This window comes from Aedes aegypti, chromosome 1 (assembly GCF_002204515.2).
Source record: "Aedes aegypti strain LVP_AGWG chromosome 1, AaegL5.0 Primary Assembly, whole genome shotgun sequence".
In the NCBI taxonomy this organism is placed as follows: Eukaryota; Metazoa; Arthropoda; class Insecta; order Diptera; family Culicidae; genus Aedes; species Aedes aegypti.
In genome coordinates, this window is record NC_035107.1 from 180,800,603 (window position 1) to 180,944,781 (window position 144,179).

At 37.3% G+C, this 144,179-nt stretch overlaps 2 protein-coding genes and 1 long non-coding RNA gene across 4 annotated transcripts in view; 2 read left to right on the top strand and 1 right to left on the bottom strand.

The window, feature by feature from the left end:
- The first annotated feature begins 2,036 nt into the window (after positions 1–2,036).
- LOC5566198 (T-cell leukemia homeobox protein 3) lies at positions 2,037–115,239 on the top strand. 2 transcript variants are annotated; one of them, XM_021854495.1, is made up of 5 exons: positions 2,037–2,719; positions 19,425–19,750; positions 45,910–46,005; positions 70,646–70,874; positions 113,970–115,239. In XM_021854495.1, the coding sequence occupies exons 1-5, from the start codon at positions 2,547–2,549 to the stop codon at positions 113,992–113,994; spliced, it is 849 nt and encodes a 282-aa protein (XP_021710187.1). In that variant the 5' UTR covers positions 2,037–2,546; the 3' UTR covers positions 113,995–115,239. The 2 variants fall into 2 exon arrangements, with proteins under 2 accessions (XP_021710187.1, XP_021710196.1); XM_021854504.1 differs by lacking the exon at positions 45,910–46,005.
- LOC110679553 lies at positions 87,210–89,169 on the top strand. Its single transcript, XM_021854484.1, has 2 exons — positions 87,210–87,611; positions 87,845–89,169. The coding sequence occupies exons 1-2, from the start codon at positions 87,416–87,418 to the stop codon at positions 88,675–88,677; spliced, it is 1,029 nt and encodes a 342-aa protein (XP_021710176.1). The 5' UTR covers positions 87,210–87,415; the 3' UTR covers positions 88,678–89,169.
- A 24,888-nt stretch (positions 115,240–140,127) lies between the features above and the next one.
- Positions 140,128–144,179, bottom strand: part of LOC5566191 — a 9,781-nt gene continuing 5,729 nt past the window's right edge. Inside the window, exons 2-3 of the long non-coding RNA XR_002502587.1 lie at positions 140,766–140,948; positions 140,128–140,706 (exon numbers count right to left, since the gene is read on the bottom strand). This is a non-coding gene — a long non-coding RNA (uncharacterized LOC5566191). The remainder of the gene's footprint in view (positions 140,707–140,765; positions 140,949–144,179) is intronic.

Genomic DNA, 144,179 nt, shown 5'->3' on the forward strand with positions numbered 1-144,179 from the left:
TGATCAAAATTATAAACACTCGATACATGAAACAGCTAAATCAATTAGGACAAAAAACGATTGACTATTACTCTCTTTTAAAAGGCCGCAACAAATAGTCGAAACGTCGAATGAAATAATATAAAACGTTTGGACTGAAATAGTCGACAACCAAGAGTTTTTGTTTATACTTCTAGTCCAATTAAATAATTATATCAAATTGGATCAAGAAACTAATTTTTGATCTCAAAACTTTTACTTGAAACTTGATTTCATACACTAGTTTCTCGATTGTATTACCAGACAAAATTATCATGCTGAATTATGTCACGATCGATAACAGTATGTTTTTTTTTCTATTTTATAACACTATGATTATATTTTATCATAAACTTTAAGGTTCCAGTAAAATAGATCCTAATGTCAATACTGAAGAAGCAGTTTACTCCAAAAAGTAAATAAATCGAATATTTGCAAATTAAAATATTTGTGTGTTAAGGTTTTTTTCTATTTATCAATTGATTGTCAAAGTAAACTATTTTTTGCACTCTTTTTAATGTATTCGATCCCCCGAATGAGTAATCAACACGTGGTAATCGAAATACGCGTAGCTGCCAAAGATAAGCAATAAGGGTGGAATAAAAAGGTACAAGGTAGGGTGCAGAGCAGAGCTACTTGGGCACTTCCATGATTCACTTTGGCATGGTTTTCTCAACCGAATTGTGCAATGAGAAGCACTTAAATGCAAAAAATATTGTGGCCAAATATAAACTCAGTAGCTTTCTAAAAACGCCACTACCGAAGTGAATCAAAAGTGCCAAGAATATGATCCGGCTCCCTACCCAAATCTACTTTTTTGATTTTCTACTTTTTTCAATTTCTTATCGTAGCAGGCTGTTTTCATCACGCCTGTCTTTCAGGTAAGGGCCTGCTTTCCTAAACTGAATTATGAAATGTCGCAATAGTGCGCAATAGTCATTACGTAAACGATTTCAGTTGTGTAATAACTCATCACGTTTAGCTTTTCATTGTGCAATTTATTTGAGTTGCATAGTTAATCACTACACAACAGTTTTCAGAAATTACAATACTAGTTTATACAACAAGTTGCGGAATGATGATTTTTACAGCACGAGGCTCGCCGAGTTGGATAATTACAACGAGTGCTGTGAAAATCGAGTTCGGCAACGAGTTGTGTACAACATTTTTTTTTTGCAATTTCGTAGAAGACCCCTTTAGGGTATCAGAAACCATATCAGAATGCATTCAATTTCTGAAAATGGTTATGTAATGATTCATTACGCAACTACAAAACAGTTGCGTCAAACAGTAAACCGTTTCATAATAGATGGACGTGATAAAAAAAAACAGCCTATTACGATGAGAAAAAAGAAAAAAATCATTTCTGACTTGCTTTTCATCGTTCTCATCAGATAAAAAATCATCGTTTCATAATCAAGCTTCAAAATCTCCGAACAACAAAAAATTAAATCTTAAATTCACCGGCAATTTATATGAAAACGAAAAAAATAACACTTTGACCAGCAAGAGTAGAAACAGTTCCATTGCATGTGTTTTTCGTTAGCACATTTCGCCTCAGCTTTGTATTGAAAGCCTGGCATCTATAAAATGTATTCATTTTCTGCTAGCCCTTCCGAAAAGGACATGCACAATTGCTTATAAGCAAATCATGCACTCAAATGAAATAACAGTCGCAACTCAACACACAATATAGAAGAAAAATAAGACAAACTAAACTAAACTGGGCATTGCCACAACCGGTTCTTAGCAAGTAAAATAGCATTTGCATCGTAATATAGACACTAACACCAAAACATAAGTAATACGGCAACACAATGAATACACTGTAGGAACGATAGCGTTAGCAGTGTTGGTGAGATCACGACAGCCAATCAGCAAAAGCATAGTTGGTTTGGTTTGTTTATTTTTCTTTCCACTGGGTTCTCTTCCAGGGGGCGTGGCTTTCGGCGAAGTTGAATGCATGCAGCAGAAGTGCGATGACAACCAGAAACAGAAAACAGTTGTACAATCACCGTTCTTCAGTTATAGTGCATTGATTGTGACCTGTGCGAAACCGTTCTTTCCGGATGATATCGCCTTTGAAGTTCGCGAGTGAGTATTCGTTCAGCGTGAGCGCGTAAATGAAATCACAGCGATAAAGTTTTAACCGTCTGCTGTCACTGCTTTTTACCTGAGTTCGGTCGCGGAAGTTAGATGCAAAAGACGCATTCGCGGTTGTTGGATGATAAATCTTGAAGAGCTATTAATTGAATTGGCGATTGTAAATTTTGGAATGAATTAAAGAGCAACGAATAGAAGATTGTGTTGCTTAAGTCATCGGATATTATGCAATATATGTTTCTTGAAGAAGTAAACCGTTCGGTGACCTGTGTTTTTGTTATTGTGAGTGATTTGTTGAAAAAGTTTTTCTGCTTTTGTTAATAAGAGAAGAAAATCACAAAACAAAACATCCGACGGAGAATAAATTGAATGGTTTTGTGAAGTGAGGTTCAAGAAAATTCGGCAAAATTCCGCCACTAGCAATAATGTCGTCTGCAACCCATGAGGATGAGGACCTGGACCATGAACAGGAGATCAACGTGGATGCAGACTCGGATTCACATTCTCGAATGTCTTACAACAGCAATGGGTCAGAGGATATAGATCTTGACGGAGATGGCAATGGGAGTTCTTGTTATGATGAATCGGATATTACGAGGTATAAAATTGTCGATTTATGAAAATATATATTCAGCACCAACAGTGACTGGGACATTTCATAATGTTGATTAGTAAGGGCCAAGACTTGACGTACAGTACCGTAATTTTGAGTGAATTTAATCTTTTTTCACCTGTTTTAGCTCTGTTTTATAGAATGTTGTCAATGTCAAAAAACTGAATGTAAGATTATAATATAAACTAACTTTTAATTCCCAAAAGTTCGTGCAGATGCATAAGTTTTATCGACATTTATATTTAAAAGTCTAATTTAAAAAGCAATTCCTTAGGTTCGTAATTTTATTTTCCAAATTTTCACTTGAATCTGTGATATTTTTCAAAAACTACGCTTAAAAACATGGCTAATTTTCTCATAACTGATCAGCTCAAATTTTAAATCAATGTAGCATAAGAACCCTATTCCTATAACCATTGAAGAGTGCTTGCAATTTTTTTGTGAACAAATCTAAGAACTATTTAAAATTGATCAAACATTCATTCAAGTCATCATGCAAAAGTTTAAGGTCACTCATCACCAGGACGTATGTATCGTGCAAAAGTTTCACAACTTTGCCTAAACTTCGCGATATAACCTTTTTTGTGTACAAAAACTGCATGATTTCTACACAGTTCAGGCACAAATCTTATCGTCCCAAAGATATGCAAGACTTAAAGTGATGATGAATCTAAGCCAAACCACAAAATTTCAAGAACACAAACCTGGAGAACCAAACGACCGTTTAATTTGAAAACACAATCAATTGGTCACTAGCTGTTGGTGACCAATCGATTAGGTTTTCAGCTCAAACGGGTGTTCGGTTCTTGCTCTTGAAACTTTCAAGTTCGGCTTCGATTCATCTTCACCTTAATAGATACTTGTTGCATTCACAGTTCTCGCCACTTAGAAATAATTAGTTTTACTCGCGATGTAAATCTCATTACCGTATATATGAATACTGAAACCTTGTAAATTTACAAGTCATTAAGGATCCACCTTATAATAATGACTGCACCTTAATTGATTAAAAAAATAAATAATTCTGATGCTCATTTTAATTTACTATGCATTTGAATTGACTTCAATAATAAATTTATGAATGTAAATCTTTTTAAAATTGCTTATCTGTCAGAGCAAATTTGACATCTATCCATTAATTTTCGTGCAATGAATTATAGTTATCAAATCTATTCTTTGTTGATGACTAGGGAAATATCCTAACAAACATTCACTCATTTAACAAACACCATTATGGCAGTTATATTCAGCACCATGTTTAAGGTGAAGATGCATCGAAGCCAAAAGTCGAATCAGTGGTCACTCTTGCTGGTAGTGACTAGTGAGATAAATTTTCATACATAGGAGAAGGTATCGGCCGTGATTGTTTTATTTTATTTTGTTTTACGGCTATAGCGGTCATGCGACTCAAAGCTAAAGGGAGTCTATAGAAGCAAATGATGGAAACGAATAGGTGCATAGGCGTCGCAAGGGAGCGACAAGATTGAAAATTTTTAATTAGGTGGTGAAAATTGAGCAAGCCATTTTTAAGTCAGTAAGCATCGAAGCGTCCTGTATTTTGCCTAGCTTCTCTACTGGAAAAGGGTTGGCTCAAAGCTTTGAGCTTTGCTACCAACACAGGCCTACTTACTGACTTAAAAATGGCTTGCTCAATTTTCACCACCTAATTAAAAATTTTCAATCTTGTCGCTCCCTTGCGACGCCTATGCACCTATTCGTTTCCATCATTTGCTTCTATAGACTCCCTTTAGCTTTGAGTCGCATGACCGCTATAGCCGTAAAACAAAATGAGATAAATTTTCAACACAAACGGATGTCGGGTTCTTTAGATTTGTCCTCTTAAAAATTCGAGGTTTGGCTTCGATGCGTCTTCTCCTTAATAACATTTCAATAATTATCATGGCCAACCTTTGTTCAGGCGTTGTTCACAAATTTGGAGCATGTCGTTGAATACCAACTTTATCTTTCAGCTTTAAAACACTGTATTTAGTTCAGCTTTTATTCGACTTGCGTAAAAATAAATAAATAAATAAAAAACAAAAATTTACATTTCGAAGTACTTTAAATGTAGTGAACTCAAATATCATGATATAACAATCACTTTGATACTGGATTACAACTCGAGACCTTTCAATCGTATATCGTTGACGATCTACGACCTTACCATCTGTGATATCCCAGAATTGATGAATAGATCGTCCAGTGCAGTGGTTCACGGCACGACCGGTTAATCGGGCCATCTCAATGCTTATAAAATGAGTCGTGGAACGCAAGATTTGTGAAGATTATTTTTAACAGCTTTCAATGGGGTTGCAAATATCATTATTTCTATGAGAACGAATTATTTTTTTTGAATCTCATGATCACAACTGAGAGGTTAAGAAGCGACGGTGTATAACTGATAGGCAGAACAATGGCAGTTATATTAGTTAATATAACAAAATTCATGGAAATTAATGGATTGGGCTGAAAACCACCTTGAAATACTGTTGGAAAGATTGAAACAGAGCTTTATTATTAAATTCATTTGATTTAAATGTTTATATTTCTTGTAAGAAATCATTGCAATCTAAACGTTAATACTTTTAATCTTGTTAAAAGTAAAATTACTGAAAAATGTACGTTGGAAGTAATGTTCGACATGCTGTGGATATTTTATTCAAATTAAGCTTCAAATAACTGAGATCTTGTCCATATAATATTACCATTTTGTATGGAAAATCTAAAAAAATTGCTAATGTAGAATTTTGCGGATGGCTTACGGATTATCGTTTGCTTCACAGTTTCCATAAATGTCGTCAAATTCCTCGTGCCTATCCAGTATCCTGAACGAATTTCAACTTATAAGACTCGTAGTTCAAGAAACTGCTTACTTGCCTCAAAGTGTGTTGGACAACATTTCAGGATATGGCTGTTATCAGTACTTGTTTCGCTGTTACCGGATCCGACTGTAGTGATGCAAGCTCCAAGAAATTGGAAAGCAGTGCTCCAAACAATCCATTCAAAATTTCTCGCGACGGAATAGAAGTCCACGTGGTATCTTATCATTCATACCAGTATAATTGTAGCTAACTGAAATGAATGCACAAAATAATAAAATTTTCACTACTAATACTTCAATTCACTATGAATATACTTGCAACATTGTACTTTGATTTAAGCAACTCTGCGCAGGGAATCTTCTCAAATTGAAAAAAAAATTAATCCAGATATATTGTTTTCAATGTATAGATTTCATGGTCCTTTCCAAGATAATAATTACTTTAATTAATTTTTGACACGGAAGGAGAGATAATTGCAAAGTCTGTTTTATGCACATGCAATCATTCATATAACAGAGCGTTTGCATTATGATCTCCGCATGCTAATCAGAATTTTTGAAGTGATATGAATTACGTAGTTGATCTCGACGGAGTTTTAACAGTCAAAAATAATTAATTTGGCAATTGCTCATGGTATTTGCCACCGGATATTGAGTAAAATGATTTATGACCGCTTTGTAGAACAAATGGAACCACTGTGCAGCGTATCCTTCCAGTTTTGGCCACCTTATGGAAACTGGGTTCACCGTAGAGTTGGGCAAGCTCGTGGTTCATTCTTCGCCGCCATACACCGTTCTCCTGCACGACGTTGAAGATCGTGCTTAGCATTCAGCGTTCGATAACTCCAAAAGCCTTCCTCTAGCAGCGTTTTGTACATCGTGCATTTGGTGCGGGGTAAATCTTTTTTGACCGCAGTTTCTTCTGGAGCCCATAGTAGGCACGACTTCCACTGATGATACGCCTTCATATTTGTCGATTAACATTGTTGTTAGCCGTCAGCAAGGATCTGAGCATAAACATAAGCATAGATGACCGTAAAACTCATAGCTGCTACTCCGTAATTGACCAGAACAATCGAAGTTGCACAGAGATTTAATGAATGGGGCTTTGAATTAGCTTACCATTCTCAATGTGTACAAATCGAGAGCTCAAATTTTAAAAGTCAATCATGGCGCCGGCCACGTCCTTACAGTCATCGGGAAAGGGAAGGAATGTTAGTGCGACTACCGTTGTTACTAGAGACCGTGATCACCTCTTCATCTCCACGGTTGTCATGGAAAGGCTATTGGGTTAGTGGGATAAGGTAGAGATCTGGCAGTCACCAATTGGTGTAATGCGATCCATGATATAATCACGCCTAGTCGGATTCGCGAAACAATTTGATAATCGCTTTGTACGCAAAACAAGTGTTTATCGCTCACCCACGCAAGAGCAAGCGACGCGATCAATAGATCAAACATTACTAAGCAATCGCGGCACTTTTTCATTACGACGCGAACACGACGAGCGACATGCTTGATCCTGCCCTCATCGCCCACCTCCGCAAGAGCAAGCGTCGAAGAATCAAACACTTCTAAGCGATCGCGGCACTTTTTCACAACGACGCGAACACGGCGCGCGACATCGTTAGCCGTCAGCAAGGATCTGAGATAGACGAACTCGTCCACCACCTCAAAAGCATCCTCGTTTATCGTTACACTGCTTCCTAGGCGGGCCCTGTCGTCCGGATCTCTTGAAAATCGTGCTTCGACTGTTGAGTCCAGCTCTCCGAATGACACTTTCTAGCGCAACATTGAACAACAGGCACTAAAGTCCATCGCCCTGTCGTAGTCCCGTAGTGCCGAGTCTCGAACGAACTGCAGTGTTCGCCCGAGTTCCTTTCGTAGTTTTGTACTCCGCCCATCATTGCTCTAAGCAAAGAAAGTCTACAACCAAAAAAGATTTTCAACTGGACCGGAATCCGAACCCAGTCACCTTTTTTTTTGTTTTTTTACAAGAGGAAAATTTACAAACAGACCCCCTGAGAAGGTAACTCAGGGAATGTGGGGAACGCAGGAGATTCTGAGTGCCCGAACCTTTGCAGGTACTGCCTATAGCAACCATGTCCTGACAAAAACTGCGTCAGGTATAAGTTCACTTCTCCATGGTTTCGTGTATACCAATTTGATACATTTGGTAGAAGTCTATGGGTCCATCCCATTCCTACTGCCAACCTTTGAGCGTTGCCTCTTCACACGCGTTGCGGACTCCTCTGGTACCTTTTGGTTGAAACATTGAACAACTTCCTTGATGATGAGCCTGATAGGCGTCATCCCGGCTATGATGCACACGGCCTCTTTAGAAAGCGTTCGGTATGCGCTTTCTACTCTTAAGCACATGATCCAATATGTGCTTTCCAACCGCTTTAGGTTTCTACTCGTTCTAAGCGCTTCTGACCAGATTGGTTCTCCATACCTTAGTATGAATAGCGCCACGCTTGCCAGGAGTTTGCATTTGCTGGCAGTTACAGCAAAGCTGTTAGACATCATCCTCGGAAGCGCCTCTATAGCCGTAGATGCCATTTTACAGGTATATTCAACGTGGCTAGCGAAGCTGAGCTTATCATCGATCATTACCCCGAGATGCCCCGAGTGCAATCACCTACCGAGATAAGCGGCCGTTGCTCGGACTTGCAGTTGTTGACCACCACCACCTCAGTATTGTGATGCGTCAGTTCTTGTTTTCTAGACTTCATCCATTCCTCAAGTATGAATATAGAGTGCGCTGCTGTCAACTCTACTTCCTCCATCAATTCGCCATAGACCACTAGGGTGATGCCAACAAACTTAACACCCGTCGGAAGGAACAGTGTCGTTTTGCAAACACATCTATTAATTACAACATTGTTACCAAAATCCTTAATATTGAACGCGAAACGTCTTCTCTCGAAGAATGTTGCATGCAAAACGACACGGTTTACATGATTTTCACGCTGAAAATTCAATCATAAATAATGCACATCAAATGACAAGCCGTCGATCCATCCATGTGCATTATTTTTGTCAGAATATTCAGCGTAGAATCATGTAAGCCGAGCATTCTTGTTTGCAATTTCACTTTCAAGATGCAAGAAAGCATGCAATATTGACGAATGTTGGATGTAAGATCATGAAATGTTTCAGTTTCACTCAAGATTGCAAGCATTTTCGAATGCAATGAGACAGTTTACATTAAGTATCGTTGAATGTTCAGTTGCAACTCCTTTTACATGATTATCTTAAAAAATTACGTGCCATGTAAAATTGAGATTTTTTAGCTGTGTAGAGTTGAGTTAAAAGTTAATCGAAATTAAGTTGAAAGTTAGTAAAAAATTGAGCCAAGAGTAAATTGATAGTAATGAGAGAATGGTTTACATTGAGTTTGTGTCAAAAGTGAATTCAATTTGAGTTAGGAGCAATAATTTCATCCAAATTAATTCAAGAATGGCTCGAAAGTTGCGTTAGTGAAACGGTTTTTTATTTACCGTTCTGATTCAAATTCCGGACAGCTTCATATTCCGGATATTCAACTTTGTATGAGAAAGGTTTCAATTGAAATGTTTCAAAATTTTCCGTTCATAAGTTCCCAATTTGGAGACTCGTTTCAATATGATTTTTACAAAGCAATCCATGAAAATTTACAATGCTCAATTAGTTTTGACGTTTTTCTGATGGCTGGTGGTGTTTATTTCACGATTGACCTTTTCTAACTTTGCTTTTCACGAGTTGTCCGGAATTTGAATCAAAGTGTCCGGAATAAGGAACAAAAGTGAGGTGGTGTTCGGAATAAAAATCATGAAGAGGGCATATATTTCTATTTATTTAAATTTATTGAAGTTGTGGAATTCAAATCTTCACCTACCATTCGAAAGGTAAGTGTCCTGATAGCATGATAACGCTGAGGAATCATATACATGGATTTAATTTATTTGCTTTTAGGTGGCTAACGCTTCAAAAAGGTTTTAAGTGTCCGTAATATGAATTAAAACGGTACAAGATCTGCGTCCAAAGATCACCTGAGTTTAAAAATATTTTGTGCTTGTTTATCAAGTCGATTCAAAAGAGTTTTCTATCGCCGCTGGTTATGTTTTGCGTTTTGAAGATGTGAAAGTATCCCATGCATGCAACGGGTTTGATACGATGTTAAAATGATGTAATGTTACAATTTATTTTGTTCTGTGTAAAATCATTATCATCCAAGCCAAACATCTTTATTCAAAGAGTTCCTTACAAATTTGTTCATCCTCGAGTAACTCATATAAAGAAGGTCAAACCTTGTAAGCCCTCTTTTGCCTTTTATTTAATTTAGCTAATGGCCCATTGAACGCATTCAACCAAAACTGTTATCAAAAATCTCAAATGAAGAATGGACATCTTAATGAAACCACCTTTTAACAGGACTACTAAATCTGTCTATATATCTCTATGATTTAAAACATCAGCTCTTCCTTCTACAGTCTGTTACACAATATTTTGTTCGTTTATATTACTAGGCTTCAACCACAAATTTCCACCCTCTTAAGTGATCATAGAAATAACTTTTCCACACACATCTCTTCCCTCTAAGCTTTTAAAATCTAAACACCTCATGCATTAAATATTAATGATATCGTAGGATCTTTACACACGCATCTTTGCCTAAACTACTGCTTCATGGAAGTATTAAATCTGTGGCTGGCATACAATGCTCAAACGACTCCAGCCATTTGCCGCTATCTTACATTATCTCAATTTAAAATTCAATTCATTATAAACAAGAAATATTGTGGATTAATGAGTACCGTTTGGATTTAATTGAGGTGGAAGATTTAAATCAATTGAACTTGCTATGAATAGAATGAAAAACAACAAAAATAATGCATACAAACGTTAGGGTGTCCCAAGAAAATGAAAGTATCGAAGTGTTAACTTGCTCACCTTTTAAATAATATCAAGGACGCATGCTTCATACATCAAAACTCTATGAAAAATATTTTTAAGAAAAATGGACGATTTTTGGTGTATATCTAGACCAACATTTGGAAACACTCTACAACAAAAAATCTACAAATGGAGAAAATCGATGTTAAAGTTCGAGTTTCCATAGCAAGTCATACAAAGTGTAAGTTGCAAAATTGAAACTTTATTGTTTACTTTTGAAACGTACGGTGTTTTCAAATATATTAACAGATATTTACAATTTTGTCAGATCTTAGCCAAATATTTGAAAACATATATTGTTAGCTACAGAAAAGTCTCAGGTAAGCTGACTACACTCATTTATCTAATCATATGAACAAAATTTCAATATGCTATCATTTTATTTTTCTTCTTTTACAAATCATTCGCTTATTGTGCAATAGGCAGCGTTCATTTATTACGTAACGCAAAATTTGAAAATTTCCCACCCCCTTTCCCCGTCCGTAACGCTTTTTGTAAGAAAAAATTAGTGAAAACAACCATGCTGTAAAAAATATACCATCAACAATATAAATTTTATCTATCGGTAAACCATGAGATGTATTTGCATTAGTCATTGAAGCCTAAGGACCGCTCATTTATCCGAGCAGAAAATCATGGCACTCGAATACCATACCATGGTATTGAAATTAAATACCAGCATGCCATAGGATGTTCTTCAATTATTTTAAAACTGGTTGAACAACATAACGCTGTAAACGTTTTTAAGAGTTCTGTTGTTGAGTCGGTATTTGACAACAAATTAATAGCAAACCATGTTATTGAGATGGTCTTCATTTTTGACCATACATTTAAAAAAAATCTAAAACAATAGCTTATGAGTACCTAATTATGTTATGATAGCATAATATCAAAGATGGTCAGAAGCAAAAAGATAACCGACTCTCTTGTTTTTAAGGCGACGTGAACAGTGCCGCCCTGGGGAGTCAAAGGTCAACCAATACGTAACCTTCACCTAGTGTTCACCAGATGTCAAAGTGTTCGTTTATGACTTTCACACTCAAAAAAATTACATAGCTCACACGGGGTTGCTTTATATTGCGAATCATCTCTGAATGCCAAAAAAATAAAAAAAGAAGAATAAGGCTGTTCAGGAGCGATTTTTTTAGTACGTGTAATCAGGGACGAAAAAACTCAATCTACCCTCGCCTACATTGATACTTGCTGGGTAGAATCTTCGTTGATTTTTATTTGTTTTTATCCTCACCTTGACAACACAACAGAGTGATTCCAAGCAACAGCACCAAAATTTGGTAAATTTTTTAATTCATTTTTTTCTATTGAGCTGAAACTTTGCACAGCTTTCCAGTTCCATCTAAATCGTCATTTCCCGATATCAAATCTTTAAGTTGAGTCACGACTAACTTTTCAAAAGGGTGTATGTGAAAATGGTTCAAAAATATTCAAAAAGCTGCACTTCAAAAACGGTTCGTTCGATTGTTAGACAACTAAAGAAACAAAGTTAGACAACTAAATAAAGATTCCAAAAAAAATACACACAGTAAAAAAATTTTTTTTTTTTGCATTAAAAAACATAATTTTTGACACAAAAACTCAAATATCTCAAAACCCTATCGGAATACCAACGTAATTTTTTGAGGGAAAACGGTCCATTATATTAGCTATCTACCATAAAAATTTGGTGATGGTTAACCAATAAACAAAAAAGTTATGACATTTCAAACATGTCACAATTTTCACATTTAGTAGAAAAAAATTTTTTTTTTCGGTGTAAATTATTACGGGAACCGCAGTTTGTTGCTGATTTTATTGTTAAGGGCCTTCCGTGAATTAAACAAGTCGTTTTCATGTATTCATTAGTATTATGTATATTATATGTATAAATATTATATATATGTATAAATATTATATATATATGTATATATGTATAAATTAAAATGAATTAACAGATTACACGAAAATATTTTTTTTTTTTTACCAGGATATTTTTTTTAGAGTATGATCGATGAGTTTCTAAATGTTATATATAAACTTTAAAAGTTTTGGATTTGGGTATGCGTTATGAGATCATGAAAACATTTTATTAATACTTATTTATTTATTTATTGTTATTCAATTTTTTTTACAATATCGAACACTTTTGCATCATTATCAGTACAGTTCGAGTATAGTTTTGCTTTAATTTTATTTTCTGACAATGGAATGAAACAGTAAAATTTTTGGGTTCCTTGGATCGTTTTCGCGTTATTATATTGCTCGCTGAGCTCTGATGCCGTTAATTCGTACTCTTCAGTAGTAGTAAAACAAAATGATAATTTTGTTGAATCTTCTTCTTTTCTGCGATTCGCCCAATCAAATAGTTCTTTTGCAGTTTTAATTGGATGCTCACGTTCTTTGGCTAAACTTGCTCTTGTGGCCATGCGCTTTATGGTTCCTCCAATAGCATCACAAGGACCTTTGCCATGTGACGTAGCAAAGAAATGCCATTCTGCATCAATTCCGTACTTTGATTTAAATTGACATAGGCTCGAAAAATTCTTACGGTTTTTGTGCTGCGATGCTGCTCCATCAGACATGAAATATATCTTTCTGATTTCTTTTTCCTTATCAACGCGTAAAAAGTTAATCATTTTGGCAATGAACAAATTTACAGATACTGAGTCGTGTCTTAAATCTTCGGAAATTACAATAAAACTAAAATGTTCAATTTGCGTACTTCCATTGAAATAAATAACGAATGGATGAATTGTAGCTTGTTGTACGTTCCAGTGATGGGACTGCACTTCATCTTGCAATACAAAGCTATAGTTTTCAGAAAAATCACAAATGACTAAAAATTCACCATCTTGTAATGTATTTTTCGTATTTTTTAAAAAGCGGGATTGCTCTGTTTTAATAAAGTCGTGAGGAATTAAACTTTCTAATTTCAAGCAAAAAAATGACACAAACTCATCTACAGGTTTTACAATAGTTTCTAGGTCACACCTATCCGTGGTCACCCATTGCTCAAATGATAACTGATCAATATAATTTTCTTCAAACTCAGCGAATAAAGTATTTTCCAATGATGAAGAATCTGGACAATCCGAACAAGATCGTAGATAGCAATTTGATGTTGTATTTTCACACAAAAGACTACCAGTTAACATTTTAATATCCTTTGATAAATTGATTCTTTTCAAACTATGTAAGATTAGGTTAATATTTTCGTGTGTTGTGCACACACAAACATTATGTGTTCCTGAATTGCATAGAAGCTTGCATTGCCTTGGACGAAGGCTTGCAAATGAGGAAAAACCTACCTTAATATTTTCGTTAATTTCCTTGAAGCGTGTATACGCTTCTTTCAAAGTAGTCATCATTAATCGTTTTTGGATTGCTTGACGCTTTGCATCTTTTTTTTACAGATACATAATCTTTTTGGCCAGGCATAGCTCTACTTACTTCATCGTCTTCAAAATATTGAATTATTTTTTCTTTTGTGTCATCTGTTAATGAAGTACTCGACCTAGCATTTTTGGTTGCAAGACAGTTATTTTTGAATTGTTTTGCCTCTTTTGCTGTATTTCTATTGGTTTTGAACTCATCAATGGCGTCTTGAATAGACCACGAGCTTGGCAGCATCGACAAAATCAATAATTTTTCTTTCCTTGTCGTGGCTAGATTCGAGAACCTTTCCTTCATATTCATAATTACCTCATCGTAGTCTGTATTTTCCACATCCTCAGGTCCTAATTTGAAGAGGTTTCTTCGTACAGCTTCGTTGATTTCACGGTATTTTTTCTCGGGATAATTGACGTAACCCATCTTCGTCCATTTAATCGGAGTCACTTTTATTCCAGCTATCCCTTCGTTGAAGCGTTCGATGTTGACCTTCTGGATGCACTCATCTTCTGATTGATTTGTTGAAACAGATGTCGCTGATGGTACCGTGGCAAGACTATCTGCACTTGGTACTTCTGGTAACTCCTCAGTTGTTGTCGGTGCATCTAGTAATTCCTCAGTTGTTGTTGTTTTCGAACTTCCTGCAACCTGATCCACCGATGATGTACAGATTTCCCGTTTGTCAACGTTTAAACGGCAGGACGTACAAATGCGTAAATTTGTATTCAATGTAGACATTGGAGCATAACCAGCCGCTTTCAGTTTATCTATGGTGCTTTCGGTGAGATTTCGTAGCTCTTTCGAACACTTTTTTTCTGCAAACGGCCTGCAACAGTTGAGAAAGCGACTACGAGCAACATCGTTAGATTTTAATGAACAAAATCACTTTTAAGTTTTTACTGACTAGTTTGGTGTCGTTTGCTTGACTGAAGAAAAATTTTACAATTAAATCTTTTATAACCATAGTGGTAGTATATTTTTAGCTTTTTCGTGAGTATGTTCATGGTATGTACCTATCATGTTTTTGATGTTGTTGAAGTTACTCGCTTTCTCCCAAATATGATTAACAAAGTCTATTCTCTACCAAGGCGGGTCTATACCCAGGTGTAATCAGATTTTAACTTTGTGGAGAAAACCAGCGCCGAGAAAACCGACCTGCTTTACGTATACTAGATCACCTGGGTATAGACCCGCCTTGTTCTCTACGAGGTAAACTTTTTGCAGGTAAACTAGTCGTATACCTGTATAGAAAACCTTTTTTGTAGCTTTTGTCTTCAATATTAGATTTCTTATAGGTTTCTTTTATCAAAAGGTTTCAACACTATTGAGAGAATTTTTCTTCAGTTACGTACAATAAAAAATATGACACTATCAAGACTTTAGATCACAACACTGGATCGCGTCTAACTTTCTAATAGATGCTATAATAGTTATGAATAATTAAATAAAATATCATGAAAACAACTTGTTAACCTCATGTGGTACCCTTAACAAAAAATTCAGCAACAAACTGCGGTCCTAAAAAAAATAACCAATAAAAAAAAAAATTTTTTTTTTCACTAAGTGTCAAATTTGTGAAATATTTGAAATGTCATAACTTTTTTGTTTATTGGCTTACCATCACCAAATTTTTATGGTAGATAGCTATGTCTATGATATATAATGGACCGTTTTCCCTCAAAAAATTACGTTGGTATTCCGATAGGGTTTTGAGATATTTGAGTTTTTGTGACAAAAATGATGTTTTTTAATGCAAAAAAAAAATTTTTTTACTGTGTGTATTTTTTTTTGAATCTTTATTTAGTTGTCTAACTTTGTTTCTTTAGTTGTCTAACAATCGAATGAAACGTTTTTGCTGTGCAGCTTTTTGAATATTTTTGAACCATTTTCACATACACCCTTTTGAAAAGTTAGTCGTGACTCAACTTGAAGATTTGATATCGGAAAATGACGATTTAGATGAACTGAAAAACTGTGCAAAGTTTCAGATATTTTTGAAATGGTCGATCAGAATCGACTTGCATGCCTCCGTGGAATCCCTCAACAAAGATTGGCAAAGCGCTTGCGCAAGATTGTCAGTTTCTTTTTAACCTGCTGCTACTCAACCGCTTTTTGATAATCGGAAACAAAAAATGATATTCATTCTAACTAGCTTGACTTTTTTACATTCCGCTTCGGGAAGTTGCAATTTTTGCACGAGGCACACTAAAGACGCGTCAATATAATCCATTCCGTCCATCGGGTCCTTCATTACCCGTATAGCAGCAATATTTTAATTAATCAAACCTCATTGATAATTAATTTTCTAAAACTGTCAGTCTTCTGTTTCTGATAATCAAAAACACCAAACATATACGGGCATCGTTGTTTGCTTTGCCCATCTACCGTTTTAATTCATATTACGGACACTTAAGGCCTCAGTGAAGTATAACCCAGCTTGGACCATACAAAATAAATCATTCTGTATGATTTTTTAGCGTTATCGAGCGTCGGAAGCCCTTAACTTTCGAATGGTGGGTAAAGAATACGCGTCCGCAACTTGAATAATTTTAAATAAATCAAAACGTGTGGCCTTTTCATGATTCTTATTCCGGACGCTCCCTCACTTTTGCCTCATATTCCGGACGCTTTGATTCGAATTACGGACAGCTCATGATAAACCATTAATGGAACAGTCAAATCATCAATTGAAATAGTTCAACCACTTAAGAGACGTCTAAGGTAGTTGGGCATTATAAATTTGCAATGATATTTATGGAAAAAACCTAATAAAACGAGCCTCGAAAATGAGAACTTTTAGATGGCGAAAATTGAAACATTTCGTGTGAAATGTTTCCCATACAAACGAGAGTGTCCGGAATTTGAAGCTGTCCGTAATATGAATCAAAACGGTACTTTTTAGCCATCTTCATTGGTACAATCATATTGGTGGTGGTGCGGTTACTTTGATGGTGGCATAAATTCAGTGAATTGAGAATAGTGAGCATGATTTTTTTCGTCCCTGCTTGTACTAATAACACGAATTTTGTATTGGCCCAGAAGGGTCTGATTGTGTAAGTCGTTCTCAATTCTGTGTTAGCTTTTTCAAGCATTTTGTATTGATTTCATCCGCATCATCATAATTTTCAATTTCACGAATTCAGCCGAATATAATGTTTACGCGCTTTTCACTTATAAGATTTCTTTCAAACTATCTTTGATAATGTGGTCTTCATTAGATCCTCATTTTTTCCAAATAATATAAAGTCAAAAATAAGTCTAAGTATTATAAATTTTTCTTGTATATGATTGTAATGTATTTGGCTTGCTAATTTCTTCTGTTCATGCATTCAACCCATGGCATTTATTGTTATCAAACAGCCATTCCATGAAAAACCGATCTAGTGGGTCTCCGAATTCCGTGAAAATTTGCTATTTTGTTCCTTATCCGAAATAAGAATACACGTATTTTTGGATTTTTTGATTAGGGTGACCATTTCCGAAATAGGGTGACCAGAAAAATCGCGACTTTGCAAAATTTTTATTTTTAAAAAAATTATAACTTTTGAACCGTTCGACCGATTTTCAATCTTTTTGGACAAAATGAAGGCTAAAGATTTTGACTTTTCAGGAAAAATATAAAATTTCACAAAAATTGTGTTTTTTACATGAAAAACTCAATAGTTTCCGTTTTTTCGTGTTTTGAAGGCCTCGGGACCAAAGGGGCTATCGCTGTTCTCATTTTTTCTTAAAAGTTAAGAAAATTTTACGTATACTGTCAAATTTTCAGCGATGTATGTTTTTTAGTTTTTGAGATATATATTTTTGAAAATAAAAAATCAGTCATTTTTTATCGGCACACACTGTAGGTCTCAGTGCATTAGATTTGTAATGTTAAAAAAAAAATATAACTTTTGAACAGCTCAACCGATTTCCAATCTTTTTGTATGGAATGAAAGCTTAAAATTTCAACTATTCAGACAAAATTGAAAAATCTGATAAAAATATGTTTAAACGTGAAAAAATATAAAAATTTCTAGTTTTTTTTGAAATTTTCATATATTTTAATGGAAATTTTTTTTTTTTCAAAGTTTTCTATTTTTTTCTTTTTTTTTTTTTTTGAAAATTTGAGACCTTAAGCTTAAATGAATACATGAACATATACACGAATGATCGATACCGATAGTGTGGTTACTATGCGAACCGGACACGATCCGGATTCCGTCGCTCACTCACAAAGGAGCATGCAACAGATTCAACGGACGCGTCGATTTGTTTCACTTTGTTTTCGTTTTTTTCTTCCGAAAAACGCGAACCGGATACAATTGATCCGGATTCCACCGCTCGCCCTCAAAGGAGCATGCAACAGATTCAACGGAACAAACACTACTCGGCATGGTTTGGTATAATCAAAAGTGTTTAAAGCAAAAAGTTGAAATATTTTAGAGCATCAATAAAAATTTTCAAAACTGCCACGAAGCACCTGCTAAGGCTTCGCAGAGCACCAAGTGCCTCGCGGAGCACGATATGAAACCCGCTGAAATAGTCTCCAATAAAATTAATCCACAGAGGATGTTTTTCTCTACATTTAGGCATGTTCATTGACTTGGTTACGTTGTGTAAATAATTCATTGGTTCAAACACCCAAAATCCCTTACTTATAGGATCCAAAATACGACCGTTACCCTATTGTTCAACATAAACTAGCACCAAACTTTATTTATAGGATTTAAAACTTAAATGGTATGTTTTTTATTTTATTTCATTTTAATGTTTCCTCTCATCTGCGCACATTATTGATAAACACACCAAAACATGTCCATTTCCCTAGAGGTTTTTGATTGCCGTGAATCGCAAGACAGTTCCATCTGTAAAAAGTACTAGGCATTGAGAAAATGGACTGAGAAGTTTAAAAATTCGTTTTCCATACGAATATTAAGAAAATCCAGATGATTGAACCATGTTTGAATCGGAATCCGAAACTTTCTCAATTTGCTTTCCACTTTCCAAGAAAACTATAAGGATGGCTCAAACACGATGCATAACATATTAATGTTACACAGTGCGGAAATCTGTAGTGGGACTGATATACGATTACGTTTCAAGATGGGACAATGCGACTTGGTATTTTCTCCTAGTTCTGCCGAATAAAATGTGTTGTTTCGTTAGTCGAGCTGAAAGGCAATAGGAAGATATGTTGAAAACTGATATCAACTCAATTTTGACAAAAATGCAGATGGGACTGACTTGCGATTCACAGAAGTTTGGATGCATCAAACTTTTGCTTCTGATACTTTTTCTACCATAAGGCCCAACCAAAATTGGAGCAAATGTCAAAACTAAAAAATCAGTCTTCACAAAAAAAAACGAAAAGAAAAATAAGTATAAACAGTGTTTATACTTATTTTTCTTTTCGTTTTTTTTTTGTGAAGACTGATTTTTCAGTTTTGACATTTGCTCCAATTTTACTTGGACCTTAAGGGGTAAGCAAGTTTAATTTTGTAAGCCTTTCATTTTTTGGGGAACCTTAATAAACATATTTCAATTTTTCTCTATTTTTCCGAACAGTGATCACCAAACTCCTTTGGAACCTACAACGCGGTCACCAAACGAGAACCTACCCTTCAGTATATCGAGGTTACTGTCAAAGCCATATGATGGCCATAAAGACAAAGACATTTCTGAGGATAGCGACAGTCAGAAAAACGAGAATCACATCTCTGCCGGAGGGCTTCAGTACACCGCCGGCGCACTCTACAGCTACCCAATCTACCCACCCGGCCATGTGCTCCGAGTCCCTCCCCAGCGGGGGCCTTGCAATCCTCTGTCGTGGTCACTGCCTCCGTTACATCCGGCTGCTTTGGCCCACCAAGCCGTCAAGGACAGACTGGCCGGTAAGTAAGCGTGCGCGCACCCTATCATTAAATATGACACTAATTGACAACGGCATCGCCATCCTCGTTGTCGCCACCAAGACATCGATTTTGGATACTTTGTTGTTTTTTAGAGACCGTGTTCGGGTTCGGACCCTTCTCCAGTTTATAATAATTTCCGGTGTTTCGCTAGAGGATGTGAATCTTTTTGAAGAGAGAAAGAATGAATGCGTGTCTAGAAAAATCCACCTTTCAGTGCTAGAGATAGCAAGGTGAGAGAGGACTTTGCGGGCAGAGCACGATATAAAACAAATTCGAAGCATGTAGGTTACAAACGGAGGCACAAACGAAACCAATCAATTTTGATTGTTAACAGACACGCCACCATCGTCATAGCTCATGATTCCTACTGGTGGATGATTTGGTACAGGTCTCACTTTCAAAGTTGTGAGGCTGTTGACGCTAATTGTGTCTACCTCTCTAGTTACAGGCTAGGGAGCATTCTTAAGGCCCAAGAAAAAAATGAGCAAATATAAAAACTAGAAAAGCAGTTTTCTCCTTTTAACCCAACAAATCGAAGAATATAAAAACACACAGCTGTTTTATTTGACAAATAAAAAAGCTGCGTGTTTGTATTTTTTTTTTTAATTTTTCTGTTTTAAAAGAGGAAAATGCTTTTTCAGTGTTGTCATTTGCAGCATTTCCACCTGTACTTTAGGCTACGAGCTCATTTTGTGTGTAAAAGGTTGTTGGTGAAACTCACTAAAATCTATTAACGACTAACTTCAATATCTGTTAGAAATGCAAATTGCATAAACTTACTCTTGGCGTTACGTCCTCTCTGGGACTTATGAGCACATCCACAGTTATTAACTGAGAGCTTTGTTTGCCAATGTTGCAATTTTCGCATTCGTATATCGTGTGGCAGAAACAATGATACTCTATGCCCAGAGAAGTCAAGGAAATTTCCATTACGAAAAGGACCTGGACCGACCGGGAATCGAAACCTGACACCTTCAGCATGGTATTGCTTTGTAGTCACATACTCTAATTACTCGGCTAAGGAAGGTCCCTAGCCTTCTTCACATTATTTGCATTAAATCCCCACAGGACCAGAAACTGTTATTTAACTTAGTTATAAACTGAGCTTTTTAGAAACGAATATTGTTTGTCAGGAACAACGGTACTTTATGGCCTAGTAAGTGAATGAAATTCTAGTAATGAAATTTATACCTCAGCGGGAATCAAATTCACACCCTTTTAATTATTCAATTCTTGACAGTTTGTGCAATTAACAGTTTTGAAACAAATAATAAGAAGTTTATATTCTATGATAGCTTAAGTTTTTAATAGTTGTTACTGTCAAACAAATGAAATATCCAGATCAGCATCCTTCTATCAAACAAACTTCCTAAAAAACAGTTGTGCTGTCCTTGAACATTCGTGACTCATCGGAAGAAGATCATTATTAAGGTTGAAGACGACCTACAAGCAGACTCGGAAACGGAACAATGTGTCCTAAAATTCTCTTAATAGGGTCATCCTCTCGGGTCTGGCCCTATACTTAAAACAATCAGCTAAGCGTGCGCGATGGTTTTCTTTTGTCTTGTATAAAGTCGTTCCCTGTTGGCTGTCTCGTTTTGAGTGCGGGTGATATTGAATTATAGGGTCTAACATCATCATCATCTCGTCGTGGCGGTGAGTGGCGTTATGTTATTTTTGTCCCTTGGGCAGCCAACCTTCATCAGTTTTGGCAGGCTTCTGGCAGATCAAAACAGCTGGCATTTGGCTGTTTTGTTTTATCATGGAACATCAGGCATAGGCAAAAGATTTCTTAAAACCTCTACATAATAAGCCTTTTAGTAAAAATTAATATTATATGCATAATTATTTCAAGGTTAGAAATAAATATACATATTTGCAAAAGAAAGCTAAACGAAATTGTTAACAATTTCCCATCGTTCTATATTGTTTTTAATCACATCAATCTGTCATGAAAAGGCCTACTTTCTTGCACTGAAGTACGCAGTGCAGGAATAGTCATTACGCAACTGAAACCAGCGCTGTAATGATTCATTATGCAACTGTTTTGAGTTGCGTTATGATTCTTAACACAACAATTTTTCAGAAATTGTAATATAATGGTGAATGCATTCCAATATAATTTCTATTACCCTCAAGTGGTCTTCAACGAAATTTCAAAAAATGTTGTACGTAGCTCGTTGCAGAATGATGATTTTTATAGCGCAAGTTTTAAATTTACGGGGCTTGCCGAATAGAATAATTATGACGAATGCTGTAAAAATCGAGTTCCGTAAACTAATATTACCTTTTTTTATTGCGACATTTTACACCAGTTGGTGCATTCATGACGACGAAATTTTGCCGTGCAAAAGACCATCATGTGCATTTTGATCTTTAATCATTTTTGCTCATAGTTCACGCGCTAATGGTGATGTTACGTGTTAGCATCGGAGCTCAGAACTATAAAAAAGCTAAAAAAATATCTCACCTGACAGCCAACTCAATCGAAAGCAACTCTGAAATGACTCAGCAGACAGTCAGTCCATTTCTAACCCTCTTTTAATTTCATCTTGTCTCAAGAACAAGCACTATTAATAATGATAAAAGTCAATCGTAACTAATTGGTGTCTCATAGATATCATCCGCCCAGAACGATGTGTGTTGACAACTTTAAAAATCTGTGAACTATTCAGCAGTCGCCAATAAAGGACAGGGCTTAGGTATTTAAAATGGGATCATTCAAACTGGAACAATACAGAACATCAGAACTTCATCTCGGTCAAACGCATGGGCAGACGAAAGAATTTGGGTTATCATCATCGCTACAGGGAGAACAAGGGTCTGCACTTAAATTATTCGGTCGCCAGTCAGGAAACCCGGGTGGTATCCGGATTTCGAATTGTACCTTCTTTTTGTCGTTTCATTTTTACTCATGTTTCCGTTTTGTTCGGAAAAATCATTTGAAATTTGTTTGTGCTTGTGCTGTGTTTGTGCTTCCATTCATTGATTTTCTGGTCATTGAAAAGTTCCTATACAGTGCTTGATGCATTGAATTTAAATAAAAGTCATTGAAATTTTTATTTTATTCATTCATTTCTCATATCTGGGTGTTCTTTTTTTATCCTGATTCGGTAGAAATACATCAAGCTATTATTCATTGAAAATGTGTAACATTTTATTTCCACAGCAGTTCATATTATTTTAAATGCGAATTGATATCACTTGCTTGAAGAAAAAGGCTTTTACATAAAATTAACCTAATCATACAGAACATTCATCATGGCAACAGAAAATTGCATTGATTATTGATAATTTTATTTGAAACTAGTGGTCCCGGCAAACTTCGTCTTGCCATCAAGTAGGCTGTTGAAAAACGCTGTGAATCGTCTCATACAAAATGACAGTTCCGGGTACTCTCGTTTTTCCAACTTTCCCGGTGAATATCCTGGGATTTTTATACAAACAAACGCGTCGGAACCCTTGACGAACAAAACGGAGAAGGAATCATACAACTCCGTTGACCCGTTCGTAAGCCATTTCGTGACATACAAACATAATTCCATTTTTATTTATATAGATTTGCTCCAAAACATTATTTCTATTTAATCCATTGATTCTCTACCAGTAAGATAGCTTCAGAACCATCTTTCAAAGTTTATTTTAAAACCTCTATAGGGTCATTTCCCTGGTATTCAGCCAATCTAAACAAGTAAAGCATTTTAATCATTCTTAGTCACATGTGTTCTTCCACAGGTTTTACAAAGGTCTTCAAAACAAAGAAGGCGAAATACGTCAAGGTTCTGAAGGCGATGCGAAGCACGGAGAAGTTATCGCCATTGAGCGCAGATGTGCGGAGCATAAGGCGCACTAGGATTGGTGAAATGATCCTAGTCTTAAAGAAAGATGCCAAGTAGAAGGGTCCAACTTATAAGCAACTAGCACAAGTAGTACTTTGCTACGGGATCGATGTGAGATCCTCGACTGCAGAAGCGACTCTCCAGAGTAAACATCTGGACGAAAATACCGATGCAGCGAGGGTCTCGGCTGTCCTCAAACAGCAGTGTGACGTAACCAGTAAGGCCCGCAGGACACCCAGGTGGCGGCGATTGGACTGCCGGTTTCAGGCTTTGTTGGCCAAGCAAAGAACTTGGGCATATTCACGGTAGGCTGGTTTTCCTACTGAGCATGGAAAAGCCTCCTGAAGTTTGCTTCAAGAAAGGGCCCTAAGTCGTGGAAGTGTAATGGTCTTGACAGAAGAAATCTATGCAGAAAAGCTAACAACGGACACTTAATGGTTGGACCCAAATGTCCGGGCACAAACGGAATATCAAAGCAGCCAAAAGGGAAATAACACACTTGAATTTTAAGCACTGTAATGCAGCCCAGCAGCTATTTTGGTAGTCAGTCTCGGAAACGAAGACTGACGTGGTATTACTATCGAACCCATACCGCAAACCAGCCAACAACGAGAACTGGGTGGCGCATAGGTCTCAACGGCTAGTAGCTATAGGGATGACAGGACGATACCCATTCCAAGAAGTACCCCAAGTTGGTCGATTGAGGAATTTTCCCAAATGGTCAACAGGATGATCGCCGAACTAGCTAATCGGCAGCCACTAGTAACAGCTAGAAGAGGTGGAATGCCAAGAGATGGAGTTGCTGTACCGTTCTCAAGAAACGCGGAAGATCTATCAGAAGCTCAACACATCCCGCGAAGGCTTCGTGCAACGAGCTGAAATGTGCCAAGATAAGGATGGAAGCATCTTGACGGACGGACGCGTGGTGATCGAAAGGTGGAGGCAGCACTACGATGAACACCTGAATGGCTCAGAGAACACAGCCACAGAAGGTCAGGACAGCGAAGGCGATGGCTACGTCAGCACAGCAGACAGTGGAAACCAACCAGCTTCCACGATGGGGGAAGTTGAGGATGCCATTCAACAGCTCAATAATAACAAGGCCGCTGTCAAGGATGGTATAGGAGCCGAATTCATCAAGATGGGAAACGGAACGGAACAGCTACCAGAGGAGTGCAAATAAGGCATTATATGCCCTATCTACAAAAAGGGCGACAAACTGGAGTGTGAAAATTATCGTACAATCACCATCCTAAACGCCGCCTACAAAGTGCTATCCCAGATTCTCTTCCGTCGTCTATCACCTATAGCAAACGAGTTCGTGGGAAGTTATCAAGCAGGTTTCATCGACGGCCGCTCGACAACAGACCAGATCTTTTCCGTGCGGCAAATCCTTCAGAAATGTCGTGAGTACCATGTCCCTACGCATCATTTGTTCATTGATTTCAAGGCGGCATGCGACAATATTGACCGTGCTATATAGAATATCACGTACGAGAACAGCTTTCCTGGGAAGCTCACAAGATTCTTTAGAACAACGATGGATGGTGTGCAAAACTGCGTGAAGATCTCGGGCGAACACTGCAATTCGTTCGATTCTCGGCGGGGACTACGACAGAGCGACGGACTTTCGTATCTGTTGTTCAATATTGCGCTAGAATGTGTCATACGGAGAGCCGGACTTAAAGTCGAGGCATGATTTTCACGAGATCCGGACAATTTGTTGGCTTCGCGGACGACATGGATATTATTGGGAGAAAATTTGAAACTGTGGCAGATTTGTTCACCTCCCTTAATCGCGAAGCAACAAGAGTCGGGCCAATGGTAAATGCGTCGAAAACAAAGTACATGCTGGTGGTCAGATGAAGTTAAGTATCTAGGGCTCATGCTAGATAAGAATTTAACTTTCAAAAATCACATTGAGGGCATTCAAGCCAAATGTAACAAATATGTATCCCCTTATTAATAGAAAATAGAAATAATGAATGTAATGTTTGGAATGATACTGATAAAGAAATTAAAAAAAAAAGTACATGCTGGTTGGCGGAATTGAGCACGAAAGGGTCCGCCTAGAAAGCAGGGTCACGATTGACGGGGATACCTTCGAGGTGTTGGACGAGTTCGTCTACCTCGGATCCTTGTTGACGGCTGACAACAATGTTGGTCGGAAAATATAAAGGCGCATCATCAGCGGAAGTCGTGCCTACTATGGGCTCCAGAAGAAACTACAAAACGCTCATAAGATCGGTAGTCCTCTACGGGCATGAGACGTGGACTCTGCTTGAGGAGGACTTGCAAGCTCTTGGGGTTTTTGAACGCCGAGTGCTAAGGACGATCTTTGGCGGCGTGCAGGAGAACGGTGTGTGGCGGCGAAGGAAGAAACACGAGCTCGCTCAACTCTACGCGAACTCAATATCGTGAAGGTAGCTAAAACTGGATGGATACGCTGGGCAGGGCATGTTGCAAGAATTCCGGACAACAACCCTGTAAAGATGGTGTTCGCTACGAATCCGGTCGGAACAAGAAGGCGTGGGGCGCAGCGAGCTAGGTGGATTGACCAGGTGCACCAGGACCTGGAGAGCGTGGGACGCAGTCGAGGATGGAAAGAAGCGGCCATGAACCGAGAGAACTGGCGAAATATTGTTGGCGAGGTTTTATCAAGATAATTGATGTAAAACCAAATAAATAAATAATAGTAACAGCTGGAGTGGGATAGTCGCTGCACCAACCAAAGAGGCCAACCGTATTAACCCCTCTACCGGTAGCTTCATTTTAAACCACAAGAAAGAAATTCAAATCGGGATAACTTTTTTGTTTCTCGGTATTTTTGCACCATTTTTTCACAAGTTCTCAAAAACTCTTTTGAATCTGTATTAACATTTTTCTTTGGTCATCTGGATCCAGAGATATTTCGATATTCCTTGGGGGACCGACGCATAACCATAACCCAGGTATATATCTCAGGCTACAGAATTTTTGTCTCATTCGGATATTCACTTTTTGGAACAACATATTAATGAAAGTATATTGTGAAAAAATGAAGCAATTTGATGCAGCCGTCTTTGAGTAATGAGCATTTATGTTGCTGGTACCACGCTGGGCAAATAAAAATCTTGAAAACTTTAAAATTCGTAATTTTCAAATATATCTAAGAATACCTAACCAATTTGTATGATTTTTTCAGAGTAGCTATTTATTATATGGCATTGTACAGGCCACATTTTATGTCTCCGATAAATTGAAGTAAAACAAAATGGCCATTTTATATGGAAAATGTCGGTCCCCCAAGGAACCTTAGAATATCTTTCAATCCAGATCATCAATCAACGATATAGACACGGTTTCTCAAACTAGAAGAGTTTTTTGAGAACTTGAAATTGAAAAATGATTCAAAAATATCGAGAAACAGAAAAGTTATCGCGATTTGAATTTTTTTTCTTGCGGTAAAAAATGAAGCTACCGGTAGAGGGGTTAAATGTGGCAAATGTGGATACAGTGAGCACCTTCCGCAGAAATGGTCGATTTTCGACAAAACGTTCTGTAGTTCTAATCTTATAGAAGCCATGAACTATCGCGTTGATAACTGTTATACTCATAGCGATTCGCTATAGGCTAGTATAATGTTTGTAACTCGACCCAAGTCCGAGGTTGGTTCGACGGAGAAATACCCACTGTAGACCGTACATTTTGCATGCAGCCTTAGGGCACATGAACGTATATCGCCTCCAGTTTTGTACTCTTCTGCATTATCGTATACGGTTTTGTGTTTACTGGGGGCGCTTATCTTGGTAGGTGATTGTACCATGGAGTCCAAGCGATCCCTTAGGCATCTTGGGGTAATTATCGATGACAAGGGGCCCAGATAGCCGTAGCGGTAAACGCGCAGCTATTCAGCATGACCAAGCTGAGGGTCGTGGGTTCGAATCCCACCGGTCGAGGATCTTTTCGGATTGGAAATTTTCTCGACTTCCCAGGGCATAGAGTATCTTCGTACCTGCCACACGATATACACATGCAAAAATGGTCATTGGCAAAGTAAGCTCTCAGTTAATAACTGTGGAAGTGCTCATAAGAACACTAAGCTGAGAAGCAGGCTCTGTCCCAGTGGGGACGTAACGCCAGAAAGAAGAAGAAGAAGCTCAGCTCCGCTAATCACGTTGCATATGCCAGTAAACGTACATCTACGGCTATAGTGGCGCTTTCGAGGATAATGTCTGACAGTTTTGCTGTAATTGCCAGCAAACGCAAACTCCTGGCAGGCGTGGCGCTATGGAAGACCAATCTGATCAAAAGCGCTTAGCAGAAACTTCATGATCTCACCACCAACGATTGGAAAGCACTATAGGATCATGTGCTTAAGGCGCATACCGAATGGTTTCTAAAGAGGCCGTGTGCATCATAGCCAGGATGACGCCCATCAAGGAAGATGTTCAATACTTCAACCAAAGGGGTACCAGAAGAGTCCACAACGCGTGTAAAGAGACAACGCTCAGAGGTTAGCATCAGGAATGAGATAACTCCACTAAAGGTAGATGGACCCATCGGCTAATACCAAATGTGTTCGAACCATGGAGAAGTGAACTTCCACCTGACGCAGTTTCTGCTCTCTACATGTAGAGGAGACACGTCCTCGGCCTATATAATACAGAGAATGTGTGCGGAAGCTGATTGCTGGAATATAGTAACTACGGCTGTCACTCACATTATGCTAGAGTTGCAGCGCCTATGGAGCGCCGACCAAGAGTTGGCTGCAGAGGATTAGCCCTGCCGAGGCTGGTCCCTTGTAACATTGTTTAAGTCGGCTAGGAGAAGCAGTTTGCGTAGGCTACTTCTGCTACATGTGTTGTGTTATATGCACAGGCCCCTCCCCGAAGAAATACCGTAAGGTGGTTCCGGGGAGATAAGGGTCTGAGGCCTAGGGTAATGTCTGTGCACTGGGTCGTTATTGGTGCAGCATCCCCACACTGCCTAAGTTACCTTATCAGGCGTCTATTTACAGATTCCCCTCTTGTAAAAAAAAGTGTTTACTCGCCCATTATCGAAGTTATTCCAAAACCAGAAATCAACTATAGATTATTTGAAAATTATAGGTCCATTCAAAATACATTAATTTCTTGATTATATCACGGACACAACATTTTTTGGCGTGATATAATGAAAATGTTTTTTCTGTCATATAATTTTCGGCAAAATTTTAGCTTCATATTGGGGAAATAGGGCCAATGAAATAAAAAGCACGTGAGAAATGGGTCAAATAGATACATGTTGGTTGTTTAGGATTATTTTTCAACTTTAAAAAGTACGAAATTCAAACAATTATTGTGGCGTGATAAAATCTAACAGAAAACCGTGCTAAAATCGAGAGTGATAAAATGACGCGATATTTAAACGAGCAGTGATAAAATCGAGAAACTACTGTATATCGTTACGCAATGTTCCTACCGCAATCAACAACTAAAATATCAGTATTCGATTTAAAAATATAAAAAGAGAATTTTAATTACAGAACGTAGAAATAATCAGATACACTTCCAAAAACTATCAAAGTTACCCCGTTCTATCGTTAATTATTTTGCCATAAATTTGTTCAGCAAAATTGTAGCTTATCTGATGAATGCTATGGTTTTGACTGAAATAGTGATTATTCCACTAAGGTTGATCATTTTCTCCATCTTAATCTATGCTAACGTACTTATGTTCTAAATCAAGAACCCAAAATATAATTAGAAACCTTTTATATGCGTATAGGATAAACACAAACCTTTGGGCAACAGTATATTAAAACAAAAATCTCCTACTCAGTTCATCGGTTTCAATTTTAATTTGATGTCATTTATCATCATAAAAATTGAAGTAAAGCAAACGGCTGGAAAATTACGGGTCGGAAGAAAAAAGCGACGGATGGTTGAACACGAATAATACACGACTGGACAAATGAGTACACAGAAAAACCTCGCCCTGGAAAAAAAATTTGTAACGACAAGCAATTTTCGATGTTTATGCCAGCCAACTACAGGAGTGCGAGAGTGAGAAATGGCTTCTGGGCGTGTTCCAGTTCCGAAGAAAATCGTTTAAATGAATGCCATTTTCTTTTATTTTAAATCGCGTAGCCAATAATTACCGAACCAGAAGCTGAATAACGACACACGGTGGAATGGCGCAATTAAACTTGCGTTGGTAATGATGCCTTACTCATTGATTGAGAAATCCGTCTGCTAACCATGCAGCATGTTTTGGACAGTTTCATTTCAATTGATGTTCATTTATAAAGCATAATCATACTCTTCTACGTCGAATTCCATTCCAACTAAGACAGAAGCAGTTTGTAATTTGTGCACATCTTGGTGATTCCATGTCTAATTGAAACTCTTGGTCTGCCTAAAATATTACAGTCAATTGGAATACCTACATCATTCGCGAATGTATACTTATTTCTACTTAAATTTAGTTACGAGTTAATACTATTAAAATTTGTTAGTTATTACTAAGAATCATGCAAATTCATTATTCTAGTAATTGTATAACCTAACTTGGAAGACACGATAAGGGAAAATGTTGTTGTGAAGATTACTGAAAATTTGAAAGTCCTCATTAATTCATGCACATGCAAATATCATCTTACCAAATAAACTTACAACAAAAGCATATCTCACAAACCGTTTGGATTGGCCTTGGGTTGCTATAAGAGTTTCAGTGACAAAGAAACATCATAAGACATAAAAAAATGAGACAATTAAATGGCTTAAAGTACAATACAAGCTAAAAGCAAATACGACGCCTTAAACCAACCTTATTTTTCATTCATTAAAATCAAAGACCACTTTGAAATATTTCTGAAAGGCGACCGCCGGTCGCGACAGTTTAAATTGCCCTCGCAGCGAACACGCATTTTATCACGAAACAACGTCCATAAATCGACCGCTTAATAAGTCGTTGTGCTCAAGCCTCGCGACATTCCTTCCTGAACCGGACAGTCCAAAATAGTGGCTTGCAGACCGCACTCGCTGCACCTATACGGAATGCTTTCAGTAGAAACAAGTTTATTTTTTTTTCGGTCAGTCATCACGCCCGTAAGCGTCTCTCCGAAGATGATTAATACCAATTTAATGAACACACATCTTCCCCGATAGCTGATATCAAATTAATTTTATTACGAAACGGAAGCCATGTCTGAAGGCGGTGGGCAACGTAAAGAATCTAACCTCAAATGTGACGCTCTTGAGATGCGAATAATTGCTACCGAGAGCCCTCATAAAACAAATCTTTATAGGAATGTTTTCCCGACACGTCGCTGCGCGGACACGCCTTGATTGATCTTAGTCTCAGTCGTAAAAACCGTAGAGTGGCGCAATGTTGAGAGGTTGTAATTCTGTCATTTTTTATCTTCAACAATTATAGTAATATAGCTTTATGGATGCCATGCTTGTAGTGAGCATCGATGCCACTTGATAGCTACATACATTAACATCTATTATCTTAGCTACATAATTTGCAGCGGTGTTTGATTTAAATTATGTTTCACAAAAAAAACAATACATACATTTGTCCACATATTAGACCTATGATATTTATTTTGTCTTTCCTTTTATAGACACGAAGGCCTTTTCTACTGACCTGTGATCGATTTCAAGAACGCTATCATCACCTTTTGCTGCCTCTGGTTCCATGTTGGTTTACTATTAACTATTCGGCCAACGATGTCCATATCATCTGCGAAGTAAATAAATTGACTGGATCTATTGAAAATCGATATTTGATTTTTTTAAACCCGGCTCTCCGCACAACAACTTTATAGCGCAATATTGAATTACGAATGTCAATCACGTTGTCGTAAATCTTAGCGGGTCTCAAAACGAGTGTTCGTCCAATCTTTCACTAAATTTTACATTTACTTAACCTAACTTAACCTAAATAAGACAAGTCTACTTGAAGGTTTCAAATAAAGAGCTTTTGGTTTATGTGGAAATATTATAATTTGAGTTTTGGAAGTATTAAGGGAAATCTTCCATTTTTGCAAGTATGAAGAAAAATATCCATTTTTTGCAATTTACTACAGATAACACGCAGGCTTAGTCTGGCCTGTGTCATCCACACACAAAAGTTGTTTACATCCCTGAAGTAAGCTGGTTAGTCAGATGTAAAAATATTGTGTAACATTGGCCCCAAAATGCTGCCTTGAGGAACACCTTATCTTACAAGAAGCCTTTCAGACTTGGAGTTCTGATAATTAACCTGAAGTGTACGATTTGACAGATAACTTTGAATTATTATAACAATGTATGTTGTAAAATTGAAGTTTTTCTTTCAATTTTACTATCAAGCCTTCATGCCAAACTCATTTGAATGCGTTTTCTATGTCTAAAAGAGCAAGACCAGAAGAATAGTCTTTAGATATTTTGGCACTTATCAAATTTGTTTCACATAAGAGTTGATGAGTGGTCAAAATTCCATGTCGGAATCCGTACTGTACATTGACAGAAATTGAATTTTCGTTCATATGGACCATCATTATATTACCTTTTAAAAAAGTTCACTGATGGAGGAAAGCAAGCTGATTGGACGATAGTTTTAAGCCTCAGCAGGATTTTTGCCAATGGTACAACATTGGCATTTTCCCTTTGGCTGGATAATATGACAAACAATAAAAATGGTTAAATATATCAACCAAAAATGATAATCTTATCTTTGGAAGTTTCTTGATGTGGATATATCGAACAGTTCTGGTTTTTTTAATACTAGTTTTTTTTTTCCTTGCAAATCAGTCCCCGAGGAGTTTTTGGAACCGTTTAATTGTTTAGGAATGTGTGTGTGTGTGTGTGTGTGTGTGATACAATCCACCTCCCACTGCCGGCAGTGCTTTTATGGAAGAAAATTGTATGCATGTATTTAATAATACCTTCGATATCTTCATATCTGCAGACAATTTTAGCCCAGGAATGAAAGGTGATAGCTCTACTGAAATTCCAACGACCCATTTCAAGAATGGCAGTAAATACACACACATTCTGAGGTCATTTTCATTTACAGTAAGCCCCGCATAAAAACATCCAGATATCAAATGGATATATGCAATGTTTTTACACTTCCCGAATCGAAAATTATATTTTCGACCCTGGCACGTATTTAGTTTGAATTGGTAATAAGTGAGTAAAGTAAACAATAATAAAGAACGATTTTACCAGGATGTGAAGCAGATTTTCTCCGTCGCCGCACTGGGGTTTCCGTAAAATACTATACACTTTTTCACCGCACTCCACGCGTAACACGTTCGATCCTGACCGCATCACCCGCCCCGCAGGAGCAAGTGTCGTAGTCAAAGGATCACACACTACTGAACCGATCCGCGAGTCACGCCACTTTTTTTTCCCTGCACTTCGCGCGTAACACGTTCGATCCTGACCGCATCACCCGCCCCCGCAGGAGCAAGCGTCGCAGTCAAAGGATCACACACTACTGCAAAACAGGGGAAAAAATTCTCCGGCAACGAAAATACGCGCGAATCCGTCAGCAAAATCAATCGGACGACGCAAAACCGAACTGTCCTGCTTGGGCTTCACAAAGCACTACCCAACAAGGCGCTCCAAAACAGGGGAAACAATTCTCCGGCAACGAAAATACGCGCGAATCCGTCAGCAAAATCAATCGGACGACGAAAAACCGAACTGTCCTGCTTGGGCTTCACAAAGCACTACCCAGCAAGACGCTCCAAAACAGGGGCAAAAAATTCTCCGGCAACGAAAATACGCGCGAAACCGTCAGCAAAATCAATCGGACGACGCAAAACCGAACTGTCCTGCTTGGGCTTCACGAAGCACAACCCAACAAGACGCTCCAAAACAGGGGAAAAAATTCTCCGGCAACGAAAATACGCGCGAATCCGTCATGCAAAATCAATCGGACGACCCCGTTTAATTGTTTAGGAATGGTTTCAAAACCCTGAGTAAATTAATTTTCAATTGGACTAGTGAGCCCTAAATTGAAATTGTGCGCGCTTTCAAACTATGCAGCATGTTCAAGAGTTTTTTCTTAATTAATAAATTATAATTTGTTTTCCTTTTTCAATGCCAAAATTGGTTTCTTAGAGGTTTTATTTTCAAAATTTAAGATAATTTACAAAAATAATTAAAAGTGAAGCAGGGTTGAGAATCGCTTTATGGGATATTGGAAATGTAACAGGGACATGATCAGAATCAAAATAGGTGTGAGTAATCAGTCGGCTACAAAGGTAGCTAGAGCCAGTTGATGCCAAACCAATCGTAGAAGGGTTTCTGGCAGTGAATCAAATTGGCATTAAAACAAACGAAAAACAAACAACAAAGCAAACTCGCTCACAACCGTTGGCCCTAACTTTTGCGAATAGTTAAATATCTACAACAGGGATGCCAGGTTGGAAGACATTTGAATTGTGTGGAAGACTTTTGGAAGGCGGAAGATATTTGGAAGACAATTCCGAATTTCTGAAGACACAGATTAAAAATAAAAGAAATTAATCTGATGATAATCCCTCTCCTCATTCCACAAAAATCTCCATTTATATTTTTAAATATTCATATGAAAATTCTTTCTAGGATTTCTTCAGAGTTTCTTCCATGGATTCTCACAGGAATTTAAAAATACGCTCTTCTAGTAATGCTTACAAGGATTATTTCATAGATTTCTCCAAGAAATTATCTAGGGATTTCTATAAAGATTTTTTTTTAAATCTGCTTTTTATTCTTCAAAGGATAGGTACTCAAATCTTGATGTTTTTTTCTGGGATTTGCACAAGGGCTGATTCTTCGAGAAATGTCTAAAATAAAACTTTCCATGGCATTTCTTTGGAATTTATTTTTCATTTATTGCTCCTGAAACTTCTCCCGAACTCATGAAATGATTGAATTCTATGGAATGTTCTCTGATTCATACTTTGATAGAATTCCAGGAAGAATCCTTTGAATATTTTAGATAAAATCTGATTGATCCTTGTGCAAACATCGCAGGAGTTCTACAGTAAATTAAAAAAAAATAAAAAATGGTGGTGATTCAAAACGATCAAATGGGTGGGGTAGAATGCCAATTAGTATGGAGTTTGCTCTGTGGCATGGAAACGCTTATTCGTTAATAAAATCATCGGAAAAGCTTACGACTTAGGCAAAAGAAGTGAAAAATTGTGGAATTTCACCTGGAATTTAAAGGAAAGCCTATGAGTTTATGTCGCAGTGTTGCACAGTGCGTTGAATGTATGGAGATGCGGGACAAAAATCAAAACTGGAAGATCAAGCCATTTAAGCACCTTGGTATGAAAGGAAAAGTTATTTCTGGTGAAAAGAGCTGCAATTTGCATATTTGACATATAGTATACGCATAATCGCCAAACTGTCCTAAGCGCCAATTCCATTATTTTCCCAGAAAAATCTTGTAATGTGTACTATTATTGCCTATAAAGATGTAAGAAGTTATTTGCAAATATGTCTCTTCACACTCGTAGCTGCAAAAGTGACTTATACGCCTTTATGCAAAAAAATGCGCATATTTTTTAAAATTTTCTAGTTTTTAACATAAAATTTGAATAAAATCTTGGAAGCTTCATTGAAAATTTACTATTTTAAACATAAACTTAATCTGGTGTAATGTCTGGTTCAACTTTGACCACATAGCGTTGCGAGATTTTCGGATTTTTTTATCACAAACAACTCATTTTCATACTTGTGCTGGTTAAGGAGTATACCGAAAAATAGTTGAAAATCTCGAAGAGTTGCAGGGAGTTGCAGCTGTATCTTTCAGATCTCTTAGAGGACACTTTGAGAAACATGTCCGTGAGTGATTTAGGATGGAACTCGGTGGAACTTTTTTTGAATCGATAACCAAAGTTACATGTTAGTATTTCATAAGTTTGATTTCATAGCCAACTCATCGTGCCGATTTCTCATATTCAAAGTTAAAATTGGTGTGCTTATCCCACCAAATATACTTTACCAACATGTTGTAGCAGCAACTCTTGGGTAAACATATATCAACACCGTTTGGCAAATTATACAATTTTTAAAGTTCTAGGCATGATTCAATGAGTCGGGCCATTTACCATATCAGTGCGCATTGGGCCATTTTCCCCTATCTAGCCAGCAAAATAACCTAAAGTAAATTTTGAAGGATTTTTATAAAAACCACGCGTATTTTTTTTTTTTCGAAATATTTTCAGAGGCTCTGGTTGCGAATCCCAGCGATTTTTTTTTTAAATTCCACTAAGAGTTTTTTTATTTCCACCAGGATCTCTCTTCTTCTTCTTCTTCTTCTTCTAGGCATTAGTGTCCCCACTGGGACACAGCCGGCTACTCACCGTAGTCTACTTAGTGCACTTCCACAGTTATTAACTAAGAGCTTTTTTTGCCTAAGTTGTTATTTTCGCATTCGTATATCGTGTGGCCGGTACGATGATACTTTATGCCCAGGGAAGTCAAGGAAATTTCCATTGCGAAAAGATCCTGGACCGACCGGGAATCGAACCCAGACACCTTCAGCATGGCTTTTCTTTGTAGCCGCGGACTCTAACCACTCGGCTAAGGAAGGCCCCCACCAGGATTCCTCCTAGAACCATTTTCAGAAATGTTCCTAGGATTCGCCAAGAAATTTCTTTCAGAACGCCTTCAAATATTTATCTTAAAATTTTGTTTCTTATAACTGAAGACATTACTCCAGGTATTCCTCCAAGGATTCTTCCACGTAGAGTTTCTTCAGATATTACTCTAAAAGTTTTGTAAAAGTTTTTTGGATAAGTCTTTAATTTTTCCAGACGTGCCTTTCGGGATCATCTAGAACAGCGATTTTCATGTCGTGCTCCGCGAAAGTTTTTCAAATTTGTACCAATGCCTCGAAATCGACATTGATTTTTTCTTAAAAAGCCTGATGATCAAATTCTCTTCATCGTTGCTCTCTTTGCATTATTGCAGAAAACTGGTTCACTTTTCACAACATGTTATTATGCTGTAAGATAAAGAATCATTACATCTTGCTTTTTGAACAAGAAATATAACAAATTTCTTTGATTTGGCGAAGTTATTAGCAAGAGAGGGTCAATGAAGAGTTTTGAAGAGAAATAGATCGTGTCAGATAAGCCCTATTGAAGGAATAATGTTGAAATAGCTCACTTTTTTGCTATAAAATACGCTATAAGTCATGCTAAACCAAGTAATATTTGGAATTTCCAAGAGCGCAAATTCAAAGAATAAAACAACAAATCGAGCTGAAAATTTGAACGATTAGTAGCTCATTGATTGCGATCATCACTTTTTGGTCTCCATATTTGTGTTCTTGAATTCTTAAAAGGTGGTCTTAACTCATCTTCACCATATGATGTCGACGACGTTATGGTGGATAACAAAACACAGTTTTTACGAGTCATTATTAAATGTTCATATACCTCGGATATTTTACGAAAACGCTTACCGTTTGGGCTAAGATTTTATAACTGGAAGATTAATCATATTCTGCCGGTGAAAATGTTTTCATACATGTTGTATGTGTCAGTTTCACCTGGGTTTCTTGAATTGGGATTTCTCGAATTTTATATGGAAAACCATCCTTAAGGTAGAAGATATCCATTTTTTCTCGACAGAATATTTTTAACCCCTCTACCGGCAGCTTCATTTTTTACCGCAAAATTCAAATTCAAATCTTTATAACTTTATTGTTTTTCAATATTTTTGCTGGGGGCGGATCTGGTGTAGTGGTTAGAACACACGCTTCTCACGCCGAGGTCCTGGGATCGAATCCCATTCCCGAGATAGTCACTAAAAATTTCAGTGACGACTCCCTTCGGAAGGGAAGTAAAGCCGTTGGTCCCGAGATAAACTAGCCCAGGGCTAAAAATCTCGTTAACACACCGAGGACGAAGCCTCAAAATCAGTTGGAACGCTAAATTCAACCCACTATATCTCAGCTGTCCTAAGTCCGATTTGTAAAATTTTGACACCTATAGAAATGTATGGGCTTCTAGATTCATGTCAGATTTTTTAAATATTTTTGGGAACTACTGTTTGATTTGTAGTACTTAAAACACCGGAGCAAGTCCTAAAAAAATTTCTAACCGGCAGTAATTTGTAGATAACTTAGAATTTTTCGCGATAACCTATAGATTTTTTTAATGTATGATGATCGTATTAATGTAACCAAACAATTGGCATTGAATTTTTGATTGTAAGCCGTTCAAAGAACTACAATATATTCACAAAACTACGTAGAATACAGAAAAAATGCATTTTCAACTATAACTTGAAATTTATCGCGATGACCCAAACATTTTTTTATCTTAAAATAGACTCATATTTAAGGCCATCAAATTTGCAGAACACTGATAATAAATTTCTGTTGGAAAAACTACAATATTTTCACAAAATAGTGAAAAAATCAGGAAAATACAGGTTTTCTACAGTAATTTCATATTTATCGCAATGACTCATCAGTTTTATAATTTTAATTTCTTCGTATGTTCATGAGAAACAAATTTCCTGAACATTGTTGATCGCTGTTTGTTCAAAGAACTACAATATATTCACAAAACTGCGTAGAATACAGAAAAAAAATACATTTTCAACTATAACTTGAAATTTATCGCGATGACCCAAACATTTTATGATCTTAAAAGAGACTCATATTTAAGGCCATCAAATTTGCAGAACACTGATAATGAATTTCTGTTGGAAAAACTACAATATTTTTCACAAAATGTTGAAAAATACAGGAAAATACAGATTTTCTACAGTAATTTCATATTTAACGCAAGAACTCATCAGTTTTATAATTTTAAACTCTTCTTTATATGTTCATGAGAAACAAATTTCCTGAACATCGTTGATCGCTGTTTGTTCAAAGAACTACAATACTTTCACAAAATCTTGTATAATACAGAAAATTCTGAAATTTCTTCTGCAATTTATTGATTGTCTCTAGACCTTATCAGTTTAAAGACAATGCTTCAATTATTACATATGAAAATTAACATATTTCAAAACATTTTTTATGTTTTTCAAAGAACTACAACATTTTCACAAAACTGGGAATAATACAGGAGAAATACGATCCTAACAACAGTTTGATTTTTTTTGCAATGATCCATGGGTTTTGTGATTTTAAAATATTTTCATATTTAGGGTTGTCAAGTGTGCACAACAAGATCGATGAAATTTTATTGAAAGAACTACAATATTTTCACAAATTACCGTATAATACAAAAATATTCTATTTCTACCGAAGTTTGAACATTTTATCATCTGTATAATTTTCTAAATTGTTGTAAATTTTCAAGAAAAATAAGTGTGCTCAAAAATCATGTATAATACAGAATCATTTAAAATTTCTCCTGTAATTTTGAAATTGCCGCATTGGCTTATAATCTCCACAGTTTAAAATTTTTCAGATTCACATATAAATTGACAGAACGTATCAAAACACAACAAACGTTGAATGACAAAACGTCGAAAGGAATAACACATCGAAAAGAAAAAAATATCGAATTATTTATTCTTTCGGAAGAGAATAATTCTTCCAAGATCATTTCGTTCTTTTCCAATTCCCACCTTTCGACGTTTTGTCGGCCAACTGCAAATCACTGATTGCCTCCAGACCATATCATTTTAATGGTTTAGAGCATACTCATATATAAAAGTAAATATATCTACAGAACATTTTTGGAGATTTCTAAAGAACTAAACCATCTACACAAAACTGTGGAAAATACCAAAAAAGTTAGATCGTAATAACAGCATGCAATTGACCACAATGTTCCATGGATTTTATTATTTGAAAATGTTAAATAAAATGTTATCATTTAGAGTTGGCAAGCTTGTGTAAATTAACCGATGAAGTTTCGTTAGAAAACTAGTCGTCCGTGTAAGTGACGAATTTCTTAGGCGGACAAGTGATATGAGAATATTTTAAAATCACAAAACCCATGGATCATTGCAAAAAAAAAAATTCAAACTGTTGTTAGGATCGTATTTCTACTGTATTATTCCCAGTTTTATTAGAATGGTGTAAATATGAGTCTATTTTAAGATCATAAAATTTTTGGGTCATCGCGATAAATTTCAATTTATAATTGAAAATGTATTTTTTCTGTATTCTACGCAGTTTTGTGAATATATTGTAGTTCTTTGAACAAACAGCGATCAACGATGTTCAGGAAATTTGTTTCTCATGAACATACAAAGAGTTTAAAATTATAAAACTGATGAGTCATTGCCATAAATAAGAAATTACTGTAGAAAACCTGCATTTTCCTGTATTTTTCAATATTTTGTGAAAATATTGTAGTTTTTCCAACAGAAATTTATTATCAGTGTTCTGCAAATTTGATGGCCTTAAATATGAGTATATTTTAAGATAAAAAATGTTTGGGTCATCGCGATAAATTTCAGGTTATAGTTGAAAATGCATTTTTTCTGTATTCTACGCAGTTTTGTGAATATATTGTAGTTCTTTGAACAGCTAACAATCAAAAATTCAATGCCAATTGTTTGGTTACACTAATACGATCATCATACAATAAAAATCTATAGGTTATCGCGATAAATTCTAAGTTATCTACAAATTTCTGGCGGTTAGCATTTATTTTTAGGACTTGCTCCGGTGTTTTAAGTACTACAAATCAAACAGTAGTTTCAAAAAATATTTCAAAAATCTGACATGAATCCAGAAGCCCATACATTTCTGAAGGTGCCAAAATTTTGTAAATCGGACTTAGGACAGCCGAGATATAGTGGGTTGAATTTAGCGTTCCAACTGATTTTGAGGCTTCGTCGTCCGTGTAAGTGACGAATATCTCAGGCGGACAAGTGTTAATAAAGATAGAAAAAAAAAATATTTTTGCACCATTTTTTCACAAGTTTTCGAAAAACTCTTCTAGTTTTAGGATCTGAGTCGAAATTGATCATTGGTCATCTGGTTTTGAAGACATTCTAAAATTCCTTGGGGGGCCGACCCGTAACCAGAACCCCTCGTTGAATTCTTAGGCTACAGAATTTTAATGGTATTCGGATATTCACTCTTCGGAACAGTACATTAATGAGAGTATGTTGTGAAAAAATGAAACAATTTGTTGCAGCCGTCTTCAAGTAATAAGAATTTAAGTTTCTGGATCCACGCTGGCCAAATAAAGATCCCAAAAACTTCAAAAAACATCATATCGTAATTTTCAGATATCTCCAAGAATTCTGAATTGATTTATATGATTTTTTCAGAGTAGCTCCTTATTACCTGGCATAATATAGCCCACATTTTATTTTTTTGATAAATTGATCAAAAACAAAATGGCCGCCAAAGACATTTTATATGGAAAATGTCGGTCCCCCAAGGAACATCGGAATATCTTTAAAACCAGATCACCAATGATCAATATCGACACGGATTCCTAAACTAGAAGAGTTGTTTGAGAACTTGTGAAAAAATGGTGCAAAAATATTGAAAAACAAAAAAGTCATAACGATTTGAATTTGAATTTTGCGGTAAAAAATGAAGCTGCCGGTAGAGGGGTTAAACTTTCAGGGTGTCAGAGATTTGTTGGGGTGCTTACCCTCGAATAAATAATCTGAAGTACATGCAACTTCGATTGTCAACGAAATGTTGGCACCGTGATACAAAACTAGAAATTTAATACGAGTTTCATCAATATTATGAATATTTTCGTGAGTATTAAACTTGTGGTTAACCCATTCAGACAGATTATTGGAGGCTTAATAAGAAATATTTCGCTGCAAAAACTCGTTCAATTGTTCGAACTAACAGCAAAAGTCGGAAAATTTTCTAAGTCTGCCGTTTTCAATCTATGAATTATTTGATGAAAAAATATATATAGTTTAATTTAGTTTGCTAGAATTAAAAATGAAACCAAAATAATGAAAGATTGACCAACATTAATCGTACTTTACAATTTTTGTAATTGTTATAGGGTCATTAAGCATGTAAAAAATCTAGATATCAAACGAAGCGATGATGAAGAACAGGAGCTCCGCGCAACAGTTTTATTTCAAAAAGTGCTCCGCGAGGCAAAAAGGCTGAAAACTCCTAATCTCGGAGTTACTTGAGGATTTCTTGTAAGAAATTTTTAAAAGTAATCCTAACAAAAAAAACTGAAGGAATATTCTGAAGATCTTCAAATTTTTTGACCATTTGAAGAAATTTTCTTTATAAATCCCAGGAGAAAAAATGTATGGTATATTTTTGTAAAAGTAGTCATTCGATGGTAAATATCAAATATCAGAGAGGATTAAAATCTTTAAAAAACTAAACAAAATTATGATGTAATTTGTAAAAAAATGAAATGAGCTTATGCTAGAAATACTTGAGAATTTATTAAAGGAATTATTTGAAGAATTCTTAGAATAGCTGGTGGTGTTCATTAAAATTTAAAATGTTCAAATATATAAAAGGATCTCTAATAGAATTTTAAGTATTATCTCATCTCCGGAAGAATTTTATCAGGAGCCTTCAGAGCAACTATTTGCCAAATTATTGGAAGAGATAGATTGCTTTTCAAGCATCTTTAAGAATAGATTCAGAAATCAGAAAAATATTTTTCGAAAAAATCTAATAAGTTACTGCAAAATTCATGGGAGATTGATCATAATAAATTTTTAATATCATTGGTGGAATTCTTGGAGTATTATGGAGAAATGCATATTATTTTAATTACAATTGACACCTTTAAAATTTTCTTTTTTATTCTACTTCAGGAGTAATTTATTAGAATATGTGAAAAATAATTTTAGACGGAAACCTTGCTGGATTTTTGCAACACATTTGTCAAAAAGTAGTATTGATTTCATTGAGAAATAACTAGAAGAAATTCTTTTTTTTTAAGATGCCTACACGTTAATGCTTCCAGTGGACGATTTGTCCTTTGAAGAAAGTACCCCACTAGATAACGGACTAGTTTTCCGGACTGAAGCGGGAATCGAACCGACACTCCTTGACACGATGCGGCTAAATGATTGGTAATACTAACCGCACGGCCACGAATTGAGGGCTTTGTTCTAGAGAACTTCTTGGACAACTTTCTAATAAAATACTCTGCTTGAATTTTTGAAGATAAACTGAAATTGTTTAAATCAAATCGTGCAGAACATAATTGCTATAATTTTTAAATATATTGTTTAAAGAATTTTAAAAATGTTTGAAAAATTTTCTGGAGGTATGTTAGAGTAATCTTTGAAGAAATTTGTGAAGAAGTAAGAAATTTTCTCGATAATTGCCTGGAGTAGTCCCTAAACATTAAATGGTAGAATGTCGAAAGGAATCTCCGAAAAATGGAACTACAGAAATACTACTTCATGAAATTCTTGAACAATACTATGGAATATATTATTCTGAAGGGAAAAAACAGAAATAATTCTTAAAGATTTCCTTGACGAATTTCTGAAAGTAATTTGAGACATTTTCGAGAAAATCTTGTGATAGTTTTTGGAGGAATTCAGCGAGAAACTTCTTTAAACTGCCTGAACAATAGTGCAGCGATACTTGAAAAAAATCTTTCATGGATATATGCTTAGAAGCAAGAACTTTTCTTAGCATCTTTATATTTTTCTAGAATCATATTTCCTCAAATTTCCCTTCCCAAAACAATCTTAACTTATTTTAAAAACATTGTTAAGGAACCCGAATTGCAATTTTCATCTCATTTTCCGTATCTTTTTTTTTTCTATGATACCGGAATTTTTAACTCAAAAATAATGTCAAATTAACGCAGTCTCAAGCATAGCAAAAAAATGGATCCTATTTGGAACACTTAGTAAAGTTGTCTTAATAATTGAACATTTTAATGTGGAAGTCATTTTTTCGTGTTATTGGAAGACATTTAAAAAAATCATCTGGCGTCCCTGATCCACATAGTCAGAGTCTGCTCCTCTTAGGGTCGATTTCTTCTTCCGCTTAGGCCTTAAACCTAGTTTAATCATAAGCGTTGTTTTCGACTTAACCGAAGGTGAAGAAATTGGCCCATTAAGCACTTTCACAGCTATGAACAGAGTAATTTATTTGTCTCAGTAGCCATAGACATTATGAATTTTTGAAAGGTCACATAAAGTTTTTTTTTTGCTTCCAAATTCTGTTGTAACTTGTGGTACGTTAGTAGAGTCTATAACCAGCTTATTTAAAGCAAGTATGCATCAGACTAGTGCTTCTCATAGCTATACATCAGTAGGGTTTCTTTGAGGTGGATAAACTGTTTTGAAGCGTGTTTGCATTTGTAGGTTAATAATATGCTACAAATAAAATAACTGATTTGCCATGCCCAGTGTTGTAAGCAATCACGGTAGTCAATATGTTTACGCTGATACCACAGACAAACAGACGTCACACTCTCATCATTGTCCATTGACCACATTTTTAACGGTCGAATCAAAAATATAGTAGTTGGCCAATCGACCACCCGCAGCGTTCGTATCGGTTTTGTTCGCGTTTGACGTTTACACACTACCGCCATCTGTTGGCCTGTCGGCCAAACTCACTAATTTTAGCATTGGGCGTACATGTCCTTGTGACTATGATTTTGATCGAGATTTGTTCTAAGTGTTACGTCTGTTTGTCTGTGCTGATACCGTGATGCATCAATACCCGGACGCTTAAGGCAACACAAATATTCGAACTCTGATATGAGTGTGTTGTTTTAGGAAATTCTTAATATAATATTGTTTAATAAATTGTTCCAAGCAAGATCTTCACGAAAATGATAACCTTTTTGGCAAAAACCATGATTTCAATATGAAAATCATTCAAATATTAGAGCATGTCTTGTCTATAAATACGCACACCTGATGCAAACGATGTATTTAAATCCGGACACTTTTGAATCTATATCCGGACATCGGTATTATAATAAGTAATATTCTTATAATAAAAATAAAATCATATCAACACACAAATAAGTATCAATGCATAATAAACTTGATGGCCACGTTTGCCCTACAATGTTTGATTACCTGAGCCGAAGTAAATGTTACTTGAACTGCAGTTGATGTGGCTCGAAATGTTATTATGAAAGTTATACACAGTTTATTTGACATTTAATTAAATTCTGATAACTCACTATGCTTCCCCTAGCTATTTTTCAAGTTTTCTCTTGTTTGTCTTTCTAAAAACTCACTTACACTAGTGTTACGTTGGTCTGTCCGGATCTTAAAACAATGGCTCGTAATCCCGGACAGTTTTCTAAACACCGATAAATATATTTTTTAACTCATTTCATAACCGTGGAGTCCCCAAACATCCTGATCGAAAGAGCACATTTTCTAAGTGTAACACGATTTTATTGCGCATATTTTTGATATAGTAAATGATTAAAAAAAATCATTCCGTTGACTAAATGACATTTCAATTTACATAATGACAGCTCGTCCTGATGCAACATTTGCGCGATTTCCACGCGTCACGATTTTGTTTGTTTATGTCATTTTTCGTAATAGGCGGTGCTTTCACTGTATGTGTGTCATATTTGACATAACAAACTATTCATGTTGTTTATTATTCAATTTGTCTGAATTACATATATGCAAATGTCATCGTGTCAGACGACATTCAATTGATAGTTCTTGGTGTTTCTCGGTGTTCATTCTACCGCTCATGCTGTGTGAGAAAGGTGACGGTAGCGGATGAATGCAGAAAAATAAAATAACTGCTGACCATGGCTGACCTTTGGACTAAATAAAAACAAAAACACTTTAATCGTTGCATCGTATAATAAAACCACATTTCTCGACAGTAAACTACATTGAAGTCATCACCTGAGAATATCATCATTTATAGAGACTTTATCAAAATGATTCAACCTTTATTAGCAGCACACATTCGTAATCAGTGTGTCTTCTAATTGCTATGTCTACAAGAGAGTAATTAATACATGCGTGATTTCATCTTGTAAGACATTTGTTAACGAGCGGTGGATTTGAAAACATTTTTCGTCAAACCATGTTTGTGGTGACAGTAAAACGCGCATAGACAGTAAACGTGTATAGCCGCTGGCTCTTCATTTTTATTGGTGTGGTTTAATACGATGTGTGCGATTATATTTATGGCCCATAACACTTGAAGAATCGTGAAGGCTTTTAATACTACTACTGTCTGGCTGAATAATTTCACAAGCTTTTCAAAGGGATCATACGATGATATAGTCTTACGATATTACTGCAGATGTGGTGAATCACAGATAATCGCAATAAAAAGGCACTTTGATAATTGTATTTATCTAGATTATTCATTCAACAGTTTCAACCCATTTTCAGTAGCATTTAAAAAAGATCAAAATTTTACGACAATTTTTATGATTTCTTGCAGACATCCATCATTTGAACCATTCCATTGTTCATATCGTAAACAATTGTTCCAAAATGACTAACGGAGAACTCGGAAGTCATTTATCGTCCAATGGAGGTAAGAAAAACACTAATATTCGAATATAATATATCTCTATTATGATCATTGAAGTGATCAATGAGTGCATCGAGAAAGTCCGAGAAGTCGTCAGTGTTTTCCCTCTCGGGTGACGCGTTCTTTTCTGCCGGGCAGTGCGTCGAGAAAGCCCGAGAAATCGTCATTATTTTTCCCTCTCGGGTGACGCGTTCTTTTCTGCCGGGCAGTGCGTCGAGAAAGTCCGAACAGTGCATCGAGAACGCCCGAGAAGTCGTCAGATTTTTCCCTCTCGGGTGACGCGTTCTTTTCTGCCGGGCAGTGCATCGAGAAAGTCCGAGAAGTCGTCAGTGTTTTCCCTCTCGGGTGACGCGTTCTTTTCTGCCGGGCAGTGCGTCGAGAAAGCCCGAGAAATCGTCATTATTTTTCCCTCTCGGGTGACGCGTTCTTTTCTGCCGGGCAGTGCGTCGAGAAAGTCCGAACAGTGCATCGAGAAAGTCCGAGAAGTCGTCAGTTTTTTTTCCTCTCCGGTGACGCGTTCTTTTCTGAGTGCTTTTATATGGCCGAGCACACGAGTGAAGATGAAAGTGGATTGTGGCTGCTCAATCAAGGATGAAGGATCAATCGGTGAGCTCGTTTCATGCTTTTTTTTTCAAGTCTATAAAATATGTGTGACCGCACATTTAATCGTTACATAAATATGATTTTTCTACAAACTATGAATGGTTCGTCACTGTAAGTGTCGGCATAAACTCTAATTCATAACTTTATTGTTTTATATTTTTTATATAAAATCACTCACTCCTTTATTTTTATACATAAAAAAATGCTTTGAATGGTTTGGTCTGTGCTAGAAGTGTAGACTTGCAAAACGTTCATTTTATTCAAAAAACTTTGAATGGTTCGCCCCTGTAAGTGTCGGCATAAGAATATTATGTGATGGTCTAGCCAATCGATATTTTTTTTTTTCAAATTGGGTAAAATATCCTGTAGGAATGTTGCTTTTAGCTATTTGTTCAACAAACTTTGAATGGTTCGTCACTTCAAGTAACGGCATTATTTTCTCATACTTGAAAATTTTTCATGTCAATCGAAAATTTTATATTTCTAAGTATGTTTATATCTCACAAATAATCGTTTATCATGGTCTAATCGCTTATCAAAGTGAATCCTGTGACCCAACGATCCTCCCCATTAACAAACATCCCTCCCAGTAACCTTTGCGGAGATGCAGAGGCAAACACGGTCTCCAAATAGCAAAGGTTACACACTAACATTCCTTCCCCCAATCCCACCTGACTGCAAGGACGTGGCCGGCGCCGTTATTGACCCTGTATAAATAGAGGCACTGAATTATGCACACTGAAGAAGATTATGGCCAATCCCAGCCGAACTTCTAGTTGATTCTTTGTGCATTTTCACTGACTTCGGTCAATCACGGAATAGCAACCATTGATATGTGTAGTCAGTCTAAGCTAAGCTAAGCTAAGCTATTATGATCATTGAAGTGATCAAATCAAAACAAAACATAGAATACATGTTTACGACAAACGTTTGATAATTTTATCCCGGATACATTGCATAAAAAACATGTAGGTGTCGAAAGGCCGTCTAAAGAAATAAAATCTCCTACGTTCTGAAGATTTGTTCCATATTTGCATCTCTTTGATAATTGAAAGTAGAACTGATAGCGTTGAAAATTGTTTCGGAAGAACTTTAAAATCGTGACGTGAGAGTAAATTTGCAAGCTGCACTTCAACAGAAAAAAAAAGCATAATAAAATTTAATTGAAAAAAAAAACTCAAAAAAGTTGTTGTTTTATACGCCTATGAATAAGTATGGCACCTCCATCTCATGCTCCATCCTGGCATTTATTTTCATAAATGTAAGAATTAAGGAAGTGATTACCTACTTCAGCGTCAGTAGTAGTAAAGCTAGTTTGTTGACGAACATGAATAAAAACTTTACCAAAGATCGTGAATCGAAAAATTTAAATTGTTGATGATTCTTTTTACTAAAATACGGGTAGGGGAATTAGGGGCATAATGGACACGTTAGGCAAATGTTCGTTTTAAGACCCTTAAATGGCAATGCCTTTAATTTACCCCTAGCAGGGGTAAAGTTTGATGTTAGTACGACGTGCCACATTCATTCATAATGATAAAAATCATATCATATGTCAGAAAAGCGAGATAGAAAATTGGGTCGAAAACAAGGCTGGTAAAAAGGTATCGGGGCGAAATGAACACCCGCATGAAATTTAGTTATTCCAATATATTCAATGACTGTCAATCATTCCGATATGCAAAAGGGCTCTCCCTCAATCATAATAGCTAAAAAGAACCTTTCTGGGTTCGTTACTTTGCTCAAAAATTAGATTCTTCCACGGTCTTGCTTATATGCCAATTTGAAACTGAGAAAAATTTCAAGTCAAATTTTGAAGAACAATTGAAGCAAAAAATTAACTTTTATACCGTCAAACACTTCAAATGCATTACAGATTTCATGCAGTGGATGAACTTTAGATGAAATATGCGTATTACCAGATATTGAGAGGGTGTCCATTTCGCCCCGTATGTTCATTATGCCCCTAATCCCCCTACTCCGGATACCCCTGGAGTTCAATATCTTCTGCCTAATTTCAGCAAATTCGGATATACCAACCTCGATCGCCGATACCCTTTGCTTCCTCTCTTTAATTTAGCCTGAATTACAATTTTCAAGATTATTGATTCCATTCTTGAAAAAACGCGAAATTATTTTTTTTTAACAAACACTTCAGTGCGCCTGATAGCCAAGATAGCTGCAAATAAGATAGAGCATTTTATATGATAGAATGTAACTGTGCAAAGTTACAGCAATTTAAAACTGATCGAACCTTATTTGATTAGCATGCCTTATTTGATTGCCCCAAAGCAATTCTATCAAGTAACCAATCTAACACGAAACACGAAGCATTTAACGCAACGTGCTCAGATCCAAGACTGTTTGCCATAAAGCTCAAATAAATGGACGCTTAAAATAAATGAGCTCACATTCTCTTCCTGTGCCATTCATCAGAGGCTCACAAGAGTTCAATTATGACAACATGACAGTCGGTGTCACGAAAACCTACCTCAGCAAATGGACTTTATAAATGCGACAACAATCCGCTGGCAACCGGGGCGTAATTATTTTGCAGTTGTAGTCGTCAGTCGTCGAAAGCTCATTTCAACGGCGACATCGTGCTGAAGAGTAAAAAAAAGCTGACTCGGTTGACTGACACGTTGATGCCGCATTGCTATTAATGTAGAAATAACAACACGAACACGACTCCGATTATGATAATTGGTAGCAATCGTAAATGTAGCATTCAGTGGGATTAATTTTGTCATGTTGGTAATTGAACTATTTTTTTTAATAAGTTAAAGTATATGTAACACATCCAAAAGATTGCGCACCGTCGATTGGATTTTTTCAATACTGGAAATCCCAACATTTATATTCCACTCGAAGTGGATTGAAAATCAATATTTATGACCTGGAACCTAGTCGTAAAAATCGAAACCAAACGTGCAAATAAACACATCTTTATGTTACGCAAGAAATGCGGTACGATAACGTCTCGGAGGACCTGTAAAGACTGGTTTTCACAGCATCACTGCTCGATTTGGCATAATTTTGAGTAGGGTATCGTGATACCGAGTTGAACTAGTAAAGTTCATGGTTTTGAATTCGGCAGGTTTCATAGGTAGGCATGCTGTTCAATTCTCAATAGTGGAGTTATTTGGGAGAAAGAGTGAACGTTTTTAACGAGACAAGATAGAATTTAGTGCACGTTATGTACTGCCGTGAATCGCAAGTCAGTCCCATCTGTAAAAAGTAGGCATTGAGAAAATGAGCTGTGAAGTTTCCAAATTCGTTTTTTATACGAATATTTTTTATTTATACGAATATTAAAAAAAATCCAGAGGGTTGAAACATGTTCAAAATTTTATTAAACTTTCACCATTTGCTTTGCGTATGTAAGGGAAAATAATTAATATTCATAGTATTTTTGCGTGAATGAAGGAACATTTGAAAATCTAAACAAACCTTGTATATAATTCGTAATTTCCAAATATATACAACGAAATAGAAGTAACAGCTATTGAGAATGGCCGTTCTGGAGGTCGTGGGTTCGAATCACACCGGTTTAGGATCTTTGTGTAAAGGAAATACTCTCGACTTTCCAAGCATACACAGATAAAAATATTTAAATTTCAATGTAGTGTAAACAGAAGAAGATAGTAAAAGTAAACCAAATTCATCTATTGTTACAGCATCACGTTTAATTTTCAACTAAAAAGGCTTGAATGTAACATGATCGTGTAAATTTGAAGTGTATTCGATTGGAAAATAAGCGATTTGTCGTTGACATTCCAGTTTATTTTGATGCTCCAAATATGTGCATGAAAATAAACTGAAATTTACAACATATTTTTAGCTGTGTAGAGCAGTGATGTTCCAGCTGTAGTATATTGCGGGTAGGGTTACCAGACGTACTCTATTAAGAGTACATGTACTCTTTTTTGCCTTTAACATTTGTGTACTCTTTTCCAGATATAGCTGGATGTATGCCTTACACATCAAATAAACTGTTAAAGAAACCAGATTAACCTCTTTGCATGATAATTCAAGTATCCACCGATTTCACGCTTTACGAATTTACAAAAAATTGACTACGATTCGCACAAAATTGGACCACAAAACATCATGTGTTTAATTTCAAAATATTCTGAAATACTGCTCCTTTGTTATTTTCATTCGCTTCTTCGCAACGTAAATTTCATATGAAGATGCTTCGCAGTATGATATTTCATACTGTACAATGTAACATGAAATTTAATAAAATGGCAAAATTGTAAATCAGCACAAAATCGATTTTTTAGCAAGTGTGAAAATTACACACGGATGTGTTAATCAAGAAGAGCCCGATTTTGTGTTATTTCGAAATGGTAGTATTTGCTCATGATTAGAATGAATTTATATGCTCATATATCCCACTTCAAATAGAAATTGGTGATTGAAAACTATTCATCAACTAACTACATTTGATTTTCATATAAAATTCATTAAACTGGTTTTGAATAATTTAGCCTATCTGCAACAAATTTCGTTCAGACACTTTTTTTTGGAAATTCAATTATTGAACAGAAGTTTGGGAATGAAAAGGATTTACTTTAAAATGTTGTTTCAAATACAGGTAACGAAACTGTTAGAACTACCAAGCTTTCATCTATTAAAATGTTTTAACAAGTCATGAGCAAAAAATAAATGAAGTACATTAAGGTTCTTTTCATATTTAAAGTTTCAAATTTAGCTATTCTCAGTAGGGTAACTCGGTGCAATACGCCCTAACGGGGCCCTTTTTCATTTTCACGGGATTCGAAGCCTTACACGTAAATCTGATTACGTATCTTTAATATCGGCGAAAAATGAAGTTGCACATATATGTACTTTGAAGGTACAAATAATCAGTAGAAATAAAAAAAAATATCGAAAATCAGATTTTTTTTGTACAAAATTTTGATTCTGATAAGCAAGCCTCAGGGTGAATGAAGCCCACTCTTTACTATTGTACTTATTACAAAAACTTTTACTGGAAGACGACTGCTAATGGACCCTTTTAAGGTGAGGTAGGCCGTCATTGAAGTTTGTATGCGTCGGTGATGATTGTTGTTAAATCATGTCATAATTTTGAATCGGAGAAAATCAGTTTGTATTGCACTGACGCTTCTGAAAAAGTATCAGCATACTTTCAGCATGTCAGCGCATATAGTAATACTTTTCCCAATAATTATGAACTATGAGGACCGAGTTTTATCACTTTGAAATTGCAGGCTGCTATGTCAACATGTCTGCCAAAACGAATGACTGGCCACTTAGCCTTAAGCTAAGCAGGTGCTGGAATTTTGCTTCGAAACAGTTCTACAACGTTAGGGAACTTTTTTCACGGAAGGGGCATATTGCCCGGGTTGATTTGAATAGTCAGAATTAGGACCGTTTACAAAAAAAAACATCTTGTACACTTTACTGAAGCTACCTGGCAAGAGATAGTTGCGTGAAGAGCATGGCCAACTGAATAAGCAACACCTTGCCATACAAATCTTTAGAAATAACGCATTAGCTACTGCAATAAAGCAGTTCATCCATAAGAGGCGTATTACACCTTTTTACCTTACTTCTGGTTTCCAATTGAGACAATGTTGTAGGGTGATATGTTGTGTTTTCAGCAGCTTTGTTTTCTTCATCTTGGGTGTTTTCTAAAAGCTATTGGGCTCACAATTTGCATCAATACTTATCGCATATAAACACATCTCACTGCCAGGCCGAAAATGCGTTTCTCTAATTAGTAAACATTTAATATTTTATTTCGAAATCTATCTTTTAGTTGTTAACCCGTATAGGCCTGAGTGAGCGCAAAAATACTAAAATGCTCACTGCACATTCAATACTTAACGGAATCAAATATTGTTTTGTCAGTATACTGGCACACATCTAGTTTCTAAAAGTGGCCAACGGATCTAAGGAATGTTCCTCTGGTCGGAGATATTCCGGTGGGTCACTGGGTCAGGTCGTGTAGAAAAGGACTATTTTTGGGACACACCAAGTTATCTTTATTTATTTGCAATGGAAATCATTTCAAATTGCATAAATCATTAAGATTTGATCTTCAACATTATAAATGAAGAGGTTAGTACCGTTTAGAATATACTGAATGCTGCCACTCGGACTTAACGCTATGAAGCACCGGCTATAGATTTGTTGGATACTGAAATGGTTTACAGTTCTCTAACAGTAGAGACCAAACATAATAGTTTACTGAAATGCGTTCCCATAGGCTTGACACATATGTTTAGATTCAAATTGGCCACTTTATCGTAAATTTGAGGCATCCTGGGATGGTTATTTCAAGGATCAAACAAATGTAGGACACATGTTTACCCATTTCAATCGTTTCTCAGAAGGTTTACGCTGATGCATTTTTCTTCAAATTCCTTAATATAGTGGCCACATTATAACCGATTCCGGAAATTATCTGTGGCTTGAAATTTTCCTTCTCCAGGGGCACAGAAAAGCAGAACCCTTTTCAACCGACGTAACCCAATAATCCATCTGAATAAATCCGACCACAGAAACATTTCCGAGATCCTTTGACCACTTTTAGAAACTAGATATGTGTGCCAGTACACTGACAAAAAATAATTTAAATCCGGTAAGTACTTGCTGAGCGGTGAGAGTTTAAGTTATTTTTTTTTCAGTAGTGTATGTCAGTACACTTGAGTAGGTACACTTTTACAGAATTGACAAAAAAGTACTTTTCCGGTGAGAACAAATACGATAACCCTAATTGTGGGTCAAATTTAAGGCTGACTTTCGAAATCTCCCGTTCCAAGTATTTTATTGTTTTTATTGAAGTAGTATTGGAAGATTGGTGATCGTTTTTGTTTATTTAAATGAAAATGTTTAAAATTTTTGATTTTATATCAGTGAAAAATATTCAACATATTCAAAAATAATTTGTTCATAAAACGATTGAAATAAAGGATTTCAAAACATTTGTTAAAAATCCAGATTCAGAATTTCAGATTTTTTGATTAGTCTATACTAATTTTAATAATTTTGTGTGGGCGAAATACCACGAGGAGGGAAGAGGGGTCTGGCAATCTGGAAAAAATGACGACGTGAACTATGGACAGCCTCTTTTTGCTTCCACATGATAAACGAATGCAAATTGGTCGATTGGTAACGGAATCTTTCGGTTAATAACTTTAGAAGTATTTAAAAGAAACTGTCCCAGTTGGGACTTAATGCCGTGACAAAGGAGAAGAAGATACCACGATTTTAAATTTCGATATAAGAGACCTATAGTGGGCAAACAACAATTGAATACTTTTTTGCAAATAACACTGCGGAACACGTTTTTGCCTCAAGCACAAAATACCGCTATTAACTAAATGAAGGGTTGCTGAATCGATAGCCGTTTTCAAAAATATCATAGCACGTCTAGTTTTTGAGATATTGGCTGTTGAAAATGCAAAATTTGACTATTTCAGCCAACTTGCATGCAAGTTTACCAACTTGTATGGTAATTTATTCGCTTAATTTGCCACAGAATTCAAACTTCAAATGTATGGCAATAATTATCAACAAAGTTCATAATACTTTCGATGCTCAAAAGTTATTTAATGATGGTTTAGAAAAATATTGAATTTTGTCATATAAAAGAAACGAAGAATTTTGTATAGAGAATGCAATCTTGTCGAAAGAATCGATTTAATCTCAATTTAATCGTGTAATTTCAACCAAATTATATCTGAAATGAAAGGTGATATCATATTTAGCATGTTTGGTGAATTAGATCACAAAACAGTTTGATAAATCATACTTTAAATTTCATGTAAATATCAATGAAAACAGTATTTTATACAACTTTGGCGATTTGCAGCTAAAAATTGTGACGTGCTGGAACATTTCTGAGAACGGCTTCAAATTTAGCAACCCAAAATCTACTGGAGACTCATAATTTGATCCTTGAGACACGCAAAAATGTAATTTTTGTTACGCTGTGTAATACAACATTTGTATCTACCAGGTTGACTGACAATGATCTCTTGACTTTCAATTATAAAGGGAGTCTGTAATTGTAGCTTACGCAACAAGTTGCAGAATGATGAATTTCAACACACGAGTCTTACATTTGGTCGGGGTTCTGCTAAAGCGCATCAAGTGTCATTTTTCCCAAATTGAGTATTTTACACCAGAGAACTTAAATAATCATAACCTTTTTGCCATATAAAAATATCGAGCAATTTGAACAGTCCCTTGTAATCTTAGATCACAAATTTTCTTTGGAAGGACATGTAAAACTATAATTTTGTTCAGCCAGAATGAACCAAAAAACAAACCCACGCCATCAGAGGGATTTCATTTTTCTGATATTAAGCTAGATTTGATCAATTTCTTTGAATATCCTTACAATTTATCCATTTCGAGCAACTTATAGAAACAGAGGTCAATGAAATTGAACATCAATTCACTATTTAAAATTGAATATAGTTTCGGTGGCGTTGATCTATTTTTCTTGAAATTTTATCCATCCACACCGCACTAAGTACTGTTTATCTGAAAATCACATTTTGACATGGAGTAAAGACATTGACATGCAACAAATACTTTCGTTTGCTTGTTATGAGCAATTCTCGCTGGAACCAGGCCGCCATCGGCACCCATCGTTAGAATTCCAATTTCATGTCACTGATCGCTAGTTTGCGATAAAACTTAAGAGTTGTCCTTTTGGTTTTCTCAAATTGGTGGACCCCTCGCACGCCAGCCAGCTAAACAGTTTGAGAAAAAGCCCATTTTTTGATAAATCTTGGGTATTTCTTCACGTGATATGTCTCATATGTCCCTTGGAACACATAGCAAACTTAGTGGCATGGTATAGAGAAAAGATATAGCTTTCATTTGAAGTTAAAAAAAATTGGCGGCCATTTTGAATTTGGTATAAAAATCGTTTTTTCCCCATTAGCACATCGCTAGTTTTCAATTCTGAGATCACCATCAGAAAGCTGAGGAAAAATTGCGTAAGATAGGCTACAGGAACTAGGTGCGCAATGGTATTTACCCTATGAAATGAATGATTTTCTAAGTCATGTTCTACGATTTTGACGTATATGGCGAGTGCAATCAATGCAAGCATCATTTTTTGTACAACAATAAAACAAGTTTTCAATAGTTGGTGTATTGCTCGAGTGAGATGAAGGATAGTGAAGGATTGTGAGTGAAAAAATTGGCGGCATCTTGGATTTTGACGCCATCTTGGTTTTAAGTAGTAGAATGAGTTTTCACCTTGATAGCACTCAACATGTTGAATATTAATGCTACCATTACACTTACTTTTCTTCTTGTTCTTCTTTTTCCTGACGTTACGTTCCTACTGGAACAGAACCAGCCCCTCAGCTTAACTAGCTTCAAAAACGAATGATCAAATAGGATTTTTTAACGCTTATTTGTTACCTGAATGATTGTTCTGCATATCTTCGAGTTGAAAAATTGCATTACTTCTTTCATTTATTTGGTATAAACCATTGATAGAAATTAACAATCAGTTGAACAGCTGAGATAACGTAAGAAAGAAAGAATCTGATTGTTTTTTTTTACGGAGGCCTCAAAATTCAGCATGATGAGCGCTGAGATGGTAAAAAATCATTCAACTGCTGAAATCTAAGATAGTGTCGAAATCCAAGATGGCCGCGAGATTTTCCAATCTCAAAATGATACACCTGCGTTTTGGAATTACGTCCACATTAGAACAAAGCCTGCTTCTCATTTTTCAATTTCGCTATTTTCACATGCATGTTGGGCGGTAGTAAAAAAGATACTTTATGGTTCAGAAAATCAAAGATTTTTTTTTCTTAAAAATTTAAGATTTCCATTATAAGTAAATGCACGTTTGGCAATGTTTTACGTTAAAACTACAAATATTTCTACAGGACTTACTAATGTCCCAACGTGCAATTTATGAACTTCATTCAATGACAAAAATGCATATGGTAAAAAAATGTTTGTTTATTTCAATCATTGTTTTTGACAGTTTTCATTCATTGTATTTATTTATACATAATTCCTGAATTCAAAGATATGTCGAAGAATTATTCTGGTATGAAAAATCGCATTACATAAGAAAATTCCTATTCAATAACCTGTATTTATAACACAACTGACAAAGCTGAGTATCAGGCTCGGTTCCGGTAGGAACGTAACGACAGGAAAATGAAGAATAATAAGAAAAAGAATAAGAAGAAGAGTTTACGTAACCTTGGTAGCCTCTAAATTCGACTGAGTGCTATCAAGGTGAAAAATTCATTCTACTACTTAAAATCAATATGGCGTCAAAATCCAAGATGGCCACCAGATTTTATCACTCAAAATAATGTTCTTATTCTTCTCTCGACTCAAATAAAATACCAACGATTGAAAAAAGTGTTTCTTTGTTGCCGTATACGTCAAAATCGTAGAACATGACTTAGAAAATCGTTCATTTCATAGGGTAAATACCATTGCTAACCTAGTTTCTGTAGCCTATCTTACGCAAGTTTTCCTCAGCTTTCTGATGGTGATCTCAGAATTCAAAACTAGCGGTGCGCTAATGGAGAAAAAACGATTTTTCTATCAAAATTCAAGATGGCGGCCAAATTCAAAATGGCCGCCAATTTTTTTCGATTTAAAATGAAAGCTATATCCTTTTTCTATACGATGCCATTAAGTTTGCTATGTGTTCCAAGGGAAATATGGGACATATCACGTGAAAAAATACCCAAGATTTATCAAAAAATGGGCTTTTTCTCAAACTGTTTAGCTAGCTGGCGTGCGAGGGGTCCACCAATTTGAGAAAACCGAAAGGACCACTCTTAAGTTTTATTCCAATTTCATGTCACTGATCGCTAGTTTTACGAAAACTAGCGATCAGTGACATGAAATTGGAATTCTAACGATGGGTGCCGATGGCGGCCTGGTTCCAGCGAGAATTGCTCTTATATAATACGTTAATTAATCCACACAGGAGCCGGAATGAATTGATTTAATCTGATACTGTGTGAACAACTGAGGTGGACTTGGGCGCTTCAGTTGTTCAAAAAATAGCGTTATCGCAATCAAACTCCGTCAAATAGAATGCACATGACTTGTTCCAACTTCATGACCCTTCATTCAAGAAGCGAAGATGAACTAGCATTAGCACACTAGGTTACCATTCAGAAGGCACGAGTTCGCTTCCCGTTGAAACTTTTTTTCTGTTGTTCTATCCGATGGTAATGGATATCAATCAACTTTAAAATTCAGTGGTTATTTTTATATCGCAGTAAAACAACAGCAGGATAATGTACAGCTGAAATGGTGGTGTACACTTCACACATTGCACTGTGAACTTGTTGAGTAAAAGTGTACCAAATGGGAGCAACATGGTGCGCTTTAGCAGATCAAATTCATGATTTTCTACGATCATTACAATTTCGAAACACATCACTCTTGTCTCTTTAGAATCTATGTACCGTTTTGAACACTTCAGGCCAACAATGACTTCAAATGTATCTGATAGGCATAAATTAACTGATATTTGTGCAAATTTCAATTTCTCCGCAAAGACTTACTGTTAGCTGTTGGGTGTACCGATAAAATTGTTGATTTAAACTTATTTAGTATTGTTATTATGCAAAAGCATGAAAAAAATCGCGAATAAATTTATCTAAGCTAGTTTTACTGGTCTCAAACTACTCCCGAGGTATAAAATAGATTGGAAGACGTGAAAATTGAATTGCAATTGCTCGCCATTTCCTTGTGATTAGATGACATATTTCAGCGAAACATTTCAACTGAACCGCCATACCAAAACGGAGTGTTCGGAATATGAGTCTGTTCAGAATTTGAGACAAAACGGTATGAACGCGTGAGGACCTTGATTCAATACATATTCACAAGTTCTGTCAAAATGGATAACTCGCTTAATCAAGGACATATGGAAAGCGAAGGAAATATGGTTAAAATAAGCATCGGCACACCCAACAACTAACAGTTGGATGTTGCAAAAAAATTGAAAATTTTCACAAATATCAGCTAATTTATACCTATCAGATGTATTTGAAGTCACTGTTGACCTGAGTGTTTGGAATATGAGTCAAAACGGTACCCTTTTCGTCGGTCAGAACAAGTTAGAACTGCATTTCTTATTAGCCAAATTTGCGAGTTGCAAGACCGATATAGCCATAACAAAATGCAATACAGATTTGTCACGGTTGATACCTTCTCAGTATGAATAATCTCTTGAATCGCTGCATTTCCAATCGACTCCTTAGCTAAAAACTTGAACTCTTATTCCTTCGCCATCCATTCAAGAGCGTGGCATCGAAATTTTATAAATAATTGAAACGAAGCTGACTTTTCTATACCGTGCCTCTGAACCATTCCGATTTCATTTCAACGGGAGTCTCCGTAAAAAAATGGAAGGAGGAACGACGAACACTCTATAAACACATTACGTGTTAAAAGTTTCCTATCCCTTCGCGAGCCAGTCGGTGGATGAAATAAGAGCATTCAATCCCCCCGTTTCAAGCCTATACAGACCAATGACTACAATCATTTTACTTCCTTTAGTGGGTTCACGGTTTACACTGTTGCTCAACTCACCGTCAGATGCTTGCAGCCAACTTTATATACTCGCAGTTGGTTTCAGGTTTTTATCTGCAGAATAAAATATATTATTTATAGTTATAGGATGATAACGCCTCACGAGCTAATGCTCAATTTCTAAGCGCCCTTCATGACCGTCGTCATTGGGATGAAGCGGGTAGTATCAGCCGAGTACCTTTCAATTCAGGTTCTTCCAAACGTTTTTCTATATAATCTGCTCCTCTAGAGCATATATCAATGGCCATGTTCGGAAAGAAAAAGCAGTGATCAAGCTGTATCTCTTAAAAAAACAATGTAATTGAAAAATAACTTTTAAATGTATATACGAAAGGCCTCCCAAATCTCAGTTGAAACAAAATCACACCGAATTGTATATCGTTGAAAAACTCTGACCCAGTGCACCATTCGGGGAGCTAAAAGCTTATGTACAACTCAATTAAAGCTCAACCAAAGCTGGTGTCTTTTTAGAGATACGATCGCACCAGTAAGGCGATATGGCAATATTTCATAGTATTATGTATAGCTCACGGCTTTCCACTAGACGTGTGAAGGATTTGTGCAGCGACCTGTCCTCGCCTAAGCCATGAGAGGTTTGCTCGACTCACTATAATTCCAATTAATTGCTCCTTTCAATCTCGAGGTGTGCCCCATTCTGCCGCCCTTCCCCACCGTCCAAACGCATAAAAATAAAAAGCAATACAACACTCGTCTAGTTGCAAAGAACGTTAACACCAAGTACAGCTTATATGGCGCTCCATTATGATAAGCCTAAACAGCTGCAGAATGTATTTTTCCGTTCTTAAATAAAACCTCTTGCTCTTGCTTGCTCTACACATTAGGTATATACGCTCCTATTCATAACAATATTCATAATGGAAACCGCTTCACCCGTTGGTTTTCAACGAAAAGGTTTTCAAATTTAACGGTTATGATCCAGTTTCCCAAAATATGTAAGCCCTTTCTTACTAGCGGACGGATTTTTTCGGTGGGTTGGGGTTCGAATACTGGAAAACAACCTAACTCTACATCCATCAAAATTGCCCCCCTTCAATGCGAAGGATGGTTGGTTGAGACTGAGATACAGGGAGGCAGACGAACGAAAGAATTCAATAGGGACCGGGTAGGGAAAAGCAAGCGTTTATCTATATCAAATTTTATGGGATAATATCGATAATCTTCCTATGGAATTCTAAATTGAGCCGACGGCAAACCAACAAAGGCTGTGTTTTGTTATTGATTGTCTGTGTAATGAATTTTGACGTGAACTTCAATTCAAACCAAAACGACCAGCTGTGAAACAGAGCAATGACAAGTTGACCATAATATTTTTAATAAATGGTCGGCGTTAGGTCAGAGTGGACCAAGTCACATTTTTCATATTTTGAGAAAAATGTGTTTAAAGTTTAACGCTTTGTAATTTTTGAACTCGTTTGAAGATAGGTTCAATATTTCTACACCTCTTTGTATTACTTCCAAACAATATAATGTGAAGTGATAATCATGAAAAATCGTAATTCAAACCTCTGATAGAACGATTTTTTGATGGAATATGTGTACTTGGTCCACTCTGACTGAACTAAAGACCACCGTTCGGTGAGTTGGTTCACTCTGACTGAACAATTTCTAGGAAAATAACAATCATTCAATGCTTGCATGGTCAAACTGGGTACATATCTCTAAGAAAAGCAGATTATCAAGACCCTTCGACACCAGTATTGTAAATTCTCCTATATTCCATTGGTCAATACCATGATCAGTGGCATTACGATAGCTTGAAAATTAAGGTTTTCCAGGGTCAGGGCATTGAAGACCAGAAATATTCAAATATGTGTTCAGTCAGAGTGGACCAAGTGAAAATCTTGAGTACCGACCAAAATATACTGGTCCAATAAGCGTGTTCTAGCACACTCCATACATACACCACAGAACTACTGTAAGCTTCTATCGGACTCTGGAATTGACTCAAAAAAATGCAATAAGCAATCAGTTTATTGCTTTTCAACACTTGGTCCGCTCTGTCTGCACAGAAATTGTTGCAATTTCTGACCACCCATCCAAATATGGTACCGTAAAACGGGGTAACTTTGATAGTTTTTCAAAGAAAACTTGAATATTTATGCATGCTGTCTCAAAGAATTATAATTTATATTTTTAAAACAAGTACTGGCATCCTAGCTATCGACTGCAGTTGAAGGATTGCCAAAAGATTTATTCTGAATGGATGTATAATTTTTCATTAAATTGCAAGTCTGTATTTTGTTTTGGGGTAACTTTGATAATCGAACAAAATTGAATGAATTACGGAACATTTATAGGGCATTGCATACCTCTAGGCGTTTAACGTTATATGGAAATTTTTGACTTAGATTACAAAAATGGTCCCAGTTTGTAAAAATACTTTCCGCTAAGGGATTTGAGACCATATTCTTGTTCTCTGATAACTATGCTATCAAAAGCAAGTGACCAACTATTCAAAACTACAATAAATAGTGATCGTAGAACAGATTGTTTGTAAGGGTTTCAAAAATGCTGAAATCCCATCGATTTTTAATATTTGAATATGAAGTTTTAAATGTTATCGCTTCTAACGAAAATAGCTTTGACATAAAGTGCCATACTAATACTCTTTACTTTTGCATTCGTTTTGCTTAACTGGTTATCAGAAATTATGTTATTTCGTTTAGAATGTTGTGAGTCCCCTACTATCAAAGTTACCCGCATTATCAAAGTTACCCCGTTTTACGGTACCGTAATCCGGGGTATCATTGATCAGCGGGGTAACATTGATCGGAATGACTCATCTCGTAGAAAGTCGGTATCATCATTTATTGATGAAACATTTCCAAAGCATGAATGTTGCTTCTCTTTCTTATATTTATGAACTATTAAAAATTAAGATTTTTGCAAAATTTGCGTTAACTTTATGCGTAAATTTGTCAAGTTTGCGAAACAATGATTTCAATGGTTAAGGATGACACTACCAAAGATTCATGTCTCAAATAAGTTCTGCAAGCGATATGAGCAAGGAAAATGCGGTTCTCACTAAAAATGGCATCGCCAAAAACGATTCCGCTGTCAAAACTTTTATAAGTATGCTCAATTAGGCAACATTAACGAATTACTGTTTAGAATGTAGAATTCCCTTAGGAAATTGCCTACTTTTAGGCGTATTCCGCTGATCGAGGTGTTTTTAATTTTAAAATAACTCAAAAAGTAAATGAGATGTAAGCGTTTGGACTTCATATTCGGCTTCAGGGGCCATGATTAAAGTAAGTAACGACATTTTCAATATTACCGAACGTTGTTTACATGGATGATCAATGTTACCCCATATCAGCTAAATGAAATGTCACATAAAACATTTTTTTAAACATGCTTAAATCTTTCAAAAACCAAAATACAGTATATAGCTTTGGGTGGCAGTACTTGTTTTAGAAAAATAAAAATCAGAACATTTGCATTTTTTAATTAAATATTTAAGAAATATTCTAAAAACTGATCAATGTTACCCCGGATTACGGTAAATATTCAAAAATCAAAATCTAATGCATCGAATTAAGTAATATTCATAAATTTCTATTGATGGATAAGTAAAAGAATCATTCGATGTCGAAAAATCTGACAAATCTCTTGAAATGTTTTCCATTTCCTAGCATTCCTCAGCGTGTTGATCATTTTAGCTGTTAAGGTAATAAGCACTTGGTCCACTCACACTTTATCGATTTTTATTGATCATCCAAAGTAAATTTCCCACATATCTCTCGCAGTTTATAGCATTCATCAAATCTGGTCAAAGTGAAACGGAGGTAAGGTAATTTCGCATCTAATGAGAGAATAATCCAATTTTCCCAAATTTTGTACTTGGTCCCCTCTGACTTAACGCCGACCAAATATGATTCAAAATATACCTGTGATAAAGTACTGTCTAAAAAGACGTGTAATGCTATTCATAATGTAATGACCACCCAGATTTTTTGTTTGCAGGAAAAATAAATAAATAAAATAACATTGTGAGCCAGTCCCGATCAAAAGTAAATAGCAAGCCAACAACAATCACATACAATACTGAACGTGACTGAAATTTGGATAGTTTTCATATGAATTAGTATGGAAACCTAACTAAAACCAAATTTTGCTAGATGTAGCTACTAAATTATCCCTTTTGTTTTTTTTTTAGAAAACAATTGATTGCAGAAAAAATATATATTATTACCGTCGGACGGGGCTACTTCTGATTCCGGGGGCTACTTTGGATACTCACGTTTTGAATTTATTAACACCATAAATATTATTCCTAGCAATTTTGTGTCTTCAGCACTTTTATTAATCAATGCACAGTGGTCCAGAAATCAGTTTTACGCGGAAAGATGCATTTTGAGCTTTAGAATGAAACATTAGACAAAAATGGTTTTCTACAAAGTTGTTTGTATTAGTTAGATCCTTTGTTTGGTGTTATTTAAACTAGGGTGGTCCACGTTTTCATATAAATGGTGTAACTAACTTTCTTATTTGTAGAAATTATATAATACATGCTTCAGCAAAGATGTAGACCATTCAATTTCATGCAACTTTGCTGAAAAAAGTTTTTTTGTATCTCTTTAATTGACCGTTTTAGAGCTTGTTTCCTACGGTGACATAGGGTGGTCCGAGCAAAATTGGTTTTCAGGCTCTAGCGTTTTCAATCCTAATATCTCATCAAAGTAGTCTATGAAACACTTTTAGAGCTTTGAAAAATGCGTAATTTGGTGAGTGAAGAAACTCGCTATCTTCTTCATTTTTCAACCTGTTCTCGTCTTTCTTTCGAAGTGTGCTAAGTAAGAACCGATCACCTTCGTCTGATGCATACTTGAACAGTTTGCCGCAACATGATTTCAACGTAGCACTTTTCAACTTTTCACACTCTTACCTCACTAAGCGGAGTGCCTATGTGTGAATAAACGGAACCAGCTCAAACCCGTTTGAAATAACGTCTGGTGTGCCTCAAGGAAGTCACTTGGGCCCTTTATTTTTTCTGGTGTTCGTCAACGATCTTTGCGAATCGATCAAATCGCAAAAAATTCGAGTTGTTTCATCGCTAGTGGAGTGCTGTGCCATCCAAACGGATATTGACACGTTATTAAACTGGTGCCTATTGAACGGAATGGAAGTCAACACCCGAAAATGCAGCGTTATTACTTTCAGTCGAGTGAGAAACCCAACCAACTTTGAGTATAAAGTGTCATCAGAGATTATCGCCAGAGTCACCACAGTGAAAGATTTAGGTGTGCTACTCGACAGTAAGCTTAACTTTGCTCAACATATTGCTTCAACAACGGCGAAGGCGTACGCGGTATTGGGCTTCATTAAACGTAATACACAGCAGTTTGAAGATGTTCATTGTTTGAAAACACTCTACTGTGCTCTGGTACGCAGCATACTAGAATATAGTGTGCTGGTGTGGGCACCCTATCACGCTGCTCAAAGCGCTAGGATTGAGCGAATTCAACGGAATTTCCTGCGATTCGCGCTAAGACGGTAGCCATGGACTGATCCTATCCGACTGCCGCCGTACGAACATCGCTGTAACCTGGTGCACCTGTCGACGTTGGCTAGCAGGAGGGTTCTTTTGCAACGGCTTTTCGTTTTCGATATTTTAAAACACAATATTGACTGCTCTATGCTATTGTACAAAGTTAATTTTAATGTTCCAATCAGAATTACTCGACACACTGAATTTCTACGTTTACCTGTTCACCGTACACTTTATGGTCAGATTAACCCGTTTGATGTTTGTTGTCGTCGTTTTAATGAAGTGTTTGTAAATTTTGATTTTAATGTGTTTAGAAGTAGAATTAGATATTAAGTGTATCTGTCTGTACAGTTAAAATCGAGGACAAGTAAATAAATAAATAAATTTAAGAGGAAGTTGAAAGTTTACGTTTCATACTGCAAATTGTTAATAACATGTTTAGCTGACATTTGTTATATATGTGTAATTGTTTCAGGCTTTGCACTTTTCCTAATTATGTTATCTGTGAAAAAACATACAACAACATCAATATGGATGATAATCTATAGAATCAGTCTAAAACTTATGAGAAAAATCATTTTATTATCAAATTGTGAAAATTTCTGAAAATGTCCAAAGTAGCCCCATTTTTGTCTTGAAGGACACACTTTTTTCATTATTCAAGCATTTTTGTTATTTCTTGATGAATTTGCCTCATATTTTGCACATTTGTTACGTACATATACAACTTAAATATATGCAAGAATAATCAATATTTATCTATAACTCTAAGAGATACAAATCCTCAAAGTTGTAGAATATCGAAATAATGTCAAAAGAAGCCCCGTTTGACGGTAACGTTGAAATAAACCAGAGATTTTTGAAATCGGTTGAATATTGACAAAAAATGTTTTGCTTGCGTCTCATGTGACCCCAAACATTTGCATGATACACCATACTGAGGAGTGAACCCAAACTTTTGCGCGATAACTGAAATAACTGTTTTCTTCTTTTTATTGACATTACACCCTCATTGGGACAGAGCCTGCTCCTCAGCTTGGTGTTCAATGAGCACTTCCACAGTTATTAACTGAGAGCTTTCATTGCCAAAGTTTCCATTTTCGCATTCGTATATCGTGCAACAGGTAGGATGATATTTTATGCCAAAGGAAGTCTAGGAAATTTCCATTACGGAATGATTCAGTGCCGACCAAGTATCGAACCTAGACACCTTCAGGCTTTGCTTTGTGGCCGTGGACTCAAATTTCTCCGCTAAAAAAAAACATAATGACTGTTTCAATGATTTTGGATAGTTTTCAAATTTTTCCGTCAAAATTTTGAAAGTACTCTGAAAAGATTATGAGACTATGGTTAAAACACCGCACCACAGGGGTTTTTAGCCTTTTTGGCTTGCGGAGCACATTAAAAAAATATTGAGCGGAGCACCAGTTCTTCATCACCACACAGTTTGTAATCTGAACTTTTTTCATGCTTAAATGGACATTGGAGTAAATAAGGGGGGCCTGCCGCCTTTGTCCTTTATGTTCTCGATGTTGAAATCCACCGAAGTACGTTCTAAAATTAGCATATTTGGTTTGATCCATTTGTAACCTAATTGTTAATTAGAGAATCAAAGCTTTAGCTATTAAGTATGATTACAATTTGTTTTAGCTATTGTAAACCTTTCTACGGTGTTCGGGTCAATATGACCCGAAACGCACTTTCAAAGCGCCACAACTTTTGTTTGTTACTTCCTTTTGTTATGAGATTTGGTGACTTTAAATCTTTTGTGGAAAATCACACGTTTGAAAAATTTTTGAAGGACAATTCTGAAGGGCTGGGCAAAAAAAGTTACGTTTAAGGTGTTTGGGTGATATTGACCCGGATTTAACATACGAATTTCGCAGTCATTTTCCCTCCAAATATAAATGTTTTTGTACTCAAAATTATCTTATATTAGGCTTTTATTTTGTGAATCTGGCTAAAAATCTTGGTTTGGTTGGACTTGGCCGCTCAGAACCGGTGCCAAAGGGACCAAGGTTTGTCCATTTTTGCAAGAGCATTTGTAAGGGCAAAATGCATTTGTTGTGAATTGTGAAACATAGTATTTTGTCTAAAATGCATTGAAAATGGTATCGTATCAAATGGTTAGTTGTTCAGGGAACAACTGGTTACCAAGTGGCCAAGGGGCCAACTCCGGAGGCCATTAAACGGTCCCCAGGGCATCCGGAGTAGTTGGCAATTTATGTTTTCGGTGGAACCAAGCCGTGTGGCACATCAAACTTTGCAGAATTTTATAACAAATTGATCCAAGACGTTGCTTTCTGAGTATGGCATTATTGCCCATATGAGTTCCCATGGAAGATTCTTGGGTTCCCTGAGGGTCCTGGGAAAGTGGCCAATTCATCCATTTGATAGAACCATATCATACGACCGATCAAAATTTTCAGAATTTCATACAGAATTCATTAGAAATGCCTTCAGTTATCTAAGGCTACGTTGGCCACTTATTGTTTCCGTAACAGGTTCCGAGATTCCCGGAGAAGTGGTCAATTCATGAATTTCATTCAATCATATCATATGCGACACATCAAACTTTTCAGATTTTCATACAGAACTCATGAGATATTCACTTAGTTATCTAAGTCAATATTGGTCAACACAGTGGTTCCATAACAGGCTCCGGGATTCCCGGAGAAGTGGCCAATTAAAAAATTTGATAGAACTGAGTCATGTAATACATTAAAATTTTCAGAATTCCATAAATAAATCATCAGAGATAATTTCAACCTAAAGCAACATGGGCATCCTAGTGGTTCCGTAATAGGTCCCGAGATTCCTTTATAAGCACCAAATTCTAGAAATTTGGTAAAGCTGAGCTGTGCAATGCATCAAAATTTATTGAATTTCATACAGAATTCATCAGAGATCACTTCAAGTATCGAACGCAACATCGGCCACCTAGTGGTTCCGTAACAGGTTTCGGGATTCCCGGATATGTAGTCAATTCGTTAACTTGATGGAACCATATCATGAAACTCATCAAACTTTTCAGAAATTCAAACAGAATTCATCAGAGTTTAAAGTAATAGTGGCCACTCAGTGATTCCGTAGCAGGTTCCGTGTTTCCTGAATAAGTGGCCAATTTATAAATTTGATAGAATTGAGCCATATGGCACATAAAAAAATACAGGATTCCATGGAAAATTTCTCAGAGATATCATCAGTAACATTGGCAACTTAGCAGTTCCATAACAGGTTCAGGGATTCCCGAAAATGTGACTAATTCAAACGTATGATAGAACAGCAGAAATTCTCAAAATTTTATACATAATCGATAAAATAAATCTTCAGTTATGTAAAGTTCTGTGAGTTCCGAAAAAATGGCCAATTCCAATAGTTGATGGAACTGAGCCTCGTGGCACAACATATCTTTTAATTTTTTTTGAGCACCCATTATAAATGTTTGCAGTTATCTCAAATAAAATTGTAAACCAAGTGACATCGTAACAATTTCCAGGAGTCGTGAATGAATAATCAATTCGAATATTTGATGGGGCTGAATGCGGCTCATCAATATTTGTAATTTCATAGACCATTTATCAAGGATCTCTTCAGTTATCTAAAATAACATTGGTCACTCAGTGGTGTATAAAGTCAAAATTTTGTAGAGAATTAATCAGAGATGTCCACAGTTATCTAAGGTAACATTAGTCACTTAGTGGTTTCGAGAGTATTGGATAAATGACCACATTTGATGGAACCTAACCGTACGGCTCATAAAACCTTTAAGAATTTTATATAATAAGAAAGATGTGTTGAGTAATCATGAGTAAATTTTGGCTACCTAGTGGTTCTGTAACAGGTGCTAGGAGTTATGGACTAGTGGTCAATTTAAATAAATTCAACACATCAACATTCATTGAATTTCTAATTTATCGCAGACATTTCGAAATGCAAAATTGATGGTGTACTAACCTGCTCAGAGAACCACAGAACAATATCTATTTTGCTGTAAAATTCTTCGATGTACTACAATTTTAGAGATCACTCTCCGTTTTATGGTTAATAAGAAACTACCACAGCTGTTTTCCATGGTGTCGTGCACCTCCAGCATACTATTATCAGAATGTTTTATTCAATGATAGAATGATTCTCAAGTCTGCGGTAGATCTCTGCTGCTACCGTAGGAAAGAAAGTTCACAAAATATCCGCAATATGATAGTCCTTGGGGCCCAGATAGCCGTAGCGGTAAACGCACAGCTATTCAGCATGACCATGCTGAGGGTCAGGGGTTCAAATCCCGCTGGTCGAGGATCTTTTCGTAAAGGAAATTTTCTCAATTCCCAGGGCATAGAGTATCTTCGTACCTGCCACACGATATACACATGCAAAAATGGTCAATCGGCAAAGAAAGCTCTCAGTTAATAACTGTGGAAGTGCTCATAAGAAAGTGTTCTTATGAGCACTTCCACAGTTATTAACTGAGAAACAGGCTTTGTCCCAGTTGGGACGTAACGCCAGAAAGAAGAAGAAGAAGATGATGATAGTTCTTACGGCTTGGCTTATAAGGGAATTTTTCAGATGATTTCACTTATTTATTATCTGCTTAGTTCTCCATAAAATTATGTAAGATTACATGGTTATGATGATTTTGTTCTCTCAAAAGTATAAAAATTGATCGCTTTTTTTATTTACGTTTATATCATGTGTTTTCAAATCGATAACAACTTTTCAAAAGGGCGTAACTGCTTTGGAAACAACAAAACTTTAATCAAAACTGGTGATCACATTTGATGGGAGCAGTCAAGTATTGCTAGTTTTCCGAATTTCTGCAAACAGTTCATGGAGCACCAGGTGACCAATATTCCTTTAGACAAGTTAGCTGATGAATTTTCTAATCAGTCATGTACATTTTGATATTGACCTTAGCACATACACCAAATGTTGTATGAGACAACCTCAAAATAAATCCAACGACTATTTGTATTGACTGTGGCCAATATTTTTTTTTTTTTTTTACTTCAGATAACTGCACATTTTTCTGATAAATTTAAATGATTATGGCACTAATCCGGGATTCCTGTGGCCTGTTTCGAAAGCATTAGGCCGCATTGCTCCATTGCCGTGGAGCTTTTTTCTACATTTCAGTCACCACTCAACCATATGACAAGTTATTTCCAGTCTAAGTCAATTTGGTTATTTTTGTTTTGGAATAAAGGCTTCGTTTTTTTGTAATTTAGAAATTCATCCGACTTTTCTTTTTTGACACATTTTATTACAATATGTTTTCGAAATTAATAACTCCATTTCATATTATTCTAAATAGATCTTCTTTTGAAAGATGTCGCAATATTTAATTACTATTTGTAGGATTTGAATGTTCAGAGAAAAAATATCAACTCACCATAAATGCTCTCTATTGCATTAGTTATTACTTCGTCTACGTATTTATGGGAATTTTGTGCTCGTAAATTTCAATATTCGGCCAACAAAGGCAATCATAATTATCCGCGCAGGTTTATGTCAAATACGATATGAGGTCAGCTTAAACAATTAGTTATTATTCATATAAAATTCAAATTATAGCTATGAATTACTGTTACACATACACACGAAGAAAAAAAGTCCAGCGCATTACACATGCATGTGGTCACGATATCTCAATCCATCTAAAACGCACGTTATTGTGTTAAAGTAGGTGAACAAAAAAACGAGTAAAATGATTAAATATATGTAGGTAAATAAAAATTAAATGGTGCTTTCAGGAATCCGACATTTATGCTCGACTAAAAACAAAACTCAGATACCATACCCAAGTCCCAACTTTAATGATATTTTAATAGCATAGGCACACTCGTCTTGAAGCCAAGCCACCTTTCAAATACGATGGCGATAAAATACAAAACTATGTACACTTAACCACTCCCACTGTCATTTGCTTCTGTTTTTTTATGCCACTTCCAGCAGCCTTCCCCATAGCGCGGCGAATCGGCCATCCATACCAAAATCGAACGCCACCGAAGCGGAAAAAGCCTCGTACCTCTTTCACCCGCATCCAGGTCGCTGAGCTAGAAAAACGATTTCACAAACAAAAGTACCTAGCTTCCGCCGAGAGAGCAGCACTGGCGAGGGGACTGAAAATGACCGATGCTCAAGTCAAAACGTGGTTCCAGAATCGGCGAACTAAATGGAGGTGAGTTTTTTGTAGGAACGCTTGATAGAGTGCAATTAAAAAAAAAAGCTTGACGAATTGAGTTCTGAAGCTTCCTGACAGTTTTGCAATTTTCCTGCTGACAGTGCAGAAACAATCGCAATCAGGACGCAAAATGAATCCATTCTAATTCCGTGTTCCTACAGAACATGGTTAGCATTATGATTTGAAGTTAATAAAAGATGGAACAAGCAGTGAAGAAATATGAATCCCTGCAGACTGGGCTCAACAAAATAGTCATCATCTTTACGGCTTTCGCAGAAAATTTGAGGCAACGTCCCAACACTTGCTTTTGTCCAATCTTGGTGAATACACAAGACGCTTTCTAAGACGATTACTTTGTAAGCTCAAATAAACTCTCCCTTGTGGTGGATCTTCTTCGTCTGGTATAAAATCCGGGTTGGGACGACATGGTAAAATTTAATGTAATTACATCTATTTAGATAATTAAGTCTGCTCACCCGAGAGGGAGCTATTTCTCAGTCGATGTGTTTGTTCTTTTGGGGAGGCGTGAGTAAAAAATGGCTACCATGAAGCACGGTAATATTAATTGGGTTTTGAAAACTTTAATGTAACCACCAACCAAGTTATGATTAATGACCAATCTGTATTTTGACAAACCTCGATCGATTCTTAGGTCCGAGAAAAACTCAGTGATAATTTATATTCTCATACACTTCAACATTCCTCTCTATAGAACACGACAAAATATGAATTGTAATTTCACGTCGTTCTGGACACGAGTTGTAACGAATCTATCAATCACGTTGATTCTTACATGTTATTACAACAATTTGAATACGATTTTTTTTACTTGAACGTTTATTAAACAGGCTCAAGCGCCACTAGACATAACGGAGCCGAATTCAGTTGATTTTTTTACAAATTCATAATTGCTTCTTTGTAATCTAAGGGGGTAATTGCTTCTTAGTAATCTTAGGGGCCTTCCTTAGCCGAGTGGTTAGAGTCCGCGGCTACAAAGCAAAGCCATGCTGAAGGTGTCTGGGTTCGATTCCCGGTTGATTCAGGATCTTTTCGTAATGGAAATTTCCTTGACTTCCCTGAGCATAGAGTATCATCGTACCTGCCACACGATATACGAATGCGAAAATGGCAAATTTGTCAAAGAAAGCTCTCAGTGAATAACTGCGGAAGTGCTCATGAAGAACACTAAGCTGAGAAGCAGGCTCAGTCCCAGTGAGGACATCATGCCAAGAAGCAGAAGAAGAAGAATCTATTGATGTTTTTGGAAGCCGTACAACTCGCGGTTTGGCCGAGTTTAAGGATGACAAAAAAAATTAAGGAGAGGATTGGGTTAAGATCTACACGTTGACGTTCAGCATAGTAGTGAGTATCGTTGTTGCTGCAGGTCAACCGTAGAGTGGACATGACGACAACCTGTAACGGTTCCGAGTGGATAAGGTGGACAAACGAAGCCAAAAGGGGACGTGAATATGAATTGACGCAAAAAAAAGTGCATAAAAAACGAAGTGATATTACAATTCAATTTTTGCTATACATGTATCAAACTATAGATATGTTTTACTCATATTCACAATTTATCAAAAGGAGTGACTATTGTTTCAATTATTATTATGAGGAAACTCATCTATGTGACCTAAAATTTTCAATAGAGATAAACATATCTTCGAAAAACAATAACTGAACCATGCAAAGTGATCTAAAAAATGTGTAATCGATCTTCACGGATTTCAAACATACAAAAAGTCCAATTTGAATGCTAATCAAACCTGGGTGGTGGTTTCTATTTCTGTCAGATGAGGATCTCTTCGGACTTGAAATTTCCTCGACTTTCCTGGGCATATAGTACCTTCGTGATTTCCACACAATTATATAAATGCAGAAATGGTCATATGGCAAAAAAAGCTCTCTGTATAACTGTAGAAATATTCATAGAACACTAAGTTAAGATACTAGTTCTATCCTAGCGGGGACGGAACACCAAAAGTAAAAAGAAGACCCAATACCAGTAAACCATCATGGTATAAAACTTTCACGACAACAAACACTACAAAGTTTAATGTTCGTGCTCTAGGTGAACCGAACATAATATTTCATCCTGATCGCAAAGCAGTAGTATGCGAGTCGGCCCACCTCTCTGTCCAACGCCAAAAAAAAAACGATTCGTGATGAAGCAGCACAGATCTAAAATAAACGAATAAAAATATAATGAAAGCATGAATTATTCAGAAATCGTAATTAGAAATGTTAATCTCGTAATTGTTGCTCACCTAATTGTTTCGTATAAATCACGTTAAAAAAGCATGGCTCCTTCATTAATATTCTTTTGCATAGCTCCAAGCCTGGTCAGTCAGTGGTGCTCCATCGTAAAAGTCGGTCCCCTTGACGATAGACTCTGGTATAGGTAGGGTGTCTGTACCAGTGATAGTGGAAATAGTAACGGGTTGAGGAATAAAAAATCGCCAAAAAATAACGGAAACTCGTTTTTTATATCTGAATACGTCATTCGAAAGCTTTTTTATTATATTTCACGTAAAAAATAATCTTAGAATGATAAAATCATTAAATCTATTAAAAAAAGCATTTCCACCATTACTGGAACACGTTCCAGTAATAGTGGTATTTGCTAACTTCTGTTCCTATAATAGTGGTTTACATTGATTTCCCATTGTGACTCACTATTATAGGAACGCCCCACTATAACTGGTGCAAAGGAGCAAAAAAGTTAAGGATTTTAATTGTTTTCTACTATTTCCTTACTATTTTACAAGATATTTTTTCACACATTCACATCATTTTGTCAATGTCCATGTTAGAAAAATACACATAAAGATAAAAATTGGCTATAACACGCTTGAAACGGCACTACCACTATTATTGGTACACACACTATGACTGGATCAGACACCCTACAATGCAATTTGCATCCTCAGTTCGGGGATGTTCTCTTCGTTTGCACCTTCTTCTTGAACGCTGACCGCGGCTTTTTTTGTCTTACTTCTCCGCTGCGCGCGAATAGCGCAATACTCCATCGTTCACGATTTATTCGATTATGGTAAAATTATGTTATTTTTAATTGAATTTCAATTATACACAGCTCTTTTCCACAGTGTTGTTTGGTTCACTTGGTCACTTAGAGATGCTTCCCCTTTGCTACTGTCAATTTTCGAACGGCAACGAACAGAAACATTATCCAAACCGTGTGGTTAGAGCAGAAATGGATCTACACCGAGCCTAATTGACAGCTACTCGGCCATCGATGCCGCGCTTTGATTGAATAACATTCCAGGCCTCGGCTTCTCCGCCGGTGGACAGCTGGGAATTCAAGGTATTCTTTACGACCGACCAAAGACTGATTTGATTGCACTTTTTTGCCGATTTGGTAAGGGATAACGGTGCGACCACAAGTGGACTGGTAAAAGCAGCTTTCTAATCCATTGTTGCAGTGCACGGGGACCAGCATGTCTACGACGACGATTTCCCCAACGCAACGATGATGGTGGCCACAGAAGACTTGAACTTCAGCAGATGCAAATCCAGCAGCACAAACTAATGTTGTTTACACGCCAGAAACCAATGTTTGCTGTCAATTTTTCTGCCTCCGATGGTGGGCCACAACATTTTTCCCGATTCCCGATAAATTTGCAGTGTCTGCAATTACGCCAACGTTTGATTAGGTTTCGTTGAAGTATGGGAGTATTCTACAGTTGATATTTGGTTTACAGGTCAAATTGGCAGTTTTCGTAATAAGACACATGGCTGTTATATAAAACAACTGAGCCAATTATTCAATTATGACGAATATTTGTAAGGATTTTTTTCATAGTGACATAATCCATAACACACCTTTTGTCTCAAGTACTCATGTTTTTTTTTTCGAAATTACCATTGCATGGCAAGTTTTCGAGATATTGGCTACTGAAAATGCAGAATTTGTTAACTTTACGTTTTAACACGTCACTTGTCTTTGAAGTTTGGAATATATGTACTAAAGTTATTATTTTTGGTATTATAGTAAAATATGGTATATTTCCGTATTTATTTGGGGCAAAAGTTCGACCTTAGTGGAAAAATCAATATTTCCAGAGCAACTATAACAGTTGTAAAAAATACCACACAGTGAACCTTTAATATATTGACGATTTTGCTGAACTATCTTGTGTAAAAATATAAACCCATTTTAAGGTTTTAAAAATTGATTGTCTTAAACGAAATTTTACACCACCGTTACTTTATTAATAATGAAGGTTATAGGTGTCATCTATTGTTTGGCAATGACAAACTGTAATCATTTGCTTAAATCTTTAGAATAATGGAAAAGTATTGAGTTTGTGTCTATAATTGACTCAATTCCATATTCGTACACCTAACAAATAAGAAATATATTCAAAACTAATTTCAAATGAACTAGATGATTGCTTAAGTTCGTCGTTGTATTGTTCAGATGTAGTAGAATACATTTGGAAAATTTATAAGCGGACATATTTAAAACTGAAGTGAATTTAAGAAAAATACCACTTTTCCCATGTTTTTTGGTAAAATATTCGGTAAGTCGAACAATAACTTTCATTTTTTTCAACATCATTTCCTTAAGAATGATTACTGCGAATATTGCACAAGTTTAAAGAAAATCTAATCAGTTTTAGAGTAGCTAAGAGAGTATATCGACAACTTGTACTTTAGGATCTTAGGTAATATAACAATTATAACAAATCCAAAACCAAACATTTTAGTGAATTTCTTTCAGTTTGGCTCCTAAATGGATAAACATAATCCATAGTTAATGTTAATATCCAAAACATTGCGTAATTATTATTTTTAATTAATTTAACGTTTCACTACCAAACATGATTATAGAGATATATAGAATAAATATTGTTGCGGTTATCAACACGAACGTTTTTTAAAATGATGAAAACAACAGGATATATTCTAGTAAAAAGTATATCAATGCTCTCTATTTACGCTCATTCAAGTTATTTTGTATTTTTCTTATAAAATAAATAAATTGCAAAATAGGGTGCTATTTTGAACATAATTTGAAATTTGAAATTCAAAGATAATTGAATATTGCCATACCATCAATATGTGGAACGTAGTTTAGGGAACTTTATTGTCAAACGAAGTTCGTAATTCAAATTCTTTTTACAGACAAGTTCAAAATTAACATCTACCTATTGATAATAAATCTTCGAGCTGTTTAGTAGAATACCTTTAAGATGAAAAAACCGAATTTAGTACTATACCATTTAATTCCACTAGAGTTTGTATCCTTTGACAGATACGCGTATTTCGACCTCAACTGTAAGACCGTCTTCAGTGTCGTGTACTAGACTTCAAGTCGAGTCTAGTACACGACAACGAAAACGGCCTTACAGTTGAGGTCAAAATACGCGTATCTGTCAAAAGATACAAACTCTAGTGGAATTAAATGGTATAGTACTAAATTCGGTTTTTTCATCTTATCTACCTATTGTTTAGATTGAAAATTTGGTTTACATTGATTAAAAATATCATTTTAGAAGAATTTTGAAGTTATAGCAAAACAATTTTCTGAACTCAAAAGGGATAAAATCAGTTTATGATTTCTGTAAACTGTATTCATTTCAACTAAATTTCTATCAATACATCTTTTAACATTTTTTTACTAACTTGATGTGAAAACAGTATCCTGTACGAATGGCCACTGTAAAAGCAACAACAAAATTGGGGTGGGTAATGTCTGTTACATTACCGCGAGGTTGACGAAGGACTACTATGGACACAACTTCGATCAATCCTGGGTCAGACTCTAACAACAGAGGTGCAGCAGCGTCCTCGGAATCATCCTCAAATTGCCGTATTGACGGTTATTCGTAATAAATCAGATATTGTATGATCCTACGAGATAAATTAGGAGATTATAGAAAGTATGTGGTAAGCACATTAGGAAATATTTCACAAATAACTCTTTAGTACACATTTGTTGACCCTGAAAATGGCCGATTGAATTGTTGAATTCGAGTAACGTGGACACATTTTGACGGCGCACCGATGAGGTTTGCGGTAGCGGCTTCTTCGGGGTCTTCTTCATCGTGGCGTTCTTTGAAACTTGGGGTTTTGCTTAGAAACTGCCTTCTTTTTCTCCTCCTTTTTTTCGGATGCCAGCCACAGCCACAGCTTCCCGGGATTTCACTTCACTCTTGCCAATCTTGCCGAGATCGCAGTTGTAGTCTCCGCCGAATTATTTCTCGATCACCTGCAGGGAGGATCCGTTCCGTTCGTTTAGGACTGCGATGGCGGCCACAACCATCTCATTATTCTGTGGACTGCTTCCTTTATTTTTTCCAGGCGGCGGCAGCGGGGATGGCTTTGGCTTCGGACGGCATCTTCTTTCGATCGCTCAACGGTCAGTTTAATTTGAGCGAAGCAAGATAAACGGGGGGTCCTTCACTATCGATGTCTGTGCCTGAGAAGCACGCCCGGTCAGAGTAAGCCGATCTGTTGCCTGCTGAGATGCGATCCAAGCGGAGAGTGAAATGCAAATGACGTCATTTTTTTCTCTAGCACCCCTACTTATAGATTTGCTTGAAATCAACGTTTTCTTTTAAAACAGTTATTAAACTATTTGGTCAGGAATGTGGTACTCAGTAAGTTAACGACATGAGGTGCTAATCAAGGAATTTCGTTAAGCCAGCAAACAGAGTTTTAATAACAAATTTCGTCTCGCCTTTTCGGTTTACTGTTCATGTTGTTTCATGTTGGTAGCGTGTGTCCCAATAATAATGGTAGTGCGGTTTTAAGCGCGTTATAGGCAATTTATATTTTTATGTGTATTTTTCTAACCTCCTTTTTAAAATAATATGAATGTGTATAAAAACATCTTGGATATTAGTAAGGAAATAGTAGAAAACAATTAAAACCTTAACTTGTTTGCTCATTTTCACCAGTAAAAGTGGGCCGTTCCTATAATAGTGAGCCTCAATGGGAAATCAATGTAAACCACTATTATAGGAACCCAAGTTAGCGAATACCCTTACTACTGTAACATATTTCAGTAATGGAGAAAATGATTTTCTACAAGATTCAATAATTTTATCATTCTAAGATTATTTTTACGTGAAATAGAATAGAATAGCTTTCAAATGACGTATTCAGGTACGAAAAACGACCTTCCGTTATTTTTTTTTGGCGATTGTTTATTCCTTAGCCCGTTACTATTGCCTCTATCACTGGTACAGACGCCCTAATAGAAAAAAATCAAACAAATTGTCATGCCTCTAAGCTTTTGTTGGATTTTTTTAAATAAATTGCGCTGTTCGGGTAAATTTATGAAGCGTCAACATATCCCAAGTAACACAACATGTCTCATATAAATCACAATGGCTTCAATATGACTAATGAGAATGTTCTGTTTCATAGAGAAAAAACTGGAATTCATACTTATATATGACTAAAAAAGGGCAGAAGGTGGAGCTTGTGCAACATATGTTTGTTGTCAAAATTATGTATCATATGGATTTAGGTATACATAATTATGTATTATACTTTGTCCAACAAACCATTAACGCAACAAAATACTGAGAACATTTGGTAGTGGAAATGCATTGGATGGTCGACAATGAAAAATGTAAAACTGCAAACATTGACAAGCCTTTATTTTTGATTGCATAACTGTTATTGATTGATAACTGTTATTTAACACTAATTTAATATGCGAATCAAAAATTATGGTGAAATATGAACTTTTGCTTCAAAAAAATCAATTCGCCCTAATAAATCGTTCAATATACATTTTTCGACATCAAGTCAAGTAAATATTTCCAAAAAGGAATCATCAAATTTTGCAAATTAGTTCATTATTTTGTTTTCTACTAATACACTGAACTTTTACTGAACTATTATTACTTTTTCAAAGCTTCAGAACAAAAATCTCATCGTCATGGTAAATATTCAAAATTAAATTCAAAAATTAAAGATGGTTCTCTTAGACACACTGCATAACGAGTGTTTTGAGAAAAGACAAAAATTTCATTGCCAATCATTGCTATTGTTTCATTCAAGACAGTAAAAAGTTTTCAGGGACAACTAGTGTGATCATAAATTTACAGTGTGATATAAGTTTGATAAATCACTTGCCTATGATAGCATAAATTGGAGTTGTAGCATGCAAGTTGCTTCTCAAATCTCACGAACCGTTGTTGATTTGCACCCGAAATAAAATAGTCTAATCAGGTTATTACCAAAAACTATTCCGGCAAACGTTATGTTACAATTTTGTTGACGGAGAACTCATATACCAAATGACTATGAAGTGTTTTCTAAGTATTTATATTTTTTTCCTACAATTTTTCACAAAACACGTGAGCCCTGCATGAACACAACTGTAAGCGAGTTAGGTAATTCCATTGAACCTTTTTCGTACTAAACAGTGGCAAACAACCACCACACTCTATTCATTCATATAAATTGATTAATCGGTATTTAGAGCATACCTTAAAAATAATAATTTACTCAAAACATTTGCTTAAAAGTATTCAGTGAACACCATATGGCGAATTTCTTAGCCGGCAGTGTATTATCCATGCTATCAAAAGTATTAAATGTCACTTTTGTTGCATTTGTTTTATAGACAACTAGAAAAACTTATATTTGACTGAAAATAAACATAATTTGTTTATTCAGAACATGTTTGATAAGAGTATATATTATGACATACATGTAACATGAATATGACATATTGAGACTGTTTATTTGTCGTACATGTCTAAAACAACCGAAATAAGACATTTAACCAAACACATGTTTTGATAAACATAAGAAGACAAATATAAAACATAATATGGTTGAAACATAGTAAACGTAAATAGAACATTTTCAGCAAAATGGTAGATTTGTATTGCAAAACAAATTATATGCCTTAGTAGAACATCTCCATTCAAGTTCAATATTGAAAGGTTTAACAAAACAAAATAGCGACTTAAGTGAGACATGACATGTCTCAAAAACTTTCTAGCAATCATTGTAGGACAAACTGTGTATTTTTAAATTTGGATTTATGTTTTCGGTGTTACTTGGGATACTCCATTAAAGAAACAGTAGCCAGAGAAATGAATGACCTACCGGCTTTTTCTATACACCGTTTAGTAGCCTCATCACGACAAATAAAATCACAGTCTTCACTACATTTTTTTCCCAATAAGATCATTAAAGCGTGATGAGTATGATAGAAAGTGATTTAGCTGATTGTTTGTTATATGTTGTGTATGTTGATTACGATGGTCCATATTGGTCAAACTACAAAAGTTTTATGTTACACCCCACAAATTTGTTCATTTGGACCTCCAGAAAGTTTGATTGTCAACCCCAAGACGGGGGCTAAACGAGTTCCAAGTTTGTATGAAGAAAATAGGCAAAATATATGGGAGAAACGGTTCCAACTACTCTTCGAACCATAGATGGCGCTGTAGTTGATGAATTTAAATTTTAACATACTCTAATCAATATAGAAGAGACTGCAACAAATCGGGAGTCTTTCCGTTTAGAAAAAAAAAGTTATAACTTGGGAAACCATAATTCGGATTTCTCTCTTGGGTGCAACGGTGATTTTTTTAAGAGACGATCGAACATTCTTCACCATGCTGCATTCCATATCATTATTTTCATCAAGTATTTTGGCCGCATGAAATAATCAAAATAATATTGGACATGTGAGATTTCTTACGGGTTCCTGAGAATGTATAGTTAGTTATTGCGGATACTGCGCGAAATCTGGTAAACTGCTAAGATTTTAAAGTCGTACTGTGAATTTCTAGCGGAATATTGTGGATTTCTGATGATATTTTGAGCATTTCTGGTAAAATCTTGAGAAATATGAATAATATGGTTGGAATTTGAAGATTACCATACTTTGGAGAATTCCCATTGGAGACTTGAGAATTTTCAGCAATATAGAAGCGGAATATTGGAAAGTCCCCAAAATTCCTAGCGAGCTCTTGGGCATATGTCAATTCTTAGCTGAATCCTAAGCAAGATCCTGAAGATTTCTAGCAAACTACTTCAATTCTAAAGGACCACCTGGAGATTACTACCGGGTTCTTGGGGTATCATAGCGAGATCTGGTGAATTTCCGTTGATTTCAAAAATATGATTGATTTCTAACATACAAACTTAACTTCGAAAACACTGTTTACACACCAGCTGTGTTGGTAGCAAAGCTTGAAGCTTTGAGCCAACTAGCGATGGGCGATTTTGAATTGATGTTCCGAAAATCGATGTTTTCATTCCGATTAATCGATTTTTTGAATCGATGTTTGGGGCATCTGAAATCGAGTGAATCGATTCTCTTTATTCGATTTTTTGATTCGATTCATTTTGTTGAAAATTATGAATATTTTTTATTGGCATGATGGAAAGTAAATCAAATTTTTAATAAACCTTTTGCAATAGTAAATCTGTTCTATTGAGTTTCAGAACTGATTTAATTGAGGTATATTGAAATTGAATGTAATTACATTTGGTCTCATTTCAAACTATTTTAAATTTGAATTCGATTCGAATCGATTCAAAAACATCGATTCAAGAGATTCGATTAAATCGGTGAATCGATTCAGCAGTTCAAATGTGAATCGATTCAGTAACATCGATGTTATAGACAATTTTGCCCAACGCTAGAGCCAACACTACTCCAATAGAGAAGTTAGATAGACGCTCCTGGTTTCTCCTATGGTTTGCACAATTTTCACCGCCAATTGTTTTTGTACACTAGGGCATTGAAGGAGCCAAAAAATGCTCAATGGGACGGCAATTGGTCGGGTTCCTTTCTTTCGGCACTTACGGCATTTCGGAAAACCGTACAACACGCTCGCAGAGTGCTTGCTGTTTAGACGCCATCTTCGATTGAACTGACAGCACCTGATCGAAAAGAAACATGCCACCCATTTTTGTGGAGTCCAGAGAGCAATTCTCTAGGAGAGAAAAAAAATACGCTCTTTACTCATATCACAGAGAGATATTGAAATCATTTTCATTTTGTACTGAACACCACAACTCTATCCAGAATGCTACTCGTGTATCTTTTTCTCTGGAAATCATCCAGATATACATACAACGGCACTTACAAGGTATACCATTTAATTTTGTTTTCAAAATTATCAACTGTATCAACTTCTAGATTCTTAGGTTTTTTTTTGTCGAAATAACCATGAATAAATAAATAAAAAGCATAAAACTCTTCTCTTTTTAAAACAATTTCATTAAGCATACCTCCAGGAGTTGCTTCACATTTTTTTCACGAACTTCGACGTGAATTTTCCAAACAATTTCTCAAACATTTCTTCCAGTTAAAATCCAAAATTCTGCAGTTAAGCACAACCAATCATTTTGTTTCTCGCTAGTAAAGCGAAGTTAAATGTTTTATTCATTTGCAATTTTATCGATTCTTTCAACAAAAACAAGAATCACGATAAACAGCTGAATTCTATTTTCCTGTTCCGCTGGAAAAACCTACCGTTTACAACCTTTGCTTCAACCCAAAATGAAGCGCCAAGATCTGAAAACGTGAGGCAATACATTTTCGGCACGTTTTTTCGGTTGCTTTATTTGAATGATTGTCGGTCTTCTTCGCCAGAACACCGGGAGCTATTCCTTTACGTGATGGGGGAAACTTCCATTGTGCTAAACAGCAGCAGAACACATGCTCATTTTCACTCCTCGTTGAGTTCCACTTTTAAGCAGGGCACACACATTTTTCCATCTCATTCCGCGCCGCACCCCCGACGTATAGAAAGTAATAAAATGAGTTTTTCCAAGAGCTAACACACAGCACAGGATCGGCTGAAACAATTACGACGGCAGTGGTTGGTAAATTATTCAAATACTCTTGAGCATTTTTTAACTTGGCTGGCTCAGTTCGGGACTATGAATACGAAATAAGTCTAGCGAACCCCTCGCCTCTGGGAAAACAGGGGCATAGCTGTCAATTAGGGTTGCTTTCCATCTGGTCTTTGAACAGCCCTCTCATTAATTGACACGAAACGGGTGGACCTATTTTCCGATGAACGCCTCAACGCGACCACGGTGTACTGTTTTTATGCCGTGCAACGCGACTAAGTAAGTAAGGGGGTTTGGCTATGGGACGGAAATGAATCAATCGTTCGAAAACAGGGCCTGCTGCCATTTTTCCAAATGCATGACTTTGATACCTGCCCACCATTAAATATTAAACAATGGGTCGTTTGGCTGAGCGTTTTTTTGTTTTCTCTGCCAGCGAAAAAGAGTTTTACTTCGCTGGGAGGAGATTACTTTATAAAAATAGGAAAGCATGATTTCACTTTTTGTTCCATAAGGACCTGCTGATCGTATATGATTCTTTTTAGAACGGGCGACATTTCCACTCAATGATAAACAAGTGAGCGGCTGGATAAACTTTTTTGACACTTTAAAAGACTTTCTTCTTGCTATGGTGACTGAAGTGAGAGAACTCCACGGTCGGATACAGAGCACTGAAATAAGCACGTATGAATTTTTAATGGCATTTTATAGACAGCGACGTCGCCGATGGTAAGCACTTGGTTATTTTTTAGGCTACCAGCTGAGTGCTTACATTACGGGACTTCTGTGCTGAGACTGCTTAATATTAAAACCTCGTTATGATAGCGGTGACGCTGGTAGAAAAAATGATGTATTGTTATGATGATTATTTTCTTCAATCGAGACAAGAAAGCTCGTTGGAATCTGGGACATGATGAAAATCGATAGTACTATAACGTCTACCACCAAACCAGAGTTGGAAAAAACATCAGCAAAACGGTCACTTTAAAAAAAACGAGTTATTGTATGGAACGTATTATTCAATTATCTTATGGCATAAGGTTACTATTCATTGACTATTCGATGAATATTTAAAAATCTGAAACATCAAACCACTAAAAGTTACCGATTCCTTCTAAAATAGTAGTAAGTAGTCCAACATTTCATTCGCTCCCTTAGGGGCGATCCATTAATTACGTAAGACAATTTTCAGGGTTTTTCAAACCAACCCCCCCCCCCCCGCCCCCCATGGTAAGAATTTTTGTATGAAAATTAAAAATAAATTGTATGGCGTGTAAGAAATCCTAAACCCCCTCCCCCCATAAACCCTTACATAAATAATGGACAGCCCCTTAGAAGTCTACTATACCATATACAGTGTAGGTATATATATTATATATTATACACCTTTGACGAAGAATATTCGTGTCTAAATTTATTAATATTAACTCTCTCTTTCCCGATTGTGCTACTTTTCTCAGAAGTTCCTGTTCCCAGAATGACCCTTTTCCACGAATGACCCCTTTTCCAAGATTGCCATTTTCAACGATGTAACAAATAATCTCTAGTGACAGTGTGTGGTGAACTTTGAAGAACACTTTTCTAGACTATTACTAATCAAAAGAAGAAGGTATTTGATCATTCCCGACTAAGCACATATTGTTAAAAGTGCTGACGGTAAAACTCAACAGAACCGCCAATCAAATAAAGATGAGCAGTTTCTTAACCACCTGTATGATGTTATGACAAAAAAATGGATGTCAACAAGGGGAAAGGGCTATTTGGAGAAATGGGGTATTCAGGGAATTGGCGTTCATTTACGTATCGAGATGTGGAGAGAGAAATCGTATGCAGAATGAAGGGACCGAAGCAATCATCGACATAGGGAGAGATATCGAGATGTGAAGAGGCGATATCAATTCATGAAGATAACAATTCATTTTTTTTTTTCTTAAATTTCTTTATTAGTATCATTCCTAACACAACATTCAATTTTTATATCTCGTTGTTCTGTGTTATTAGGGGATTTTTTTTATTTCCGTACAAAGTGGACCGAAGGGTCTCAGATTTTCATGAAACTTTTTGCACATGCAGGGCTCATCAAAATATGAATAAAAAAATGAGAAAAATTCAGGGTCGCTTATTTTCCCGGAAATCTCAGTTGGATTTTTTTTGTTTTCCTCTGACACTACTTACTTTGAAAAATCATAACTCAAGAACGAACCATCCTAGAAACAAAGTTTTTTTATGAAAACGAAAGCAAATTTTCTCAGGAATAAAAAAAAATAACCTGGAAAAAGTTTTCCACAAAATTTTCCACCGTTGAGAAAATTCGTAAAGAAAAGCCGGAAAACAATGTTCCAATTAGTGGAAAACTTTCAAAAATATATTTTGGAGAAGGTAATTTCATAAGCTTTAATCGCTGAAATTTTTGAAATGTACTTTTTTATTCGTTTTTGAGTTATGGCCAATTTTGTGAAAAATTACCATATAAGCTTTTCTTTGAAAACCCATATTTCAATCGAGGCATCGGAAAAACAATTTTTTTTTTATCAAAGCAATTGCAAAAAAAGATATGGGATAGGTTTAAATGAAGTATAAGTCGGAATGGATGATATTTTTCATGAAAAATTACACCACTAAGAAAAACTGAAAAAAACTGTTTCTGTCTCAATTTTTCATTACATTGAAAAAGGATTCTTTCTTTTCTATGGAACAAATAAGATTATTATTATTTTTTTAATTTTATTTATTCAATTATTCAGTATATAACATACATTTTCAGCTTAATACTATTTATTTTTTCAACCGGGAAGATTGTCTTTGGCTGCTAACACCAGAAGATTTTCGTTTCTGGTTAATCATAATCATGCACTTCATGCAGATTTTCATCTTTTCCGTAATCCACCGAACTCCATTCGAATGAAACTTGGTCATGAGACCATGGCTAATTGAGCGTAAATTTGTCCTTACTGATTTGAGGCCGTCCATTCCGAAGGGGTTACAGCATAACGAATAGTATTCGTAGTATTGAACTTTGTCCATTTCAACAGCCTTGGTAATAACGAGAAATATACAGCTGACAACACTTGCACTTTCTCACTGCTCTTTGTTAGTTTTTTGGTAAACTTATGATTCTCAACTTAAATATATAACGGATTAATCGTGGCAATAGAAGATTGTTACGATTTTTGACTGAAATTATTAATTATTTCATTTGACATTTGTTCCAATGTTTCAACATTGGATATTCTATGTAACTCACTGATACTATACCAGGGAGGAAGCTTCAGAATTATTTTCTATTTTTTTTTTTTGAATTCTCTGCAGAGCTTTCTTCCATATTATAACAGCTAGTCCATATTGGTACAGCATACAACATGGCTGGCCTGAAAATTTGTTTGAATATCAAAAGCTTGTTCTTAAGACAAAGTTTTGATTTTCTATTAATAAGGGGATAGTGGCATTTTACATATTTGTTACATTTGGCTTGGATGCCCTCAATGTGATTTTTTAATGTTAAATTTTTGTCTAGTATGAGCCCTAGATACTTAACTTCATCTGACCAATTTATTGGACCGCTCTCATCGTGACAACATCCCAAGTAACAATTCAATAACCTTTCAGCATTTGTGCTAATTTATAAGGGTTTTAATAGAGCATTGAGTATGCTGTTCACTCTACTAACGACATTTGTTGACGATATATGATCTTCCTTATTCTCTTGCTTTGTGACTATTTTTGAAACCTTTTGTAGACAAATATTAAAAGCAATCAATGCATGGTTTTGAAATAAAATTTATCGCAGCGTTCTATGCTTTCATAAAACCGTAGCGAAAAGCAATGATAAACAACCTTTATGTTTGTTTATTACAACAATGATAAAATGTTTCATAAAGACGTTTTTTCTTCATAAATGCTTCCATTAAATCAAACGGTTTAACCTAAGACCGAAAACCATTTATGGGTGCTCTTTACTCTACAAGTGGTGTTCAAAAAATACACTTTTACTCCACCTGAAAAACGAAATAAGCAAGATGGACTCGCATAGAAGCAAACTTAAGAAAATAAAAACGAGTGGTAGTTTCAAGAGGAAAGTAAGGCAAAATTTTTTGCGTATATACAATGGCGATTTGACGACCCCTCACCGGTTGAATATGTTATCAAAAACAGTGCATCAGTTTGAAGACGGTCCCGATTATTTCAATTCCTTGGAACCATCATCTGTTGCCGCCGAATCATCCATGGAAATTAAAGTGAACAGAACAGACAATTATTTGGAAAATTCGATTACTGTTCAGATCAATGACAATCGAGAATACCCGGATTTTGAAAAGCATAGTGTCCACATTGATGAAGAAAGCGCAAGTAGTTTCGAGAATGAGGAACAAGATCTATTCTGCACAGATATGATGCAAAATATTGATTTGCTGAATTCTCTTCGTACCTGGGCTGTCACTTTTAATATTAAACACAACGCTTTAAAAGAATTGTTAATAATTCTCAACAAGCGGCTATCAGACGTGCTTCCACGAGATCCTCGTACTCTTGTGAGGACTCCACACAGTGTTTCGATACAAAATGTAACGGAAGGACAATATTGGCACCATGGACTGAAATATAGCATTGAAAAGGTTTGTTCTGATGTCTCGGGACCAGTGAGTTTGTCACTAAAAATAAATATTGATGGGCTGCCTATTTATAAAAGCTCGAAGGACGAATTTTGGCCAATTTTATTCAGCATCTATGAAATGCCTCAAATAAATCCAATGATAATTGGAATCTATTCAGGAAAACGCAAGCCTGCTGATATTATCGAGTTTTTATCACCGTTCGTTGATGAAATGGAGGATGTTTATAAGAACGGAATCACGGTAAATGGTCACAAAATTTCTGTCTCTGTGAGATGTATTATATGTGACTCTCCCGCTAGATCATTTGTGAAAGGTAAAGACATTATGTTAATTATTAGAATGTTATAGTATAATACAAATTCAGTGACAAAAAATAGTGATCAAATGCTGCTTTTCCTTGCAAAATGCTCATGTTTGGCTCAGCTTCTGGTAAAAAGAAGAAAAAAAAAACAGATTTTGATTACTAACTTTTGTCACTGACTGTAGTTTTAATCACATTGTTTTTCGCTCGGAATTAAATATTTTGTTCTTTTTTTTGTATCATAGGAGTTGCAAACTTTAACGCACAGAATGGTTGTCAAAAGTGCACGGTTGAAGGAGAATATTCCCACATATCTCACTGCAACTATTACCCTCAAATTCGGTCAGATTTGCGAACTGACCGTGGATTCCGTGATAAAGTGTATGGATATCATCATAAGACAGATTCACCTTTGCTGAGATTACCTTTGAACATGATCGATGACTTTCCAGTTGGCGATTCTCTCCACTTGATTGACTTAGGGATCATGAAAAGGCATTTGATAGGATGGAGAGATGGCAACATGGGCAATTACAGAGCCAAATGGACTGCTAAGACGACTGCCGATATCTCCAAACGATTGAAACAAATGAAAATGCCAGCAGAAATACATCGTTCTGTTCGGGGCCTGGATTGCTTATCACACTGGAAAGGTACTGAATATAGAACATTTTTCTACTATTTATCAATAGTAATTTTGAAGCCCGTTCTGCCATCAGACATATATGAACATTTCTTAGTACTTTATTGTGCCGTTATTATTTGTTCATCAAAAAACTATCAACATTTGTTGGATTTGGCTCACGAACTTCTATTGCACTATTTAGACATTTTTAAAAAAATCTACGGCGAAGATTACATGACCAGCAATGTGCATAACTTGAACCATTTAGTGGACGATGTTAAAAAATTTGGAGTTTTATCTGAATTTAATGCCTACCCGTTTGAAAGCAAACTTTGTCAAATCAAACATATGCTAAGAACAGGAAACAACACTCAATCAAAACGTCGGAAAAACTACGAAATGCAAGATCCCAGCATTAAAAAACCAAATTATTCGAGAGAACAGAAGTCATGATCCTGAACAGCTTGAGTATGCCAGAGTGGAAATGAATAGTTATTCGTTAAGCAATGACAGAATCAATAAATGGTTCTTGACGAAGTCTGGAAAAATCGTTGGAATGAAGAAGGCGCAGCAGGTGGAAAAAACTATCAACATTTATGGTTCATGTCTGAAGCAAACTGGTTATTTTTTCAAGAAGCCTTTTCTTTCTACTCGTATCAATATCTACAGTTCAGACTGTGAAGAATGTTCACCACAATTTTACAACATTGATGATATCAAATGTAAAATGGTAGCCATCCCTATTCACCAATCTGATAAATTTGTATTCATCCCGCTACTGCATACTCTTTAGTGAAAATTATCATGTAACAGTAGAGTATTAAATAAATCACTATTCAAATCTGTTAAGCATTGAATGTATTCAATTTCAATATCATTCATTAGAATTTGTATGTTCTTCCCCATTCCAGGAACTTACCTACTAAGAACTAGCAAGTTCTAATGTCTTATATGTAGCAAAACTACCCGGTACACGTTATAACACTTATTGCACTACAAATTGCTTATGTTTTGTATCGTCCAAATTATTCTTATTACTTGTGTCTAAATTAAAGAATAATTAAACATATAAACTTTATTCATTCCGACCAATCAATACAGCCAATAATGCACAAACAACTGGAACACTTTAAACAATAAAAGATTTCAATTGCCAACTCAACTTGTAAATTTCACTTTATTTACTAAACCAATACTTAAACCGACCATCACCAAATTCCTATTTAATTGTTTTTATTCCTCTGATACAAGCACTTCAAGTAAATTCTTTTTTTAAACAAATCGAAAGAAAAAACAATCAGTCCGTGAACCACCGGTTGGGAAACAGTGCTATACTGTAAGTTCGTTTACAATTCGGAGATAAGGCTGTTTGAATAAGTTTTCGAGATTCAAATCACAAACCAACAAATCCGGAGCTATTGATTATATGTAATTACATTTTAATATTATTTCGGACATTATATTTAAATATGATTGCGGTAAATTTAATGGAAAATGTAATTTGATGTAAGAGTTAAAATACACTTATTTTTACCTGGATTCATTTGAATTGTAGGTATTAAAATTAATTCAATTAGTCACTTAACGCTTTCCATGTATGTTTGTATACATGGTTGTGACGTTACTTTAAACTATTCGTCAATAGCAGCATTATCTGATTCGCTTACTTTTGGAACTTCCCCTCTACGTGGCTTGTACTGCAAGTTGCTAGGGCGGTTCTTATGCTTCGATGAAGACTTTGAGTTCAGTCTTGCCTTACTGTTTTTCATTACGGAGTTCTGTTTGATCTTCCGACTTTGACGCTTGCTCCTGCGGGAGCGGGTGACGAGGGCAGGATCAAGCATGTCGCGCGTCGGTCGAGTAAAGTGAAAAAGTGGCGTGATCGTTTAGTTCTGTTTGATCTTTCGACCTTGACGCTTGCTCTTGCGAGAGCGGGTGACGAGGGCAGGATCAAACATGTCGCGCGTCGGTCGAGTAAAGTGAAAAAGTGGCGTGATCGTTTAGTTCCGTTTGATCTTTCGACCTTAACGCTTGCTTCTGCGGGAGCGGGTGACGAGGGCAGGATCAAACATGTCGCGCGTCGGTCGAGTAAAGTGAAAAAGTGCCGCGTCCGATTAGTTCCTTTTTGATCTTTCGACGTTGACGCTTGCTCCTGGGCAGTGCGTCAAGAAAGCCCGAGCAGTCGTCAGTTGTTTTCCCTCTCGGGTCGCGCACCTGTTTTCTCTGAGTGCTTTTATATAGCCGAGCAAACGAGTGAAGCTGAAAGTGGATTGTTGCTGCTCAAGGATGACGGATCAATTGGTGAGCTCGTTTCATGCTACTATTTCTAATCTTTAAAATATGTATGATTGCACCTTTAATCGTTACAACGGTGAGACGTAAATATGATTTTTCAACAAACTATGAAAGGTTCGTCACTGTGAGTGTCGACATAAACTCTGATTCATAAATTATTTATGTCTTAATTTTATTTTTTTTTTCAAAAAACCTTCTTTCTTTTACCTTTATTTTTGTAATTAAAAAAATAACTTTGAATGGTTCGACACTTCGAGTGTAGACTTGCGAAAGGTTCACTTTATTCAACATACTTTGAAAGGTTCGTCACGTCAAGTGTCGGCATAATTTTTCTCTACATAGATATTGTTTATATCAAATGAAAATATTATATTCACATATTAGCATGTTTATATCTCACCAATAATTATTTATCATGGTCTAATCGCTTATCAAAGTGAATCCTGTGACCCAACGATCCTCCCCATTAACAAACATCCCTCCCAGTAACCTTTGTGGAGATGCAGAGGCAAACACGGTCTCCAAATAGCAAAGGTTACACACTAACATTCCTTCCCCCAATCCCACCTGACTGCAAGGACGTGGCCGGCGCCGTTATTGACCATGTAAATAGAGGCACTGAATTATGCACACTGAAGAAGATTATGGCCAATCCCAGCCGATCTTCTAGTTGATTCTTTGTGCATTTTCACTGACTTCGGTCAATCACGGAATAGCAACCATTGATATGTGTAGTCAGTCTAAGCTAAGCTAAGCTAAGCTAAGTCTTGCCTTACTGTTTTTCATTACGCGTTTGAAAAACTCGTCGCACTTAACCTCAGTGAAGTCCTTATCAGCCAAACGGACAAGTTTCAAGAACAAAGAACGGAAATTTGCGTAGAATTTCAACGGCACCTTTCCACAAATTTCGGGATGCGTAGCGGACTGGGAGTTTGATGGGTTGTTCTCGTCAGTTAATTTTGTGTGTCCTGTCCATGAGCATGCGTGCATAAACTCCCGAGTGATGAAATGGTCAATCAGTTTATAGCAACAATCCGTACCAGTAGCCTTGCCGTCTGTTCCACAGATGAAGCCCATGCTTGCTATGTATTTGTCCACAACTTTGGCTTCTTTCAGACTCTCTTCCAAGGCATTCAACTTGTCAACCGAGTCCACTGGTTCGAATAAGTTCTTGGCTGTATCTGTTGGTTCTGGATTCCTTATGATATCATATTCCATTAAATAGTCGACACCAGCTTGCAACTTCGCAACGGCTTGCATAATCCTCATCTGATTATTAACGATTATCTGTTGATTCTCCAAAAGCGTTTGGTGGAATTCGTTTGGGCTGGTATTTGGTTGATTATCCTGGGCTTGTTCCGGAGAACAAACAGCTTGAGATCCGTTAGCTTCAGTAGTAAACAGCATGATTGTTTCAGTGGGCGTATTTTCGGCCTGAAATAACAGAATCATCAATCTATTGAAAGAACCAAGCTTCTGCGACTAATGTCATACCTGATTTTGATCATCATCCGTACTTATGACCTCATTCGGATCAATCTTTTGGCCGGGGATGAGGAATACTTCGTTGAAATCCTTTACAATGTTTTCATTCCGGCTTGTCTCGGGAAGGGCTTTTTTCGAAGGATATGGTGATTGAACCACTTCGTCGACCTCCGTATCTGAAACAGATTCCATCCGTTCCAACTCTGTCTCTGCTTCAGCGCGAGTCTTGAACTCCCTTTTTTCACGCAATCAATTTTTTCCCACTTTGGTGAGGGCACGGAAAACTCGTCAAGGGAAAGCTTTGCAACTGCATTTTTTCTTGGCCAGTGCAGTACTCCGTTATCCTCCCATGAAGACGGAATTACGGTGAGGCATGTTTCGCCCCGTTCTATTGTTTGTACAACTTTAAACGGCATTGTTTCGCCACAACAAATTATTATACACGAAGCACATAACAAACTTTAGATTTTAGTCGTCTGAATGACAGATGTTGCTTTGGCAGAAACCATTTAAGTCCGGTGCACACGAGCGCAGCGCGATTTTTATGCGGCGCGAAATGTGCGTTTAGTTTATGGTGTCTAATTTTTGAAAGGATGATGATAGTATGACGAAATATTGTCAAAATGGCATAGTAACCCTTCCTCATAAATAATGAAATTGAATGCGGGCAAAAAAGGGCAATATTTGTAGCGGAGTAATTCGTCGTACGTATGCACCGAGCTTAAGGATAACAAGTATATGAAAAGCTTTTATCGCTGCTACCTCAAGATCGTTAAGCTTGCAAATTACCATGATGAATGCTGATCCTAGGTATTGTAACCTTATAGATGCTTATGCGAAGGTAAAGTATCCTTGATTGCAAAAATATCAATTTTTACTCGAATGAATATGCAACCGCCATGTTATTTGCATTCCAATGGTATTTTATGCTATCGAATACTCGCTCCTGTTACGTTTTATTTCATTGACTACTGCTTTATTCGAATCTCACTGTTGAATTTGTACAAAAACTTCACTGATATTGTTTAAACAAAGCATACGAAAATGTTGTGTATCAAATTGGGAGAATGCTTGTTCGATTTCAGAAGAAAAAAATATATAATAATAACTTATTCGGTAGGGGCATTTATTTTTTCACGTTTTCCAAACATATTACACAATAAATTTAATCCGGCACGTATATTTTGAGCCCACTTCAACAATAATTCTGCATGCAACATATTCTGACATAGTCATTTACATTTATTTTTGCGAGTTGGAGTGAAATAGTTTTTGAACTAATACATGAAATGAATTTATGAAGGTTGATTGCAATTTATCAATTCAAAAATGATTTCATGAATGTTTTTTTCAGAGGAAGCAGCACGTATCAAGGTAAGTTGGTATAGGAAAGGTTATTATAAATGCCAAATAACTTTTATTGTGGTTTTGATATGGTTTCTAAATGATTGTTGATGCGTTCCTCATCTAACCCTTTCGTTTCCGTTCTGCCTTGGAACGGCTCATAAATTGACTCTTCATAACCTTCACTAGAGTGGGCCAACTAGGCGGATTCTACTCTACCTGACGTTTTGATGTAATCAATGCAGATGAAGATGCCTTTGCTAGGGTTTTATGAATATTGATTTATGAGAACCTTGCAGTAACTAATAAAACTAAAAATGTTACTTGGGATGTCTACTTGATTGAGACCTTCAAGTAAAAGAGCTTTTGGTTTATGGGGGAATATTATAAGTTGAGTTTTCTAATGCTTCAGAAAAAATCTTCCATATTTCCAAGTACAATCGAAGCTCGTTAAAGCTTGAAAAAGATTTAAATGTTATCACTATTCTCTATAACGACATTTTTCTATTACGACGGTCCCTTGTGATGTCACTTTAACAAACTTCGACTGTATGAAGAAAAAATATCTAAACTTTTTTGCAATCGACTACAGATGACACACTGACTTCGTCCTTTGGCGGAGATGTGCGCATGTGACATCAGTGCGCATCGTACCTTCGTGCTGTGCGTACGCGAATTCTCTCTGTGTTGGGAATTTGCCAACTTTCCACGACGCGGGTGTGATTTCCGAACAAATAATACCAGAACGACCGGAAACGTGGGGTTAACGTTCTTAATTGGGTTATTATTTTATTCCTGTAATGGAGTTATGCAGAGTATCTTTGTTAGTTCAATACATAATAGGCTTTCTCATAGTTTCTTAGCTTAGTATTAATAAACAATAGTAAATTTTAGCCATTTAACTTACGTTTAGTCCCGTAGTGCGATACTTGCGAGTGATCAAATTACCAATGGTCAGGCGAGATGTGGAGTCTCACTGTAATAGCTGGACTTACTGCAACTTTCCGTACTTAATTCCGTTAATCGTACTAGAATAATTTAGATTTAGGTATTGTAATTGTAATTTAGCAAACAAATTTGCCTTTTGCATGAAGGTTTAGGATGTAAGTAGATTTTAGGTTATAACTAATTCACTTTGCATGAGCCAGAACTGTAGGAAATATGTAGCGTATTTATAATTCACATGCTTGTAATTTAAGAGAGGAAATATTACCTTGTAAAGCTTGCACAAATAGCAAATTCTATGTACAAGCAACTAAATTTTAGAGTTGATTTTAATCACTTTTAGACACAGTAAACTAATTCAGCATGTAGTACTATTGTTAGATACTTTCATAATAAACTATCGCTTTCTTTCCTCTCCCATTGAATTGCCACCGTTGATCAACGTCCTGGGCAGTGAAGGTCTGTGCATTACCTGGGTGCAGTGGTGTGTGAAGTGTGACCTATTGGATGAGCAAATGCGCATCTACGCCAGGGGCGTACTCAACACTCCCCCCGGGTATGCCGATGCTATAGACGGCTTACAAATCGTCGCGACGCACATCCAAAACAGCCAACTTGGCTACGGGACGCTCGAACACTCCAGTCAAAGTCTGCACGGTGGCTGCTCTGATCTGACCGTCCTTCTGGTTGACACTAGTTCCGATGACCTTACCCTTAGGCCAGCAGTTCCGGGGTAGCTTCGGGTCCGTAATTACCACCACGTCTCCGATGGCGATTGGTTTTGTATTAGTATACCACTTTGTTCTACGAGTAATTTCTGGCAAGTAGTCAGTCAGCCAACGCTTCCAAAATTGGTTGGCTAGTTGTTGAGACATCTTCCAGGACCTCCGTAGTGTCGTTCCACTATCGTCTAGGGTACACAATGGTTTTGTACCGTCAGATGCTCCTAAGAGGAAGTGATTCGGAGTAAGGGCAGGGGCGGACTCATCGTCCACTGGAACGTGAGTCAAAGGCCGTGAGTTGACGGTATTCTCGACCTCGGTTAATAGGTTGCGTAACACCTCATCGTTAGGCTTGTGTGGAGGACGAATTGCCATTAAGTTCCGCTTCACTACACCTATCAAGCGTTCCCAGCTGCCGCCCATGTGTGGTGACGCTGGAGGGTTGAACTTCCATGTCGTCTCAGTGCCGCCGAACTCCTTCATTATCTCCTCCTGGTTGATTACCGTTGTCACAGCTTCTAATTCACGGCTCGCGCCGATGAAGCATGTCCCGCGGTCGCTATAGATTGTCTTTGGCGTACCTCGTCGTGCTACAAAGTTTCGGAGACCCATGATGCATGAGCCAGTACTTAACGTGTGTACCACTTCTATGTGGATTGCGCGAGTGGTCAAGCAGGTAACTAGCATTCCCCATCGTTTCTCAACTCGACGGCCTACGGCAACTTCTATTGGTCCAAAGTAGTCTACGCCAATGTGGGAAAAGGGTCGAGCAAATGCATCAAGTCGTTCCGAAGGAAGGTCGGCCATAATTGGTGGATGGGGAACGGCACGATAGTTCTTGCAATGTTGGCAATTGTAGCGCACTTTTGCATAGGTCGCCCGCAATCGGGGTATGCAATATCTTTGTCGTAGCTCGTTTATAGCGGTCTCGTGGTTCTGGTGGTTGTACTTGTTGTGGTAGTATGCGATTATGAGTTTGGTAGTGTGGTGGTCGGGTGGAAGAATTATCGGGTTTTTAGCGTCCTCAAGTGCCTGGGAACAGGCGCCTATTCTTCCTCGCATCCGCATCAATCCATGGTCGTCTATCCAAGGTGTTAATTTGAACAACGAACTGGTCTTGGGAATGGTTTTCTTCGTGTCGTCCTTTCGATGTAGAAGGATTCCTACTTCTTCTGGATAGGCTCCGCATTGTGCTTGCCGTATTACGTAGCGCTCAGCAGTCTGGAGTTCATCTGTGGACGGAGAGCCACAAATGAGAGGCTTTCCTTGCTTTTTATAACGACAGTTAGCGGGAAAACGGTGTATAAGTGCAGCAACTTTAAGCATCCGCTTCCAGCTGGAGACGTTAATTTCTGGGTCTGGCACAGTAAAGTGTGTCAGTAGATGCGGACGTAGTTCGATACTTGTGTCTCCGCCTTTTATCTGTTGACAAGGCCATTTATCTTCGGGTAACCGCAGGAAATCTGGCCCAATGAACCATCTAGACTCCGGAGTCATATCTGGAAACTTCTCCCACTTCGTAGCATCATCAGCCACGTTAAGCTTCGTCGGGACCCAACACCACTGGTCTTGTTCTGTTACTTCAAGAATTTCGCTGACTCGGCAGGCAACGAATGGCGTATAGCGACGGTGGTCCGAATGTAACCAGCAAATGACGTCTCTGGAATCGGAATGATAGAACCGCTTGTTCACCTTGAAGGACAATGAATCGACAACAGTATGGGAAAGTCTTGTGCCAATCACTGCTGCCATTAGCTCAAGCCGAGGAATCGAGTGATATCTTAAAGGTGCTACTCTTGTTTTGGCGGCTACTAACCAGCAACAGACAGCCTCATCCCGTACAAATCTCAGGAAGCATGCGGCAGCCATTCTATTCTCGCTCGCATCGACGAAGGTGTGCAACTGGACGTCGTCGTATGGAGAATCTAGTTGAGATCGAAAGCATCGTGGTACTCTAACTTTCTCAACTTCGGGCAGTACCTGGAGCCAACTGCGCCACTTAGCGAAGGTGTTTTCGTCGATTTTGTCGTCCCACTGGATTCCGCTACGCCAAATCTCTTGGAGCAGAATTTTGAGGAACATTAAAAACGGTGCAATGAGCCCAAGAGGGTCAAATATCGTCATAAGTACACGGAGAACCTCTTGTTTCGTAGGTTGACGACAACCTCCCCATAGATCTCGATCGTAGCGATCCCAACTAACTTTATAAGTGAAGGTGTCGGTAGCTGTACACCACCACATCCCGAGCACCTTTTCAGTCGCCATTTCGGATGAAAGGTCTAAGTTTTTTTCCTGAGCGTTAGTGCCACACAGAGCTTCTAGGACGCGTGGCGAATTGCTGGCCCAGTTTCGGATTTCAAATCCGCCCTGCGAGTGCACGAACCTAACATCATCGGCAAGTTTGATAGCTTCCTCCTCGTTGTCGACGCTCACTAGCATGTCGTCAACATAATGCTGCTTTCCGATGATCTCCACAGCGGCCGGATAGTCTTGATCGAACCGCTTGGCATTCAAGTTCATGGCATACTGAGCGCTACTAGGAGAGCAGCAGGCTCCAAACGTCATGACGCACATGACGTACACCGAAAGTGCTCCGTCCTCGTCTCTCCAGTAGAATCGCTGGCATTGTTGATCTTCCTTTCGAATAAGAACTTGGTGAAACATCTCACGTATGTCACCTGTCAAAGCAACGGGATTCTCACGGAAGCGGGTCAATACGGTGAACAGTGACGATAGATGATCAGGTCCTTTGAGTAAGGCTGAGTTCAAGGATACTCCGAACGCTTTGGCCGCTGCATCCCATACTATTCTCACCTTCCCCGGCTTGTTTGGATTTGTAACCGGGAAAGTTGGAAGATACCAAACGCGCAGGAATGGCTGCAGTAGCTCTTCATCGGATAGCTTTCGTATGTAGCCTTTGCTCAAGTAATCGGCCTTTTTTTATCTCAAAGTTTTGGCAATAACTTCGTCCTTGTTCATGCGCCTTTCGAGACACTGAAAGCGTAGTTGAGCCATCACTTGACTATCTGGAAGGCGCACGGAATCGTAGCGCCAAAGCAGGCCGGTTTCGTAGCGGTCTCCTGTAAACTTAGTCAGCGACTGGAGAAGTGATTGGGCTCGTTGATCATCGGTAGAGAGTAGTGTTTTGCTTGGATTCATAATACCTAAGCTATCTAGCGTAAAATAATTTTTGAGAGCTTGGTGCAGATCCTCGTCCACATTGCAGTGGCCCTCGCAAGATTCGATGTGGTAGACGGAGTGTACTAGATTGGTTGCAGACTGTGAGGATCCACCTCCACACACTGTCCAGCCTAGGCGGGTCTTAATGGCGACGGGATCGTCCGGCTTCCCTTCACGACATTTAAGGGCGAGGCTAAGATGTTGGTTTTTAAGACCAATCAAAATCCGTGGACGGACGTCCCGGTACGAATCAATTGGAAGTCCCTGTAGGTGTGGATAAAGGGAGGACAGCTCCACGATGTCCTTCGTTTAGTGTGGAAGTAGAAGCTCGTTCACTGTACGAACACCGCAAATATCGAAGCTTTTAGCTCCATTACGTTCACCCGATATTTCGTGGTCAACGACTTTTGACTTCACTTTTTGACGCTGTGTGCCGCCGGTCCAATGTAGGCATAGCGATCGCACTTCACTCTCCAGTTGTAGCTCGTCGGCTAGTTCTCCGTCAAGCAACGTGAGATCTGAGCCATCGTCGAGGAATGCATAAGTACGGACTGATCTTCGTTTACCGTGTAGCATTACTGGAAGATAACGGAACAATACATCGCTCGATTTGGTTTGATGCGTATGACAACCATGCACTGATGAGCTAGTTCCAGCTGTAGGAGCTTCCGTATTGCCTGTAGCCGAGGATGCTTCTGTCGAAGAGGACGGTGGTGCCGAAGTAACTGTCGGTTGCTGTTTTTGATCGTTGTGCAATAACGCATGATGTCTGAACTGACAACCATTCTTACCGCAGGGTTTGGCTTGACATGGTCCATTGTGTCGGCAAAGACAACGGCGACATAGTGCGAACTCACGTACCATAGCCCAACGTGATTCTCGAGAGAAGTCAAGAAAACGCTTACATTTTTCGACCATCTTACAATTTCCTTTACAAACGATGCACTCATCGCTAGTGGTGGAATCCTTTCCACTCGGTGAGTGCGATGGACGGATTTCTGCAGAAGAATTTTCCGAATGAGCGTTGACAAAGGCGTTTCCCTTTTTTGTGCCATGACTCTCGCTCCGAGGCGGTTTTGTACTTGTGATGTTCGGAATAGTTACCGAGCTTGCAGCTTCGGCGAGAGAGTACATCCAGGAACTAAACGCTGCTAAGTTGACTCCCGGCAGAGAAACCTTGTACTGCGCCCAATTTAGTTTGATTGTTGGAGGTAACTTGCTCACTAGCTGGTGTAGAAGGGTAGTATTGTAGAGATACTCCTCCAGACCACAGGCATCCACAGTCGCACAAAAATTCTCTACATTTACGGCAAAGTCCACTAGAGTTTCTAGCTTGTCCTCTCTAATAGCTGGAAGGCAGTTAATTTTTTCGATGAGCGTGTGCACAATGGCCTCTGGCTGCCCGAACATCATTTTTAGGGTCTTTAGCACCCCAGGAACATTAGAGGGGTGTACCAGACGGCTTTTCACTGCTTCAAAGGCTCGCCCCTTTAAGCTTTTCTGCAGGCGAAATATGTTTTCATCGTTAGTAAAACCGCACATTGACGTAGTATTGTTGAACGTTGCTATGAATAACGGCCAATCCTCGGGGTTGCCGGAAAACGGAGGCAGATCCTTTGAGACAGCTTGGCGGGCCGCTAACTGTTTCTTGGTAAGTGGGCAGCAATCTTCTTTACGTTCTGGTGAATGGCTGATGAACTGTGGGATTTCACGGTGCATACTACGTTGTCCTTCGACGAATGATCTGCATCTGTGCATGGCTGAACAATCAGCGCCGAGATCAAGTGACTCGTGTGTAGCTAATCGTCGATCTTCCTGTCGTGAGTGGTGGCTTGATTGCGCTCGAGGACGCCATTCGCTTATAACATCCGAAACACTGTTTGCATCGAACCCGCCTTCACTAGCTAATTCTTCGAGCAGCCGATACTTGTCCTCCAGATAAGTCCGCTCCTGCTCTAACTTCTTCGCGTTCAGGATCCGTTCTTCTTCTAGTTTCTGCAGCTTTAGCTTGACAAGCGCTTGAGACGATCTACTTGATGCTCGACTGGACACGTGAGATGCCACCGATGTCGCTTTTCCTAGCTCGGTAATTGCTTCCTTCGGTAGTACCTGGTTACAGCCATTTGGGGGTAGCTTACCGTTGCCTTTCAGTGAATGACTGGCGATTTCGTTTGGTCCACTGACTCCTTTCAAGTACCTATCGTCTGATGGTGGCAAATCAGCTGTATGAGACTTCCCTTTCGAAGCTGTATTCTTTTTTGACTCCCCCCTGCTAGCTTTGGACGTCTTAGGTGTTGGCAAACCACTCGACTCTTGATGAATTAGAAGATTGAGCTTATCGCGATCTGCAGCATTACTCTTAGCACCACCTAACAGTGGAGGTTCCAGTCCCACGGTAACATTGTTGGGATTCGCACAATAAGCGCAACTCCAGGGTTCGTTCTCGATAGCTTGGGTAACGCCTACGCAAACGAAGTGATACCATTTCAGACACTTATCGCATCTCACCATTTCGTCCGTATCGTTTGCACGACAGACTCTACACGACCGACCAGGAAATGTAGCCTCGGGTTCCACTGTATCGTCGGTGACCACCAATCGCACACCACCAACTGCACCATAATCGCAACCACCTGCGTTACTGCCTTTAGGGCTCATTCATTTATTTCATAACGCTGAAATTGGTCTTTTTGGACACCCACCCACCCCCTTGTAACGCTTTTTGTATGAATATTATTCAGTTTTTGTATGGGCCGTAACATCGTTTGGACACCCACCCACCCCCTCCAGCGTTATGAAATTTGTGAATGGGCCCTTATTAGACCGACTTCGACTCGACATGACCGAATTTGACTGAATTACTCGCTAGTAAACGAATAAAATAAGATGTTGGGAATTTGCCAACTTTCCACGGCGCGGGTGTGATTTCCGAACAAATAATACCAGAACGACCGGAAACGTGGGGTTTACGTTCTTAATTGGATTATTATTTTATTCCTGTAATGGAGTTATGCAGAGTATCTTTGTTAGTTCAATACATAATAGGCTTTCTCATAGTTTCTTAGCTTAGTATTAATAAACAATAGTAAATTTTAGCCATTTAACTTACGGTAGTCCCGTAGTGTAGGAGTGATCAAATTACTAATGGTCAGGCGAAATGTGGAGTCTCACTGTAATAGCTGGACTTACTGCAACTTTCCGTACTTAATTCCGTTAATCGTACTAGAATAATTTAGATTTAGGTATTGTAATTGTAAAAAACAAATTTACCTTTTGCATGAAATTTTAGGATGTAAGTAGATTTTAGGTTATAACTAATTCACTTTGCATGAGCCAGAACTGTAGGAAATATGTAGCGTATTTATAATTCACATGCTCGTAATTTAAGAGAGGAAATATTACCTTGTAAAGCTTGCACAAATAGCAAATTCTATGTACAAGCAACTAAATTTTAGAGTTGATTTTAATCACTTTTAGACACAGTAAACTAATTCAGCATGTAGTACTATTGTTAGATACTTTCATAATAAACTATCGCTTTCTCTCCTCTCCCATTGAATTGCCACCGTTGACCAACGTCCTGGGCAGTGAAGGTCTGTGCATTACCTGGGTGCAGTGGTGTGTGAAGTGTGACCTATTGGATGAGCAAATGCGCATCTACGCCAGGGGCGTACTCAACACTCTGCTCTTGGATTTTTTTTTAAACTACCTAAAGCAATAAAACAGTTCTTTTCAGTGCTACTAAAACAGTACTTTTCAGAACTATTTTGATTTTCTACTATTGATCCCTTTTGAATCCTTGTTTGGACCCGTGCCTTCGATTAATCGTTGGACCCGTTGGCGAAAGCTAGCGGTGGTAATCCTCCTTGGACACCGTCTGGGAATAAAAAAAAACTTTCGAAAGTTACGTCTTCTTTCGCTTATTCACTAAACATGGTTGCAACTGCAAACATAAGGAAGGGTGAATCTTTGAATTCACAACTTCCTTCCAAAAAAGTGAGTTTTAAAACTGTCACAAAACGTGGCAAGAATGGAAGAAAGGACGTTTCTCCAGAATGCGAACTTTCTTCCAAGGGAGAAATGGATAATGTTGATAATTGAATCGAAATGAGCAATCAGTTCGATGCTCTAGACAAATTTTCCGAACACCAAATCGAATCAGTCTCTAGTCCAGGCTCTTTGATTGAAGTGAGGAAACAAAGAGTGCCGCCTATCGTGGTCAGTTGTTCCAAATTTGCGGAATTTGGGCAGGAGATCTTGAATTTCATTGGGGGAATCAAGGTCTCCTTCCAAATCGCAAAGAAAGGAGACTGTTGCGTTTTGCCGAAAACTCTTAAAGATCGCGAACTTCTTCTCATACATCTTGATTTTTTTTACTTATACCGACAAAACTGAGCGTTTGTTCAAAGTCGTCTCGAAAGGTCTCTCAAATGACTATAAGTCACCTGAAGAGATCAAAAATGGAATAAATGATTTTCTTGGATTTCCCCAGTCCAAGTAATCATTATAAAAAAGAGAAAACAATCTGGCATTGTTCGGAAACGGCTTTCTCAAGAATATTATTTAGTTCACTTTAGCAAAAAAGATCTAATTAATATTAAAGCTTAAGAAAAACCAAGAGATATGTTTGATGTCCGTAATACATGGGAAAATTTCCAGAAACCTTGAGGAAATTTCCAGAACCCCACTCAGTGCCGTCGGTGTCAAAAGTGGGGTAATGGTACAAAAAAGTGCCGCATGGATGCTAAATGCATGATTTGCGGAGGTTCTTCTCACACTAAGGACGTCTGTCATGTGAAGGAAGATACCGATAAGTTCATATGCGCAAATTGCGAGGGCAATCATAAGTATAACTTTTGGGCTTCCCCAGGCAGATGAACAGTAATGTCCGTTACGATAACGGTCGTTTGCGGAATTCCCCTGGTAGAGTATCGAACAATGCAAACTTTTCAGTTAACGATCGCTTGAATAGGAATCATACCCATCAAGTGGATTATAGTCATGCTCATTAAAAAAACTAATTTTAATCCGTCGGGTAGTCGTTCGAATCTTTTAATTTCGGATGTACATATCAACCCAAGGTAAATCCTTTGCCGATATCGTAGCAGGCAATTCAAACTCCTCCACTTTTCATACTACGACTACCAATTCTAATTGTTTCAAATCAAATGAAAAAAAAACTCTGCCGCCACAGGTAACTTCTACTCGGCCTTTTCATCTACCGAAAATTCGTACGAAAAATCATCAGATAATGTACCCACTTCAAGTGATATGTCTCCCTCTGATTTTGTTTTTATAAATGAACAATTGAATCAAATGATTGATGCAATGTTCAAAACCACCACTATGACTGAAGCAGTCCAAGTTGGTGTAAAATTTACTAATCAAATTGTTATTGGATTACGTTCTTCTAATGGATCCAAATAATAATTTAAATATTTTAAATCGGAATGCTCGTTCTTTGAATGGTAAAGAGGACGAGCTGTTTAATTTTCTTATAGCTAATAACGTGCATAAAGCAGTTATTACTGAAACCTATTTGAAACCTGGATCAAAATACAAAAGAGATCGTAACTTTTTTGTTTATCGTAATGATCGACTTGATGGGCCATGTGGAGGAGTTGCAATCATCATTCATAGGCGTATAAAACATCAACTTTTTTGTCATTTTAAACTAAAATTTTGAAACTTTAGGTGTTTCTGTTGACACACAGCTTGGTAAATATACTTTCATAGCTGCCTATTTGCCTTTTCAATGCTCTTCTGAATATTTCTCGATTCAATACCCTGATAGCCCTACATATTTTGATTCCGCCATGGACATTCGACCACTCATCAACTTTTACGTGTAACAAATTTGATCCATTCCAACAAATCTTAAGGCTATTCTACTGGTCTTGCTCTTCTAGACATAGAAAAAGCATTCGACAGTGTTTGGCATGAAAGCTTGATTGTAAAGCTAAAAAACTTTAATTTTCTAACATACATTGTTAAAATAATTCAAAGTTATCTGTCAAATCGTGCACTTCAGGTGAATTATCAGAACTCCATGTCTGAAAGGTCTGAATGAATACAGATGTCATACAACGATCGTTTTTTGTGAATGACTTGGGCGTGGACCTCAATAGTGATCTATCCTTCACTAAACATACTGCACGGTAACCGCAGAACCTAATGCCATGTTTGGAATGATTCGATGATCCGTACACAATAATTTCTTTCTACGTTGGAATTATTCGTTAGATTATTAAGTATGCTGGGATAGTTTGGCAGCCATATTACGAAACGCATAAAACAAGGATCGAAAGTGTACAAAAAAGTTTGATAGGTTTGCACTTCGCAACCTTGGGTGGAGCGACGTTTTTTCCGACGATCCGACGACGTTTATTGATTCACCCGGAAATAGAAAAAAAAGGATGACGCTTTGTTCCTAAAAGATATAATTAATGGTAGATATAATTCCTAATACCTAACAGGGCAGCTCTCATTATATGAGGGTAGAACAGGTTCGAGACTATCGAGACCGTTTCAAATTTCAAATAGAGTACAAAACTATGTTAGGAATAAACCTATATATCGTATGATATAATTTTATAATGCAACCCGTGATTGTTTAATTGTTGAAATGTCCAAAGAACAAATTAAGTAATAAGATTTATTTTTAATTGTATTGACGGAAGAACATTGTAATTAGTTTTAGATAATGGGCAAATGCCTACAGTCACAATAAATCAAATCAAATACTACTCTTAAAAAACTCTTATCCTCCCAATCAGCTACAATTATAGCTTTAAAATGCTCTCGCATCGTCTTCGTAAAACTAGCAAGAATCAAACTGCCTAAATTTTGAGAAAATACGGTGCCATCAATTCTCTCTGTTCTCCTCTAAATGTGCAGGTTTCAGCCAATATTGGAAGGAAGTCTTTAAAAAATCTTATAAAACACTAGTTATCATAGCTTCAAGAGCTGTCGAAACCACATGAATATCTCAGGCAAGTGCGACAGAATTGAATTTGCCGAAAATCCACCCCTCGTTTATTTAGAAGCCATTATTCAATCTGTCACATATGAATGCGTGCGTGTTTAACTACACTTTCTTAACGAGAACCAGATATTTTCGCTTACTTAATCATTCAATCACTTGATTATATCGCATTTAATGTAATCGTAGCTGCCGGAGAATCAGCCGAATATCGAAACGCTGTTTATTGTTGGAGACTGTTGTCTTCGTGATACCGTTTCTGTTTACTGTCAAGTTCAGCTTGGCAGAATTTGTCTCCATATTGCTTCTGCCGGCAGCTCCTGTGCATTGAATACGGATTTCTATTCGTCAGGTTCACATATATCCCGACGGACCCGGAACAGTCATGAATAAATGATTCCAGTACCATAAATGTAACCATTTCCTCGTATCACTGAGTTTCTACAAGCTTTGTGCCAAAAGTGGTAGAACATGTGCATGTTGGTTTAAGAAGTTGTGACAATTTTCTTGAATTCATTCCATCCCAAAGGAATGGCTTCCAATCCACACAGCTAACTAACAGAAAGAGCAACGTTACTTATTCATCGAGCTTTTAGATACCAGTTTTTCGGTGCACTTAGAAGGTAATCGATGGCGCCGATTGGCAGTGCCGTAGCGTGCTATTGGCCAGGTTGGCACCCGCCAAGGGCGCCAGCCTTTAGGGGGCGCCAAAATGCGTGCCATAATTTGTAAAAATTTAGAAGAGACATATTTCATTAGGGGGTCTCTCAAAGAGACAGTTAAAAAAACTCTAAACATGACCATGCAAATTATGGGACCTAGATAGTCCTAGCGAAAAACGCGCAGCTACAGTCCTAGCGAAAAACGCGCAGCTACAATGAGGGTTGTTAGTTTAAAACTTATATTCTCCTGGGCATAGAGTATATTCGTGCTTGCCACACGATATCCAATCCAAATGCAAAATTGGTCAATTGGCAAGTATAGCTTTCAGTAAAAACTGCGGAAGTGCTCATAAGAACACCACTTTGTTTAGGCAGGTTTATCTGAAAAGCAGGCTTTGTCCCAGTTAAGATGTAACACCAGAAAAACAAGGTGAAAAATGAGAATTTGAAAATAGTGTTACTCAATTGATTTTAATAAAATATTTTTGAAGAATCTTGAAAAAATGCAGAAAAATTAAAAATATAGTTAATTTAAAACTCCTGTGGCAAACCTCAAACTTATCAATGTACATTAAATAAAAACTTTCCAATTCCAGCAATGATTTGGAGATCTCTACACAAAAATAAAGGTAAAGGCGAAACAGTTAAGAAGACAAATGAAATATTGAATCAAAACTTTAAAGGCACAAATCTTTTGAAAGAAGCCGCGAACAACAGTGAAATTCTAATTTAAGTATTTTGTGCACTAGCAGAAAAAAAGGTTTGGTCAATTAATTTACTATTTCTTCAGTAAAAATGAAACAGTAGGATTCCACATAATTATTACTCATATTATCACACAAATCAGGACATAATGTCCATTAAAAAATCTCTTTTAAAATTTCCACATAGGTATACATGTATGCAGTGCCGGATTTGGGATTCATGGGGCCCGGGTCAGATCTCTTGAAGGGGGTCCTTGACACAAAATGTGCAGGAAACGTTTAGTATAGGCAAGTTTAGTATTTTGAAAATGATATATTAGGAAAACTAAAAAAATGTATTATCACTCGAACATGACTATACCCACATCACTTCGTTAAGGTTGCGCAAAATTAATCATCAGCATAAAATACTTGCACATGAAGCAATGAGAAAATCGATAAGCTATTTTATTTTATTGTGTAGAAAATTTCTGATCTCCCACCATCACTGTTATAAAATATGATCCTAAAACGACTGGATTGAACTATACGCTTCAAAAATCAATTTTATGTTCGTAACGGAAAAGGAACAAACGATTGTCTAGCGTTGCTTTAATCAGATATACAACTAGTAATTGCGGACAGGAAGCAATTGCTTTCAGAAAAGCACATGAACTTCACTTTTGGTCAACTAACAACTTTCAGAATTAGCTATTTGAGCCTTCCCCATGGCTCATGTCTTCAGAAGGCAGGCTCAAAAGGAATGTTTATAATTTTTATGGCCCAGATATTGACAACAGTTAGTCCTCGAGCGGAAATTTTACAAACACCATATCCAAATTACCTTGGGTTAGTAATTTGGGGATCAGGGAAAATATATAACTAAAAATATAACTAAATTTAAATAATGTAGATTTGGGTCAGACATTTTGGTAAATTCTGAGCTTTGGTAAATATTGATATATTTAAACAAAACTATGAAAATATTAAAACAAAATTATAAATATATCACAAGGGTACAGTAGAATAAAGAAATATCGAATTACCGTTTGAATTTTGATTGTTTTTGATAGAATAACAGCTTCAGTACCCTGGTAATCAAATACAAAAAAAATGTGAATTACTTAGTGTCTTAGTCTTTTAATGATCATTCCAGGACATAAAGTACTGTAATTATGACAGTATCTTTCCAGAAAACTGTGACAGTTTGCTGTATAAGAAACCAAAAAGAGTTTTAAAGTTTTCGATATAACTTCGATGATTTTCATCAGAGAATTGCAATGTTTTCATTGATACTGAAAAATTCAGTTACATGCGATTTAATTTACTACTTACTTTACAATAATATAATTTCATGTCATAATACATCTGTTAGAAATCGTTTCCGATATGTCTTTAAATTTAAAATCATTGATGTAGAAAATATTTCATTAATTTGTGTTTCACTTTTTTCCCTTCTCTAGGGGTCCCCTTGATCGGGGGGTCCGGGGCATTTGCCCCCTCGGCAAACACCCCCCCCCCCCCCCAAATCCAGGCCTGCATGTATGTGGGACTTTGACAGAATACCATGCGAGTTTTTGACAAAATTTTAAGTAGGATCCCTAGTCAGCTTTGGAGGGCGTTTTCACGTGATTTTGAATCGAATAGTATCTTATTCAAGAATCAGATCGAATATTCAGAACAATTCTCACATCATTCCGTATCAAGCTATTAAAAAAATATTTGACATTGAAATGAGAACAGTAGTGAAAAGCCATAATACTAAGTTTTACTCTATTGGACAAGAATTTAAGAAACTTAAGCAAAAGTATATGGGTCAGCAATTGTCAACAAGCATTTCTTAGGGAATATACACTATACTGATATTTCAATAGATCCCAGTGGTTTTAACAGGAAATGTATTAGAAAATTCAATAACTTCCGGGCTATCAGATAATCCTCCTGAGTATAAAATTTGGTATGCTGTGTATGACTTCTTACAGAACTTTATTCCATCATTGAATGTCTGTATACAAAGTTTTAATAAACAGCAATATCATAATCCTTGAGAATTTTGATGAACCATTTTTACAGAAGTCGCGCTAGAATTTCGCGTATTACAGGTAATATAATGCTTTCTTAATATATTTAAAAACAACTTGAGCTTCAAACAAGGGGCGCTCAAATGTCGGTTCGCCAAGGGCGCCATGAGACCGCGCTACGGCTCTGCCGATTGGTTTGCCCATACCCATTTTGTGGAGAAACACTCGAGAGGGAGAAATCGAGAAAACATTCATTTTACAACTCAATATAACACTCCATACACTAAATCCCCTCACTCTTTCAACAGTTCAGCCATAAATACTTGCCAGAGTACGCCGGCCATAAGTGGTGCAGATTGTCGATTTGTGTTCAGATTTTCACTTCTCCGTTGTCGTCGTTGCCTCAGGTCGAGGTGTGACAAAGACCCTCTCCTAGGATTTAATACGGTCCGAATCGGATTTGTCAAATAAACAACTCAATTATGTAGGCTTTCTACCCCCAGCTTGTTTTAGATTTGTAGAAACCAGAGGAGGAAGAAAATGGATTTAATTGACACTAGTTTTCCAGTTCGGCATATCGATAGCCGATACACTGGCTAATAGTTTCCTGTTTCATAGTGAGCAAATAAAGTCATGTGACAATAAGTGATAAAACGACGGGCAATGACAGCGATGGTAGTGAGTGCTGATGTGCAGCAGGACGATGAAAACGTAATGATAAATCATTCAGCAAGCCGTATAGTCAGTGATAGGTACTGCAGAAGCCCGTTTTAAAATGCGATGTTGAATGCAATGACTGTTGCTGAAACGTTTTGTGTTGATATCTACACAGAGCCTTCCTCAATGCATTATTAATTTCTCAATGAAGAAGCAAACACAGTTCACTACTCTCACAACGTGTGTATCAGACTGGCTCAGAATACTAGTAAATATGAGATTGGTTACAGTTACAATATAAACTCTGTGCAAGTCTAAAGCGCATGTACGTACCTATATCAGAGAGTGCAGTCCAATAATCATGTACTGTACAGTGGAAGCATGCAATGCAAAAGCAATCAGACGTTTGGAATGACTCAATAAACTGACTGATCATGAATAATTGAAAACTGTAAAATTAATATCAGTTCAGTTCAACTTGCCCTTTCAGTCGAGAGAGAGTCTGTCATCAGCCTATTATTGGCTTAAGCTCCGCCCCCAGCTCGCCATGTTACAACTTGCTAAGCTATGCATGTTTATACGATGAATTATCAAACTGCGTTGAAATCAATTACGCTTCTCCACCATAGCAAATATCCCTAATCAAGTTTAAATTTGATTTAAAGCCATCACCACTGCATAAATCATCGTTTAGTTGTTGGAAACACGCTGACAGCTTTAGGCATGTAATATATGCTACATCAGATGGTTGTTGTAAGTACTGAAGAGTTAATTATACACCGATTCGGAACAACTTAGATCCATTTGCTTGTATCCACTCATCAGGGGAAATTTCCATAATTTATGAAATTCATTAAACTTAATCCGAAAACCATAAATTATTATGATACGCTGTGTGCGCGCGTTCCCATGTCCAAAGTAGCCGAACCGAAGTGAAAGATGTGCTGTGCACGATCTGTTCCGAAACATATGCCATTCATCTATGGCACACCGTTGGCCGTTGGCTCTCGACGGAGACCAACAACTTTTTGCGACTGCGGCGGCTTGCTAAAATGTGTTGTGATAATTCTATGTTTCGCTTTATAAAATTAACACTTGTTCAACGAAAGCTTTCGCTCGCACTGGAAATGAAAACGTGGTATGAGAGACCCTATGTCTACAAATAGAGGGCGGACACATTTACGGGATATTTAATTTGGAGTAAATTAGTATTTATGTTTCGGGTTCCTCAACAGATTGCTAGCGAGCCATGTGGTTTCGAAAGCAAATAATCGTTCTACAGTTTAGACAAGTCATTAAAATCTAACTCACAGTGCAAGTATGATAAATGTGACAGAAACACCAGAACATAACTCAGGTATCTGAAATGAGGACGGTAGCACTGATGGAAATTTACTTTTGATATGCAGATCGTCCCAACGCAGGATCAAAAGAAACTAAAACAGCTTAATTTACGATGACTGCACTTTCTACTACATGACATAATGTATTGAATTGGCATGTTTAGGGATTGAACAAGAATCCAAAGTTTCACAATTTTCCGTGGTCTGGAACTATTTTTAAAACGCTTCCAAATCACCCTTTCATCAAAAATCAAAGTTAATATTTTTCCCGACGTCCTTAACATTTATGTTGTTCAAATCCAAAGTTTGAAGCAGATTCATTGGATTTTGAATTTTATACAGCTCCTTGAGTGGACCGTGGATATATTCGTCAAGAAAATATATAAATTGAACGAGAGCTCAAACCACAATGATATCTTCAGAGAAATTGTTTGAATAAACATAAAATTCACCTGAATTGAATAAAAATTTTAATTTAAAAAACATATTATTTAAAAAAAATACCCTATGACTTAAGTAGCCCACGATAAAAATAAGTTCATTCGAAAATTCATGTAGGGTACAATTAATTTTGCAAAAATTTGCGATAAAACACTTGAAAAACGTTTGAAGGTGAACGAAACGCAATTCCTATCAAATAATAACAATCCCATGCATTGCAATCGTAGTAGCCATGAAATGCATGTGGTGTGATTAGTGATACGATCCGAACAAGTAAATGTTAATAATTTTTTTGCAATTTCTCATCGTAATAGGCTGTTTTAAATCACGCCAATTTGTCATGAAACAGGCTACTTTCCTGTACTGTACTATGCAGTGCGGTAATAGCCATTACGTAACTGAAATCAGTTGCGTAGTTAATATAACGCAACACCCTTTCATTACGCAACTTTTTTGAGTTGCGTTATGATTCATTACACATCAATTTTCTGAAATTGCAGAACAATGGTGAATGCATCCCGAAATGATTTTTAATACCCTCAATTGGTCTTCATCGACATTGCAAAAAATGGTGTAAGCTACTCGTTGCAGAGCTCGATTTTTACTGCACTCGTTGTAACTATCCAACTCGGCAAGCCTCGTCGGATAAATGCTGTAAAAATTATCATTCTGCAACTTGTTGTGTAAACTACTATTACATCACAAAAAATTTTACCAAATCAATTTTTCCATATCACGCCTTTAGTATCTCATTCTCATAATGTTTGTATGGATCGCCATACTTCCTAAGATCCCCTTTTTTCTGACAGTGTTTCGTATTTTATGGACGCTATAAAAGCCATCAAGAATCATGAAATTGTTATCAACATGAAATTGTTTGCAACAATTTCCTTCTACATTTGAAATAAAAAAGAAAAAGATAAGAATAAAGATTGTAGTTAAAAAATAAAAACCAAATATCACCAGTATGAAGAAAACGTGAACTCCAATTGTACGATAAGTCAAATGAAGGTAGGATGAGATATTATTATTTTTGTTTCTAGCCATTCGTGTTTTCAGCACTCCAAAATCCAATCCAAATCCAATCCATATCTAATCCAAATCCAATCCAATTCCAATCCAATCCAATCCAATCCAAATCCAATCCAAATCCAATCCAATCCAAATCCAATCCAAATCCAATCCAAATCCAATCCAAATCCAATCCAAATCCAATCCAAATCCAATCCAAATCCAATCCAAATCCAATCCAAATCCAATCCAAATCCAATCCAAATCCAATCCAAATCCAATCCAAATCCAATCCAAATCCAATCCAAATCCAATCCAAATCCAATCCAAATCCAATCCAAATCCAATCCAAATCCAATCCAAATCCAATCCAAATCCAATCCAAATCCAATCCAAATCCAATCCAAATCCAATCCAAATCCAATCCAAATCCAATCCAAATCCAATCCAAATCCAATCCAAATCCAATCCAAATCCAATCCAAATCCAATCCAAATCCAATCCAAATCCAATCCAAATCCAATCCAAATCCAATCCAAATCCAATCCAAATCCAATCCAAATCCAATCCAAATCCAATCCAATCCAATCCAATCCAATCCAAATCCAATCCAAATCCAATCCAAATCCAATCCAAATCCAATCCAAATCCAATCCAAATCCAATCCAAATCCAATCCAAATCCAATCCAAATCCAATCCAAATCCAACAAATCCAATCCAATCCAAATCCAATCAAAATCCAATCTAATCCAATTCAAATCCAATCCAAATCCAATCCAAATCCAATCCAAATCCAATCCAATCCAAATCCAATCCAAATCCAATCCAAATCCAATCCAAATCCAAACCAAATCCAATCCAAATCCAATCCAAATCCAAACCAAATCAAATCATAATTTAAATTATATCTTAATCCAATAATAATCCAAATCATATCTTAATCCAATTAAATCCAAATCATATCTTAATCCAATCCATTCCAAATTCGTTACAGAAATGGTGACTTTCGTTTGGTCAGACTAGTAAAGTTGAAAATAATGTTAAATTTATAATAAATAGTATAGGGGGCAAACGTGTTGAAAACTTTTCTCGTTAAAACGCTACTCAAAGTTTGCTACGAATGTGCATGCAAACATTACCAATTTAAGCTTCATAAGAAGCATTAGAGTAACATTGTCATTAAATCCATTACCTGAAACAATCCTTTTAATAAATGAGCTTTCCCTTTTCTTTCAATATACTCTTCTCGTAGTTGCGCACATAATCATTGGTTATTCACAGTTAGATCTATCAATTCAAGGGGCCTTCCTTAGCCGAGTGGTTAGCGTCCGCGGATACAAAGCAAAGCCATGCTGAAGGTGTCTGGGTTCGATTCTCGGTCGGTTCAGTATCTTTTCGTAATGGAAATTTCTTTTAGGGAAGGTGGTATCAAATTTCTTACGTTCCATACAATTCATTTTTTTAATTTCATACAAAAAATCTTACCATAGTGGGAGGGTGGGCTAAAAAATCGCGAAATATTCTTACGTAATTAATGGATCGCCCTTTGCTTCCCTGGGCATAGAGTATCATCGTGCCTGCCACACGATATATGAATGCGAAAATTGCTAGTTTGGCAAAGAAAGCTCTCAGGTAATAACTGTGGACGTGCTCATAAGAACACTAAGCTGAGAAGCAGGCTCTGTCCCAGTTAGGACGTAATGCCAAGAAGAAGAAGAAGATCCATCAATTCAATATAAACCACAATTTGCAGGTAATAAATTTTACTCAAGAACAGTCGTAATCCATATAAATTTAACACCATCGGCATTACTTTGCGCGTGCACTTCAAATCACGCTTGTACTCAGTACACGGTGCAACCATTCTTTGATTGAGGTTTCGATGCATTGCGGCTGATTTTAAAAATTAATATTCCAAAAATTCTACAACAAATACTAATCATCAATTTTTTTTTTTTTTTTCTTCATTTTAGGCGCCAGACAGCGGAAAGAACGTGAGGCGGAGCGACAAGCGGCGAACCGTCTGATGCTTTCTTTGCAAGCAGAGGCCCTCAGCAAAGGATTCGGTCAGCCACCTCCATCGGCAGCTGCCCCCAATTCAGCTCCAGGAGCTCCTTTAGCCGCGCTTCATGGTTTGCAACCATGGGCCGAAGCTCATACAGCCGGGTGCTGAAACAAAATCTCGACTTATTAGGAATACATTCGAAGAACAATCTTTTAGCGGAACGGTGGCGTTGCGAAAATGTTAATAAAAATCATTATTTGTGATATAATATAGAACGAGACTTATTGGCATTTTTAGTTGATCTAAGAAGAACCAACAGAGTGGCAGCCAAACATAGTTAATTTTTACGTTATTTCATAAACAGGAACGTTGATTGAACAAAATCAAATGCATTCATTTTTTTATATGAATTTTTTAGTTCATTCAGATTTGCAAAACTTTTATCACTTTTTTAGCAATAGCCCAAATATGAAGACAAAATAAATCAAAGGAAAAATAGTTGCTTTTATATTCGCTCAGTTGTTTCTTCTTGAACAGAAACGAAAGTTATGTGTTCGTTTCTTCATCTTGTAAATTTGTGTAAATATTTGAAACAAGCAAATCAACAAACAAGAATTTATCTTATTGTGTAAGATAATTAAGATTGCATAAAATAGATAAAAGTAAATAAAATGATGTACTTAGAATCAATACTTTTAACTTGAAACCTTGGCACCTGTGTCGAATGTACAGATTTATAAAAATCATCTTTCCATACAACAGTATTCACAAAGCCTAATTTCAAAGTTTTATGTTGTAGCATTACGATTTTATATGGGTTGACAACCAGACTATCTTTTGCTAATGGACAGAATAGCTTCGTACGTAATTAAACAACATTGCATACACAATTCAGGCTGATAATGAAGATAATTCGTCACCTTCCATGGATGCGTAACGTGAGTTAAAGTGAAAAAAACTGATATAAAATAACAACACAAGATGTAGTTCATGTACATATTTTCCCACCAGCGCAGACAAATGGATGTACATTTGCGGAAGAATACAATAAAAAGCAGTAATTAATAAGCATTTTCTTCCCATACGAGTAAATTCAGATTAAGCCTGAAACTTTCATTTCGATACCACTTTCCTACACCGTGAAACTCTTAAATTGGGAGGATTAAGCCGCCTGAAAGATAACTACATGAAAAAACTGAAATAAGTTTAAAATAATTAATAATATCATACCAAACATGCCAACGCGTACATTTTTTGTTGAGAAATTAATCAACACAAGCCCACTGTCTTGATCCTTCCGTCACGATTCGAGTTGAGATTTAATGCTTTTTTTCAATTAAAACATCCTTAAATTCGCTTTGTGTTTCAATTCGAGCGAAATCATGATTTATGCGCGGTTTTGTCTGCTTTCGTACCAATCATGCCAGAACAGGGCAAGCAATACTGATAGCGATGCAGCGAGCTCTGTCAACGACATTATTCAATCATCCTTCCAAATTTAATTGCGCGAATCCCAAAGGAACCACTTCGTACAATTTAATCTGATAGTGTTTTAGCATGCGACCCTCAAGCAAATGCCAAATCCCACCACCAACGACTATTGAGGCACTTGACATCATGCTGGGAAAATTCATCGGTAGTTCTGTTAACATGGCACGCTTTATCTCACCCTCCTCTGCGTACCTTGCCCTGATGACACCAACTGGCAAATGGCTCAATAAAGAGAGGCCAGCCGCTATCCATTAAAGATTACATTTTCACGACCTGCAGCTGATATCGAGAGGATAATAAGAAACAAACACCCCTGTTCGAAAACAAAACCTCAGTCAACCCCTGTTCGTTTAGGTTTTCAATGATGAGAAATTTTGCGCCGGATAATCTGCCTTACATCAACAGGGAAACAATCATTTAGATAGAAACGAAGGCATGCATGTTTCCAGAGGAAATATAAGTAATTGACACCGTGAGTAAAATTAACACGTTTCGGATGTTGGGTCCGTATCTGTTTTAAAAACATGCTATTCAGGCTTATGATATCTGATGTTGCGTAAATTTTCTATTTCTGTGCTCAGCAACAATGTCAGTCTAATTTGGCAAAACTAAATTATCAACGTTTTGCTAACAACATAAGTCATTTGTCGTAATAGTTCAGTATTTTTTTAAGGTGAATTGAATTACCCCAAAGGCATAAAGTACTTATTGTGATAGTATGAGAAATACAACGATTAGAGTTAAAAAATTATAGATAACCTCTTTCGACATTTCAAGCGTGCACTAGGGCGTAAGTAACATGATCGATTTCACTTAATCGATCATCTTTTCTGTGAATAAAGATCACAAGGTAAAGTTTTTTAACAGTTTTTCACTTCAGGACGCTAGGCGGTGGTGTAATATTTCATCCTGAGGTGAAAAAATGCCAATAAACTTGCATCTCATAGAAAGCAGGATCGATGATGAGAAATCGGTCATGTTACTTACGCCCTTATTCTAGCACACGCTAGAAACGCGCTCTTAGAGCCGGCCTTCTGATACAGTAGCGGATTTACCCGAGCAGAAGGAAATTGCTACTGAATACCTAACTAAGGTATTCCATATCAGATAGTTTCCAATACTTACAACCTAAATTAGGTAAGGAAGAGCCCAGAATAAGAGGTAAAATACCTCAAATAATATCTTCTGTATATTATACAAACGACAAACTGATAATCAGGTATTATAATATCTAAATAATGCATGATGGATTTTCATGTAAAAGTGAAATTTTTCAATAGTAGTTAAATACCTCAAGCAGTCCTCAATAGCTTAATTGCTTCAAACATTTTTTCAATACAAAAATAATACCAAATTGAGGTATTGAATAGTGATCTTTACCCAATTAAAGTATTTTACCAAAATGAGGACGCCGCACCACCAACGACCCATTGAAAGCAGCGAATTCACTGTACGTAAACAATTCTCGCTGAATTGCTCAAGTAGTGTACGAAGGGCACAGACATTACCTTTGGCCTCAGACCCTTATCTCCCCGGAACCATTTTACGGTATTTCTTCGGGGAGGGGCCAGTGCATATAGCATTTTACACATGTAGCAGAAGTATGCCGAGAAAAGCTCCTCCCAGAGAGAACAGGCCACCGGTGTACTAATGGTGCGAATCAATTGCAAATCTTCGAGCAATATGCCTACGGGCTAGACGAAGAATGCAATGCGCACGAAAAGAAGGACAAAAAAAGAACGCGGTGCAGTATCCAGAGAGATAAAGTTAGTTCTCAAATTGGTTATCAAGAGTCGAAAACGTGCATGTTTTGTTAGTATATGCCAGAGTGCCAACTCGAGTCCGTGGGGTGTCGCCTACAAAGTGGTATGGGCTAAGACCAAAGGTGCCATGACGCTCCAAGAGAAGTCGCCAGAGCTGCTGCGATCCATAATCCATGTACTCTTCCCGCATCACCCCACCAGCGCCGTATGTGGCAGATGATGAAGAAGAAGTGAGAGTGACGAACGAAGAGCTGGCAGAAGAAATAATTCGCGTCAAATAAAGCACCGGGAGGCGATGGTAACCCAAATGTTGCCCTAAAAGCGGCACTTAACGCGGATCCGGACATGTTCAGAATCGCAATGCAACGTTGCATTGATGAAGAATATTCCCGGATGTATGAAATCGACAGATATTGGTGCTATTACCAAAGGCGGCGAAACCACCAGGTGACCCGTCGGCGTATAGACCTATCCGTCTACTAGATACGACGGCAAATTGTTGGAGAAAGGTAAATCGACTCCAGCTAAACAGATAACACTAAATCAACAATTTCACACCACAATACTCGGTTTGTGGTCGCATCTCTCGATCCTCGGTTCTACTCCACGCTCATCAAATCAATACACACTTGATCCGCCCACCTAGCTCGCTGCGCTCCACACCTTCTTTGCAAAGTTGTTGTCCGGCATTCTTGCAACATGTCCTGCCCCGTATCCTTCCAGCTTTGGCCACTATCAGGATACTGGATTCGCCGTAGAGTTTGGCGAGCTCGTGGTTCATCCTAGGCACCCGACGTTCGAAGACTACAAGTGCTTGCAAGTCCTCCTCGAGCATCGTCCACGTTCCATGCCCGTATAGGAATAACGGCATTACCGTCGGACGGGGCTACTTTTGATTCCAGGGGCTACTTTGGACACTCACCTTTTGTATTTATTAGCAGCGTAAATACTAATCTGAGCAATTTTGTGTCTTCAGCACTTTTAGTAACCAATGTATGCTGTACTACTAGGCATGTTTTTTTTTGGAACAACATCAACAAAAACAGAATAAACAAGAAAACATTTCAAAAAAGTCTGAATAAATATTCACATGGTATAAAACATTGGCTATGCACACATTGTTTGAATTTTACCCATGTCGTGGAAACTTATTGGGAGCATCACAAAACTATCGAATTGTCATGTTTTATAAAAATCTTGTGATTTGTTTTGATTAAAGTCATTGTTTTATTAAAATAATTGATCAAAGGTCTTATTTTTACGTCTTATGATGATTATGATTATGATGATTATGATGATTAGGTTTGTATATTTTGCCACATAAAAAAATAAATGTTTTTAAAAGTGAATAGACATAAAACACACATATTTCAATACGTATTAATGACAAGTTCACAACATAATCCCTCATATTTTACATGAATTTGCAGTACAAAGCAATTGAATCCTTTAAGGTGAAACATCTCGGAATCCAAAGATGGCCGGCACAATGGCCGACTTCTCACCCTACTCACGTTTTCAAAGGCACAAAACTGGAGAAATAGTTGGCAAACGTTCCTGATTTTCTTATTTTAAGCTTTCTGCTAGTACACAAAGCCGAAATAAAAAGTGCACTGTTATGGGATACTTTCTTCGCGGGATTTGTGCCTTTGAAGTTTTAGTGCAATCTTAGAAGTTGATTCCAAACTGTTTCACCTTAAATGCTTAACATAAACTACTTTTAAGCCAGCTCTACACTGCTAAGAAGCTAAAAGCATATTACAAAAGCAAACTTACTTCTTTACGATCTTGCAAAGCTTTACTTCATAGATTGCGTTTTTAATGAAAATAACTTACTGGTATTAAATTAGTCACTGTATTAATGTGATGTATATTAATGTGATCCTTATACATATCGTTCATAACAGTAGGAATAGAAAAAAACAGTTTTTGTACATAACTCATTAACCATCGCAGTACCTAGTACAGTGATACCTCCATAAGTCGATGTTCCATGACTCGATATCGACTAAAAACATAATTTCATGGTTACTATGATGGTCCCTAGAAACAGCTTTCCAAAGAATTGCTGTTTCATGACTCGATATTTCCATGAGTCGATGGTCCCTTCAATATCGACTCATGGAGGTTTCACTGTAGTTACATCGTTCGTTTATGTAAACATAAAAATCAAGCATTCGTAACTGATAGTTCCATTTAAGAGGAAGTTGAAAGCTCATGTTTCATACTGCATACTGAGAATAGTGTATGGCATGTTTCGTTGAAATTTGATATATATATATGTGTAATTGTTTCTAGTTTTGCCATTTTCTAAATTATGTTTATCAATGAAAAACGTTCAATAACATCACAGCGGGCGATAATCTATATAATCAGTTTGAAAGTTATAAGGAAAAATCATTTAATTGTGAAATTGTGAAAATGTGCAAAGTAGCCCCTTTTTTATCTTGAAAGACATACTTTTTCGCTATTAAAGCATTTTTTGTTATTTCTTGATGAATTTGCCTCATATTTTGCACATTTGTTACGTACATATACAACTTAAATATAGGCAAGAATTATCAATATCTATCCATAGTTCTAAGAGTTACAAAACCTCAAAGTTCAAGAATGTGGAAATAATCTCAAAAGAAGCCCCGTTTGACGGTAGGGAAAGTGTACCAGTTATGGCCATAGTGGTTCCCTATTTGGCCATATGTAAAATTTTGATAACTTTCACATTTTAAATCTTTTTGAATGTTCTAACATCAAGATATATCTTAAATCTGACTTCTACAACACAAACAATTTTTAAAAATTTGAAGACATTAAAGTAATCACGTATGGCGAAATAGGGAACAACTATGTCCATAACTGGTACACCTACCCTATAAGCGTTTTCTACATGGTACATTTGGTGCTGGCGCGAATCTTTTTTGACCGCAGCTTTTTGTGGAGGCCATAGTAGGCTCAACTTCCACTGATGATGCGCCTCCGTATTTCACGGCTAACGTTATTGTCAGCCGACAGCAAGGATCCAAGGTAGACGAACGTATCCACGTCTATCGTAACACTGCTACCTAGGAGAGCCCTGTCGCACTCGGCACCACCAGCCGGCATGTACTATGTTCTGGTCGCATTCACTACCAGTCCAACTTTTGCTGCCTCGCGTTTCAGGCAGATGTACAGGTCTGCCACCCGCATAACATCGTCTAGCATCTAACACAATATTGAACAACTGACACGAAAGTCCATCACCTTGTCGTAGTCTCCGGCGGCTTTCAAACGAACTGGAATGTTTGCCTGAAACCTTTACACAATTTTGCACACCTTGCATTCCCGACCAACCAGTCCTCTGATTTCTTTATAGATCGATATAGATCGCTATCGAAAATTACTGACTGGTTGACCGGGTTGTTGCTTTTATCAGTCTCATGAGCTTCCCGGGAAAGCTGTTCTCGTCCATGATTTTACATAGCTCTTCGCGGTCGATACTATCATATGCCGCCTTGAAATCGACGAAATGTTGATGCGTTGGGACCTGGTATTCACGACATTTTTGGAGGATTTGCCGTACGGTAAAGATCTAGTCCGTTGTCGATCGGCCGTCACTTGATACCTTCCCACGAACTCGTTTACTACAGCTGTGCATTGTTGCGTTGCATCGTGGTTCTGAACATGTCCGGATCCGCATTCACTGCCGCTTTAAAGGCAACATTCGGGATACCATCGGGTCCTGGTACCTTATTTGACGCTAATGATTTCACGACTTCTGTCATCTCTTCTTTCGTCACCCTCGCCACTTCTTTTTCTTCATCTGCCTCATACGGCGCCGGGGGTCATGGGCTTGTGGGATGATGTGGAAAGAGTACATCGATTATCGTTCGCAACAGCCCGAACGACTTCTTTTGGGGCGTCATGGCACCTCTGGTCTTAGCAATTACCGAGTTGGCACTCTGGCATAGACTATCAAAGAATGCCCCTTTCCGACTCTTGATTTCCTTCCCGAGAGCTAACTTCGTCTCTCTGAATGCTGCATCGCCTTCTTCTCTTTGTGCTTCTCCCAAGTAACCAAATAGCACTTTAATTCGCCCTCCGTGCCAATAGAGTGCTATAATACAGCTGAAATGCCCTATATTAGCCGTATAATAGCCCTATGAGACCAAAAAGGCGAATTAGCGGGCTAGTGGTTACTTGGGCTATGCGTGCGATATGGTATACATACAAGGGAAACATTCTAATGTAATAAATACTATTTTAGCTGACTACGCCCATTCTTAAAATTACCATGGAATTTCAGAACAAATTACCATGTTTGTGGTACATCCCAGCAAACCAAAATATATACAGGCAAGTAAAATCAAGTTAAGAGGGAACTTAAATCGGTAATGTGGTATACGGTCCCTATAGCATCCAGTATATTGATAAAGGTAATGAGTGATTCAGTTCAATATTAAATCTCTTGGGAAGTTTTTTTATTATGGATCGAAAGACAACCTCCTTGGCTCTTGGCTATTGTTCTATACAAAAAAACGCAACAAACGGAATTAATGTGTCTTAATTACTGATAATGGGGAAGATGCATCAAAGCCAACCCTTAAATTTTTAAGAGCACAAATCTAGATAACTAAACAACCGTTCAGGCTGACAACTTGATCGATTGGTCACTCCTATTTTGGAGGACTCCTAAAGCTGACCGCAACGGGCCCCAAAAACCCTAGCTACACCACTGTTCTAGGCTGTTTATTGCAATTTCCGAGAACTTCCTCTGTGTTGGTAAACATGTCCACATTATCGAGCATCAAGCAAATTCAATTTTGTGTTGAAAATAACTGATTAATTACGAGTAGAAAAGATTGCAACAATGCTGCCGTCTGTGATTGTCATGACAATTTTTCTTTTGATTATATCCCAAACCGCAAAACATGGGATTAACGGTTGTGAGCACGTGTGCTTTGTTGTTTGTTTTCGTCTGTTTTAATGACAATTTGATTCACTGCATTAGGTAGTCTTAAATTTTCCTTCAGCAGAAAAAAAATGTGTACGCACAGCACAAGCGTAGCATGTGCTATGCAAATGTATACCGTTTTGACTCAAATTTTGAACACTTAAGGTCTACAGTGACTTCAAATCCATCTGATTATATTTATGTAAATTTTAATTTCTTCGCAAAGTCTAACTGTTAGCTGTTCGGTGTACCAATAATAATGTTGATTTAATTAGTTCTAGTATTATTCAAATGAAACATTTCGCAACTAATTTTTTCTGAGCTTGTTCTACATGCCTTAAAGTAGAGAATCATAACTACTCCCGCGGAATAAATTATATTAGAGTTCCTTGTTATTTGGTGACATATTTCAGCGAAACATTTCAACCGAATCCCCATACAAAAACCGTTCCGAGTGTTCGGAATATGAACCTGTTTGGAATTTGAGACAAAACGGTACTGAATTTCCAAAAAAAGAAGAAATGGGTGGTATGAATAAGAAGCGCAGAACTTTACTACAAAATCCAAAAAGTTTACTATACTTTTGATATGAATAAAAAAAACCTTTCGAATATGTAGTACCTACCTGAGAGGGAGAAACCAATACAAAATTTCTGTACGTCATAGTGAGCCGGGATTTCGCTGTCACGAACTGTCACTGTGAGCCCAGATCTCAAACATTGGACTAACATGGAAAATGCGCGTAACTGATTAAAACACATTTTCGCATTTCATCAAAAGTGACCAAAATCGAATGAAAATCAATTCATGCACACAATGCAAGTAATGTCACGTGAGCACCTTTCAATCGGATTGAATATGAAGCATTGCAAAACGCATCGTTTTACTTTTTCCAATAAAAATGAATATTTAGCGCATAGAAAACTGTGGCCCTTTTTCTATGTTTGTCAGGAAAAATCAAAAGTACACAACAAAAGAAAACTAGCGATTTTCCCCTGCCTGATTGTTGTTGGCAAGCTGGAGTTATCTTGCAGTTCAAACAAACATTGTTCTATATTTCGTGTGTAGTATCGGTGCCTCCCTCCCAGGTACCTACTACTTTCGAGCATGAGCAGTGACTGATGCTGCACATTAAGAAAAATCGATGCAGAGTGCAGAGTTATGCTGCTCATTAAGAAAAATCCATTCAAAGTGACGCTTAAAATCAATGAAATCATGCATATGAAGGGGTTGCCAAATGTGGCGCTTATTCACACGACAAATTATGTGAAAATAATATTCATATTTTCTACATTCCCGCTATACATCGCGTAATCGAGCATGGACACAAATTAAAGTAAGTTAGGGAGCCGTATCCTATTCTTGACACTTTTGATTCACTTCGTCAGTGGGGTTTTTTATAGGCTAATGAGCTCATATTTGGTCACAATGTGCGTCGTATTTGAGTGCTTCTCCAGACAATTTGGCTAAAAAGTAGTGCTTGATCCTTTGCTCGCGTCACTTGCTCCTGTGGGGGCGGGTGATGTGAGCAGAATCAATCGTGTTGCGCGTCACTCACGTGACATGATGAAATAGTGGCGCGGATCGTGAATCAGGTTAGTAGTGTTTGATCCTTTGCTCGCGTCACTTGCTCCTGCGGAGGCGGGTGATGTGAACAGCTCAATCGTGTTGCGCGTCGCTCGCGTGACATGATGAAATAGTGGCGCGGATCGCGAAGATCTTTCCCTTATCCCACTAACCCAATATCTTTCCCATGACAGCTGTGGAGATGCAGAAGATTCTTCGGTCTCTAGTAACAATGGTTATCTAACTAACATTCCTTCCCTTCCCCGATGACCGTAAGGACGTGGCCGGCGCCGTTATTGACTTTCAAATTTTGAGCTCTTGATTTGTGCACATTGAGGATGGTAAGCTAATCCCAAGCCCCATTCATTAAATCTCTGTGCAACTTCAATTGCTCCGGTCAATCACGCAGTAGCAACTACGAATTGTACGGTCATCTATGCTCATGCTCAGTTTCAGGCAATTTAGCCGAAAAAACCCCATGCCAAAGGTAATCATGGAAGTGCCCGAGTGGCTCTACACCCTATGTAATTTTACATGATTCTAAGTATAAACTGCGATGATTCTGGCCTTTATGTGCATTTAATGATGATTTGACAACAAAGATAATTCTGAGAATTCTGGAATTTTTGCTCGAAATCTGTATCCTATGAAAAGATCATGAGACTACAGGGGATTTTTTTTTATTTCCGTACGGGTTTGGGCCGAAAGATCTCAGATTTTCATGAAACTTTTTCCACAGGCAGGGCTTATCAATATATGAATAAAAAAAAATGAGAAAAATTCAGGGTCGCCTATTTTCCCGGAAAACTCAGTTGAAATTTATTTTTTTGTTTTCCCCTGACACTACTTACTTTGAAAAATCATAACTCAAGAACGAAGCATCATAGAAACAAAATTTTTTGATGAAAATGAAAGCAAATTTTCTCAGGAATAAAAACAAATATTAACTGGAAAAAATTTTCCACAAAATTTTCCACCGTTGAGAAAATTCGTAAAGAATAGCCGGAAAAACTATGCTCCAACTCGTGAAAATTTCCAAAAAAATATTTTTGAAAAGATAATTTCATAAGCTTTAATCGCTGAAATTTTTGAAATGTACTTTTTTTCGTTTTTGAGTTATGGCCAATTTTATTCGTTGATGAGGTTCAGTTGTATTTCAATTGTAGAAATATGATGCAGAGACTATTGCATGTTTCATTAATGAAGATCTTGAATCTATCAGGAAATGGTCTGAACTGAACTCTCTTAAACTGAATGCTTGAAAAACCAATGTTCTTTTAATAACTCGTGGAAAAAGCTGTGAATGTCCAAAAATTCAAATAGGTTCTGACCCCGTAAGATTTATTGATAGTGCAACCAGTTTAGGGTACACTGTTGAAACTTCTTTCAAATGGGATAAATAGGTTTTAGGTCAGTGCGGTGAAATTTATGGTGTTGTACGATCTCTTTATTCAATCTGTTCAGCTTCGATATAAAATTTTAATTGTTCAAAACTTTCATTTTACCATATTTTATATCTTGTGATTTTTTGTTCTTCAGTGTAACGTCTAGAACTCAAGAAAAACTTAGAGTAGCGCTTAATTCATGTGTTCGTTTTGTGTATGGTTTAAAACGTCTTGAACATGTTTCTCACCTTCAACAACCTTTTTGGACAACTCCTTTCATGGTTTTTACAAGGCACGTATCAGTATCCAGTATAGTCCATAAGTTAATTCTCACCAAAAATCCTAGATTGTTGCACACAAAATTGAGATCCTTAAGAAGTAGTAGAGGCGCGGTAAATGGCTGGGCATGGCGTACCATTGGTACCACGCGTACATGCAGGAATAAAATAGACCCCTTTGTGCGGTCCTTAGCCTCTTGCCCAGCAACTCCTATCCCTACCTCCTCGTGGTACTGGCCGGAGTACGAGTAACCTTGGGGAAGATCGGGTAACCAACCCCCGGTGGGAACTTTGGTCGTATGCTGACAGCGAAGGGGGGGTTTGCTTTTGCAAACCTGGAGCGTCTGTACTCCATGTTAGGAGCGGCTCACAACAGCGTCTGTTCCCCATGTCAGGGGCGGATGATCATCGTCCGAGTGCCAGAAAAGGACTCTAAGCTAAACTGCGCACTATGGCCCTCCGAACATTTAGGGGGAATGGTCCTCCGGAAATCTAGGGGGTTGGTGTCAGGCCCTGCAAGCCAACCGTAAAAACACATCAGCACAGGAACGTCAACGAGAGAATACGGACCGGAACAATCGGCAAAGACCACAGCGACGAAAAAGGACTAGCGATTGGAAACTCGGTACGTGGAACTGCCAATCTCTCAACTTCATTTGAAGTACTCGCATACTCTCCGATGTACTGAAGACCCGCGGTTTCCATATCGTAGCGCTGCAGGAGGTGTGCTGGACAGGAGCGTTGGTGCGAACGTTTAGAGGTAATCATACCATCTACCAGAGCTGCGGCAACACACGCGAGCTGGGAACAGCTTTCATAGTGATGGGTGATATGCAAAGGCGCGTGATCGGGTGGTGGCCGATCAATGAACGAATGTGCAAGTTAAGAATCAAAGGCCGATTCTTTAACTTCAGCATAATCAAAGTGCATAGCCCACACTCCGGAAGCACTGATGATGACAAGGACGCATTTTACGCGCAGCTCGAACGCGAGTATGACTGCTGCCCAAGCCACGACGTCAAGACCATCATAGGAGATTTGAACGCTCAGGTTGGCTAGGAGGAGGTGTTCAGACCGACGATTGGAAAGTTTAGTGCCCATCGGCTGACGAACGAGAACAGCCTTCGACTGACAGATTTTGCCGCCTCCAAGAATATGGCCATTCGTAGCACCTATTTCCAGCACAGCCTCCCGTATCGGTACACCTGGAGATCACCCCAGCAGACAAAATCGCAAATCGACCACGTTTTGATCGATGGACCGCACTTCTCCGACATAACCGACGTCAGAACCTATCGTGGCGCTAACATTGACTCCAACCACTACCTGGTGATGGTGAAACTGCGCCCAAAACTATCCGTCATCAATGACGTACGGTACCGACGCCAGCCCCGGTACAATCTCGAGCGGCTGAAACAACCGGATGTCACCAATGCGTACGCGCTGCATCTTGAGGCAGCGTTGCCGGATGAAGGCGAGCTCGATAGGGCCCCTCTTGAGGACTGCTGGAGGACAGTCAAAGCAGCCATTAACGACGCTGCCGAAAGCTTTGTCGGATATGTGGAACGGAGCTCAAGAAACGATTGGTTCGACGAGGAGTGCCAGGAGGTTTTAGAGGAGAAGAATGCAGCGCGGGCTGCAATGCTGCAACATGGTACGCGACAAAACGTGGAACGATACAGACTGAAGCGAAAACAGCAAACCCGCCTATTCCGGGACAAAAAGCGCCGCCTGGAAGAGGTGGAATGCCAAGAGATGGAGTTGCTGTACCGTTCTCAAGAAACGCGGAAGTTCTATCAGAAGCTCAACACTTCCCGCAAAGGCTTCGTGCCGCGAGCTGAGATGTGCCGGGATAAGGATAGGAGCCTCTTGACGGACGGACGCGAGGTGATCGAAAGGTGGAAGCAGCACTACGATGAACACCTGAATGGCGCAGAGAACACAGGCACAGAAGATCAGGACAACGAAGGCGATGGCTACGTCAGCACAGCGGACAGCGGAAACCAACCAGCTCCCACGATGGGGGAAGTTAAGGATGCCATTCAACAGCTCAAGAACAACAAGGCCGCTGGCAAGGATGGTATCGGAGCCGAACTCATCAAGATGGGCCCGGACAGGTTGGCCGCTGGTCTGCATCGGCTGATAGTCAGAATTTGGGAAACGGAACAACTACCGGAGGAGTGGAAGCAAGGCGTTATATGCCCTATCTACAAAAAGGGCGACAAACTGGAGTGTGAAAATTATCGTGCAATCACCATCCTAAACGCCGCCTACAAAGTGCTATCCCAGATTCTCTTCCGTCGTCTATCACCTATAGCAAACGAGTTCGTGGGAAGTTATCAAGCAGGTTTCATCGACGGCCGCTCGACAACGGACCAGATCTTTTCCGTGCGGCAAATCCTCCAGAAATGCCGTGAGTACCAGGTCCCTACGCACCATTTGTTCATCGATTTCAAGGCGGCATACGATAGTATCGACCGCGTAGAGCTATGGAAAATCATGGATGAAAACAGCTTTCCCGGAAAGCTCACAAGATTGATTAGAGCAACGATGAAAGGTGTGCAAAACTGCGTGAAGATCTCGGGCGAACACTCCAGTTCGTTCGAGTCTCGGCGGGGACTACGACAGGGCGATGGACTTTCGTGCCTGTTGTTCAATATTGCGCTTGAAGGTGTTATGCGGAGAGCCGGACTTAACAGTCAAGGCACGATTTTCACGAGATCCGGACAATTTGTTTGCTTCGCGGACGACATAGATATTATTGTGAGAAAATTTGAAACGGTGGCAGATTTGTTCCCCCACCTAAAACGCGAAGCAACAAGAGTCGGGCTAATGGTGAATGCGTCGAAAACAAAGTACATGGTTGGCGGAACTGGGCGCAACAGGACCCGCCTAGGAAGCAGTGTTACGATAGACGGAGATACCTTCGAGGTGGAGGACGAGTTCATCGGCGGAAGTCGTGCCTACTATGGGCTCCAGAAGAAACTGCGGTCAAGAAAGATTCACCCCCGCACCAAATGTACGATGTACAAAACGCTCATAAGACCGGTAGTCCTCTACGGGCATGAGGCGTGGACTATGCTCGAGGAGGACTTGCAAGCTCTTGGGGTTTTCGAACGCCAAGTGCTAAGGACGATCTTCGGCGGCGTACAGGAGAACGGCGTGTGGCGGCGAAGGATGAACCACGAGCTCGATCAACTCTACGGCGAACCCAGTATCGTGAAGGTAGCTAAAGCTGGAAGGATACGCTGGGCAGGGCATGCCGGACAACAACCCTGTAAAGATGGTGTTCGCTACGAATCCGGTCGGAACAAGAAGGCGTGGGACGCAGCGAGCTAGGTGGATTGACCAGGTGCACCAGGACCTGGAGAGCGTGGGTGACAGTCGAGGATGGAGAGAAGCGGCCATGAACCGAGTGAATTGGCGAATTATTGTTGGCGAGGCTTTATCAAGATAATTGATGTAAAGCCAAATAAGTAAGTAAGAAGTAATAGAAGCAGATTTTTTTCCATCCCATACGTCACAATATTCAGGTACCGTAATCCGGGGTATCTTTGATCAGCGGGGTAACATTGATCGGAATGACTCATCTCGTAATAAGTTGGTATCATCATTTATTGATGAAACATTTCCAAAGCATGAATGTTGCTTCTCTTTCTTATATTTATGTGCTATTAAAAAACTAAGATTTTTGCAAAAATTGCGTTAACTTTATGCGTAAATTTGTCAAGTTTGCGAAACAATGGTTTCAATGGTTAAGGATGACACTACCGAAGATTAATGTCTCACATAACTTCTGCAAGCGATATGAGCAAGGAAAATGCGGTTCTCACTAAAAATGGCATCGCCAAAAATGATTCCGCTGTCAAAACTTTAATAAGTATGTTCAATTAGGCAACATTAACGAATTACTGTTAAGAATGTAGAATTCCCTTATGAAATTGCCTACCTTTAGGCGTATTTCGCTGTTGGATGTGTTTTTAATTGTAGAATAATTCAAAAAGTAAATGAGATGTAAGCGTTTGAACACCATATTCGACTTCAGGGGCCATGATTTTAGTAAGTAACGACATTTTCAATATTACCGAACGTTATGGATGATCAATGTTACCCCATATCAGCTAAATGAAAAAATCACCTAAAACATTTTAATAAACATGCTTAAATCTTTCAAATAACAAAATACAGTATATAGCTATGGGTGGCAGTACTTGTTTTAAAAATATAAAACTCACAACATTTACATTTTTGGGTGAAATATTTATGAAATATCCTAAAAACTGATCAATGTTACCCCGGATTACGGTACATTTTTCGTAGAGGACGTCGGTCTATGGAATGCTTTGCCGAATTTCATAAAGGAAATAAATTCAATTGTAGTGTTTAAGAAGCAATGCAAAGTACCTACACTTTAATTGGTTTTGTATACTTTTTTCTGCAATACGTAAAAGTAAATGTGATTGTTACCATGATGCACTCCATAATAACCACTTTGTGGCAATTATTAGATTTATATCTTACGCTGCTTGTGAAAAATTTAATAAATAAATAAATAAATAAATAAATAAATAAATAAATAAATAAATAAATCTCAAGATATCTCAAAAGATATCGAAATATCAAACCTGTCATTAGTTTTTACATGATTTTTACTCACATTTTAATTATTACATTCATTTTAACAATCTCAAAGCATGAGTAGCATCCTCTGAAGCTAACTACCAGTAGCTTTGTAATAAATGCTACTTTTATTCATACCAACGCGTTGTTTTTAGTATGTTCGAAAGGTTTAATGAAGTAAAATAACACAAACATTTTCTACTCGTGTTCCACATGGTTTAATTTGTCACATTTTGACTTTTATCAGCGAACTTTGACTCTTAGCATCCATTTTAAGATAAAAAAAAGCTCATTCTGAAGTGTGAAAAACGATAAATCTAGAAGCGCTCGTGTTGTTGAAACATACCGTCCTATAGAAAGGGCATTGAAAATCAGCTTGACCATTTCCCCATCCTATAGCTCACTTAGCGGTGCGAATATAAATTTTTATCGCATCGAATCTATTTCCCCATTCGTAGTGGCTCAAACCGAATCGACAGTATAGACACCACAAACACCATTTGGAAACCATTTTCTTACTTCAAATCAAATCGAATTGTAATGTTTTCCCCCTTACAGTTCGCTCATCACGATTGAGTTTTCAAATACAAAGGTCAGCACGGTATTCGGTACACCCGAAGCTCATATATAATTGATGATTGGTTCTATTAAATCCAGCTACCTTTTGACTGTGTTTCTTTCAAAAGGAAATGGCAGCGTTTGCTTCCACTTGATTCAATAAAATTTTATACCCTAATCAATTTATTACTGAACAAATAGACAGCTCAATCAAGACATTGTTAATCGGTATAGTACTGGTTTGATGTGTTTAACGCTTTCAAAATTTTGTGAAGAGAGGAAAAGCCTGATGAACGACTATTGATGAAATCGCCATCAGAGATCTGGTTCACGTATCTGCTTGAACTTTCAGGCATGGTGACAGTGTAAATTCTTTTTCAAAAAAGTTTATGACCGTCGCCCACTACTATATTAAACATTATTTAGGTAATGTTCAATTTCATGCAGAGATGCACCCGACCGTTGATTTACAAAATATATGTTTATTTATGAATTGATTTTGGCAGTTTACAATATTGGTTGCGTCCGAGCATGCGTAGTACCAATCCTGCCGTAAAATTACCCCCCTGTGCCTGTTCAACATCATGCTTTGGGGCCTTAGCCGAGTGGTTAGAGTCCGCGGCTACAAAGCAAAGCCATGCTGAAGGTGTCTGGGTTCGATTCCCAGTCGGTCCAGGATCTTTTTGTACCTGCCACACGATATACGAATGCGAAAATGGCAACTTAGGCAAAGAAAGCTCTCAGTTAATAACTGTGGAAGTGCTCATAAGAACACTAAGCTGAGAAGCCGGCTCTGTCCCAGTGGGGACATTAATGCCAAGAAGAAGAACCTGTTCAACATTTGATAACGCATTGCACTTCACAAACTATAAATCGATTTTTATTAGTATTAGTTATAAGTTGAACTCTTGGATTAACATAGGGGAGAAAACTTACGCTTACTACAAAGGGTAAAGTTAAAGGTTCAATTTTGACAATGCATATTTCCGTTATTTTCTAAGCGATTTTTATTTTTGCAGCAATAGAATCAGACACAATTCAAGATCAATATTCACTTAAAAGTTATTTGACTGGATAGTATATTTGATTTTTTTTAACATAAAAGTACTTCATAGTTTTATCTTGTATGGATTTGTGGCAAACATTAAACAATGTAACAATGTTTTAGGTGATAAATTACGGTTTTCTTGGTAAAAAAAAAGTTCCATATGTTTCTCATTTGAATTTGATTATATAAGCTCAACAAACATGTTTGAGTAGAAACAGAATTTTTTGATAACACTTAAAATATCTTCTAGTTAAAAAACTATGGAAAATTTCATTTGTTTGCCATATGAATCAAAATTCAAAGCAATAACTGGTGGGGTTCTCGACTAAAACTTGACTGCTGAAGTCTACTGAATATGTTTGTGCAGAAATATGAATTTTGGATTACATTTTAAATTGATTTCAATTTTGAAAACTACGAAAGACCATTGTTTGACTGTTTGCCAATAAATCAAAATTAGATGCGATGACATCTTGTTGTGTCACCATGAATTTTATTATTCAGTTTCAAACTTTTTGTCTGCAAATCAAAAATTAAAAACAATCGTTCCGACTTCCACGTATCCGACAGACACTCCGGATAAAGTTTAATGCGGGTTTTCTTTCAATTCTTGACGAATAATGATATTTTATTCGTATTTGTATATTTTGTTTATAACTGGTAATAATTGTTACTGGAAAAAGTTATACATCATTGGGATCTGTTTTGTCTGTTGATGTAATCCTATTAAATAAATAAAACAAAGACAAGTAACTTTTTAGCATCTATCAGCTCCTAGAAGTCCAGTGAAAATGTTTGGGCAGAAATAGAAATTTTTATTATCCATAAATTTATTTAACTAGAATCACCAAAACAATATTTTTGTAACCGTTTTCTTTACTTATTCATTTATTTGTAAGGCTAATGCGCCGGCTAACGGAGCCGAGTTCATTTGATTTTTTTACGATTTCATTACGATATAATTCAGAAAAAAATTGTAACTGTGGTAGGTGTATCAGTTATGGACAAAGTGGTTCCTAATTTTGCCATACGAGATTACATGAATGCCTTCCATTTTGAAAAAAAATGTTTGTTGTAGTAGTAAGATTTAAGATATATCTTCATGTAAGAACATTAAAAAAAAATTAACAATGTGAAAGTTATCAAAACTTTATATACGTCTGAATAGGGAACTACTATGGCTATAACTGGTACACTTTCCATGGTTGTTTTTAACCCTTCAGTTGTCGCGCAGTTCATATTCATATATTCATTGGTTGTCATTGCTTAGCATTTTGATTTACAGGCTATCAGGCTACAATCTTGAGCTTTAGTAGTTCTTTAATTTAAAAAAAAAATATATTGTTATTACAAAAAAATATTTCTGCTCTAACGCGTTGTCCAAACTGTCGTATATTTTTCCTACAAAGTGTGGATCAACAGCTTTCGTTTGATGTAAAAAAAAGTTCTTAATTCATCAATTATTTCGTATAATAAAAAAAATCAATTATTTCGTATAATAAAAAATATTGTTCCTATAGTAGCACTCAGTAGTGCTACTATAGGAACAATAGGTTTACTTTCAAGCAAACCTAATTATTTCGATCATTTTTTGAACAAAATCAAGCTGTGTATCAATGGTATGTATTTAGAAAAATAGCCTGACCTTCATGTCAAAAAATGTTTTGAAAAGATTCATAGCAAAACGGCCGTAAAAAGCCACTAGTGCGACTATAGGGGACTGTCCACTAAGGGAACACCAACCATAATTTAAATTTCCATTTTACAACAAGCATGTTCACCGAACGTCTATAAGCAAATCAATGCCAACAAATATATGCCATCACTGTGAATTTCGATTTAAAGGCTACCAAGTTCAAAACTATGGTTTCTTATATTTCTTTATGCAAAAGAAAGTGTAATAAAAAACATTAGGCGAATAGCCCTACAGTAGACTCGATTTTTCGGCACAAAAATATCAAATATAGGGGAACATGGTCTACTACGCACTGATGGGGTATAATGGCTCACCCCATTAAATAATTCCTACAACGTTTCAATATGTATTCTTTGCCAAACGATGTTATGATATGTTTACCCAAGAGTACAACCTTTGGATATAAACTCATAGATTTTTCCTTGAATTCCATTCGAAATTCAACATTTACACTTTTTCGCCTAAATATTAAGGTTTTCCGATGATTTTATTAACAAATATGCGTTTCCATACCACAAAGCAAGCTCATGGAGAAACATGATTGCTTACTCCTAGTTCTCCATACTAAATGGCATTCTACCCCACCCATTCGGTCATCAGAACCAACCTCATTTTTCAACCAACTTTTCTACACGATTTAAAACCGTAAAAAAAACTCAAATTTGGGAAATGTGTTCAAAGTGGTAACTAGCAAATATTGTGAAGTTAATGCTAGGACTTCGAATGGCGTTTAAATGTAGATCTCATAAGGAGAAAACGACACAAATCCTCAAAGTGGCATTTTGGATCATTTTGCCCTATACAAAAAAGTAATAGATATCAAATGAACTTTTTGACCACCCTCGAAGCATTTTGGGATATTTACCCCTATGTATATCTGTAATCCGAGATTTAAATTGGAAGATTATTGTCAAATTGTTCCACTTGTGCGACAACGAATTCATCTCCTTTATTTCGCACAGATCACCGACCAGATAAAAACAATTATCCATGCTTTGCCTATCCTTAATCCCAAAACAGGGTAACACGATATCCGTGGACACCCAAACCACCCTCCATTCACTCGTGTCAACCGACTTGTTAATAAAAGAAACACACTTCACTGAAATTATCATTCAGTGTAATCCCGCAGGATTTCCCTTTGGACTATGTGTGTTTGCCTTGCAACCCCTGAGTGAAATTAGCCAGAAACCAGACACTGTTGTACTTCCCTTTACTACATCAGTCAGTCTGAAACGAAACGGCAACAATCAAAACAAACAAGGGTTACATCGGCAAGCTGCTAGCAAAACGGTAGGTGCTTGAAGACAAACAGCATCCCTCCGGCTTGTTGCATTCTAACCTCAATTCACTTGTCGTGTCGGGCATCCATCGTACGCTTGTATCGCCTTGCATGCGTCCATGCGTGAGGCTCGCTTCACTAGGACACGGTTCTTCTCTTTTCTGATATTACTTTATAATTAATTTATGTGGATGAGCGATTGCCGTTTTGCTACCATGGAGCCCAAATCTTTCCCCTGGGTATTTCCATGACGAAGCTGCTTCAGAATTTTCAGGAACTGAAAAATGAGGTTTGAATTTAGTTGTCATGAACTGCCAACGGCCAACAGTGATGCCCTATAGATACTATGAAGAGGGGCTCGTCCAAGAAAGTAGAGAAGAAATTAGGTTTGCACCTTCAAAAGAATAGCACATTTCATCGCATTCAAACTCGTGTAAGATTGACTTGACGAAATGTTAGCGAGCACTCAACGGTCATCTTCCGACAGGTGAAAAATTGTAAGCAAGAGAAGGCCACTGGATGAAAAAAATCTAATCAAATCTGAACACAAAGTGATTTGAATAAATTTACGCCAAAACGGTATCCAGCTTGGTGCGAGGGAAAGCGATGAATATTTATTTCGGATTTCCATCTGCACGAGCTGGGATTTTGGAATAATATCATTTGCAGTTCAAGTGGTGTATTCATTTATCTTAGGAATATAATCAAATATAAAATTTAATCAACTATCAGAAAACATGGAGAATTGAACTTTGTGGTCGAGTGGTTAGTGGTTTCAGCAACTGTGTCAACAGGAAGGGTCAAGTACCATGAGAACATTGTAAAGGATTTTATAAAGAAATTCATAAACTCATGAATTCAAATCGTTTTACCATTACATTCATTTCTTATACTCTGGTGTTCTGTGTTAGGCAACACTACCATACTTATGTGTGTGTGTGTGTGTGTGTGTGTGTGTGTGTGTGTGTGTGTGTGATACAATCCACCTCCCACTGGCCGGCAGTGCTTTTATGGAAGAAAATTGTATGCATGTATTTAATAATACCCTTCGATATCTTCATATCTGCAGACAATTTTAGCCCAGGAGATGAAAGGTGATAGCTCTACTGAAATTCCAACGACCCATTTCAAGAATGGCAGTAAATACACACACATTCTGAGGTCATTTTCATTTACAGTAAGCCCCGCATAAAAACATCCAGATATCAAATGGATATATGCAATGTTTTTACACTTCCCGAATCGAAAATTATATTTTCGACCCTGGCACGTATTTAGTTTGAATTGGTAATAAGTGAGTAAAGTAAACAATAATAAAGAACGATTTTACCAGGATGTGAAGCAGATTTTCTCCGTCGCCGCACTGGGGTTTCCGTAAAATACTATACACTTTTTCACCGCACTCCACGCGTAACACGTTCGATCCTGACCGCATCACCCGCCCCGCAGGAGCAAGTGTCGTAGTCAAAGGATCACACACTACTGAACCGATCCGCGAGTCACGCCACTTTTTTTTCCCTGCACTTCGCGCGTAACACGTTCGATCCTGACCGCATCACCCGCCCCCGCAGGAGCAAGCGTCGCAGTCAAAGGATCACACACTACTGCAAAACAGGGGAAAAAATTCTCCGGCAACGAAAATACGCGCGAATCCGTCAGCAAAATCAATCGGACGACGCAAAACCGAACTGTCCTGCTTGGGCTTCACAAAGCACTACCCAACAAGGCGCTCCAAAACAGGGGAAACAATTCTCCGGCAACGAAAATACGCGCGAATCCGTCAGCAAAATCAATCGGACGACGAAAAACCGAACTGTCCTGCTTGGGCTTCACAAAGCACTACCCAGCAAGACGCTCCAAAACAGGGGCAAAAAATTCTCCGGCAACGAAAATACGCGCGAAACCGTCAGCAAAATCAATCGGACGACGCAAAACCGAACTGTCCTGCTTGGGCTTCACGAAGCACAACCCAACAAGACGCTCCAAAACAGGGGAAAAAATTCTCCGGCAACGAAAATACGCGCGAATCCGTCATGCAAAATCAATCGGACGACGCAAAACCGAACTGTCCTGCTTGGGCTTCACGAAGCACAACCCAACAAGACGCTCCAAAACAGGGGAAACAATTCTCCGGCAACGAAAATACGCGCGAATCCGTCAGGAAAATCAATCGGACGACGCAAAACCGAACTGTCCTGCTTGGGCTTCACGAAGCACTCATCTCTTTTCGCACTCTACTAAGGGACTGTCCATTAATTATGTAAGGGTTTATGGGGGGAGGGGGGGTTTGAGATTTCTTACGCGCCATACAATTTATTTTTAACTTTCATACAAAAAATCTTACCATGGGGGGAGGGGGGGTTGAAAAACCCCGAAAATTGTCTTACATAATTAATGGATCGCCCCTAACGCGAATCTCTTTTCGCACTCGCGCCACGCGGACCGAAAACGATTGGTCTTGATTCCATCGCACACCCTGCAAGAGCATGCCATGGAATCGGAAGACCACACACTACTCTAGGCAACACTACCATACTTATTTGCTAAAACTAAATTGAGCTATGATTAAAATTTTGTTCACAACATATAACATTGTGTTAACCACAGTAAGCATAAGTGGTAAAGTGTCTCTAATAAAGCATAATAATAATAACAGTAAGCATACGCATAGCATGATGACCGTACAATTCGACCAGAATAATCGAACTTGCACAAGAAAACAAGCCCTTCCCGAAGTGCTCTTGAAATAGTTAAGTGCAAAAAGTACATGTTAAACTCATTTTTTTTTTTCAACATGCAATTGAAAGTATTAAGCTTAAAAGCAAAATTGAAAAATATCTTTTTTTTCATCGTGATTTTAAACTAAATTGATTTTGATTTTGTTTCCAGTAACAACAATCTTCCATTAAAAGACGTTCAAGTTGGCGCTTCTGGACACAATATAGCCATACGTAGCATATTAGTTGAGATCATCTGGATATAAATGATAAACATATTTGATTGCACTCAAATTTGGCTCATTTTTAGTGAGATCGGAGACTATTCTGATTTGCCTGATATGTCAGTTAAAGTTTCAAATGTGTTGGCAATTTTCATTATTAATTTCGTGATTTCCAAAGCTGATTGAATTTACTTATGTTTTATTATGGGCATCCCAAGTAACCACTAGCCCGCTAATTCGCCTTTTTAGGCTTATATGGCTGTTATACGGCTAATATAGGATATGTCAGCTATATTATAGCCCTATATTAGCACGGAGGGCGAATTAAAGTGCTAGTTGGTTACTTGGGTTAATCAATATTTTCCATGTAAGTTTTATAAATACTATTAGAATTCCTTATAACCCTGATAAAACTATTACAAAACATGACATTACAGCATGTTCTTGAGGTCTCCAAACAAAGTGTCATGGAACACTATCAATCGATATGTTTAATCGATGTTTATTTAAAATCATTTGCTATTTTTTCTAACGTCAGTTCAACATGGAACTGTGTATTTGTCAACAATTCTGTTTGTATTTTCTTTTCCATAGCCAACATAAGCAAGTTCTGTCAATTCCCACAACAAACAAAGATAATTATGTCAACATTGCACTACTATGCAGGCAATTGGATTTTTGACATATTGTATTGCGGCTGTCATTGGCACAAAAATGAACTTGTTTTTGTTCTGAAATCAAAAGGTTGAAAGGACAGAAGGTCAAATGACAAAATGTCGTAAGGATGAAATGTCATAGAGTAATAAAGAAGGGTCAAATGATCGAAAATCTCCTTTCAGAGATGGAAAATTTCCACCATGCAAATCATTTTCGACATTTTGTCATTTCGACTTTTTGTCCTTCTGACTTTTTATCTTTCAACCTTTTGTCACTTATGTATGCCAGAAAGAAGAACATTGCTTTTAAGTTGCAAATCAAAATTTAAAATAGAGAAAGATTATTAGACATACTTTGTTGTGGAAGCAATAGAAGCTTCTAAACTGATTGAAAGCAAAGGAGAGGAGGGGGACTGGAACCCATGTCGGTGAATTGTAGGTCTAGAGCATAAATTACATAATAGGGGTAGGGGTGGTAAAATGAACACCTTAAGGAAATCATTTTGTTTCTGACTGAAAAACGAGGAATTTGTATAGTTCTATCCCACAACATCAAAAACAAGGATGTTATCTATAGCAGTGACACGAATTCATACTAAAATATCTGAATTTTCACATATTTTTGTCGCTAGCAAAAAACGATGTAAATGTTCATTTTACCTGCACTATGTGCGAAAAAGGAACAGCTGTTGGTGGTAAAATGAACATCATGCAAAAAATGTGAGCAAAACAAATATTTCTGAAAAATTTCATTGCCTTACCAAAAATATATCCGTTGATGATTGTAACCCATTGAAAAAGAATTCTAAAGGTATCAGATTTGACTTCATATCATAACGATCACTGAAAAATCTTAAGTCTTCCGAGCTAAAAGTTACGTCAGTTCCAATTTTCAAATGTGGTTTCCTAAAATCTTAGTTTTTTTATATTTTAACTTCAATTGACTGCGTATCAACTCGAACACTCTGATTCATGCTATAAATCGTCCGTGCGTGATAAAAATTCATAGAAATTTGTTTTTTCTCGATAAAAGGCAATGTGTTCATTTTATCACTCCTGTTCATTTTACCACCACTTCCCCTATTGACACTAACTGTTTGCAAAATTTTCATCTAAATCTGTTCCAACAATTCTCATCACCGAAATTCATAAATTTAAGATGCATTTTAAATGAAATTACAAACAACAAAGTTAAAAAAAAAGTTGCACTAGACCCCCGATGAATTGTTTTGATTATAGTAGCACATGAAGGAAAAAGGTCTTGGCTTTCATCAGTCCGAATTTGAGACATGTCGATTTTTTTGTTATAAAGTTACATGAAAAATACACCGTGTATTGACTTTCGAATACGTCATAAAGAATTTCAGTTAGAAATGTTATCATAAAGATGTGGAAAAAAATACTTTGTATGTTTTTTGGGGGGTGAACCCAAACTTTTGAACGGAAGTATACAACCAGAATCATTTGGGTGTATTTTGTATTTGTATAATATCGTTGATTTCATATCAAAAACCGATTAATAAAAATGAAGAAATTACTGTATGTAAACTGAAAGTTTTTAAATGGTATGAATTTCATCTATTCAACTTTTGGGAAATGTCCATCTTCATGGTTATTGTATTCGATATCTAACATTTCCATTCAATGAAATACAAGGTAAATAGTGAAGGGTACCATTCCAACAACCCTTATCAAAAAGCAATTTGGATGAAGAGAATCTCCCCTTTTCCTTTTCATTGCCACAAGCTATAATCCGTTTGTCCGACGATTCTTTTCCTTTAATCAATCAAACATCCCCAGCGAAGGAACAACGTTTAAGAGATCATCAACGTTAAGCGTTCCAATCGAATCATCTCATTTAACACATTTGGAAATATTTATACTTAATACTTATAAGATGCATTAAAAGACTTCGTTGCTTGTTTCAGGTTCATTTTAATAGTTTTAATGTATAATAAATATAGGTCCTCTTATGTTTGTATATACACTTTGCCCAGTTTAAATTTAACTAGTACAATGATTCCGTACACAAGTACTCCGCATTCCCATAAATAGATGATGCATATCCCTGTTGAAGTTGAAGTTCGTTGGAATCGGAACAGATACCTGTACATGTATCGTTCGATTAAAGAATGACATGAAATCGATCAGACTTCCTTTCACAATGACTATAAACTACTAGATTATGCTCTGGTCGCTGCTACTTCCAGCATAGTATCAACGACCACAGTATACCAATGTAGCAGGACAACGTGCAATTTAAAGCCTGTGCATACCATCGTTCAACAACCGTCGGTCTGGAGTTCCACGTTTGAATCTCACATCTTCACTGGCTGCTGTATCCACCATTGGAACAGGGTCATATAGCAAGGCCGTTCCATCATTCACATCGTCAGCCATATCACGCAGGAGGTCCTTGTTACGGTTGACTATAGCGTTCGCTAATCGTACATCGCATGGAGATTTTAGAAAACGCTGTATTAGTAATCTGCACCTGCAAAAACGTAAAAAAAAGATTACAGGTTTCAAGCAGTTATCTAATGTAGCACATACTCTTCATCAGGTTTATCCATTCCCAGCGGAATGTGAGGCAACAATGTACGACTCGGAGCAGTTTGTTCTGGAGACGAACGCTTCCCATTAGTCCACCCACGAGAATACTGGAATGTTTGGGCATCAGTGAAGATGACGAACAGCGACACTATAAGTGATGTTGAAAAAACGTGCTTCATTGCTCTGTAATTACAAAAGAAAAATTGAAAGTTATTGCTGATTAGAAATATAAAACGTGATTATGAGCAATTTAAAAGTTTGGATTACTTCGCGGAAACAACATGCGGCGAGGAATCCTCTGATAGAGAGAATGTATCACAGTAAGTATTTCAACTGTCTGGAAAGGATATTAAATTAATTGACAATACAAATGAGTTTCTCCTTTGAGTATATATTTTGTAGATTTTTCAGATTAGTAGGCATATTGACTCACAGTAGAGGTATGTTAGCCAGAACAGTGATCTAACCTTCTTTGCTTCTTCATACGACAATCATCTTCTCTGAATAAACTTTACAGAAATATTACGCCAGGATCGGGAACACATTCGGTAATAAAACTGCTAACAAGTAGTTTTTTCAATACATGTTTGATAAAGTAAATTCTCGAGCAGAACACAGAATTCTAAAAATGAAGAAGAAATGAAGTCATCCATTCATCTTGTAAGTAGTCTTCACAGACGACAAAAGACCCACTTCTTTGAAAACTTCGTTGTAGTATCAGCGCTAGCGCATGACGGCTCACCATAGTAGCATGTCCGAAAGAATTTGAAATTATTTAGAACCAGAGCTACAGGTCCAAAGTTGTAATGGCTATGACCGTAGTCAACATGTAAAGAACAAACGGACAATGATGTAACGTGTCAGCACCGAGGAGTCAGCCATACTGCAGGTGTTTGGGCTCGATTGTCAGTCGGTTCAAGATCTTTTCGTAATGGAAATTCCTTGGACATCCCTTGGAATAGAGGTGTATCATCGTACCTGCCACACGATATACGAATGCGAAAATGGCAACTTTGGCAAAGAAAGCTATAAGTTAATAACTGTGGAAGTTCTCATAAGCACACTAAGCTGAGAAGCGGGCTCTGTACTAGTGAGGACGTAATGCCAAAAAGGAGAAGAAGAAGAACTCTGGTTAGGTGGCCTATTGAATACTTTTCACTAACCAAGCAAGGCAAAAGTAGAGCTAACGGGTTGATTTTACGGTAATTGACCTGGCAACGAATAAAGGACAATGATTGGAAAGTCGGATCTTGAAACATAAGAACTTTGCATGAATCCGCGCGTGTCGACCTGAATGTGACAGCCATCTAGGAAATACGCTGGTCGAAAACCGGAGAACGTGAATTCCGAGTGGTGGATCCTATCGCCAACACTTCATTTAAAAACCACATCTACTAGAGCGGTGGCGACAGAGCAGAACGTGGAGTTGGCTTCAATGTGATTGGGAGGCAGATGATGGCCCTTCAGTGGAAACCGGTAAGCGCCGAATCTGTGTGTTAATAATGAAGGGCTCTTTAACTACAGTCTGATCAGCGTATATGCGCCAACGAACGATAAGGTGAACATCGGTTCAAACGCCGGTTCGAAAACCGGTCCATTCGTACCTCGATTGCAACCGCGATTCGAATTTTGGTGCAAATCTTCGGTTGCATCTCCGAGGTTCAGAACAGTGGCAAAAAAGGCAGACAGAAAACAGTTGATATCCACGTTTATCAATTTCTACTTATCGTGTCTTGTTGTATGATATAGTAAAATGGTTCTTTCATAAAGTTATTACTAAACACGCTTGATACGGTTTTGCTGCTAGTACAAAGCCCATTTTCTAGTATTTTTCTGGGACTAAACTAAATGCGAAACAAGGATGGGACTAGCGTTCCGTTGCATGGTCAAATATCAGTAGTACCGATTTGGTTCGTCATAAATTAAATCGATTATGTTCGATAAGGGGCGCGCCTTCGCTGACATGTAAGTCTCTATGAAGGGTATGAATAGCGAGACCCTTACATCACATTCGATTTTTATCAATCTCTGAGGAATCAAATCAAGAACTGTGCAGCAATCGATGCTTCATTACCTATCAATGGACATGCTATATACACTAAGGATACGAGTAATGCCTCAATAGATCCATATCTTAATTTGCTATTACGGAGCTTTTTTCTCATGTTAGAGATTTACTTTAGCTCCATACAAATTACAATATTTATAATTGAATAATTTAAACTTGAAAGTTTTATTTAGAGTAAAGTAAAGCAAAAGTTCAAGTGAGGCGAGAGTTTCATTTTAAGATTCCTAGCTCAAGTCAAAACAAATGTTTTCAATGTCATGATGCTTTGAATGCTATTTAAGTAAGAGACTTTCACTTCAAATATTATTGAAATCTATTGAGATTTGGCAAACTTATGGCTATTTGTTGTTTTTAGAAGTGAGAATTGCATTTTCAGTCGTACTTCCATGAAATGGAACAAAATATATATGAAATCATATTCGATTTTTCATATATGGGCGTTCCTAGGCCAATAATTAAGAGTCTTTGAAGTGTATTAGTTTTTGTATAATTGCTTGGAAACCATTTTTGACCCATAATGGGGCAAAAGTAAGAGCCACATATTATCTCGCGAAAAGAAATGCAGATTGGTTAATATTCACAAATGACCAGGGTTCTGAATTTTCGTATCAATGATGCAAAATCTAAGAATTTTCGCACGTAAGGAGAATGCTTTTTTCGCTTCTTCACGTGACATCTTTTTTCGCTCACACTAATTTTCCCTGGAGCTACGATGGAGGATAACCGAAAATCATTCCACTCTGGTGATAATTTATTTTGCTCACCAACTGCTCTCGAGAATTATCACTATGTGGATAAACAAAAACTAGTGCCGGAGACGGAATTCGAACCTAGAACATTGCTAAAAACAACCGCGATGCGTGAACGCTAACCATGCTACCACACCGACTTGACGAAAGTCGTGGTAAATTTGGTGTATAAAAGCAACTGCTGCTCGTGGTGACGGATACAGGAAAAGTTCTCTATGAATCGGAGAAAGGGAAAACAAACTTATCACAGCTGCGGAAATGTGCAATTATCCTTTTCGCTTTGTTTTGTGGACGGATAAAATCGCAAGGCAAAATTGCTGTGAGGGATAAATCCATTATCGTGAGAGTGAGTGAGAATTCGGAAGCCTGCGAATGACCTTTAAATTTAGAAAAAATCACCTGATCGTGCGAAAAAATGTCACTAAAATTACACGTTTTCATTAAGTTTTTCAAAAAACTGCTTTTTTTTTGTATATACACAGCCAATTCAGATTACCGACCTCAGTAAAATTTTACTGGGTTTTGGAACTACGGATTTTTCGGTAATTTTTACTATTACCAAAAAAACCCAGTAAACCAAAATATGTTTTGATCGAT

Bases quoted from the DNA above. Each gene is read 5' to 3' on its own strand.
- LOC5566198 (XM_021854495.1), top strand. From the start codon at position 2,547: ATGTCGTCTGCAACCCATGAGGATGAGGACCTGGACCATGAACAGGAG. The intron at 46,006-70,645 runs GTAAGAAAAACA...TGCCACTTCCAG, and splicing joins TCATTTATCGTCCAATGGAG to CAGCCTTCCCCATAGCGCGG. The intron at 70,875-113,969 runs GTGAGTTTTTTG...TCTTCATTTTAG, and splicing joins AATCGGCGAACTAAATGGAG to GCGCCAGACAGCGGAAAGAA.
- LOC110679553 (XM_021854484.1), top strand. From the start codon at position 87,416: ATGCCTCAAATAAATCCAATGATAATTGGAATCTATTCAGGAAAACGC. The intron at 87,612-87,844 runs GTAAAGACATTA...TTTGTATCATAG, and splicing joins CGCTAGATCATTTGTGAAAG to GAGTTGCAAACTTTAACGCA.